We start from the raw sequence: 144,179 nt of genomic DNA on the forward strand, positions 1-144,179 counted from the left end.
GGAGGCTCTTTGGTGCGGTGAAAGTCAATCAGCTGTTTCTTGGCTTTGCTGATGTTAACTTGCAGACAGTTCTCAGAGGTCTCCCCCTGACTCCACTCCTTTGTCTCGTCCCCCTTATTGATACCCCCCATAAGTGTAAAATCCTCTGAGAATTTCTGTCAGTGACCTGACCGGCTGTTATATTTCCAGTCAGGGGTCCACAGAGTGAAGAGAGATGGTGACGGACCTGTCCCTTGTGCTGCTCACACAGTCCTTGAGTCTCTCAAATGGGTGGTCTGTCTGAATGATAGTCCATCATCCAGGACCCCACAGGCTCATCCACCTGCTTATCTCTGAGCCGACCAGTTAACAGGGATGACCGTATGGTGCTGAAGGCACTGGAGAAACCAAAAAAACAGAATCCTCACGCTGTTGCTCTTTTTGGTTTTAACACTTGTAGTTTAATTGTTTCTTCACGACAGGTTTTTGTTTTCCATGTGGGCACCTCAATCCGCCAAAAGCGGGTACACTATGAAAATGGGCTACACAGCAAACTCTACAAGCAGGCTTCACACCTGCACAGCTCCAACAAAAAGAACTAAACAGAGGCTTTCAAATTTGAAAAGCCCAAAAGTGGGAGAGAGGAAAAGAGTAAAACCTCTGGCCCACAGTAACAAAGCCAAGTTCCCATCATATTGCAGCAACAGGGCTGGAGATTCAGAGAGCTGATGAGCGAGCTGCGCGACTTCTGAAGAGACGGTCAGATCTGCAAATCAAGCTGTCCAGTGGCTGAGATTTAGAGTAACCAGGAAAAGGACATGAAATCAAAATTGGATCAAAGAAAACCGTCCATTAGGGGTAAGACAAAGAGCAAGAAATGAAGTCAAGGATGTAAGCAAACAGTTGAAAGTCAAACAAATGAAACCCAAAGATTTTCAGCCAGAAATAGAATTGTTTCTTTTATCCATTTGCTTCTCTTACATACAGCTTGGACATTTGTTACATCACAGTACTCAGGTCATGACCTCCAAGGACACGCCCATAACAACCATCGTGTGTCCTAAGAATGGGTGACCAACCGCGTGGAGAGCGTGCGTGAGTATCTGTGACAGAATAACCCTTATCAGTGTCCATATGTGGAGGCTAACAGGGGCTGGTCAGAGGGATTGGACTGTTGGGGGCCGAGAATGAGGGGCGGGACATTGGGGTTCAGCCAGGGTTATTGTCCTGCCTTAAGTTTATTTCTTATCTATTTACTTTTTTTGTCATTGTTTGTAAATCACTTTGTGTTCTATGTTAAGATTTCTGTTCTTAATAGATTTGTAATTCTTTGATTTCTCGTCAAATGTCTTTTGTGTTCTGTTCTTATCTCCTGTATGTCGAATCGAAGGAGGCGGGGCCACCTAATCATGCAGCTGGGCCTCTGGACTTCAGTCGAAGCTTTAGTGGGTTCATCTGCTTCAGCAGGGTGTGTGTTCAAGATGGGGTCAGGATAGGCTGCAGCCACTTATGACTGATGACGGCTGGGTGGAATTAATGGGTGACACAATTAGGTGCACCCCTAAGGTGGCGCGGGAGGAGATTCCAGACCAAACAGGTAGGAATAGGTGGGTCACGGTCACAAAGCGTAAGGTTAAGGGTGCACACTGTCCGGGGCATCAACCCCAGAATTAGAAGTGTCTAACCGTTATCATGTCCTGGCGGAGCTGGGCGGTGACTCTGATAATTCTGAGGTGGTAGGCAGGGTTGAGGAGCCCCAACGGGCCACCTCAAAACCAGTTCCCAAAAAGAGAGAGGTAGTGATAGTTGGGGACTCAATCATTAGGGGGATTGAAGCGCAGGTGTGCTCCAGAGAGAGAGTCTCGCGGTGTGTTGCCTTCCAGGAGCACAGGTGGGAGACCTCCCTGGAAGGGTGGATAGGCTCTTGGCCAGAGCGGAGGTGGATCCAGTTGTCATTGTCCACGTTGGAACAAATGACATACATAAGGGTAGTCTGTCAGTTCTGCGATCCAAATTCAAAGAGTTAGGTACCAAGCTGAGGAGCAGAACTGACAAGGTAGTCTTCTCCGAAGTTCTGCCTGTGCCACGCGCCAGTCCAGGTAAGATTGAGGAGATTAGAAGGCTTAACGCATGGCTCAAATCTTGGTGCAGGGTAGAAGGGTACAGGTTTATGGGGCATTGGGACTCCTTTTGGAACAGATGGGACCTGTTCCGCCGTGACGGGTTACATCTGAACCGGAGGGGCACCAATGTATTGGGGAGGCGTATGTGTAGGCTAGTCGAGGATTGTTTAAACTAGGGAATGGGGGCAGGGAGTTTAGGACAGGCCAGATTTAGATCTATACATGGAAGAACAAACAATGGTGTAGAAATAAAAATGCATAGTAATGTAAATTTTAAGCAAACACGTAAAGATAGAAGGATTAACACATTAAAAATAGCTTGCCTTAATGCTAGAAGTATCAAAAATAAGGTAAGTGAGTTGGAGTTGTATGTAGCAGAGCACAATTATGATATTATAGCAATAACGGAAACCTGGCTAAATAACAAAGATGGGGATGAGTGTAACATAGAGGGATACACATTTTTAGGAAGGATAGACAGAACAGAAAAGGAGGTGGGGTTGCTGTTTATGCCAAACAGGAATTAAATGTAAGTCATCTTCAGTTGGATGATGAGCCCCATCTTAGTGAGGACATGTGGCTTCGCCTGGAAAATATTAGGGAAAAGGTCTCATTTTAGGGTGTGTTATAGACCACCCAATTCAGACAGTAATTTCAACACACATCTTTTTAGTAATATCAAAAGGCAAGTTTACAGGGGATATTATAGTCATGGGGACTTTAATTATCCAAATATTAACTGGGATAACCTTACAGATGGAGGAGCACAAGAGCAGGAGTTTTAGAAGTAATCGCGACTGTTTTTAACACAGCATGTTAAAGCACCAACAAGGGGTGAAGCCTGTCTGGATTTAGTATTCTGTAATAATCAGGATAGAATTGAGGGTGTAGAGGTGATTGAACCACTAGGGTCAAGTGACCATAATGTAATACAATTCTCAGTATTTTGTAAGAGTACAGATGCAAAGACTAAAATTGTTAAGTTGAACTTTAGTAGGGCTAATTTTGAGCAGATGCGACAAAGTCTAAGTAGGATAGACTGGGATAAGCTTTTAAATGTGGAGACAGTCGAGGAGCAGTGGAACAGGTTTAAAATGTTTTACATGTAATGCAGGACAGATACATACCTAAATTTGGAAGTAATAGGAAACTAAAAAAAACTCCACGATGGATTAATAAAGATTTAAAAAGAAGTTGCAAAAAAAACTGCTGTATAAGGCATATAAGACTAATGACTGCAAAGAGAACCGTAGCGCATGAGAAAATGAGGGCAACCATTAAGAAGGATATCAGAGAGGCTAAAAGACAGTTGGAGAGGAATATAGCAGATAAGGCGAAAGAAGACCCCAAGAGATTCTTTCAGTATTTTAGTAGTAAAAGAACAGTTAAGGAGGAGGTCAAGTTCATCAGGAATAGTAAAGGGAATTAAAAGATACAGACAATGAAATAGCAGATGCCCTAAACTTACATTTTTCTGAGGTGTTTACAAGTGAGCAAGTGGATAACCTCAGAGGTAAAACAACTACTAAGGAGGTACTGAGGGATTTGGAAATTGTAGAGGGAGAAGTGCTGCTCAGATTAAATAAGATGAAATCAAACAAATCACCAGGCCCAGATAATATTTATCCTCGTGTTCTTAAGGAGGCTAGTGAGTACATATATAAACCCTTGACACATATTTTTAGGAAGTCACTGTGCACTGGAGAGATTCCAAAGGACTGGAAAATGGCAAATATCATCCCATTATATAAAAAGGGTGACAGGGCAGATCCAAGCAACTATAGGCCAGTAAGCTTAACAAGCATCACAGGAAAATTAATGGAAGGAATTATTAAGGATAAGATTGAGCAACACATGACAAGGACAGGAGTTATTCTGAACAGTCAGCATGGGTTCAGAAGGGGAGGTCGTGTTTTACTAACATGTTGGAATTCTATGAGGAGGCAACAAAAGGATACGATCAAAGTGGAGCTTATGATATTATTTATCTGGACTTTCAGAAAGCATTTGATAAGGTGCCACATGAGAGGTTGGGCATCAAGTTAAAAGAAGTGGGAGTTCAGGGTGATGTTTTTAGATGGGTGCAGAATTGGCTCAGACACAGGAAGCAGAGGGTGATGGTGCGAGGAACCTCATCAGAACTGGCGATGTTAAGAGTGGTGTTCCACAGGGGTCAGTGCTAGGGCCGCTGCTATTTTTAATATATATAAATGATTTAGATAGGAATATAAGTAACAAGCTGGTTAAGTTTGCAGATGATACCAAGATAGGTGGATTAGCAGATAATTTGGAATCCGTTATATCATTACAGAAGGACTTGGATAGCATACAGGCTTGGGCAGATTTGTGGCAGATGAAATTTAATGTCAGTAAATGTAAAGTATTACACATAGGAAGTAAAAATATTAGGTTTGAATACACAATGGGCGGTCGAAAATCGAGAGTACACCTTATGAGAAGGATTTAGGAGTCATAGTGGACTCAAGCTATCAACTTCCAAACAGTGTTCAGAAGCCATTAAGAAGGCTAACAGAATGTTAGGTTATATAGCACGATCTGTGGAGTACAAGTCCAAGGAGGTTATGCTCAACCTTTATAATGCACTGGTGAGGCCTCATCTTGAGTACTGTGTGCAGTTTTGGCCTCCAGGCTACAAAAAGGACATAGCAGCACTAGAAAAGGTCCAGAGAAGAGCGACTAGGCTGATTCCAGGTCTACAGGGGTTGAATTATGAGGAAAGATTAAAAGAGCTGAGCCTTTACAGTTTAAGCAAAAGAAGATTAAGAGGTGACATGATTGAAGTGTTTAAAATTATGAAGGGAATTAGTACAGTGGATCGAGACTTGTATTTTAAAATGAGCTCATCAAGAACACGGGGACACAGTTGGAAACTTGTTAAGGGTAAATTTCGCACAAACATTAGGAAGTTTTTCTTTACACAAAGAACGATAGACACTTGGAATAAGTTACCAAGTAGTGTGGTAGACAGTAAGACGTTAGGGACTTTCAAAACTCGACTTGATGTTTTCTTGGAGGAAACAAGTGGATAGGACTGGCGAGCTTTGTTGGGCTGAATGGCCTGTTCTCGTCTAGATTGTTCTAATTCTAATTCTAATTCTAATTCTAATTCTAATTCTAATTCTAATTAATGGGTGACACGTGCTAAGAACCTTTAAGATTATGGAAATATGAAAAGCTTACAAACCCCTATGATCAGACTGGACAGCTGTGTAGTGTGGATACGCTTGACTGCCTTAAAGCAGCATTTATAATAAGTGATGTTATAGTAACGGGCACACGTGTGTCCCAGTAGTCCCCCAAGTTGTCCCAATTCTTCATTTAAAAGTTGTCAAGGTGTCCACTTCATCTCTGTAACTTCTTCCTTTTTAAAGATATAGCATTCACAGAATAATAGCTAAACATTCTAATAATATTAAGAAGAAAGTAATATGCATAGAGTTAGAGACGCTGACTAACCAGCAGGAGGTGCTACTGTGGTAGAGAGTGGGACTTTAGAGACCCTCAAAACTCAACGTTATGTTATTTGGCCTGTTCTCGTCCAGATTGTCCTAACGATCTCCTGGGTGGACTCACAGGGTCCTACAGACTTTAGGCACTGACATGTAGTGAGCTCATCAGCTCACCAGAGGGCAGCCTTTGTATTGTAAGTGGGCCCCATTGAGCTGTCTGGGGTTCAACTGTACCCCCAGACCACCAGAGGGAGATCTAGGCACGAGACCCCTGGGCTTCCACATGTTCTCCTGGACCCTTGAAGCAATTCCTTGGGAAAGAAATTCACAAAGGATCAACCGCCAGGGACAGGGGCTGCTCAGGAAGTTAAATGGCTGAGCCTCACCACACAGCACTCTGGGGCACCACACAAAAGAAATGTCCCCTTCCTGTTATCTTCTGTTTTGATGTATTCGTCAGAATGAATGGCCACAGATCTGTAGACAAAATATAAGATTCTATAAAGGGACCCAGAGTGAACGTAGGACACCATTTGTAAAGTAGTAGTTAATATATTGAAGTTATTAAGTTTTGTGTAGAAGTAATGGCTCTCTTAGTGACTCTGCCGACTGAGCACAGCCAGCTTTGCTGAATCTGACCCTGTCCACCAGGCAGCCTCACCTCCCAACTCTCAGGCAGGCCTCAGGCCTACTCAGGAAACCCCAGAACGTGAAACGGCTTTTAAAGTTTAAAAATAATTATGTCCAAGTCCCAAAATATATCAAAATGCCTCTTCAAGTGAAGGAAAAGCATAAAAAAAACTTTGGCCTGAAATACAAGTCCACAAAGAATCTTTATGAAAGATGAATTAATTTATTTAAACAAAAGAGCATAAAATTAACCAAAAGACGTTTCCTAAAAAGTCAATCCAAGGTAAAAAAAATCCAAATCTTTGACAGAGCAAAATTCAAGAACAGAAAAATCAACACTCAGAAAAGAACAGAACAGTCCAGAGTGGCTAAGGGATTTGCCTCCCATCCTCAATATATGGTCTGGGGGTCCCATAGTAGTAACACAAGGGTGGTCCCACCACTCACAAACTACAAGGAAGAGCAGAGAACAGTACAATGAACATGGATACCGAGTAAGATTAACAATCCACAAGAATATTACGAGAGGTTACCTCAACCCGTGGAACACACCTGAAAACGAACAAAGAAGACACAAAGAGGAAGACAAACCCACAAGGCAGGGAAAGGCCAGGCTAACACGTAACAAGCTCAGCGCCATCGCTCCCTTCTTGTAGCCTGTGAAATCGTCCGTGTGCCTGGGCTGCCATCCTGTTCACCTGAGCTTTCCAGTTCAGCAATGGAGCCTGAAGGTCGTAACCATAAACTATTAACAACCACAAAGCAGATGGGCAACCCAACAGTCCACAAGGGTGACACACAAACAGTCTGAAAAGCCAGTCGCGTGTGCCTGCTGAGGGACAGAAAAACACCAGGGTGAACAGGCCTGCGGAAAGATGTCAGCTCTGTCCTACCGGATGGCGTGAAAGTCCAAATGTCAATGTGACTCCGACTCGGTCACGAATGGTCAAGACAACAAACAAAGTGCACAAAAAGTGATTTGATAGCCACGTCAGTGGTGGAGTGTGAAAGGAGAGATGTGCAGCATACAGGCTGGCACATATTTGGTGTGTCTTTATGTGCTGAAGGTGTGTGTTTGTCAGGACAATAAAGGGAGAGGCTGGCAAAGGCCATGTTGCATCCTGACAAAAACACAGCCGATGATGACCAGAGAAAGCAGGCTGGCCGGGCCTGCCGATGATGAGCTGGCCAGGAAGAATCCAATGAGACTAAAAGTCACCTGAGATGACACCTCGAGCATTACCAGGTGGTATGGTCCTGGTTGGCAAAGCCACGTTCTCTTTGCTTGTATGGCACTACTTACAATGAGATGTTGTATAATAGATATAGTTAAAGGTGTGCCACTTTCTCCTGCCTGTTCTTTCATTCTAATTGCTGGAGGTTTTTGGGGTAAAGAAGGGACGTGGGGAGGACGTCAGAGTGCGAAGTGTTTGGGATTTAAATCATTTTACTAAGGCCCACACCATAGTTTCTAAAACCATAGTTCGCCACTCGCCATTATATTCATTGAGATAGGGTTGTGCACGGTTTGTAAAGCGTCCCGCGATGGGTCGCCACAGACAGTTTAAGCAATCGACATCGCTCTCCTACGACTGCTGCTGGCAGGGGTCTCAAAGACACCGCGAAAGGCAAGATTGGGCTGTGAGAAGCAAAACTTTAAGAATCACTGGTCTATGCGATAAAGAGTATAAAGGGGACGACAGGGTCATCCTGTGAGACCTCCGAGCACACTCGAGACGAGAGGTCCTCAATTTTAAAGGTGGCGGCCTATTAAATGGGCACCACAGCAGGCCTCCTCCAAGCAGCCCCTGCACAGCAGGCTGAGACCGTCTGGTGGCACAGTTAATGTTCGCGTGAGAGAAGTGTGCCCACCAAAAGAGAGCATTCTGGGAAGGCCCCACCGCAGTGTTAATGCCATAAACACCACCAGGTATGTCACACAACTACTGAGCTGGCAGGTCGTCGTCCACTGAACAGCTGGAGAGGAGGCCTGACGTCTGCACATGGGTGAACTCTAAACCGGCTAATGTGTTTCATGTTTATTGTAGCATGGATTTCATTTGAATTTTTACTTTTGGCTTTACTTGCACAGTTGAAAATACTTGGCACGGTGAAAATAATCTGGTGCCAGGATCACATCTTGAAATATGTTTCTCAGCCTCCCTTCCTCCTACTCCCTCTTTCTCTTACCATTTGATGTGGCAGGCTGTCCCTGCTGTGCTCTGCTGGCTGTCAAGTGTTATTTTAAGCTTTGCCGGTTGCCTACTCTGTCTCTCTCTGTCTCTCTCTCTATTATATATATCTATATCTGTATCTATATCTGTCTATCTGTCTATCTGTCTATCTATTGCTCATGATGTCAGATGCTGTTCCTGTGGTTTTCGAGCTTATCTGTGCCTCTTATCTTCTCACGCTACTCGCTGGCTATTCCAGTCCAGGCCACACCTGAGCTCTGACATCTCATTCGAGTTTCTCCTCTGATTCCCTCACTACTGCTAGGTGGGACCCGAACAAAGGTTCAAAGCTACGACTCTGTCACCAGTAAGTCCCCATCTGTGACCAGGTCCCATGTTCTCTTTCGACCTTGTGTTAGTGCAGACCACGGACCCCTCACAGGTTTGCTTTCCCCATAAGTGCTGCTGATTGGAGTTTTAGTCTTCCTCTCCTCCACAGTTCAATGAGAGGGTTATGAAGAGACGTTGTGAGGTTTAACTTATGTCAATATGCTTGGAATTTCTGTGTTTTACCGTGAATTTGAACAAAAGTGTATGTTATGTGTGTGCACTATGCCATTAGTAACACATAAAATGGGCCAACTAAAGTAAAAAGACAGATGAACTCAAAAAGCTGTTGGTAGATGATTAGAACGATATCTGCAGTGCCCTCCATAATGTCTGAGACAAAGACCCATTTGTCCTGCTCCACAGTTTAAAATGACAAATTAAACAGTTCAAATGCAATAAAAGTGCACATTGACAACTTTCATTTAAGGGGATTTACAGACATTTTCATCACACAACACCTTTTATACAAGGTCCCCTCATTTTAGGGGTGGCACCATCATGTTTGGGACACGACACTGGCAGGTCTATTAAAGCCATTGTCATATTTAGGACTTTGTCACATATCCCTCACATGCAATGACTGCTTGAAGTCCGCGATTCATGGACATCACCTGGTGCCGAGGGTCTTCTCTGGTGATGCTCTGTCAAGCCTCTAATGCAGCCATCTTCAGCCCCTGCTGCTTTCTGGGGGCTTGTCCCCTTAAGCTTTCTCTTCAGCATATGGAAGTCCTGCTGAATTGGATGGAAATCAGGTGACTGCTTTGACCACTGAAGAATTTTCCATTTTTATTTTCTTGTATACGAAGTGTAGGGAAAGTATTGTAACCCTCCAAAAATTGAATCTCGATGTTTTAGACCTCCCTGAGTCCGAAAAATACCATTTTTGGAATTATGTCCGTGTGTGTGTAAACATGATAACTTGAGTTCGCTTTCACTTGGGTCAACCAAACCTTGCATACAAGTATTATGTTCAAAATGTAGATTTCTATCAACTTTTCAACTGTTTCCACTAACTGCAAGAGGTACTTTAGATAGATAGATAGATAGATAGATAGATAGATAGATAGATGTGAAAGGCACTATATAATAGATAGATAGATAGATAGATAGATAGATAGATAGATAGATAGATAGATAGATAGATAGATATGAAAGGCACTATATAATAGATAGATAGATAGATAGATAGATAGATAGATAGATAGATAGATAGATAACACATAACCCTAATTGACCTTCTATCTATGCAGCTGCAGAGTCGATTTATTCAACTTGACTTTTCTAATAATTGTTCAATATGTTATTAATTTGATTTGAGTTGTCCCTGATGGTTCTTTAATGTACATAATTTAAAAATATAACCATTGTCCTACGGTTTACTCCTCAAATATCCAAGTCGAGTGGAGAGCACTCCCGATTTTCTATCTTTGACAAACTCCTGTGTTGCCTCAGCTGTATCTTTGGGTTTCGTTATTTTGTTGTAGGATGAAGTGCCGTCCAGTGAGTTTGGAAGCATTTACTGGAACTCGAGCAGATCAGATGTTTCTCCTCACCTCAGAATTACTTGTGCCATCAGCAGCTCCATCATCAATGTAGAGAAGTATGCCAGGACCTGTGACAGCCATAAATGCCCAAGCCATAACACCCCTGGCACCACCATGTTTAACAGGTGAGGTAGTCTGCTTTGGATCATCTGCCCACTCTGCTCTCACCATCACTCTGATGCAGGTTCCTCTGTGTGTCGTCTGTCCACAAGATCTTTTCCCAGAATTCTGCTGGCTCTTTGAAGTCCTTTTTCACAAACTGTAACTTGGCCGTCCTGGTTTTGGGCTTGGCATCATGCAGTGTGGCCTCTGGATTTCTGTTCATGAAATCTTTCGCTAATAGTCATCTCTGACACGTCAATATCTGCCTCCTGGACACCAAGCCATAATTGAGGTGGGTGCTACACATTGGTAGTGGTTGAGGTGGCTTCCACTGTCCATATGTGGCACTTTGAGTAGGTGACAAAAGCATAATAAATGTAATAAATTATAACTGAGACACAAATCAGGCCTTGATCAACCTCGGCTGGGTTTCCAGTGTGAAGGCGACTCCAATAACATGACAGTTGATGTTTCTAAGGCCGGTCATCAGCAGACAGATTTCTCAAATCAGTTGTGTAAACATCTCAGGTTGTCTTCAGCTGGGAGTAGCAAATAAAAACAGCACAGAATCAAATCCCTGCACTTGACGTATCCAGCCGAGAAAGGCAAGGAGGCCCGATTAGGGGAAAGACACAAGCAATCTGAGATAAATAAAATCCATACTAGTGAATCATAACAGTCTTTTGTTGCAAAAGTGACGTTGGTATTAAGCCTCCGTTTTAAAAATGGCACTTAGTCTTGTAGGGTGACACCTTTAACCACAGTGAGAATAGCAGTGAGTTCAGAAGTGTCAAGTACAATATTTTGTAGAAAGGGAAGGTGGTCATGTAGGAGGTGATGGTGCCCTGAGAAGACCGAATGGAGCTGACCAATGTGAAAAAGTGAGCCAGGTGGCAGGACTGCCACAGACAGGGTCAGCATGCACAGAGTCTCCCAAATTAAGGTGTGCAGCACTGGGTGTCACTGAAGGCCATCAAATCCATCACAGGGCCAGCAGAATGGAGATTATGGTGGCCATGGATCAAGAGGAGCAATGCCATGCCACCTGCCCTTCAGAACAGCTAATCCACCTGGAGCTAAGCATGTCTGAAGGGCACCGTCAATGCTAACATGACTACCTGCCGTGTTGCTTCAGAGAGCAGCATGACGTAACAAATTAAAAATTGCTCGCCTTAAATCTTAAAGAATCAAAAATAAAACAAGTGAGCTGGAATTGTATGGAGCAGAGCATAATTATGATATTATAGCAATAATAGAAACGATGATGATGAGCAGAACACAGAGGGATACACATTTTATAGGAAGGACAGACAGAGCAGAAAAGGAGGTTTGGGTTGCTGTTTATGTCAAATAGAATTTAAACACAAGTCCTCTTCAGTTGGACAAAGAGCTCCATCTTAGTGAGGACGTCTGGCTTCACCTGGAAAACATTTGAGAAAGAGGCCTTATTGTAGGAGTTTATTATAGACCACCCAATGCAACAGTAATTTTAATGCACATCTTTTAGTAATATCAAAAAGCAAGTTTATAAAGGGGTATTATAATCATGGGAGGTTTAACTATCCACACATTAACTGGGATAACCTTGCAAATATCGGAGTACAAGAGTTTTTAGACCAAATCAGTGACTGTTTTTAACACACCAGCGTGGGGTGAAATGGTCAGGATAGACTTGAGGGTGTAGAGGTGATTGAACCACTAGGGTCACATGACCATAATATAATTCAGTGATTTGTGAGAGTGCAGATGCAAAGACTGAAATTGTTAAGTTTAAGTTTGGTAGGGCATATTTTGAGCAGATGCGGCAAAGTCTAAGGAGGATGGATTGGGATAAGCTATTAAATGTGGAAACAGTCAAGGAGCAGTGGAAAAAAAAAAGGTTTAAAAATGTTGTAATGCAGGACAGATACAGACCTACAATTGGAATTAATAGGAAATTAAAAAAAACTCTGCAGTGGGTTAATAAAGAGTTAAAAAGGAAAAAACAGCTGAATAAAACATAAAAGGCATAAAACTCCAAAGTGAATCGTAGAGCGTATGAGAATATGAGGGCAACCATTAAGAAGGATATCAGGGAGGCTAAAATACAGTCAGAGAGGAATAGCAGATAAGGCGAAAGACCACCCTAAGAGATTCTAACAGCATTTTAATAGTAAAAGAAGAGTCAAGGAGGAGGTCAAGTGAATCAGGAATAGTAAAGGGAATTAAAATATACAGACAGTGACATAGCGGAGAGTCTAAACTCGCATCCTTCTAAGGTCTTCACATGGGAGGAAGTAGATAACTTACCAGCAGTAACAGGGACTACTAAAGAATGTGGAAGAAAAATTAGACTTAGGGGTCACATAGTCATTTAGGATAATGTAGCATTCATCTTAAAGAAAGAGTAGGAAGGGTTAATAAATGTCAGAAACCTGTTCAGGCACATCAGGAACCCAGATAAAGGGCAAGTGAACAATGAAGGCAAAAATATCACACACAAAACATACTGGAAGGTGGCTCAGAAATCAGCAGATGTGTTATAACCGAGCAAAATGGACAGTTGTTACGTACTCAGAAAAATTCAAGGGTGGTGGGCTCAGCCCAAAGGTTATAAGAAGAATAAGAATAGACCTTTATTTCATATAGATCATTTGGGTGTAAACCAGCAAACGAATCAGAGTAGATGTTGTAACAAAGGCGCTATATAGGCGCCTGACCTGACACAGATGGACACGGAGGCACGTATAAAAAGTACAAATACTTTTATTTGTCTTCGGCTGTGGGACACGTCTTCTCCGTGCCACACAGCCCAAACACAGTCCCCAAAACACAAGCACAGAACAGTTGTCTTCCTTCCTTTACCACCACTCCTCCTCAAGCTTCGTCACCTTCCTCCCAACTCCGGCTCCTCGAGTGGTGGTGGCTGGCCCTTTTTATAACCCACCCGGAAGTGTTCCAGGTGCTTGACCACCTGGTCATAATTGCACCTCCAGGTGGGGTTGAAGATTCGTCCAGCCAGGCTGCTGAGTCCATGCAGCTCCCCTAGCGAACATCCAAGCCCCCAACCAGGCTGTGGAGGACTCCATCTCCCATGGAGCCCTGCGGGTGGTTGGGGAATCACCGTCAACCATGGAGGCTGCCACCAAGCGTCCCGGGGGAGATACTGAAGTGCCCATGGTAGCTCCCCCAGAACATAAGCAGCAGGGGCGTCCCTGCTGGGCATGGGACCCGTCTGTCCTTCACAATGTATGTGTTGATTAACATGGTATGTAAATTGACTAGTTTATAAAATGAGCCTGTAGCCTTTGTTTCTCCGGCCATTCTGATCATGCTGTAGAAGAATTCTCCCTGTTCAATCATTGGCCAAAGAGTAATGAATGATGCAATAAACGGCTTTTCTCCTTCCTGATTACTGACCGAAAGGTTTTACCAGACTTGTTTTGTTAGAGGAAAAGTTTCTTTCTTTAAGTAAGACGTTAATTTCTACCACAGGAGGTACTGAGGGACTGGGAAATTGTGGAGGGAGAAGAGCTGCTGAGATTAAATAAGCTGAAATCAAACAAATCAGCAGGACCAGATCATATTTACCCTCGAGTTCTTAAGGAGACTAGCGAGTACAGAAATAAACCCTTGGCACATATTTTTAGGAAGTCACTGCACACTGGAGACATTCAGAAGGACTGGAAAATAGCAAATATCACCCCATTATATTAAGAGGATGACAGGGCAGAGCCAAGCAACTGTAGACCAATAAGCTTAACGTGCATCACAGGAAAATTAATGGAAGGAATTATTAAGGATAAGATTGAGCAACACCTGGCAAGGACAGGACAGTCAGCGTGGGCGCAGAAGAGGGAGGTCATGTTTTACTAACAGGCTGGAATTCTATGAGGAAGAACAAAAGGATACGACCAAAGTGGTGGAGAAGATGAGATTATTGATATGGACTTTCAGAAAGCATTTGATAAGGTGCCACATGGGAGGGTGGGCATCAAACTAAAAGAAGTGGCAGTTCAGGGTGTGGGGTGTAGATGGGTGCAGAATTGGCTCAGATACAGGAAGCAGAGGGTGATGGTGTGAGGAACTCATCAGAATTGGCTGACGTTATCACAGAAGGACTTGGACAGCAGACAGGCTTGGGCAGATTTGTGGACGATGAAATTTAATGTCAGTAAATGTAAAGAATTACACATAGGAAGTAAAAATGTGAAGTTTGAATACACAATGGGCGGTCTGAAAATCGAGAGTCCACCTTATGAGAAGGATTTAGGAGTCACAGTGGACTTTATGTTATCGACTTCCCAACAGTGTTCAGAAGTCATTAAGAAGACAAACAAAATGTCAGGTTATATAGCGCCTTAACGTGTGGAGTACAAGTCACAGGAGGTTCTGCTCAGTCTTTATAACACACTGGTGAGGCCTCATCTGGAGTCCTATGTGGAGTTTGGGTCCCCATAAAGACATAACAGCACTAGAGAAGGTCCAGAGAAGAGCAACTCGGCTGATTCAGAGCTACAGGGGATGGATTATGAGAAAAGATCAAAAGAGCTGAGCCTTTACAGAGTTAAAGACGAGACCTGACTGAAGTGCTTAAAATGATGAAGTGAATTAGTCCAGTGGATCGAGTCGGTGACTTTAAAATGAGTTCTTCAAGAACACGGGGACGCAGTTGGAAACTTGTGAAGGGGAAATTTCACACAAAAATTAGGGAGTTTTCCTTCACACAGAGAACCACAGAATAAGGAATAAGCGACCAAGTAGTGTGGTAGACAGTTAGACTTTAACGACCTTCAAAACTCAAATTGATGTTTTTTTTAGAAGCATTAGGTGGACAGGACTGTCGATCTTTGTGGGGCTGAATGGCCTGTTCTTGTCCAGATTGTTCCATTGTCTGGCGTGAATGCGGTCGCAGTGACACATCTAGAACACCTAAACTTCCAGCCCAGGTCAAAACCAAACGGTCAGCCCTGCAGCTGAAGCTTCTCCTCTGCCTTAATGAGTCGAATGTACTGCTGGACTGGGTGCTGGTCCTCGTGTGTGGAGAAGGCGATAGAGCTGACCTCAGTTGTCACCTTCAGCACCTTACTCAGTGCTTTAGCGTAACAGTTGACGATGTGATCTCATGGACCTATCTTACCATGCATGGAGCACCCTGGATTCTTAGCCTTGCTCAGACAGAAGTGGTGGGATGGACTGTGGTGGATACCGCAGACGGATCTCATAAGGACCTTGGAGAGGCTGGGCTCAGCCCGTCACTGCCTGCACCAGGAGATGTTATGGTGGAAATCATGTATTTCATCTCACCAATGCACCCTGCTGTGTCCTCATCCACCACCCTACTTGATCTTCCTCCTCCACCAGCGCTCTCACTCCTGCTGTGCCAGTTGGCACCGTTCTCTACATTCATCCTTACTGTAGTGAGCTGTCTTGAAAGTCCCAGGCCTTGCTCGACCTGCCATTACTACATCACTGGACCCACCAGTACACTCGCAACGCTGCACCACATTTACAGCTGGAGTTTAAACTGTTAAGGAGACGTCCATCCACTTTGGCTGAAATACAGCAGAAATGCATAATCAGGACCTCCCAGTCATGTCTAATATTTCGAATCAGTGAATGATCAGGGTGGCATGGTGGTTTGCCTTTGAAGACCATTGCCCCCACAGTGCAGTAGACTGGGTTTGAACCTCAGCCGGGCCATTGCCTGTGTGCAGCCTGTGCATCGTCCAGATTAGCTGGGATATAAGACAGCTTTGAAAAGCAAACCTCAGCATGCTCAGAAACACAACCCTCGTCAAGGACTTTGTGTTGGAAGTGAAGCCATTTTAGGAGTCTGAGCATTTTGACAGACACATGGAGTGCCATGCCAAGCAGGGGCAGAAGATTTAGAATGAACTTCTCAGGGTTTCTGTCTAAAGCGACACCTTAATGCTGCACCAACCAAACGTTTGATGTGTGAGACATGAAGTCATCTTTATATAAAATCATATGGGTCATGTGACAGAGAGAGAGGCCACTTAAGAAGGGCAGAGACAGGAACTTCCGTAACAGTCTGGCAGCACCACTGAGGTCCTCGGCTGTCTCAGGTATTCTCTGTGGTTTGTGTTCTCTTGTAGAATTTTAAAGCAGACACAGTCTGGGGTTTAGCGGAAATGTCAGGACATTCTGCTCAGATTGAAAAATATATATGAAATTGTGTTTGTTACATTAAAGAGCATCTGGCGGCTGTGTTATCTGAACCTTCCAAGGATTCGGTGTTTCTCTGACAGTAACTGTGGAAGGGTGGATGGACTTGCTGTGGCCTCGTGGTGTGGAGGCTTGGTTCCTGGTTCCTGGTTGGTGTTGTCTTAACCTCCATCTTATGGATGAACCAACGAATGTTTGGACAGCTGAATAGATGGATGAACTGTCAGCCTGGCAATGAGGTGGCATTCAGTGGAGGGTTGGTTCCTGTTTTGTGTTTGGTGGTGTCTGGACATCCATCTTAGGGAAGGATGGATGGATAGAAAGAAGAATGGATGGACAGATGAATGAATAAACATAGCAATGTGGATGGTGGCGGATTTGGTTCTTGTTTTCTGCATAAGTGCAATAAAAACGCAGTTTAAAGAAGTGGGTGGCCTGATATGTGAAGTGTGGGCCTTATTTGTTCTGCCGCAGATCCAATTATATTTGCAGTTTATTAGGTGAAAGCCTTGTCATGACTGCGTTATTACTGGAAGTGTTGTGGCCAGGGCTCAGTTGCCCTCACTGGCCGTGTTTTCTTGGCACTGCAAAGGGTAAAAGAGATGACGTAGTTAGCGCCAGCGCCCCCTCTCACCCTGGGGTGGTACTGCAAGCACCAGCAGAAACTCAACGGGTGATCCTCAGACGTCCATGCGTGGCGGCATGTGATTGTTTTCTATGATCGCTGTCAGTTTTGAACATGACTCATTATTACAGAATATTTAATCCATATAAATGTGATAAAAAATGTTAAATGCTCCAGGTTTCAAACCATGAAATTAAGCTGGTCAGTGTTACGCCCGTCCAGCGTTTTCTAAGTTATTTAAAACTGTCTTTTAATGATTCGACCTCTTATGATGATAGCCTAGAGGAGACTAATTTATAACGCGTGAGGTTTGTTATTTAAATAAGAAACATGAAATGCCACTACAGGGTTAACAGTGTCCGTCTTTTAAAGCCCGTCTCTCACGTCTCAGCAGCGTCCTGTTGATTTCGTTGTTCATTTGTTTTATTTTCAGTTTGGTGACCTCCTAAAATGAGCTTCATGGACACGACCATCTTGCTCTTCAGCCTCGTCCAAGGTATGACGCCCGTTTAATTTCATTTCTTTTGTCCCAACGGAGCAGAATGAGTGACTTCACCTCTGAAGATATATTTTCTTTTCCTCTCTGTGAGGGGTCAGCTTGGCCGTGAATGTGACGTGAGTGACACGCAGACATCCTGCCAGCTCTCCAAGCCTTTTCCTTTCTCTAATTACTTCAGACCTGTTCTGAAATGGGCTGCTCTGCCATCGATGTATGCAGTTTGTGTTCTTAGCAGTTGATAAGTAACCGAGTAGCTTTTAGAGTGAGTGGCCCGTGTCACCTGAGTAGATTGTGCTACTCTGCTCTAAATGTATCAAATGCGCTTTATTTTCCTCTACAAATGTCTTCCTGTTCATGCCTGGGTGGCTCAGATAGCTCAATGGCTCATGCCAACCTGATTTGAGAAGAGCGTTAATTTGTTCGTGGAGATCCTCATGCCAGGTTTCTTGGTCTGCACAGTTACTTGATTTCCTATTAATGGCTCCCTTTCCTGTGTGACGTATATTTCCTTTTTTGTGGTCTCTGGTGTGAATTAGTAACCCACTTGACAGTTGATGTTGTGAACTGTGGCGTTTGTCAAAACATACAGAGGACAAGGTAGAAACGGACTAATCATGAATGGAAACCAACAATACCTGCCTGTGACTTAATTGATAAACTATCAATGGACAATGGAGATTAAAATCACACACAATGAACGTCCAACACAGTCCCAGTCCTGGAGACCTCGGCCAACTGGCCGCCTGGCCGCTCCTGGGTGCTTTACAGTGGAGTCCATGCTGGCTGTTATATCGATCAGTTCATAAAGAAATCTACAGGCTGTGATTTCTAAATACGTTCTTTATTACAGCAACATCTCCATCTCCTAACTCTTGCTCTAAGAACTCTCCTCCATTCCCTTTTTTTCTCTTTCTGTCCTTCTGTTTAAATAGCAAATGATTAGACGCAGGTCATGGAATTGACAGGACCGATTATCATGAAGGGCCACAGTTCCACAGAGTTATCCTCCCCCCCCATTGTTTCCAGACAATGTAAACAGGACAATGCTATGAAAGACGGGACTCAGCACAAAATACATTTACGATGACATTAATCATGTAGCACCACTACATAACACTGGCCATCCAGTCTGAGGAGAGACTCTTTCCATCTGAGGATTCCAACGTTTCTTTATCTGAGACGACTTTTCCAAATGCAGGAGAGCTTCCTGGCAGTAGAGCAGCGACACCAAGAGCCACATCCAGATACCAAGACGAGAAGCAGAACAGAGGAGACTTGGTAACGGTTTGCATTTATCGTATTATTTCTGTTTCATAGAAACACAGTAAACAGAGCTAACCAGCAGCTCTAGTCAGGGTATGCCGGACTAAAATCTTCAGCCTGGGACCGAAGGGACAGCTCCTTATATCAGCAGGCCGACCAGTCCACAGCTTTGGGGCTCTGTCACTAAAATCCCAATCTCACACTGTTGTTTCATTGATCCTGAACTAGGCTGACATTTTGAGATCTCAACATGGTTTGTAAGTAGTGATAAGTTCAAAAAAGTGAGCAGGGCCTCGGCCATTTTAGGCTTTCTAAGTTGAAAGGAGGTTTTTCTTCAAATCGAGCTTAACTGGGAGCCAGTGCAAGGACCTGAGAAGTGGGGTTAAGAGTTTGCACTTTCTAGTTCTTGTATGGTGATGATCTGATGCCAGTCGACACACACCCGGCAGTCGCACCCTCTGTGATCTAAAAGGCAAGTGGACTTGTGTGTTTCACTAGCCGTTAGCAAAAGAGTGATGGACACGATGAGTGAAGTAAGTTAATGTTAACGTTGGAGAAATCCCCTCCATGACTTTCAGGCCCACAGCTCCACTGGATGTGAGTGTTTGGTGTTTCCGTGTCTGCACTTTGTGACCTGGTGGTCTCTGCTGTGCTGCTATTACACTCTAAGATCAATCAGCTCCATTGCCACCTGGCATTCGGTGTGTGACGTTCTGTGGCTAAGAACTTATTAGCCTTGACGCTGCACGTCATTTAATAAAGTTGAGAAGATCAGATTACAGGTTTTCAAAATCCTGGGTACTGACTTCGAACTATTAAAGCTGTTTGAGGATGTAACACACAAATTGTCATTCTGGAGCTCCAGACGGCATTTATTGGAGCTGTAAAAGAATGTTAGCTTTATCGTTCTCTTTACATGTTTCATCCTGTCTCTCCAACAATGTAGGTGGGTAGTGTGAACGCTGGCCCCGGCACAGACAGACGGACACCATATTTTTCTCCCCACACACCGTTTATCTATACTAATAAAAGGCAAAGCCCTCACTCACTCACTCACTCACTCACTCATCACTAATTCTCCAACTTCCCGTGTGGGTGGAAGGCTGAAATTTGGCAGGTTCATTCCTTACAGCTTCCTTACAAAAGTTGGGCAGGTTTTATATCGAAATTCTACGCGTAATGGTCATAACTGGAAGCAGTTTTTCTCCATTTACTGTAATGGAGATGAGCTTGAACGCCGTGGGGGCGGAGTTTCGTGTGACATCATCACGCCTCCCACATAATCACGCAGTACATAGAAAACCAGGAAGACCTCCAAAAAGCGCTGAAGAAAACATATAATTGAGAAGGCAGCGAAACAATAAGAAGCGAGCGAGTGACATATACAACCATATTGATGAGTTCTGCTACTTCGGAAACAAAGCACGATGTAAACCTACACTTTAAATTAAGTTCATAGACAGGCTGCCGCTGGCGTTGTAATTTAGTGCCTGCCCGTATAAGGCCGTCCGTCAGCGGCAATCCAATAGCAAACTGCCACGGGTAAATATTCACGGGTGAAGGACTGTGCTTATGCAGAGGAAGGTGAGATGGTCAGGGTGGTGTTTGACACAAACTCAGCGAAACTGCGAGAGAAAGTTTTAAGTGCCAGGACTAAGGTAACATTAAATACAGCCATGGACATAGCAGGAGATGGCACCAACACAGCTGGGAACCTTCGATGCATGTACACCGAGTGGCTCATGTGAACTGACGCAGTGCACAGATAAAAGCAACAGTTCTAAAGAGCTGAACAAAAACCGAATTACACAATTGAAAAGGCAGCAAAAAATATGAAGCGTCTGATAAGCATATTCATAAATGCAGCTACTGTGGAAACAAAGCACACGTTGGAAAAAGTCAATGTCCCGCTAAAGGAAGACAGTGTAAAAAAAACCCGTGCATGCAGTGTGTCAGGTCTCAGATAAAGAAGAAGACGAGCTGTTTATTGATGCAGTAAGAAACGAATCGATGAATGAAACCTGTCATCTTTACAACGATTGACAAACACGGAATGTAACTTGAACACAACACATCCTACAAATACGAACCTGTTTGAAAGAAATAATGATAATCAAATCCTTGATGACAGCAACACTCAGTAACACTCACAAAACAAATACTGTATATTGACAGTCATGTTACGTTATTTTTAAAATGTTCCCTTTTCTTTTTCTACCTTTTTTAACACACTACTTCTCCGCTGCGATACGCGGGTATATATATATATGTATATATATAACCCGATCTACATACTCGAATAATGGATACTTTATTCGCCATCAATGATTGTTTTGGTAAAGCCATACTCAGTGTATTCATTAGATGAACGGTAAAAAAGTAAGAGCGAGGGGAGGATGACTCATTGAGGATGCAGGCTGTAGTGCGCGTCAACTCTATCTGAATTGCGATCACATTTGAAAAACATATCTTTTCAAGTTCTATTTAGTCCATATGTGTCAAACTCAAGGGCGGGCGCATCCGCCCGTGTAATTATATCCGCCCGAGATCATTTTATATACTGTATTATTGTTATTAAAGCCCGGGTATATGAAGCGCTGGTAACACAATAAACTACAGATCCCATAATGCAGCGCTTCAGCTGCCTTGCCGAACACTTACCACGTTAATCAAGTCTACCTTATGATGCTGCAAGTTATTGCGAAGCTAGCTCACACGATGCTGAAGAGAAAAGTTGATTCTGAAAATAGAGCCTTTAAAAACCGATGGGAGGCTGAGTATACGTTTACTGAACCCGTGCGTCTCATTTGTGGAGCTAATGTGGCTGTAATTACAGAATTTAATCTAAGACGGCACTACGAGACAAAACATCACGGTAACCTGAAAGACCTGAATGCAATTCAGAAGATACAGAAAACAGCATAATTAAATAAGAATCTGACACTTCAGCGGACGTTTTAACCCGTGCACAATCACAAAGTGATTTCAAGTGAAGCTGCTTTTATGGGAGACACAAATGCACCAGTTCACCTTGCCCCACTTTCCCTGTTGCCAAGTAATGTTAAACCAAGTCGTCACTACGGTGTTCCCAAATACGCACTTTGCTGATAAACTGAGCGCACTGAGTTTGCACGGCGCTTTGGTGACTTTGAAGAACAAAAAAAGTCCGTCTACATGCGGCTCGAACCTTGTGCATGTTTGGTAGCACATATCTGTGTGAGAAGCTCTTCTCAGTGATAAAGACTAACAAAACAGCACACAGGAGTCGCCTCACTGATGAGCACCTGCAGTCCATCCTGAGAATCTCCACAACACAGAACCTCACAGCAAACAGAAACGAACCTGTGGCCAAAAAAAGATGGCAGGCGTCCAGCTCTAAAATGACATCTGAGCAAAGACAACTGAATGATTTGATTTGTTATTGCACGTAAGAGCGGGAGTCAACCGTTTTAACAAACAGCGTATTGCACTGATACGAAATAGCTGTGTGTGTATATATGTAGATATATATGTATGTATATATGTGTATATGTATAGATATGTATATATATATATGTTTATGTGTGTGTGTGTAAATATATATATATATGACAACAACACTCATCACTCACAACAGTGACAAAACAATTACATTGACAATCATGTTACGTTATTTTCAAAATGTTTCCTTTTCTTTTCATTGCTTCTTTAACACACTACTTCTCTGCTGCGAAGAGCAGGTATTTTGCTAGTTTACAATATATACAATAATCATAAAAGTCACGTGCACTCACAACCCCAGCGCCCTTGGCACTGAATCCCCCAAAGTCCAGGGCCCACAGTCTCTGTGCCTTTGTCCTGGCCGCCTCCTGTCCTCTCTCCAGCTCTGTCCACTTCCACCTGACATCCACTAAATGACTGGAGGGAGGCGGCCCCTTAAATAATGCCCCGGATAAGCCCCAGGTGTTTCCGGCCTCTTCTCTTTAGCCACGCCCCAGCGTGGCGGAAGTGTCGGCTGCTTTCCTGGTGGCTCTCCGGGCGCCACACAAAGTCTTCCCCCCGGCACTTCCTGGTGTGGCGGAAGTGCCGGGCTCCCGGGATAGTTAGGCCCTGGGGCGCCGCCTGGCGGTGGCCACGGGTCCCTGCAGGGCTGGGCTTCCATGCCCTGTACCCGAGGCCCCCTACCTAACCAGGACGGACGCCCCCACTCCGTCTGGAGAAGGCACTTGCCCTCCTCTTGTCCTCCAAGGCGTCCCGGCCGGGCTCCAGCCCCAGCCGCGGACCGTACGGGATAAACCGGCATCGGAGTGCCGCCTGGCGGTGACCACGGGCCCCAACAGGGCTGGGCTTCCATGCCCTTGACCCGTGGTCCCCAACAGAACCAGGACGGACGCCCCCTCGCGGTGTGGAGGAGGCACAAGCCCTCCTCACGTCCTCCAAGGCGTCCCGGCCGGGCTCCAGCTCCGGCCGGCGACTGCATGGAATAAACCGGCATCGGGCGCCGCCTGGCGGTATCCACGGCCCCTACAGGGTAGGGCTTCCATGCCCTCGACCCGTGGCTCCCAACAAAACCAGGACGGACGCCCCCTCGCGGTGTGGAGGAGGCACAAGTAGTAGACCACAGTAGTTACTGTCATTCAAGTATGGAAGATTTGAGGTCAGGTAGACTCACTCAGTCGTTATGGAGCCAAGAGTAGTGGGGCTCTTGTGTTGATTAGCAGAGCGTTTCTTCAGCCAGTGGGTGGTCGGGGGGTCACGAGTTGTTCAGCAGTAGGTTGTGGTGGGCCGATCTACTGGTGGCACTCGATCCTCTCCTGCTCTGACAATCGCGCACGAATCACCCAAGGTGGGTCACAAAGACACTTACATGACAACAAAAGGATTGAGAAACACCAGGCTGGCACATGCAGGTATGAACTTCACTGAATACTGGAGCACACGCTTCTATTGTAACACCATCTGTACTGGTCATACTGCCCATCCCTGCCCAGTGCGGAGGGTACAAAATTGACAGCTAAAGAGAAAACCTGAAAAGAAAATTTTTACTTACGTTACTTACTCCGTGTGATTTGTACAGATGACCAACTGTGAATGTCATGCTTGGATGGAGAGCACAGATAATAAACCGTCTGATAGAATAAGCGCCAATGGAGACCAACACCGGACCACAGCAAACAATTGTGACTGCTTAATTAATAAGATCTGGAATGGGGGGCCGCCATGTCTGAACTTGAGGGTCTAATGTTCTGCTAACTGACGTGGCCCATTCCCCAAATGAGAGATTCTGTAAGTGGGCCTCCCTTCCAGGACGTGTTCCTGTCGTTGTCCAGTCCATCACTGAGATTCTCCTCACAGCCTGCTCTTAACGGCCCACTCTGAGCTGTCAGATTTTCATGATTTCCAAATCCAGTGTGGCTGGGTAGTCAGATGGCATCGTGATGTCACCAGTTGTGACTGAATAGTCATCTAACAGGCGCTGATGATCTCTCATGACTGTCCCCTCCAGGTGTCCTGTGTGCTGAGTGGTCAGTTCAGATGCCTCAGATAATTAAAGCTGTGAGCATGTCCTGTGTAGTCATCCCCTGCACATTTAGTGTCCCCGATGGACAGACAGGTGGAGGGAGTCGGACAGCAGCGTCATGGATAAGAAACTCAACGCTTTGTACCTCAAGTGGTGACAAGAAAGGACAACTGCCGCTAGTTGAGGTGATTGGTGACATGTCAGCAAACAACTGCACGTCCATCATGAGAGAGACACGCAGAAGGCACTCCGACTTGTACTTCTTCAGGACTGAATACTTTAACTACACCTACCCGACAGGGGTCTTCATCAACATCAGCGGTGAGTCAGGACCGCCCACCACATCTTCATCTTTGTCCTCCTCTTTGTTTCTACTTCACTGCTTTGTTTCCTACAGTTCTAAGGGTCACAGACCTTTGTGTTTATTCAAATGTGTCGATTTTTATCTTTTTATACTGGGGGGTCCACTCACAGACCTCTCTTTGTTTTCCAGTCTCCCCAGACAAACCAGTCATCTCCCCACTGGCTGAAGTGCAAGAGGGGACATCAGTCAATGTGACCTGCACTGTCCCCATTCCGTGTCCCTCTGAGTCACCCAAGCTGAAGTGGCACAATGTACTGAATGGGACGGTGACACAAGAACATGTGATGAACGCAGACGGGACGGCGTCTCTGTCATCAGTTCTGACATTTGTGGCCTCACCTGAGCACCACAAGAGCATCACATGCAGTGTGGACTACGGGGGGAGAAATCAAAGTAAGAGCAGCACAGTGAAAGTCCAGCGCAGGATCACTGGTAGGTGGAAATCTTTCTGTTAATATAAAGACAAAGTCTTGTGACATAAATGCTTGATGAGCCCTAAACTCCGAAGAGCCTGCCATTTGCTTGCAGAGGGCCACAGTAGGATGACATTGAATGTGTAATTCCCCCAGCACTCATTTTTAAAAATGCTAATACTAAAAGACAGATGCCCCATTTATACCTAATATGCCAGGCTATTCCACCCACGTAGCTGACCAGACTCACTTCTCCTCTCGCTCGGTGTAAGACACGTATTTGTAATTTGAAAGACCAAACGAAAGTCAAGTCAACCCAGGATGTTCTTTTCGACAAACCATGGATGCTACGGAGTGCACTGGGGGTCACTCAACATCCTAACAGTGACACAGCAAGCCATAAGACAGGGCCTTATTAAAAGAGACAGTCAAGTGCTGAGCCCCCCAACGCTTATGAAGACAACAGCGGCCCCCAGCTAGTCGTGTCATGGCCGCTCCACTCACCCAGCACACATTATGTCACTTTCCAGACCTTTATCTGCTACGGCCAGTTGAGTTTTCACCCATTGATGCCTCGCAGCTCTGAGCTCACTGGGCTGGCAACCAGAAGGTGTTTTTAAGTTGTGCCCATGATTACTTTCAGGGTTCCAGGTGCCATCATAAACCTCAAGTGCCATAAGGGTAAAACACTCCCTAGTGGCACCAGCTAAATTGTTGTAAGCAATTATGAAAGTAAAGATGTCAAGGACTCGAATGCCAGCAAGCGGGCAACATGTGCCTAGGTTAGGAGGTCGCGTCTCATTAGTGACTTGGAATTCTATGAGGAACCAACACAAGCAGATGATCAGAAAGGAGCACAGGAGGCGACTTGTCTTCATTCTGAGGGGGTTTTGGTCAGGTGCCACAAGAGAGACTGGGCACCAAACTAAAAGAAGTGGCAGTTCAGGGTGTGTGGGTGGGGGAAAACCTTTCTTAAACTCAGGGAACAAAATCTTTATGGGGAGAAGAGCCTGATCAAATCTAGGTGATGCCAACAGTGATCCATTAGACAACCTGGACAAGAGTGGAGTCAGTAAGTTGTGAGTTGAAAGCCTTGAAAGCCTGCATATTGTAAGCTTCTTAGGGGTCATTTTGCTTGCCTCCTCATGACCTGTAATTGTATTTAACAAACACAAAGCAGGGGTGCAGATGAAGATTGGCAATGGGAGGAGGTGCACTGCTCCAGTCTGACAGAAGAAGGCGGAATGGGCCAAGGGGGGCTAATCTTACATGGCATCGGTAAGAAGAACCTGCAGAAACCTCACTGAGTGTCCTACATGGGTGCTAATCAAAGATGTTGTAGTGGGCAGTGGGCAGTGAGGGTATAGAGGGCTGTCAAGAAGAGTCAAAGCCAGAACTCCCATGTCGACACAGTGGTGACGTTGACTTAGTGCCAAAGAAAAACACCACCATGCCCTGCTGAAAAATGAAAGAACGGTCATCAAGGACCCCAACTGAAGAAGTGTAAGGCGACTGCATTGAGCCAATGGCTGCTCCTTGACTGTATGTACAGTATTTAATGTACTGTAATGTACAGGAGGGCACTGGACGACTTGTCTTGTGGTTCAGGGAGGACAACCTGCAGGTCAGCATCAACAAGACCAAAGGGTTAGTGGAGGACCTCTGGTGTGTTAAGAAGCCCCCAAGACCAGGCACCATTTAGGAGCTACAAGTACCTGGGGGTCCATATGAACAGCCAACTGGACTGGTCTGACAACACAGTGGCACTGGAGGAGAAGGTCCGGAGCTGACTGAAATTCCTGAGGAGACTCCGGTCTTTTGAGGTGTGCAGCAGGCTACTGGAAATGTCCTATCAGCTCATGGCAGCCAGTGTGCTGTTCTGCACTGCTGTCCTGGGGAAGCCACTTGAGTTCAGAGGATGCGTGACGCCTGAATAAACTTATCACGAAAGCCTTCTCCATCGCAGCGTCAACCCTGGACACAAAATTGGATGCCATCAAGACCAGTTCTGCAGATGCCCTCCAGGAGGTGCTCTCTCTTAGAGCACCTTTAGCCACAGGCTCATTCCTCCATGGTGCAATAAGAGGTGCCTTCGGGGGGGCTTTTCTGCTTACTGCCATCAGGCACTTCAGTTCTTCGTCCCAACATTGATGGGGTACAAACTTGAGATGAGAATGCAGAACGTTTCTTTATTTCTTGTCTTGGCCCATGGGGTGAGCAGTCAATAACGTAATTCATTGGCTTTTATTCTTAGCTCATCTAATACATCACACGCACAGCTTTATTATTTCATCCAATCAGCTCGTGCTCCCAGTATTTTCTGACTCCTTTTGACTCTCCCATTTACCTGAAGGCCACCTAGTTGACAGGGGTGATCTGGACCCTTTATTAATCTTTGCATAGGAGGGGTCTTTGGGTTTTCCCACTTGTTCATCCTCACTTTCTACAGGGGCGCTTCTCACTCATTTTCTTCATTCTAACCTTGGAAGTTCAAGCTGGTGGCTTCTCTAAGGTGAGGCATCACATTTAGTTAACCCTTGAGTTACCTTCAGCCCTTTCCCTGATGTTTCAATAATTCATTGTTACAACTTCATTTAAATATTTACTTCTAATCATTTGTAAAAGATTAAATATTAACTAAAAATTCCATGGTGTTCCTACCCCTTCAGCTAAAAGCCATAGGACGTTAGCCCAGACGTGAATACACTACATTACTGCATTTTGTCTTTTATTCTATTGTCTTATAAAGTTGGTGTCATTGTACTTATGTTTTACTGCTGCATACATTTGAATTTCACCTTGGGAGTAATAAAGTAGATTTAATCTAATGTACTGTATATTAGGAGGGGATGCTGCCTTTTAACGCTAGCTAAGTTTTGTCCCTTCTCTTGTACCAGATTTCTCTTTTCCTAACATTCCCATCCTGGTTACTGACATAGCATACGCTGTACGGTTTCAAAGTCGCATCGTCTTTCAACCAGCTTAATCCAGACGAGGGTCACAGGGGGCTGGGGTCTATCCCAGCTAGCACAGAGCATAAGGCAGGAACAAACCCCGGACAGGGCGCCAGTCCGTCGAAGGGCAAACTCACACACACACACACACACACACACGTGCACACCACTCCAGTTCACCTAACCTGCATGTCTTTGGGCTGTGGGAGGAAACTCACATCGACACGGGGAGGACACACAAACTAAACGCTTGGAGGAGCTGAGACATGAACTCTGGTCTCATTACTACGAGACATCACAGTGACACCCTTAGGTTCAAAGTATGAACTGCAGGTCTAAAAAGAGCCCATTCTCTGCTAGCCTCGCCTCCTGTTGGATACGACTTTCAACTAAATAGCAGATAACAAACTCGAGGACACCTGGTGGAAATTAAGGGAACGTCTATTTAAGACTTAAGCTGTTCGTCATGCAAAGAATTGTGGGAATCTGGAGGATCTTACCAGGCCATGTAGTGGAAGGTGAAAGTTGAACAACTTGTCCAAAGTGTCAGGATGAGGTATTGGATCGGCGTAATGGTCAGGTAACACACTTAGATATCAGTACATGCAGAGCGGCTAGACTGTGGGGTAACTGCTGTGCCAATGTGCCACTCACTCATTAGGAAATGGCAAGAGGACCCTGCCAAGGCTTCAAAGACGTCACAATTCTGTCAAGATCTCCCCAGTGAATGTGGCCTCATTAGGCTTCACTCAGGCAGAGAGTTTCAAACACCACGGATGTCCACCTCATGTCTCGCTGTCTTCTTCTTTTTAACATCAAGTCAAATTGAAAAGTAAAAAGACGTGGGCCGAGCTGCGAAATCAGCTTCAAACATGAAGTCACTTTCAGGAACTGAATTTCGCAAGCACTTTGGTAAGAGTTCTGTGAATGGCATTTGATTGAATAACACAACTTGATTTATAAAATACTGTTTGTAATCCTAGGTGAACAGGGACATACGGCCTTGAATGTGGTGAAAGGTGTGGGCCTGACGATGGAAATCCTTCTGGTGGTCACAGTCAGCATTGTGGTGGACTGCAGTGGGCCATTGAGGATGTTCTTTTCGACAAACCATGGATGCTACGGAGTGCACTGGGGGTCACTCAACATCCTAACAGTGACACAGCAAGCCATAAGACAGGGCCTTATTAAAAGAGACAGTCAAGTGCTGAGCCCCCCAACGCTTATGAAGACAACAGCGGCCCCCAGCTAGTCGTGTCATGGCCGCTCCACTCACCCAGCACACATTATGTCACTTTCCAGACCTTTATCTGCTACGGCCAGTTGAGTTTTCACCCATTGATGCCTCGCAGCTCTGAGCTCACTGGGCTGGCAACCAGAAGGTGTTTTTAAGTTGTGCCCATGATTACTTTCAGGGTTCCAGGTGCCATCATAAACCTCAAGTGCCATAAGGGTAAAACACTCCCTAGTGGCACCAGCTAAATTGTTGTAAGCAATTATGAAAGTAAAGATGTCAAGGACTCGAATGCCAGCAAGCGGGCAACATGTGCCTAGGTTAGGAGGTCGCGCCTCATTAGTGACTTGGAATTCTATGAGGAACCAACACAAGCAGATGATCAGAAAGGAGCACAGGAGGCGACTTGTCTTCATTCTGAGGGGGTTTTGGTCAGGTGCCACAAGAGAGACTGGGCACCAAACTAAAAGAAGTGGCAGTTCAGGGTGTGTGGGTGGGGGAAAACCTTTCTTAAACTCAGGGAACAAAATCTTTATGGGGAGAAGAGCCTGATCAAATCTAGGTGATGCCAACAGTGATCCATTAGACAACCTGGACAAGAGTGGAGTCAGTAAGTTGTGAGTTGAAAGCCTTGAAAGCCTGCATATTGTAAGCTTCTTAGGGGTCATTTTGCTTGCCTCCTCATGACCTGTAATTGTATTTAACAAACACAAAGCAGGGGTGCAGATGAAGATTGGCAATGGGAGGAGGTGCACTGCTCCAGTCTGACAGAAGAAGGCGGAATGGGCCAAGGGGGGCTAATCTTACATGGCATCGGTAAGAAGAACCTGCAGAAACCTCACTGAGTGTCCTACATGGGTGCTAATCAAAGATGTTGTAGTGGGCAGTGGGCAGTGAGGGTATAGAGGGCTGTCAAGAAGAGTCAAAGCCAGAACTCCCATGTCGACACAGTGGTGACGTTGACTTAGTGCCAAAGAAAAACACCACCATGCCCTGCTGAAAAATGAAAGAACGGTCATCAAGGACCCCAACTGAAGAAGTGTAAGGCGACTGCATTGAGCCAATGGCTGCTCCTTGACTGTATGTACAGTATTTAATGTACTGTAATGTACAGGAGGGCACTGGACGACTTGTCTTGTGGTTCAGGGAGGACAACCTGCAGGTCAGCATCAACAAGACCAAAGGGTTAGTGGAGGACCTCTGGTGTGTTAAGAAGCCCCCAAGACCAGGCACCATTTAGGAGCTACAAGTACCTGGGGGTCCATATGAACAGCCAACTGGACTGGTCTGACAACACAGTGGCACTGGAGGAGAAGGTCCAGAGCTGACTGAAATTCCTGAGGAGACTCCGGTCTTTTGAGGTGTGCAGCAGGCTACTGGAAATGTCCTATCAGCTCATGGCAGCCAGTGTGCTGTTCTGCACTGCTGTCCTGGGGAAGCCACTTGAGTTCAGAGGATGCGTGACGCCTGAATAAACTTATCACGAAAGCCTTCTCCATCGCAGCGTCAACCCTGGACACAAAATTGGATGCCATCAAGACCAGTTCTGCAGATGCCCTCCAGGAGGTGCTCTCTCTTAGAGCACCTTTAGCCACAGGCTCATTCCTCCATGGTGCAATAAGAGGTGCCTTCGGGGGGGCTTTTCTGCTTACTGCCATCAGGCACTTCAGTTCTTCGTCCCAACATTGATGGGGTACAAACTTGAGATGAGAATGCAGAACGTTTCTTTATTTCTTGTTTGGCCCATGGGGTGAGCAGTCAATAACGTAATTCATTGGCTTTTATTCTTAGCTCATCTAATACATCACACGCACAGCTTTATTATTTCATCCAATCAGCTCGTGCTCCCAGTATTTTCTGACTCCTTTTGACTCTCCCATTTACCTGAAGGCCACCTCGTTGACAGGGGGTGATCTGCGGACCCTTTTATTAATCTTTGCATAGGAGGGGTCTTTGGGTTTTCCCACTTGTTCATCCTCACTTTCTACAGGGGCGCTTCTCACTCATTTTCTTCATTCTAACCTTGGAAGTTCAAGCTGGTGGCTTCTCTAAGGTGAGGCATCACATTTAGTTAACCCTTGAGTTACCTTCAGCCCTTTCCCTGATGTTTCAATAATTCATTGTTACAACTTCATTTAAATATTTACTTCTAATCATTTGTAAAAGATTAAATATTAACTAAAAATTCCATGGTGTTCCTACTCCTTCAGCTAAAAGCCATAGGACGTTAGCCCAGACGTGAATACACTACATTACTGCATTTTGTCTTTTATTCTATTGTCTTATAAAGTTGGTGTCATTGTACTTATGTTTTACTGCTGCATACATTTGAATTTCACCTTGGGAGTAATAAAGTAGATTTAATCTAATGTACTGTATATTAGGAGGGGATGCTGCCTTTTAACGCTAGCTAAGTTTTGTCCCTTCTCTTGTACCAGATTTCTCTTTTCCTAACATTCCCATCCTGGTTACTGACATAGCATACGCTGTACGGTTTCAAAGTCGCATCGTCTTTCAACCAGCTTAATCCAGACGAGGGTCACAGGGGGCTGGGGTCTATCCCAGCTAGCACAGAGCATAAGGCAGGAACAAACCCCGGACAGGGCGCCAGTCCGTCGAAGGGCAAACTCACACACACACACACACACACACACGTGCACACCACTCCAGTTCACCTAACCTGCATGTCTTTGGGCTGTGGGAGGAAACTCACATCGACACGGGGAGGACACACAAACTAAACGCTTGGAGGAGCTGAGACATGAACTCTGGTCTCATTACTACGAGACATCACAGTGACACCCTTAGGTTCAAAGTATGAACTGCAGGTCTAAAAAGAGCCCATTCTCTGCTAGCCTGCGCCTCCTGTTGGATACGACTTTCAACTAAATAGCAGATAACAAACTCGAGGACACCTGGTGGAAATTAAGGGAACGTCTATTTAAGACTTAAGCTGTTCGTCATGCAAAGAATTGTGGGAATCTGGAGGATCTTACCAGGCCATGTAGTGGAAGGTGAAAGTTGAACAACTTGTCCAAAGTGTCAGGATGAGGTATTGGATCGGCGTAATGGTCAGGTAACACACTTAGATATCAGTACATGCAGAGCGGCTAGACTGTGGGGTAACTGCTGTGCCAATGTGCCACTCACTCATTAGGAAATGGCAAGAGGACCCTGCCAAGGCTTCAAAGACGTCACAATTCTGTCAAGATCTCCCCAGTGAATGTGGCCTCATTAGGCTTCACTCAGGCAGAGAGTTTCAAACACCACGGATGTCCACCTCATGTCTCGCTGTCTTCTTCTTTTTAACATCAAGTCAAATTGAAAAGTAAAAAGACGTGGGCCGAGCTGCGAAATCAGCTTCAAACATGAAGTCACTTTCAGGAACTGAATTTCGCAAGCACTTTGGTAAGAGTTCTGTGAATGGCATTTGATTGAATAACACAACTTGATTTATAAAATACTGTTTGTAATCCTAGGTGAACAGGGACATACGGCCTTGAATGTGGTGAAAGGTGTGGGCCTGACGATGGAAATCCTTCTGGTGGTCACAGTCAGCATTGTGGTGGACTGCAGTGGGCCATTGAGAAGGACTTGCCGATTGTCACACACACGAGCTGAAGCGGACGGCTAACCTCCTACAGTCCTTGAATGGCTTGCCTTGAAGACCGTTAGCCCTCTCGTTCTGGGATGGCACGGCTTACTAAGTACAAGCCGGGGATGGAGGTGGTCCTCAGGTGTGCACATGTGACCGTGGCTGTCATCGAGTTGAAGAAAACAAAAGGGCCAGTAGACTTAAACTGACTGTCTACCTTGTAAGTCGCCTTCTGTCCGTCTTACTCATTTTGTCTTATCGTGTCACAATGTTATTTTGTCTTTTGTTGTAAAGCAGCATTTGATGCTGTGCTTGGTGAGTCTATTATAAAACATAAGGCCTGACGACTTGAATCTTTACTGACTTGAAATCACCAGGGTGATGTAAGTGCCGCTCAGATCTGTCCATACGGGGCAGGAGGTGGGCAGCCGAGGACTTTTATTCTTTAATATGTGTGCTTATAAAACGTCTCTTTTGAATTCTTCATTTTGAAGCTTGTCTGGACTGCGACTTACGCCTTTCTCTTACGTTACGCCCAAAGGCGATGGACCTCCCCTTAATGTGTAGATGTGCTGCACTCGGTTAGATTTGTGAATCCGTCTAAACGCTTCAGACCACCTGAGGCCAAAAGCGACACGTTTAAATCAAATCTGTGAAGCCCACTTATTTAGTCAAAGGGGGGACAGAAAACGAGCAATCTGAGGTGATAAAAGGCAGCAGCGGCCTGTCGGTAAAGTGATGCTGGATTTGAAAATGGTTTGATTGTGACAGACACTGAGGTGGTGAGACTGAGACCCCCACTGAAGAGCAGTGAAATCCAACAAGGGGCTCCTTTGTTTAACAAAGACAAACTATAATCCCCCCCCATACCTCATGAAGCTCGATGGCTCCTGTCGCCACCTGAATTCTTCACTCTGAACGCTGTGGAGTGCAGAGCCCCGTGACCCGCGTCTATCAGGCTCCGCCCATCTTCAGGGCACCCTGCCCGCTGCCATGCTACATTGTGATGCCACAGCAGTTTTCCAGTTTCATTTAGTTTGGCTCCCATATTAACATTTATTTGAAATGCAGAGACACGGGTGGGTTTGAAATAAACGTTGTTTTCCAGGGTGAGGGCCCAACTTCCACTATCAGTGGGCATGAATTCTGCATTACATCAGTGGTGCTTCTGTGATTGTCATCATCAAGGGTTACCCTCATTTTTATATTGGACAGCAGGTTTAGTTCTGCGGAAGTCTGAGGTTAAGGGGTCTTGTGTAGGGGGTCCCACAATGTGGCTCTGAAGTATGTGGACACCCCACCAAATGACTGTTTCAGGGTTCACAGGTGCACCTCTTGAAGCACAAAGCCTTGCAAATCTCCATTGACAAACACTGGGTGACGTTAAATGTGGCCCTGTCTTAGGCTGTCACTGCTGTCACAAGTCAATATGTAAACGTCCAGCTCTGCTGCGTCAGTCCTGGTCGAATATCTATGACATTATTGTGACATGCAAGAGTTGAGGAGGAACAGCAGCTCAGCCATGAAACGACAGACCACATACAGTAAACTTAGAGTGGGACCGCCATTAAAGTGGCCTCTCCTCTGTGGCGTCACGAAACAGAATTCCAAACTGTGTCAAGAAGCCACAACGGCACACAAACTGGGAATTGGGAGCTTTGTGAAATGGGCCTAAAATCACTTTGTCAGCTGGAGTGGCGCAAAGCACAACGCCCGCCATCGGACTCTGCAGCAGTGGACACCTGCCCTCTGGAGTGATGGACCACACTTCACCATCCAGCAGTCTGATGGAACAATCAGGGTTTGGTGGGATGCCAGGAGAACACAACCTTCTGGACTGGAGGAGGGATAATGGTGTGGAGTTTCAAGCGAAGGGTACATTCAGACGATGGTCCACTTCAGTTTGTGGACGGGGTCCTTTTCTTCTCCAGCAGGACTCTGCCCCCGTGCACAAAGCCAGGACCATAAAGACGTGGAGGGAGTGGAGTGGCCTGCACAGAGGGCTGACTTCACCCTACTGAACACCTTTGGGATGAACTGACGTGCCAGGTCTTCTCATCAGGTGGTCCTCACAAGAGCTCTTTTGGTTGAAGGGGTCCAAATTCACACACACACACACACACACACTCTAAACACTTGTGGAAAGAAGAGTGGAGGCTGTTATGGGCAGGTGGGTTAGGAATGGGACGTCCCAGAAGCTCACAGAGATGTGATGGTCAGGCTGTCCACAAACATGTGGCCATTCAGCTATGAATGTCGATTTGTATTAATGAGAAGCTCGCTCTTTGATTCGACCTCATCTCCCTCAGGCTGCACGAGGCTGGGTGACCAAAGTGTGTACGAGAGGAGACATGAAGAGGAAGCGCCTGTTCGTGACTTTGGAGTTCCTCATTTGCTCCGGACTCATCGTTTATCATTCGTGTCCATCAGACTTTGTGAGAGTTTGGTTAACGCAGCCAGCGCCCTCGGATGCACAGCTTCCCTTATGTGGACGTTTAGCTCATTTCGTTTTTAGGGTGACAGGGTGACGACGTGGAGGTGACGGAGAGCAGAGACCCAAAACCTGAGAGCGGCTTGAAGAGGGGTCTGCCACTCCTAACAATGGCTGAATATTAAGGCAGATTGAGCTGGAAGTGCTGACGGATTGTGTTCTTTGCTGTACTTGATCATTTGGGTCATTCATTTATTTAATGTCAGAGCACATCTGTCTCACTTAAAACTGTCCAAACTGTTTCCAGGATGAGATCCAACCTGCGGACGTTGCAATCGAGCTCCAGCCTCACTGGGCCACACGTTCTGGGCCTGCAGCACATGAACTTCATTCTGGACCCAAATCTTTAAAAGCCTCTCAGACAGCCTTGGTGTGCCAATCCCTCCTAACCCACTAACAGTGGTGTGTGTCTGGTGGGCTCACAGAGGGGCTTAAAGTGGAGAAGGACAAACAGACTGTCATGGCCTTCACGTCACTATTAGCACGTAGACTTGTCTTACCCAACTAGAAGAATCCTAACTCTCCTCCGTGGAGTCAGCACGTCACTGATGTTTTATATTATTTGAAATTGGAGCAAATCAAATCGTCACTTAGAGGGTCTGCGCAGAACTTTGTCATAACCAGTCAGGACCTCATCAATAACATTTTAGATGAAGCTCTTCACGCACTGAGGAAGCAGTTTCCTTCCCATTTTCTTTACTTCTCCATTTTTCTTTATCCGCCTACTAAACTCATCAATTTATTTATTTAAGTTTAATTCTGTTGGCTGAGCTCGCTTTCTCCGGGTGGGCTTGATTTGTTTTCAATCCTATTTTTTGGTAAGAATTGATCTGTTTGTATGGAATGATTACAATAAAATCAACAAAATGAGAAAAAAAAAAAGAACAGGAAGACATGGTTGCACCACTGAGGGGGTGGGTGTCTTGTGGTGGGCCGCCATCCTGTCCAGGACTGGGAGAGGCTGTGGACCGGAATTAGACACGAGGTGCTCAGTTTTTCCTTTGCTAAACATAAATCAAGACGTGTTTATTTTCGACCCTTCAGTATTAATACGTCGATCTTTCCTGCCTGGGCTGTGCTCTGCTGTGCTTTAATGTCTTGGGGGTTTGTGATGAGCCCTCAGAGTAAATGGAGTTTGAAATTCTGAGCGTCTCCGCTGCAGGGGCAGAAGCCCCCACGCCGACTCCTCCGGCTTCACGTGCAAGACGTTTGTTAAGCGTATAAAACGTGCCAACCAAAAGCGTGAGGTGGCGCCGTGAGACCCCCTTCTGCCAAATCATCGGCGTCATGTGATAAAAGAGAGAGAGAGCGGACGAGCGAGCGAGAATTTAAAAGGGCGGACATGGGGGGCTGCAGTTCACTCCTCAGAAGACCACGAGAGACCAGCAGCACCGCCGGGGTCCTCGCCAGCATCCTGACTCAGGTATTTTGTGCGCTCTTGTCGTCTTTTAGAGCGGCTGGAGTGTTTGATTGAACAGAAATGTCCAGGCAGTCTGCTGACGTTTGAATATGCGAAGGGTCACCGCTGGGTGAGGGGGCATCAGTGCGGGTCGGACTAAATGTCACCCGACTTGAACTTTTACTGTCATATTCACACTGGCGCCTTGTCATGGACTGACGGGCCCTCTGCTTGGTGTCCGTATTGTGCCCAGTGCTGCTGGCATAGGGTCAGACACTCCAGAAGGGTGGCTAGGGGGTGAGGGCTGTGTGAGGAGGGTTGACTCCTGCCTTAATCCTAGTGCTGCCAGGGCAGGCCTCACTATGCTGGGATGCTGAACTGCGTTAGGTGGGACAGTAAATGACGGACAGAATGTGTTGGGGCCTCGTGTTGTTCTGCCACTGTGCCCGGTTTGGTCTCTGCTTTGTTTGATGCCAACAGGACAGGTTAAAGGACTGGTTGGCATGTTATCTTCAGTCTGTGAATTGTTTTAATCTCCTGAAACACAAAACTCAAGTCTTATATTAAAGAAATTACAACTGCGTAATTTAAAAGACCATTAAAGCCGAGACGAGTGATTGGGGTTTAGCTCTGCATTTGCCCTCCAGACCCCTGAAACAAACACAGCGGGATTTCAAGTCCCTTTAAAAGACGCCTGCTGGTGTCGGGCGGCTCAGTGGTTAGAGTGGGGCTGAATTCAACTCCTAGTCCAGGCCTGCTGTCCTCCTGTCCTGTTTCTGTCTGTTTTCTCCCAAATCCACACGTGGCTCACATCAATGGACAGTCCAGGGTGTGCCCCGTGATGGCCTTTCCTGTGTCCAGCGTTGGTTCTGTGAAAGATAAAAATGAACAGCTAGCAGGCTACTTGGGGTTCATAGCTGACAAAGCGCTTTGCTCTGACGGCAGGGGCTTCACACAGGCAGGCGTCTGTCGTAAGACAGGGTGCAGTAAGCTGACCAAAGACAGTTTCCAGTTTCTTTAGGAACGCCGCCGCGTCTGTTTGGCACAGGAGAGATGAGGACCTTTCCTTCTTCAGGGTCTGTCTGACAAGTGAAAAACATAAGAAGAGATGACCCATTAGCGTAATAAAATGAAATTGTTAAGTGAACGATATTATGCTCTTTAGATTGGGGGGGTAGGGGGTAGGGGGTTAGAAATTATAAAAAGCCAATCGAAAAAATGAAACTTTGCTCTTCTGCCTTGTAACGTAGAATCCAGGTAGTCATCTGTGACTGAATGGAAATCGAATTGATTGAACTTGTCCCGTCTTCCTCGGGGGGCTTTCTTCCACAGTTCCTACCTTGTGCCCAGTGCTGCAGTGACAGGACGGGCAGGCTAGAAAATGGCTGGCTGGCTGGCATCTTCAACATGGCATCCTTTTCAACAGACAGGCAGTGAGTGACGTTAACCCCCAGGGGGCGCTCACCTCTGCCTCTCTTTATTGGCCCCTCCGTCCTCTTCGTCGTGCTGCTCTGCTCAGTTTCATGTTACTTTGATTTTTAAATACGACAATGAAACTCCTCGGCGTCTTTGAGAAATTCTTTCTTTTAAGGCCGACTTGACGTTTCTCCGCAGTGTCCTGTTTGGGTTTTCCTGTTGCTTTTTCTTTAATGGTTTTGCTTTTCTTGTGCTTTTTTTATTGATCCTCAGTTTGGTGACCTGACGGACTCACACAATGAGCTTCACTGAGACCACCGTCCTGCTGTTTGGCCTCATCCAAGGTACGACATCCACTTTATTTCATTTGGATCTGAGTGTGTGATATCACCCCTAAACACAGGAATAGCCCCCCTTGGTTTGTTGAGACCCCCTGTATGACAAGCCCAATTGGTTGATCACAGGCTGAATTCAGCTCCACCAACGTGAGCCCCCTGCCAGTTTGGCCTCTTTGACTCAGAAAGTCTGTGGTTTGCACTTCCTAAAGTGTTAATCAGCCTGCAGGTGGGCCGTGAGGCCGGTGTGAGGCCCCCAGTGGTGTTGAACACCAGACCTGACAGAATAGCCCACCATGTCGTGGTCAGAGCTCACACTCGCAGAGCTGCATTGTGATCACAACTGTTTTGAAATGTCCAGCTTTACAACTGAAGATCACCTGCAGCTCTGGTGACCTCGTCCCTGCTGTGTCCCCTCACCTGGGGACAGCACCAATTACACTCGCAAGACCACCGGCAGCCACACACCCAGGCCGAGGGGTTTCCACAGAGAAGTTGTGCTCTTGATGTCAGGCGCACACACACACACACACACACATCCTGTGAAAGTCCTCTCTGACCGCGGCTCCTGCAGGCTCTGGCAGGGTCTCCATCTCTCATGTCTATAAACGGAACTTTACGAGCCGGAAGCCCACCAAACACTGCTTAATTAATAAGATCTGGAATGGGGGGCCGCCATGTCTGAACTTGAGGGTCTAATGTTCTGCTAACTGACGTGGCCCATTCCCCAAATGACAGATTTTCCACCTATTCTGTAAGAGGGCCTCCCTTCCAGGACGTGTTCCTGTCGTTGTCCAGTCCATCACTGAGATTCTCCTCACAGCCTGCTCTTAACGGCCCACTCTGAGCTGTCAGATTTTCATGATTTCCAAATCCAGTGTGGCTGGGTAGTCAGATGGCATCGTGATGTCACCAGTTGTGACTGAATTGTCATCTAACAGGCGCTGATGATCTCTCATGACTGTCCCCTCCAGGTGTCCTGTGTGCTGAGTGGTCAGTTCAGATGCCTCAGATAATTAAAGCTGTGAACGGGTCCTGTGTGGTCATCCCCTGCACATTCAGTGTCCCCGATGGACAGACAGGTGGAGGGAGTCGGACAGTAGCGTCATGGAGAAGAAACTCAACGACAGGACAAACGCTTCGTACCTCAGGTGGTGACAAGAAAGGACAACTGCCGCTAGTCGAGGTGATTGGTGACATGTCAGCAAACAACTGCACGTCCGTCATGAGAGAGACACGCAAAAGGCACTCCGACTTGTACTTCTTCAGGACTGAATACTTTAACTACACCTACCCGACAGGGGTCTTCATCAACATCACCGGTAAGTCAGGACCGCCCACCACATCTTCATCTTTGTCCTCCTCTTTGTTTCTACTTCACTGCTTTGTTTCCTACAGTTCTAATGGTCACAGACCTTTGTGTTTATTCGAATGTGTCGATTTTTATCTTTTTATACTTGGGGGTCCACTCACAGACCTCTCTTTGTTTTCCAGGCTCCCCAGACAAACCAGTCATCTCCCCACTGGCTGAAGTGCAAGAGGGGACATCAGTCAATGTGACCTGCACTGTCCCCATTCCGTGTCCCTCTGAGTCACCTGAGCTGAAGTGGCACAATGTACTGAATGGGACGGTGACACAAGAACATGTGATGAACGCAGACGGGACGGCGTCTCTGTCATCAGTTCTGACATTTGTGGCCTCACCTGAGCACCACAAGAGAATCACATGCAGTGTGGACTACGGGGGGAGAAATCAAAGTAGGAGCAGCACAGTGAAAGTCCAGCGCAGGATCACTGGTAGGTGGAAATCTTTCTGTTAATATAAAGACAAAGTCTTGTGACATAAATGCTTGATGAGCCCTAAACTCCGATAAGCCTGCCATTTGCTACAAGAAGGACACAGTAGGGTGACATTAAACAAGTAATGCCACCAATAATCATTTCTAAAGTAATACATTCTAATATTTAAAGACACACGGCCCATTTATCATAGGTCAGGTTATTCCACCCACGTAGCTGACCAGACTCACTTCTCCTGTCTCTCGTGTAAGACACGTATTTGTAATTTGAAAGACCAAACGGAAGTCAAGTCAACTCAGGAAGTTCTTTTTGACAAACTGCTCTGAAAATGGAAAGTCCACCTTATGAGAAGATTTAGGAGTCGCAGCGGAGTCGACGTTATCAACAGCCAAACAGTGTGCAGAAGCCATTAAGGAGGCGAACAGAACGTCGGGTTACGTAAAGCAGAACAGGCTTACAGTAAGTTACATAGCACACCAGTGCGGCCGAAACAACAGGACTTAGTGTGGCTTTAATCTCCATATTGCAGGAAACGCTAACAGAACTGGACCTTCATCAGTGCTGGGACTGGAGACCACTGCTTGAGGACCCCCCACTGCGATTATGTGCAATGAGAGAGCTCTTTGAACATTCTGGACCCCCCATTGTCTATTGTGCAGACCACTTTCAGAAAGGGGGTGGGATGTATAAATAAATTAATTAAATTGGGCACCTGCTGTGAACGTCACTATATGAATAATGCAGTGGTCTTCAGTGGAATTGAGGGGTCTTTGCTGTTGGACTCTCTTTTTAGGTGACCTCAAGTGCTGAGCCGTCACACGCACTGCTAGTTGTGGTAGAGGGGCTGTCATCTGTTCAAAGTCAAATTCATGTTTTCAACATCCAAAGAGGCAAACTTAAAGTCCATAAACCAAAGATCAAAGAGAGATTTAAAAAAGAAAAATAATAAAAATAATTGAAAAATCCAAAACAGGGCCAAAGAACAAAAGTACAACCCAACGTCGCAGTCCTAATAATTTGGTTTATATAGTCGGGGGGCCCGCCACCTTCGGCACAGCAGAAGATCAACAAAACTGATCAACTGGAACCATAAAAGAATAATAAAACATGAAGAGGCGAAACATTCACTGAGACAGAGAAGAAGTCAACAACATGCTGCATCTATCGATCAAGAAAATGCAAAAATAAAAAAGAATACAAAAACGAGACCAGGACACATATTCACAAAGTGATAAAAAGCAATTAACAGATGACAGAAATGCGAAAAACTCCATTGAACCAGAGATGGAACCCGTGAGTAGAACAGAACCAGCAGTCCACATTGACACTCGGCGGGGTCTTCACTTCGAGAGCTCGATTATCACCTCAGCGCGCTCCTCTGTCGTGAATGAGAGGATTTTCCAGTAGTGATCTACTTTAACGATATTTCAGCCAAGCTAAGTGTGTCTGGGACGTTGTGAGCGTACGGCTATCTGGATATCTGAGGTGTGGATCACACAGCAGGACTAACGTGAGGTGACGTATTTGTGGATCTTAAACACTTCTGTCAACCATCATCGTGAGGTGCCTCACAGATACGTAGAACGTGACCATCGTGGCTGGCGGATTCCTTTAAGTAGAATCCAGCAGGTGTTCACTGCACTCCATAGGAGCTTCTCCATCTCACAGCCCCACTACGTTTGGTCTTTTTGCTCTTCTTTGTGCTCTTCCTTGATGTCTCCATTCCTCCATCCTGTGCAGACCTTCAGCGTTTCTACTTGCAGAAGGTTGAGCCCCACTGGTCACCTTTTCCATTTCTTAGTAGAGCAGTTAATGGCTACTTCCTGGTTCCTCCCTGTGTGGATAGCATTTTGAGTACTGAGAAAAGCGCTATATAAATGTAATGAATTATTATTATTATTACATTTCATGCCCAGAACCCCCATTTTTAGATGACCCCACAGAATGAACTTCTTCTCCAATAGGAGTTTTCAAGCCATCCTTTACAACGCAGCCAGACGAGCAGAGCCTGTCGTGAGAAGAGGACACCAGGATAACCTGCTGGCAAGCGGAGACCCTTACCTTGAAGGACACTTGTGACAAATGAGTGCCACGAGGTGACGGACGTGCATGCAGTTTACGGTCTTGTCACACTTGCTGATGTCTCCGTCTCTTTGTCTGCAGGTACAAAGAAGGCCCACCTACCAATCTCTGCCATAGTTGGGAGTCTAATGTGTGTGCTGTGTCTTCTGGTGCTCGTCTGCCTTGTGAAGGACTTTAAGAGGTAAGTGTTACACTCACTCATTGGTGCTTCTACTGTTCCTTCATTTTGTTCCTCCACACGTCGTGAATCCTAAGACTCCATCTCTCTTACTTGTAGGACTTGCTGTTTTTATAGGCTGGTAGTGTCAGTGAGGGGACCTTCACCTAAATGCCGCTGTTCTTTGTATTTGTAGGATATCAGAGTTTTCATTCTTCTAGCCGAGCAGACCGCACACACAACAGTCTAATTGGTGTTGACATGAAGAGCTGGCAACTGGGAAGAGCACAACAGCCTTATAGATTCTGAGCAGCCATTAATAAAACACAAAGGCAGTGAAATCCACAATGACACAAACTGGGAGTAACACCATTGTGACGTTCCTGTTGTGTGCAGTAGAGGGCAGTAGGCATGGAGGAGTGGAAGAGAAGGGGGGAGAGGATCGTTGAGTTGGGTTGAAGTGGAGCATTAAAGAGGATTGTGGTGAAGAAGACTACATGCTGTTTGTACTGTCTGAATATACAACAACCATCACCATGTGGCTGCCAGCCATCCTAATAATGACAGAGGTGAGTTCACTCAGTCTGAGGCTGTCCTCCATAAAGCTGAGTGAACTCTGACTGCCCTGACAAGACGCCCTCTGAACCTCCAGCAGTGAGGTGTACCTGAGCGATTCAGGAGATCTACTGACGATGACGTTATGACCATCGACGTGATCTCACAAACCGACCCAACACAGAGCAGCACCTCTCATCAGGTGTAAATACAGAAGAACTAAAGAGTAAGAATCAACGTATCAGTCGTTCCATCTTACAAAGGCTTCTGTTGGTTTATGTTTCATGAGAGCCCACCCTGGTCTGTCAGGGATCCATGAATCAGTAATGTGGTCGCATGGTGGGCTTGCCTCTGTCTAGTAGACAGCAAGTGAGACCTGAATAGTAAGACCCAGAGGAACATCAGGTGTCTCCTCTCAGCACCCTGTAGGTGCCACTTGTCTGGTCTTGTTGAGAACACTAGAAAGATAAAGACCTAGGGAGGACGGCGAGTCCGAGCGAGTGCACTGAAGGAGTTAACTTGGGTGCTTCTTGAGGTTCCTTATAAGATTTGATACCAATATGGTGTTGCAACTGATAGAGCATTCTAATTTTACTTTTATAATATGAACGAACGTGGATCACAAGTTTCTGGTGCCATCTCCTGGAGTAGGGGGTCTTTCAGCAATCTCCTTGTACCCCCCTACTCGCCTAGTGTGCCGTGCTGCAGATGGTTTGAGCAGTTCATGTCTTAACCAAGAGTACATAATTCTGCTCGAGGTATCAAACACTTCGTCTTTGTCAAGCTGTTGATTTCTCTTTTCACTGCAGTGTATCATCATTTTTATTTAATCTTCTCTTATTCTTCTCCAGTAAAAAAAACAAAACAGAAGAGCAAAGACGGAAGGCGGATGTCACTGGCGATGAGCAGGTAGGACCTCGCCGGAGTGCTGCTTCGTGGGCTCATGGTGTGGTGTGGCGCCGTCTTCATGTCAAGTTACCAACTCCTCCGGGTTTTTCTTAACATTTACTGTGTTTGTACTTCAGTCTTGAGGTGCATTTGCTTTTAATACAAGAAGCACCTACTGCAATAGTCAGGTCAGTCTGACTAACTGTCGTCCACATGAAACAACTCGGCCCCCTGTGGACAGATTTTGTTGAAATGTGGCACACGTATTCTACCAGGACGTTTGTCAAGATGGAGTAATTATTGTTGAGATATCTTAAACACAGTGTGACGTACACAGTTTTGAAATTTAAAAATATCCCATCGCAAAGCACAAGTGAATCTGACATTCTGGGAGACTTCAATTACCAACTACTTTACTGTTTCAGTTTTAACGTGACAGCGCTTAGTCCAACTGGTATATTTTCATCTTGGACTCATCTGAGAGCTGCTCCGATGTCTAACACAAAGGCCCGTTTCCACTCACACTCGCACACACACACCACTCTCTTTATCGTACAAGTGCTCAGAGCGCGACGCCGCGGTGTAGTTACAGAATCCCGACATTTAAGACCTCTTTAGTAAGACCCTTCACATATTGACCTCACAGAGGAAACTTTGATTGCCCTGAATTTTGGCCCATTTGCCTGTCTGGGTGCTTTTGATGTTGGACTGCGTAGGTGTGGGTCGCCACATTTCACTGCACGCAACTTCTGTCATTTATTTGAATTCATTTCAACAGGGTGTCTGCTCTGGAGATTCGATGGCCCTCGGAACCCTAAACAGATCCATAGAAAATGAAAAAGAGGTCCAATACGCCGAGATCGATTACTCCAGAATGTGCTCCAAAAATGAGAGACGTGAAAATGAGAATGATGCCCAGAATGAGTATTCGGTGGTGAAGTTCTCGGCAAAAAACTAGACCCCCGAATCAGATGGGAGGCCTCTGTGTTGCTCTGTAGCCGATGATCAGGAGAGTTCATTGCTGACCTGTGATGGACGTCGTCAGTGCAGCACGTTCACAACACTGGCTTCTCTGAGGACCTCTCCAAGATCTAAGATCTTCTACTCAATATCAGAAACAATGACAAAGATAAAAAGGAATTGTTCATGTAAAGTGCTGAGGTGCTCATTTAAAGACAGACATTCACTTCTCAGAAACACACTTCATGGCTCATCAGGGACTCATTCGGCGATCGTCTTCAGATGCCAGAGTGTTCAAGACTACAGAATATCTTCAGGAATCAGGACCACGTCTCACTTTATCCACGTTGAATGTTTTTGTCAGGAACACGAAATCCAAGCCTGGGTGGGAGTGCAGTTGACCCCTGGCTACAGGAGCCCACCGCCACACAGACAGACGGGGTCAAACTCAGACCCCTGGACTTGCATGGACCGCCCAAAGTAAACTGCTTACTGTCCCTCCCTTCATTGCTTCCTGCTGTTCATTCTTAAAGAAAATTATAAATGACATGAAATGCTGTAGCACATCTGGCACATCGATTATGAAGGAACATCTCCTGGAAGGGGAATCTTCATTAGTCTACCAGCCTTTGTCATGGAAGCGACATCCACAACTTGGTACTGCAGAAAACTCCTTTGAGGAACCCACTGGCCAAGGCCGGGCTTTCATGCTTTGATTTGATTTGTTTAGGGGGTCTCAGCCCCATTGCTTGTACTGGTCAGTGGACGGAGCAGGATGAGTGGGCTGCTCCTCCAGACGGCTCTGAGTGGAGTGGTGGCTCTGAGGCAATCAGAAGGTTGTCCGTTCGAATCCCGTAAAAGCCAAAGGGGACTCTGCTCTGTTGGGCCCTTAAGCTGCAACTGCTGAGCGCTTTGAGTCGTGAGAAAAGTGCTATAGAAATGCAAAGTATTATTAGATTGTTCTGTCTTAGCTCATTTAGTATAATATACTGTATATTTTTTGAAACTATAGAAACAAAAAAAATAAAATTACTTTAAAAAAAAAACAGAAATAAAAGACACCCTCTGTGTTTAAAGGTTGAAAAAAAAATACAATTATAAAATAACCTGCCATCCTTTTGCCAAAATGTGTTACTTAAAATTGAAGACAGCAGAAGGACACAAAAGCCTGAAGTATTCCTAACTGTGAGTGATTGTCGAAAAGTCAGAGAAAATGCCGTGATTTGGGAGAACAGCCAGCTGTGGTGGGGTCACAGAAAAAGTGGGCACGCAAAAGTGACACTTGAGGGCCACTGCTAGACTCCACTTGGGTTTGGTCAAATTCACAGAAAGATATACGCAGTATTTAATGAAATACATACATTTACTACATAATAAAAGATGAAGGTCTGCGTGTCCAGTCGCTCAGAGCAATCTGATTGGTCAGTTTGGCTTTGGGTGCGAGTGTGAGACGCTCATGGAGGAATAAAGACGCACACTGAGAGAGTCACCTTCAAAGACGCGGACGAGAGATGAGATAAGCACTACAAGCAACATGGGCTAAATGTCAGATCAGAAACAGGAGTTTGGGTGGCATTGCCCTTTAATCTCTGATCTTTCCATTTTAACTTATTTTGTTTTTTTTGACAGGTCGGCGAGTCTGCTTACGAGACTCTGAACAGAACAGACGAGCCTTCAGAGTATCAAACGATCAGAGGATTTTTAACGGACCTTTGAATGTCCACAGAATGGGATTTGACTTTTTCGTTACTTTGTGTAGTGAGGTAAAGCCCCCCTGAGAGGACCTCTTCCTTTTGTGATTCAGTTTTGAAGTTTATTTAATGATAACGACTATCATTGTGATGAGGTCAGTCTGACAGAACGGGCTCCTGTGGTTTAGCTGACGGATGTCTCGCCTTTACACCTCCTCAGTGTATTTTTGGTCATTAAATCATTTCGAAATTTCTCCTCCTCTGTGTATTTTCCTTGAGTGATTTTGGATCTCCTCCATCAGGTGACGCTGGTTGTGGTCAGCACAGATTATCATGATGTAAAGTCAACACAAAATGATCCAAAATAATAAAGAAAGGACCGGAGGGTTGTCAGTTAACTTTGACCAGAGGCCTTATTAAAATGTGAGCCTCTCCCTCTCATTGCATTTCAGGTCTCAAGATCACAAAGCAGTGCATATAAAATAAAACGATTACTATTTACATCCCCAAGGACACGCAGGTCAGGTTAGTCAGTCCTGGGTGGGCTGGTGACCAGTACGGGGTCTGCTCCTGCTTTTATCCAGTGCTGCCACAACTGGCTGTACTCGACCATAGCTGTAAATTGGATTATGAAGGACTGAGAAGGTCAGGTTATGAGAGACAGGGTGTGTGTGTGTGTGTGTGTGTGTGTGTGTGAAGAGACCCTCATCAGTCCTCATGGCCGTCCCTCCCTTGGTGAGTTTAGAGGACATTGCAGGTGTTCTGTCTTGAATGGGTGATACGCAGGACCAAACCAGGACATGAAGTTAAAAATCAAATCCATGGGCCAAAAAACAAAAACAAATCAATGAGAACTGAGAGAGAGAGAATGCTAACCAGAAATCGCTGTTAAAAATACCAAGCAATAGGAGATGACATCCCAAAGACACCTTAAACTATTAGCACATCACAAGATGTGTTTTGTTTTTATCCAAAAACTTGGACCAAAGGAGTGGTGTAGATAATAAAATGACACGGTGACGTAGATGGAAATCTCAAGGCAGCAAAGCCGCACTGTTATCACAACAAAATGTCTGGAACTGGTAGGACAAAACAACAAAATGGCGTTTAGAAAGATGGTCTCGGTGCAGCAGCAAATGAACCCTGGAGAGGTTCACATAAGGGTCTGAATGTGACTGGGAGCAGGACTGGTTTAACGATAGAAAATCCAGTGCATTATGGGTAACATTTTGGGGGCTGCAGTAGTCACGTTGAGCGTCTGTGTTCGGTAAGTGAGGACCCTCATTCATAGCATCAGGACTCGAGGATTAACATGAAGCATTAAAAACAATAGAAAAGTATCATAAAAATAAACCTCACACTTGTAAACGTATAACACAATTCACATAAAACTACTAGTCAGTCTGAGCCTCGCTCACGCGCCATTGGACGGTCAGTCAGTCTGAGCCTCGCTCACGCGCCATTGGACGGTCAGTCAGTCTGAGCCTCGCTCACGAGCCATTGGACAGTCAGTCAGTCTGAGCCTCACCACGCCGCCATTGGACAGTCAGTCAGTCTGAGCCTCGCTCACGCGCCATTGGACGGTCAGTCAGTCTGAGCCTCGCTCACGCGCCATTGGACAGTCACTCACGCAGTCAGTCATTATCCAACCGGACAGTGGTTGATAAAAAAAGGATTGTTTTAAACATTAATAACAAATATGTGCGAGATTTAAGACAGAGGACGTGTGATTTTGAGGTAAATGGAGAGTAAAATGTGTGAAATACACGCAACCTGAACTGCAAACTGAAACAAAGGAAAGAAACGTCCCCTGACTTGGAAGAAAGCAGAGAGACTTGGAGTGTGAAGACGCCTTTGGTCCAGCTGAAGGTATCATTGTCTTGTAATGGGAGCAGGACGACTGCTCAGCTCCTTATCTTGTTCTCTGATGCTTTCGATGCTTTGCACCTTCCGATGCTGTGCTGACCAACTCTGTGGTGTCCTCTGTCACCTGTCACAGTCTGTCCCTGAGGCTTCAGAAAGTGCCACTGCTGTGGAGCACATCCTGCATTGTTCTTGATGCAGAGAAGGAAGGCACCTCTTGACCTAATAGTGAGTGGCACTTATTTACATCTCACATCATGAAGACCTTTGAGAGGCTGGTCCTGGTAATCTAGGAGTCCTCTTGTGGCAGACCACCTGGACCCACTGCGGTTTGCCCTTTGGACAAAGACTGGAGCGGAGGAGGCACTGATCTGTCTGCTCCACGAGGCTGGACAAAGCTGGCCACACTGTGAGGATTCTGTTTTTTGATTTCTGCACTGTCTTCAGTACCGTCGCACCATCCCTGTTAAGGGGTCAACTCAGAGATAAGCAGGTGGATGAGCCCCTTTGTCCTGATGATGGACTATCAGTCAGGCAGACCACCAGTTTGAGAGACTCAAGGACCTTTCTGCTGCTCTGCACACCTCTGACTACAAATACAACAGCAGGTCAGGTCAGGTCACTGGCAGAAATTCTCAGATGATTCTGCACTTATGGGGGGATACTGATAAGGGGGATGAGTCAGGGGGAGAAGTTTGAGAATCATCTCCAACTTAACATCAGAAAAACCAAGAAACTGCTCATTGACTTTCACCGCACCAAAGAGCCTCTATGTCCGGTCACTAGTCGAGGAGTGGATGTAGAGGTGGTCCACTCCTACAGGTCCACATTAATGACAAGCTGGACTGGTCTCATAATACAGAGGAACTGGAGCAGACCATCTTATCTTAGGACACTGTGCTCCTTTAATGTGGACAGTGACATCCTTCACATCTTCTGTAATTCTGTGGTGTGCTGGCCTGGTGACATCACTTCAATGAGAGGACCCCCAAATTAACAGGCTCAGGCTCAGTTACAGGACACACTCTGGACCCCCTGGAAGTCGTAACAAAGGAGACATTGAAGACAAAACCGAGTGCCACCCTGAACCAAGCTGCACACCATCTCAGTGACACAGCAACACCGAGGACTGTCAGCCAATGAATTACTCAGCAGAAGTGAGTCAGGAGATGTGACTGGGGGTCCTTTACACCAACAGCAATACGCCTTTATGGGCCTGCCAAGTCAGAAGTGTTCTTCTCTTTTTAACGTTCTTCCTTTTTTTAGGTGTTCTGGAGTGTGTCTGTTTATGTATGTGTTTATTTATTTAAAGAGCTTCTATACAAATAAAGATGGCGCAGTGGGTAGCGCTCCTGCATCGCAGTTACGTGGAGTTTGCATGTTCTCCCCGTGTCTGCGTGGGTTTCCTCCCACAGTCCAGTGACATGCAGGTTAGGTGTGTTGGCAATCCTAAATTGTCCCTAGTGTGTGCTTGGTGTGTGTGCCCTGCAGTGGGCTGATGCCCTGCCCAGGGATTGGTTCCTGCCTTGTGCCCTGTGTTGCCTGGGATTGGCTCCAGCAGACCCCCATGATCCTGGGTTGGATAATGACTGACTGACTGACTGACAAATAAAGTCCTATCCTCTCTATCTTGTATGTATTAGAAATTGATTTATAAGTCATCATGGATAAAGGCATCTGCTAAATATATACACTGCGGTGGGCTGGCACCATGCCGGGGTTTGTTTCCTGACTTGTGCCCTGTGTTGGCTGGGATTGGCTCCAGCAGACCCCCGTGACCCTGTAGTTAGGATATAGCGGGTTGGATAATGGATGGATAGATGGATAAATTCAGTATAAACTGTACATAAATAAATGAATAGTGGATTTATGTACTGCTTTTCAAATACTCAAAGCACACAGTGCATTACAATCACTCACAAGTGCAAAAAAGTCTGAAATGTAACAAGAAGAAACATAAAAAGACTCAGGATATTATAAGCACTTCATCTAAACAGCACAAGAGATTTCAATGAAGACACAGACTCAGCAAGCCTGAGCTGCCCCGACAAGTCGTTCAGAGCCGAGGTGGTCCGCCATTCAGGCTCCTTCAGTCTTTAACTTGCTGTAGGACAGCTGACAGGGTCTTACCAGAGGACCTCAAACTGCGTACAACCACATGACGAGTGGACAATTCACCGGTAACAGTAATCAGTAAAATCTTAAAGTCCGTCCTAAAGCAAGCTGGCATCGAGTGCAGGGACAACGGGGCCGGGGTGCTCTGATCTTCCCCTAGCAGCAGCTGCAGTATCGTGTACCCGCTGGTTCAGACAAGTTAAGAGCCCGTTTAACTTTTGCATTGTAATACACACAGATCTAAAAAGAGATAAAAAGAAAAAAAAAAGCGTCAACGAGAAGCGAGACGTTTGACGTGTTAAGATGAAGAGGACTTGAAGGAGGGCGGAAAGGAGAACTGCTGTGCGCTCGCTTTAATGCCATAAACGTGAAGTGGCACTGTCGATTGGCGCGGAGGTCCTAAACCTGCTGACTCGGGTCCTCACGGTGTTTGATGTGCTCTTGTCGTGATTACCTTAAGAAGATGTATTATGGGATTTCTTAGAAATATTTAGTTTTGATTTAGAATGTAAGGAGGGCAGCAGAGAGTTTGTCCGGGTGTATCACAAGCAACACTGCTTGAGCTGTGCCCTTATCACAGACTGGCATTCCATGTCGTTTGGCGATGCTGGCACAGAGTCTGCCTCTGAACTGGATTAAGAAGGTTTAACACAGAATGGGTTCATGTCTTGTAGAATTGTGGGGGCCTGGTATGGCATTGAGGGGGCTGACTCCTGCCTTGAACCCAGTGCTGCTGGGACGGGCTTCAGCACAGAGTGACCTTCAGTTGGGTTCAGAGGTTCAAATGAGCGATGGATGAGTGGAGACGTGTGTTGTGGCCTTGAGATGCACTGTCCTCCTGTCCAGGTTTGGCTCCTCTTCTTAAAGGAAGCAGGGTAAGGAAACGGGTGGCTTGAGATCTTCACTGTGTGCGTTTCTGAGAAAATTCAAGTCTTCTACAAAAGACGTAAAAGAGTAAAACATTTTGGCTGACGTGAGCGATTAAAGTTTATTACTACTGAGGCACAAACAGCAGGTCTGTAAATAATTTGAACGCAGGTCTTATGGTGTGGGGTGGCTCAGCAGTTCGTGCTGCTGCCTCACAGTGCCAGCTTCAAACCCCAGGTCTGCTCTCCCAATATCTGTGTGGGTTATTCCGATTGGCAGCTCTTAACTGACCCACGTGCCCCAGTGCCGCCATGGTAGTCGCTGACTTCCACAGAGCTTGCACTTGATAAGCTGGCTAGAAAGCAGATGGATGAAGGACTTGTGTAGTGTGGCAGCTCTTAATTCAACCGGGACATTTAAATCAAGCGTAGCGAGTGACGTTGGCACCCAGGGCTCAGACCACCATTTTGTGTCCACAGCCTTACTGGTCCCAGACCAGTCCTTGAAGAAATCAGCCACCCTTTCCTTATTAAGTGACCTGTGACGACGCCCTGCAGCAACTTCAAATGGTCACTCGGTAACACGAGGGGACGGGGACTTCAACAATAAAAACACACATCAACGGTGACATCAGCAGCTTCCTTCCTTTCAGTTATCTCAAGGCACGTTTTCAGCAGCACCCTCCTCACTTAGAGGCGTTGTTCTCTACTGTTCTCCATTTATTTAATCATTACTGTTTGTCTTTCTTTGTCGATTTTCAGTTTGGTGACAGAAGAGATTTTATAAATGAACTTTGCTAAGACGACTGTCCTGCTAGTTGTGCTCATCTGAGGTGAGACGTCCATTTTATTTTATTTTAGGTGTCCTCTAAAGACGTTTGCTGGCCGCCGTTGTGCCTCGTTGGCTCAGAGTGTCTGTGGTGTTCGTTCCCAGAGGTGTTAATCTGCCTGCAGATGGCTGTGGGGGCGGTTTACTGTAAGACCACCAGTGTGTCACGGCATTGCGGGGGTCTTATTGCTGACTTTTTATGAATTTATTTGACTCTGCTTTTGTATTCAGTTGTGATTTAGAGCTTTGAAAATGATTGGGGTTCTCTCTCTTTTTGGGTATTTAATCATTTCTTACTGAGTATTCATTATTGTGTGTTATTGTCTTACGTCACTTGAACATTTATTCATTTAGTTTGTTCTTCATCCTGTATCCAGTTTGTTATCCATGAGAGAATACTTTCTTTCTCTTTAATTCCTGATTGAGACCTTTGACATTCCAGCTCACAAAGTTCACTATTTGGTCAAGGAATTGTTTCTTCTGAACGTCTGCCGACATTTTGTATTCTTGGGTTAAGGCAGTACATTGGACATATGATAGCTTTGACGTAGTTTTCATATTATTGCCAAGTGATACAGCTATGGAGTGTATTGTTATGTTGCCACTAACGGTTGTTGGCGTATGAGGGATACAATAGAAAGAGCACTTCTCTCTCTTTCTCTCCCAAACCCCAGAAATCCCCATCTGCTCCATTGTGTCTCTGTGAGTGAGTCCAACCACACTTCACAAAGTCGCAGTCCTCCGACATGCCAAGAGAAGGAGCACGTCTACAGCGAAATGAACCCCCAGGTTAAAACTGAGATATCAGTCCAAAAACATAAGACTAATGAGATAATCCCAAACAGCCTAAATAGAATCGAACAATGGTATGATGTTAAAGAAACAAAAAACTGGAGAGAACGGCAGGTTACTTCAAAATAAAGTTGAACAAAAAGACAATAGCGGCCTGTTAACCTCAAGGCAGCAGGGCCCACCTCAGACTTTAGGAAGAGTTTCGATGCTTGGGCCTGAAACTGAGGCATTCGTTAAAACACAATCCAGAATGACTGAATAAGAAGAACATTTAAAAAGAAAGCAAACGTCTGACGTTGGCGGTCCCAGTGAGGCACTGCTGATGGTATAACGGAGCCCCCATCACATTTCAGACCCACGTCATTTGCTTAAAGTCCTCATGGCTGGTGTGTCACAGGGAGGATGTGCAGCTTGCTCATCACGACACTCAGTCTCGTTTTAACTGTCTCTTCCACTTCGACCTCCGGCGGGTCCAGGGGGCTTTCCATACAGGAGCCTGCCCTTTTCATTGATTCGGTGGGTCTCTCTTGAAGTGATGCTAACAGTTAAGCACACCACTCTGGCCTGTCCCAGAAGAGATGTGAAGGACGTCACTTCTCACAGTAAGGAGCGCAGTCTGCTCTGTCTTTTTTTCTTCTCCAGAGACCAGTCCAACCTGTCATTAATGTGGCCCCCCAAGTACTTGTAGCAGTGGACCACCTCCACGTCCACTTCCTGAATAGGCCATATGCGGACACAGAGGCTCTTTGGTGTGCTGAACGTCAGTGAGCCGCTCCTTAGTTTTGCTGACGTGCAGTTGTAGACGACGATTCTTTCTGCACCAAGACAACAACAACATTCATTTCCACAGCACATTTTCATACAAAGAATGGACCTCAAAGTGCTTTACAAGATGTCAAGGAAGAAGTTACATGACAAAAAAAAAAATAGAGAAGAATAATAACGAATACCATCCATCCATCCATCCTCTCCCGCTTATCCAAGGTCGGGTCGCGGGGGCAGCAGCTTAAGCAGAGAAGCCCAGACTTCCCCTCTCCCCGGCCACTTCTTCCAGCTCTTCCGGGAGAATCCCAAGGCGTTCCCAGGCCAGCCGGGAGACATAGTCCCTCCAGCGTTTCCTGGGTCTTCCCCGGGGCCTCCTCCCGGTTGGACTTGCCCGGAACACCTCACCAGGGAGGCGTCCAGGAGGCATCCTGATCAGATGCCCGAGCCACCTCATCTGACTCCTCTCGATGCGGATGAGCAGCGGCTCTACTCTGAGCCCCTCCCGGATGACTGAGCTTCTCACCCTATCTTTAAGGGAAAGCCCAGACACCCTGCGGAGGAAACTCATTTCAGCCGCTTGTATTCGCGATCTCGTTCTTTCGGTCACTACCCATAGCTCATGACCACAGGCGAGGGTAGGAGCGTAGATTGACTGGTAAATTGAGAGCTTTGCCTTACGGCTCAGCTCCTTTTTCACCACGACAGACCAATGCAGAGCCCTCATCACTGAGGATGCCGCACCGATCCGCCTGTCGATCTCACGCTCCATTCTTCCCTCACTCGTGAACAAGACCCCGAGATACTTGAACTCCTCCACTTAGGGCAGGATCTCGAGAGGGCACTCCACCCTTTTCCGGCTGAGGACCATGCTCTCGGATTTGGAGGTGCTGATTCTCATCCCAGCCGCTTCACACTCAGCTGCGAACCGATCCAGAGAGAGCTGAAGATCACGGCCTGATGAAGCAAACAGGACAACATCATCTGCAAAAAGCAGTGACCCAATCCTGAGTCCACCAAACCGGACCCCTTCAACACCCTGGCAGCGTCTACAAATTCTGTCCATAAAAGTTATCAACAGAATCGGTGACAATAATAATAATAAGAAGAAGAAGAAGAAGAAGAAGAAGAAGAATAACGAATACATAACAAAAATAATTAAATAAACCAAAATAATACCAGACCCACTTAAAACTCAACATAGATATCTAATTAGCGTCCTTATATACAATAATCATACTGTCTGTCTCTACAGACGAGTCCGATGATACGGTCAGATGGCTGGGAGGCCGGAACAGAAAAACAAAACCTGCAGGGGTTCAATGAGGGGGCAAAATCCCAGCCAGCACCCACTGGGCATGCTGCCTAACACGAATGCGCCAAAGTCATCCTGATCATTGCCAGGCTTCATCCCAGAGGATTTGACGCAGTGACAAGGACAGCCGGGGCACTCGCCACACACACGGGGCCTCATAAGAAGCAAAGTGCTCCACCTGACTTCTAGGCTCTGTCTCATGCCCACTAAGATGCCAGCCTGAGAGAATATGACAGTTATGGCAAGTTTAATGTAATAGAGAAAATGCAGTTTAAAATGATGATTTGTACAAATCTGAAGAGAAATGGACACACAGTACTGGATTATAGTTTTCAACATGGTCACATTGACCCCCTGCCCACCTTTTGTGTTATCTGTATCACACTTTTTTATTAAGGATATTTAGAACAATCCACAATAATTAAGGACATATAATGGAAATGACAGCTTTGACATTAATCTGAAACCTCAACAGTTAACTCTAATTAGTGTAACCTGAAGCAGGACGCCTCCACTAAACTCGGTGAGCTATGGTGGGGACGCTCAGGGGGTCCTGCTAAAGAGACGACTTGTCCTTATACAGTAAGTATAAAGGAGCAGAGACCGTCACTGATGTAGTCATCAAACTATTTCTGAAACTTTGTGCTTGAAGATGAAAAGAGGAAACTTGAAATCGGCCGCAGCAGAATCTCATTTTAGAATTATCTGCTTGGAGCTCGTGATTCATTACAAACTACTTTTAGAATTACAAAGCGTGCCGTTTCATTAAATCAGATAATAAAGATTGCATTTCAAGAATAAATAAAATAGACTGGCGATGGAGTGCAACTAGAGCGTCAAAATTCAAGGATTAAATAAAAACGCAGACGACACTCACATTACACAGGAAGGGTTTGCGACTTTCTGGAGACACGCCGGCCTCGACATGTCCTGCTTCCTGTCCCCGTGATATTTGTCCTCTTTATGTGTTTGAAAGTGTGTGTGTGAGCTGGACTGACATTTTGTATATGATAAGTTGGTAAGTATTGTGTACTAATTGATTTGTAAGCCACACATACCGATTGTAATTGTAGTGTTTCAGTAGGCTCGGTGTACTGCCATGTCCAACTGACCAACCCGAGTCTTTAGGACTGGCTCAGGACGTGAGTTTTATTACAGGGCTGTCGGCCTCAGACTGGTTTGGCAAGGGGGATTCAGTGCAGGACATTCTTATAAGCAGGAAAGCCATGAAACTACCAGGCTGGCAAGCTTCAGCTAAACAAATGGGGGGCACTCCGCTACTTGAGGGCAGGTGTGAAAAGGCAACGCACGCACCCATTGGTCCAAAGTGTGGCTGCTTGGGATTGGTTTTGAGTCAGAGGCCGTTCTGTACCACGACGTCCTGTTGGTTGAGGGATTTGGACAGGAATGTGTGAGGTCGGCCACTTTACCCCTCCCTCCCTCTCCCTCTCTCACACGCACACCATGGCCATGAAGAGAACACAACGAGGAGCACAACTCGACGGCCATATTGAGACAGGCGTGTGGCCGGAGAGCAAGATAGAAGCTGATTGTGCAGAAATGGACACCAACACTGTCTGGCCATTAATTCACTGATGAACTACAACCAGTTGACAACGGTGAGATTAAAATCGTCCAACGCTGTCCCCATCCTGGAGACCGACCGACCGACCGACCGCCTGTAGTGGAGTCTGTGCTGGCTGTCCAATCAGATGAGAGAATTGTTCCATCCGATGATATCAGGGATATCTTTCCTATACACAGGAGGGCAGCCTGGCAGTAGAGCAGTGGCACCAAGTGCCACGTCCACATACAGAGATGTATTACAGAATCGAGGAGACTTAGTAACAGTTTTAAAATATCGTGACACATCGATTTCTGTCTAAACGCTTACAAGGAAAGCCACTCATTAAAAAGAGACGCCGTAGCAAAGGCCGAGGGTCACATGGTGCTGCCAGCTTTAGAACATTCAGAATTTAGGACAAGGGAAGGATGTAGAGGGCACTGAAAATGAAAAGCAAATCCTGTATGAATTCCTTTTCACGCCCCGCTCGGCGTTGGGGCCACCAATGATTGTCGTCAGTTTACTAGAAATCAGATTGGGCTTCGCTCTCTTAAACCGACGTAGAAGATGTCTGAAGGCCGAGATGCTGTCCTCTGCTGCCCCTTGTGAGACAGTTCTGCGTGTCAGTCCTCCCTTAATTATGTCAGATTTGTGGAAGTCATTAGATGTGAGATCTTTATATTAATAAACCGCTGGTTTGACTTTGTGTTGCTCACAGAGTCTCAAATGAGGCACATGACCTGCGCTGTGAGGGGGCGTCCGTTACGGCACTGCGGCCATGTGGCACGATTACCCGAGGGTGATCCGACTCACAGCTGTGGAGGACCAGGCCAAGGGGATGCCCACGTAACACCTGACTGTGGCAGATAGAGGGTCATTCTCCGAGGGTGGGACTGGACCGCATGTCTGCCAGGGGGGTTGCCAATCAGGATCCTGAGCTGTTTTGTCGTGTGGTGGGTGCAGCGACGTGCTGGACCAGTGCAGGCTCTCCAATCTGACCTGACAGCAAAGCTGACGTTTATTCAAGCAGGCCCAATTGGCAAGTGTGTTGTGCAGTTAGGATCTTCTGTCCAGTGGACATGCCAGCCTGGACGGCCCCCTTTCTGTGCGCGGCTTGTTTCCTTTGTTCATCGGACGTTCCTGGCCTGTTGTGGACTAACATGACGCTCAGGTACAGACAGACGTCAGCCGTATGTAGAGAGACGTGTCTGCACCCTTTGATCAACTCTCTAATCACAGGTCAGAAATGCTGTTAAAATGAACGTGCCCAGCTCCTCAATCCTCCATCGGGATCCACTCTTGACAATATTTGACAGGCCAACGAGATCACCAGAGCTACTTCTGGACTTTATCAATAGTGAAAAGTGAAACAATTTGCACAAAACTGAATTTGAGAAAAGACATTCGAGCTTCTCTTCAAGCAACAACAACAAATGGTGTTGAACCACAGAGTGAAATTCACTTCATTCTCACATACATTTTATTTAATTTACAATCATCTTCTCGATGTGCAAACACACAAGACCACTGTGCAAAGGGGGAGCAGCTGACTTGGTACCACTATGGAGGGGCTTCTAAAATCCACTGGCCTGGGTATGGGACCACCACTGAGGCTCCAGAAGGATCCTGAGTTGATGAGACCCCCAAGTGAGATGTAAGCTATGAGACGGAGACGTCAGCAGGCAAGTGCAGGTGGGCAGGCGAGAGCTCGTGGAGCCGTATAGAAAGGGCCATGGAAGGTCACAGAGGTAGAGCAGCCACCATGCAGGGCATCTGAGGAAGAGGAGCCCCAGCTTGCAGTACGCCTTGCCCTTCATCCCAAAAAAGTCTTGGAAGCCTCATTTTATTGAGTTTTGTGTTTCAGCAAGGAGCCATCTGCAAGTAAAATAAGGGGTTGCTGCCTCCCTCATCGTTCGTTATCAAGGAGCGTCGCTGGGCTGAGCACTAGAAGACCCTAAGCTGGCCTCTGCGTAAATACGTCAGACACGTGGAGTGCAGTTTGGCTGCTCGTGGTGATCATTCCTCAAGCAGCTCTGGCTGTCAATCGTCTTAAATTTGAACATCAGAGCAGAGCAGACCACTGGAGACCTTTGTTGGGCTGAGGGGCCTGCTCTTATCTAAATGTTCTGAAGTCCTGGTGAAAACTTAAGAAACATTTTGAGAAGAGGAGACCATTCAGCCCAACAAAGCTCACCAGTCCTGTCCACGGCTTTCTTCTAAATTAACATCAAGTTGAGTTTCAAAAGTCCATAAAGTCCTACTGCACTTACTTGGTGGCCACAAATTTCAGGATTTGTAAGTTTTGGACAGCTTGCTGGGCTCATACCTTGAATTGCACCTAAAGAAATAAAAACTGAAATGACTGCTTCTGGGGTGTGAACAACCGACGCCAAACGGTCTCAGCTCCACTGACAGATACTTCAGGTGTCATCCGGCTCTTTGGTAGCCATTTAAGAAGACGGGCACCATTATGGGGGAGTAGCTGCAAAATGGGGAAGGAAGACATCTGGCACTGAAGCTGCAAGGGTGCTGGTGTGAATGGCAATGAAGCATGAGATTGAAGAACAGGAAGAAGAGCAAGAAGACAAAGATGTGACAAAGATGACTAAACACATAAGTCACAGGGAGCGGCCATCTCATGAATTGCACTGAGACAATTTCAGAGGCTGGGCAGCAAGTGGGGCAAACCTCAAACCCTCAGTGACATCACCCACCATCAGGGCACCCAGGAAGAAGAAGGAGTAGAAGATGTGGACGGGTCACTGAGCCCAACAAAGCTCGCCAGCCCTGTCCAAAATGACATCAAGTCTGCCACACCACTTGGTCACTCGTTCAGTGTGTCTGTGGTTCTCTTCCTCACGTTTATGTGACATTTCCCCTTAACGAGTTTCCAGCGGTGCCCCCGTGTTCTCATAGAACTCATTTTAAAGTCAGTGTCTCGATCCTTCATGATTTTAAACACCTCAGTCATGCCGCCTCTTGATGTCCGTTTGCCTGAACTGAAGAGGCTCAGCTCCTGTTCCTTTAATCGACTTGTGGACGTCCATCAGACGAGCTTTTCATTGCTCATTAGCTCTCTGCCTCGGGGCAGGCCGGCCTTTCAGTGCCATTCAAGTTGAATGAAGGTCCCCACTTTGTGTGATTTACTGAATCGAGTGTGTTTTTCATGGGACTGATTCCTTACTGCATGACAACTCTTATATTTGAATTCAAAGAAACCAAAAGAAATTAAATGTATTTCACAAAAAAAACTGCGTCAAGAAGAGGTGTGAAGTCTGATGTGATTAGACAGACAGAACTTGAAAGGGGAACTGCTGGGCACTCACTTTAATACCATAAAAGTGCAGCGGCACCGTTGAAGGCACTGAAGTCCTCCTCTGCTGACTCGGGTACTCGAGGTGCTTGATGTGCTCCTGTCGGTGTTTATTATGGGATTTCACAGAAATGTCAGAAGGTTCTGTTTGGATTTAGAGTGTAAGGAGGAGAACGGAGTGCCAGCTCACGATTAACACAGCATGTCCGGCTGCACCACTTGAGCTGTGGCCTTGCCATGGACTGGCATTCCCTCCATGTTGGTGCCCACCCTGTGCCCATAGGTTCTGTCCTACCATAGCCCTGAACTGGAGTAGGGAGTTTCAATAATGGATGGATGTACCCTGCACTTGAGCTCTATGAGGTGATTTCATGTCTTATTGTCTTGTGATGGACTGGCATCGTTTTCAGGGTTGGCTCTTGTCTGCTGTGGCAGGCTTCAGTACAGTGTGCCATCGAGTCTGGTTAAGTAGGTTAAATAACCAATGGATGAATGGCTCTTGTGTGTGTGTGTGTGTGTGTGAGGTGTAGCCTTGGGGGGCACCGGCATCCTGTCCAGGTTTGGCTCCTCTTGTGCCTCAGTAGACGGGTGAAGGAAATGAGGGGCAAGAGACCTCCAGTGTGGGCATTTTTTAATTCTTCTGAAAAATAAAAAAGAGTTAATAAAAGTCAAATAAAATAAAAAGACCTTATAAGTTTCACCTTATGGAGATGTGCCAGGTTTATTCCTACATTTGCAGGGTTATTAAAACAAAACACAGCAGAATTTCCAGTATGGGGTGGCTCAGTCTGTGGTGGGTTGGCACCCTGCCCGGGGTTTGTTTCCTGCCTTGAGCTCTGTGTTGGCTGGGATTGGCTCCAGCAGACCCCTGTGACCTTGTAGTTAGGATACAGCAGGTTGGATAATGGATGAATGGATGGGTGGCCCAGTGGTTAGGTGAAAGTAGATGAACGTAATTAAGGGGGAACTTAGACACATACAGCTACAGAAACATCAAAACCAAGGATAAAGAGTCACAGGACAGGTAATTCCATCAATCAATCAATCAATCAATCAATCAATCAATCAGTCCATTAATCAATAACTCATATTGTGCAGACATTGCAAAATGAAGGTAAGGAGTTTCAGCATTTAGTGAGGGGGCTCACAAATCCTCATTTCAGATCTCAGCTCTCTTGTTGTTATTTCTTTGACATCCTGTACCCCTTGAGGGTCCGCACCCGTGTTCAGTGTTAAGGTTGCCACCCTGTGCCCAGTGTTGCTGTGACGGTCACTCACTTCATAAAATGGACGGATGGACAGATGGAAGGCTTCTCTAGTGTGCCTACTGGCATCATTCAAACAGAAGGGCGACACTCACCATTATGTCAGTTTGCAGCTTCACTGGTCCCAGTCCAGCCCCCGAATAAACGAGCCCCCCTTTCCTTTTTTTTTTTAATGCATTTACTTGTGACGATGCCCAGCAGCAGATGCATGCTGGATAACTCAAGGGAGTTTGTGGTTTACATTATAAAAATAAAATTGTACGGTGACCTCAGTGGCTTCCTTCCTCCTCACTTAGCTTATGGCACATTTTGTGCAGAGCCCTCCTCAGTTGGCCGCGCTGCTGGCTTTGTTCTCCATTCTTTACATACTTTATCTCTCTCTGATATTTTGGTTTCTATTCATTTTCAGTTTGGTGACTTGAGAGACTCTTAAGATGCTCTTTGTTAAGATGACCTTCCTGCTGTTCAGCCTCATCCAAGGTAAGGCGTCCATTTTATTTTACCTTTCAGGGGGCGTGAGGTCACCTCTCCACATAGCTGGTGGTCTCAGTTTTGGACTCGGACTGTCGGTGGGTCGCGTTTCTCGAGGTGTTACTGTGCCTGCAGTTTACTGTGAGACCCCTGCTGTGTCGCAGTGTTGTAAAGGGTCTCATCACTGGTTCTGCTCTCCTTTCTTTTTATTATTTTATCATTTTATTATTCTTGTGTTGGTATTTGTGATTTATGATTTTCTTCCTGGTTTAGTTTCTTTAATTTGGTTATTTAATTATTTTTTAATAAAGTTTATTCTGTTTTGTGAACTTGTCGTTTGTTATTTGCACGAGTATTTATTGAGTTTGTTCTTTGTCCTGCTTGTCTCATGCAGGTCTCATGGTCTGAATCCCTACAGATTTTATTTTTTCTCCAGCCGTCTGGAGTTTTTTTGTTTTTTCTGTCCCCCCTGGCCATTGGACCACCTTACTCTTATTCAATGTTAATTCATGTTGACTTATTTTGTTTTCTTACTGTGTCTTTTATTTTTCTATTCTTTAATATGTAAAGCACTTTGAGCTACTGTTTGTATGAAAATGTGCTATAGAAATAAATGTTGTTGTTGTTGTTGTTGTCAAACCTAAGACAGCCGGGCCCCTTAATGCTGCACAGAGAGACCCCCACAGCCTTTATAAGGAGCAGAGGGGCCCAGGCATTACTTTGGTGTTCTGCTTGTGTTGTCGAGCTTCCCGTTGGATTGCCGGGTTTCTAACTGCTTGCTTTGTGATCTTTGCTCTCGTCTCTTTCTGCTGCCCAGGTTGCCTCTGTCAGTCAATGCCGTTAGTTCCCCTTTCGCTTGTGCTTTTCATGCAAATCTGTTTGGAGCCGACGCTCAATGAGTACCATGAGTACCAGTTTTGGTTTTTGTGCCAGGGATTCTAACGGTTCCCCTCTCCCCTTTTAGAGGACGGTAAACTCGCTCCGTCTTGGCTTACGTGGGCTGCAAAACCTGCTTCTTAAGTTTGAAGGCCGGGCTTACTTTTGGTGTTTTTGGAGGCCTACTGAATGTTTTCAGGTCCCATTGGAGACCCGAGGCCAAGTTTTTGGTGTTAAAGCCCAATTCTGAGTTTTGTGAATCAGCAGATCATAACACAGTGATGTTACACAAGACTATGTACAGGTGACCCAAGCACAAATCTGTTATGAAAGTTTCTATCCGTCCATCTATCCATCCATTATCCAACCCGCTATATCCTAATTACAGGGTCATGGGGGTCTGCTGGAGCCAATCCCAGCCAAAACAGGTGTCTAGAGGGTGAAAAGTGAACATTGAAATGAAATGGAATTGAATGGAAAATAACAATAAATCTACAAACAGGCCGGGGTCAGAAAATCAGCACTGGGAGGCCAAGCAGACCATCAAAGCCCAAATGAAGTCCTGACAGTGTGGCTTGTTTGACTTGACCCCAAGAACGCTAGTCCTGCTTGTTTTGTACTCATAGGGAGTCCAATGCCTGGATCCTTGAAGCTGTGACTTAAATAGATGGGGGGCCTGATGACATAACACTGTCACGGTCGTCTGGAATACGTGTGTGTGTGTGTGCGTGTGTGTCACTGTCAGTTTGCACCTTTCCACAGCCCTGTTATTGGTGGAATGGCTGAATTTGTAAGGCCGGCCAATGGTACATGGGGAGGGGAGCACCTGGCTGGGAGGGCCGGCCCAAAAGACTGTACAGGGAGGAGCCAATGGTATGTAAATGGGGGGGCGGAAAAAAGGAGAGCCGTGGACACCATAAAAGGAGAACGTCAGGTGACCCCGGGTTCATTTCAGCACACATTATTTTCCCTTTCTGGATTAAGATAATCGGGAGAGGACCTGACGGCCAGCACAGGGTCAGTTGATCGGTACGTTTACCGGAACAGGAGGTACGGTTTGGCGCCTCATTCCCCATCACAGACTGTAGACAGAGAACATTTAAAGGACTTATGAATACATTGAGTTTTTCTTCTTCTCGTTCTCATATTTAAGTATTAGTGGCGTTTGTGTTTGAGTGTCTTGTGCCGTGATTTGTGTGGTTTGGGTGGCAAGAGCTGCAGAGCAACAGATAATTTGTATTTAGGGGGTTTTGTTAGGTGTGTGGAATCTCTTCCAATATTCATTTTTCACTTAACTCTGCCGTGTTTCTGTACTCGGGCTGTTGTAGCAGGAAAGTACTGCTGGTCGCTCGCACCCATGATTATTTCTTATTTTTTTTCCTTGCTGCTGCTCTACAACGGCAATGCATATTATAATCGGCAGTTTCACTACCACAATCCGTTTCAGTCAGTTATTTGATTTGGTGAAGAATATCATCTTAGAAACAAAAACAGGTATCTTTTATAAAAAGAAGTAAGGGTTGTTTTATGGCATACACGTTTCCATGCTCAGAATGTTACTTGAAGTCTTCCTCATTCTTAATGTTCATTTAGGAGAAAACAACCCAAAATCAAGAATTTGCCACACAATTTTTGCTCTCAGTTGTGATTTTTCCTTTCTTCTTATTCCTTCATAATGGTCAGGTAGGGTCCTAAGGTGACCCTTTAATCCCCTTTGTACTCTTTATTGTGTAGTCTTCATCAAAACGCCTCACATCCTCACATACACTTAGCACTCTGTGGTCAGATCCACTCCTTCAGTTCTGCACTTCCTCGCCCCATTCCCTTCTTTACCCCTGTAACCTCAGGCAATTAAACCGAATGAAAGAGCAGGCAGACAAAAAGCCTCACATCTAACTGTGTGGTAAAGGTGACACATTTGATTATAACTAGTGCCACACAAGCAAATAGGACCATTCAACCTGATGATACTAGATGTGTAGCGTCAGTTGGCCCGATGACTTACAGTTACATTCGGCTCTTCCTGGTCAGTTCATCATCTGCACAGGCCCAGGCAGCCTGCTCCTTTCAGCTTATCGTCTCGTTTGCTTTCATCAGGATACAACATGGCAGAGAGAGCAGGCCTGGGCCAGCCTCTTTACTGTCTCTCGGCAGTCCTGACGAACACACAAACCTTCATGGCTGTTAATCAGTGGAACAGCTCAGGCACAGTAGCCACCTAAAGTCATTTGGTTTCTCGTCAGAATCCTTCAAACAAATAACCAAGAAAGGAAATGCCAGTCATTAAGCAATAAAATGTGGCCTCTCGGTCACAAGTGGTCACCGATTCTGTCATCAAAAGCAGCATTCCTACAGCTTTGGGGGTAGAAACACAAAACTGGTTTGTCCGTCTTCCTTGCTCTTTAACCCCTTGGCGCCCTGCCCTGCCCTCTCCAGCACTTTGGCACTATAACCTGAGCCTCGTCAGCAGTTTTCAACTATTTTGAAAACCAAATATTCTGATATATAAAAGTTAAATCTTATTATTTAATGATACTATGATGGTAAGCCACAATGTTATAACAACACATTGATACTCTGGGACACGCCGTATCACTTTCAGTCTTGCAGTTTTCATCGTTTTCTACCATCCATTAAAAGGACCTGAACACCAAAACAAGACAGTTTAGTGCCTGAAGCGACGCACGAGAACACTTTGCCCGATTTTCATCGTCCTCCAGAGGTGGACAGGCTACCCCACTGACGCTCAGGCTCATCTCAAGGTTTCTCTCCACCCTCATCTACAGAAGGTTGCCTCGCCACTGCTGCCCTCACTGGGGTTTAAGGTGTGGAGATTTGGTAAAGAGCTGTAGGTCACGTAGCATACGAGAACGTATAGTAATCGTGAAAAAATGTGACTTTGAGATTTTGATGAACCTCCGCGTTTCAGGAGCTCCTTATTGTGTGTGTCTGTCTGTCTGTCTGTATGGAAACACGATAACTTGAGAATGCTAGATAAATGAAATTGGCCGTATGGGTGTTGTATCAAAACGTTAGTTTTCTGTCAGCTTTTGGGCCACATACGCCAAGCAGAAGTGACACTTTACCTGAACACGAACCGGTACAAAGTTTAAATAAACAATTCACTGAAATATTGTATAGTAGGTTTTCAGGTGGAATTGCATTATAAGAGGAGAACAATAATTGAAAGTTAATATCGTCATTAGTTAGGGTAAGAAACACATACTGTAGATGTAGAATTTCACCTGAACTGGATAACCAGAAATGATGTCTTAGCAGCTCTCAGCACTCTGACATACACATCAGCACCATCATATCAACAGAGATAAATGGTTTCCATTTTGTATGATCATTACTTATTGTTAGATATAAAATGTGACCTTGACCAGGTGACTGGAAGTGGTACGTTACTGTCCATGATTTGAAATTTCACTTTGATTCATCGCCACTGTTTGGTCTCGGTGGAGTCCTCTGTGACTCTGCTTTCCTCTTCCGTATTCTTTGTTGTGTCGCCTTTGTCAGGATGCCTCACATCCCATAGACGTGCCACCGTTTATCAGGTGTTGGACTTTAGAACTTCTCCTCACCTTCACTTCTACATCTCTAACCTCAGGTAATTACAAAGAGTAGAGGACAAGCAGGAGTTAAGTGACAACTTAAATGACGTATTATTGATAATATTCATAAATAAGAACAACACTAAGTGAAATACGTGTGAATGCTGGCAACCTTACCACCTGATAAATGCTGCGGCACACAGACTTGTTTGTTACTTTAACTCTTTTAGGGCTCTTTTTTATTTTTTTGTTTCTTATCTCCCAGGGCTGAATATTTTTCCAAAAACTAACATTTTTTAAAAAAGAACACAAAGCAATTGTTTAACATATCAAATCAACAAAAAATATTTCCTTTTGACAAATGTTCCTGTCTTGCATGTTGTGTGAGCCTGCATACTCTATGACTTCACGTACATATCACATACATTTTACACAGCGCAGTCTGATGTCGCTCAAAGCAGCCAATTTCAGTCACTGCCACATTGCACTTCTTACAATACGTGTTGCTTTGGTGCCGACTTTTCAATTGTCTGTTGCTGCACTTTCTCACATATATTGTTAGTGTGTACTATAGAGAGACAAGTCACCCTTTTGCCATCGTGCCATTCCACTGCCACCAAGTTTTCTGCCCGCATGAAAAGCGTATTGTCACCTCTTTTCATCTTCTGAAACTTTCTGAACTTTATGCATGGCATTATAGCCTGGCTCACCCCATGGGATTTGCTTCTGTTTATTACAGAAGTGAATAAACTTTGCAGCAGCATCACGTACCTATCACCATGCTGCATAACCTGTCCAAAGCCACCAGGGGACAAAGCACGTTTGGACCAATGCTCCCTGAAGTTATATCACCAGTTCTGTCCCATCTCTATTTGTAATACCACAAAGCCCTTCATCTCGTCTTTTGTTGTGGGTTTACACTTTGAAAAACGAGAATGCGATGGAAACGCAGCCCGAAATTCAAAAAATATCTCTGCCTACCTGTTTATCTCGTCTGACGGTAGCTGAAAAGCAGCATCAGGAGAGAGCAGCCTGAAGTACAGCAGCTGGTGATCTGTCGTGTCCAACAGCAAGCCATGCCATCTTGTGAAGTCCAGCAGCCAGATCGGCTCTCAACGGATCAATGTCTGTGTATTTTTTCCACGCGATCCTGCCGTAGATGCATCGGCTGCGTGAAGCACTCAACTGGCAGCAGATCCACTGGTGTGGCATCGGCTGGTGTTTGATCAGCTGATGCCGGCTTCTCACTCTCTTGCTCGATCTCCTGATCACTGTCAATAAAATCCGATTCTGAAAAATCAGAGTCCGACTCCGCGATAATGTGCAAAACATTGTCTGCCGAGTGTTTTCTTTTCTGCACTCACTTCGCTCCCTTGTCACATGTCGATGCCATCTTGCCATTGTTTACATTTCGCAACTCACGCACACGCTAGGATTAGTTGCCGAGTCAACGAGTCTAACATTCCTCCAAGCACAGAGGGAATGCCTGTGACGTGACAGTGAGATTTGTCGCCATTAACAGCTGATTATCGCCCTCTATCCCTGGATGTCGACTTTAGTCGACATGCGCCCTCAACCCCTCCTGTCAACAAAAGTCGACATCCGCCCTAAAAGAGTTAAATGTCTCGAGTTACAGTAAGTCTTCATTTCATGGCTTTCTTCAGACCGGGCCACATGCCTGTCTCAATATGGCTGCCAAGTTGTGCTTCTCAGTGGGGTCTTCTTCTCAATTCCTGGTGTGTAAGACGCTCCTTCATCATGATGGTGAGCGAGAGAGAGAGAGGGAGGGAGGGGTAAAGCCGCCAAATTTCTACATTCGCTGTCTAAATCCTTACACCAATAGGGTGTCATGCTACAGAATGGCCTCTGATTCAAACCAATCCAAACAGCCGTACTTCAGACCAATGGGGGCACACAAGACCTTTCACACCCCATAACATTTGTTGAGCTGGGCGGTCTGATTGTCCTGTGGGGGTGGATTGAGAAGGTCCGGCAGAGAATCAATCACTGGCCAAACTGGTTTGAGGTTCTTCCCTCGACCCTTTCATAAAATCAAAGACTCAGTCCTAAAGGGGGTCCTAAAGGGGGTCTTAAACATCAAAGCATTGCTGTTCCTGTCAATGATATAACACTAATATGACATTTGCTCAGTCTAAGTGACAAATGAAGACACCCAAAATATTTATCAAGTTGTACACAACGTTTCACCCACCACAGCCACATAAACCTGCATTATAAACAAAGACAAGTGAAACACACGGATGTGAAGCTTCTTTATCATTGGACAGTCAGAAGAGGATCAACTTTACCTGAACAGGTATAAAGAAAGTCGAGTGGAGAACAATCCCTATTGTGTATGCGTTACGTGTGGTGCCCTCATCAATGCCCTTAAGACAATAACTAAGTAGAGTCAGCATACGGGACGTTTGGGGAGGACCTCTGGGACACGCCTGGCATGATAAACGTTTATTGCCTGGTAGGGTTGACGATTTATGGGCGCAGGATTTTCTAGAATTGACCCCCCACTTTGACTGACTGACAGCATTTCTTGACGGTTGATTCTGTGATTTTGTCAAACAGATCATCGTGTTTCGCCACTGAGGTACCTCTTACTGACTTCCTTGTGTTCCCCAATTGTTCTCAGCTGTGGTTTTTTGAAATGTACTTTTTGGTTTTGTGTTTAAAACGCAGAACTTTGAGTGATTTACTAGTGTTTGTGAAATGTTCTTCATTGTGCTGCCTCTGAATTTCCACAAAGGGTTATGAACTCATTGGTGAAATTCTACAACTTAGTAAGCATTTGTGTTTAATGCGTGTCCCGTATGATTGGCTACGTGTGAACGCTGACAGTCGGTGAGTTTGGTCTTCGCTGTTCCACGTTATTTTGTCGACAAAAGAAATTTGATTTATCGGTAATTACGGTGGCTGTTCAAACTAATGTAATAAATTATATTACCATCAATGAACTCATTGTTTCATAGTTTTTCCAGAAAGAGATCATTTTTAATTAAAGTGTAGATATCCTTTAAAATGAAAGATTTTGAAATATACATACCGTACCTTTCTGATGTGCATTTACTTCTTTGTCCTTACATTTAATTCCACAAATTGTATTTCATATAAGTTTTGATCTTTCATCATCAGGTTTGCACTGTTTGTGAATTAATTGACATTTCTTCTCGTTTTCCGTATGTTTTCGATTGCCTGAACTTTTTTTTATTACCTACATTTAAATTTTTGTTTGAAAATGAGAGTTAAAAAGCAAACAGCATCGCAAAGGCAGAAGAAAACGAATGAGTTCCACACACACGTTTACGCTCGTATAAACAGAATGAAAGAGTTAAAGACAGGGCTAGAATGAGGAGTCGTTTTGGGAACATCTGATCATTCATCATATTTAGTAGCAGTTTATTAACTACGTTGCACATTTTATTATTTTTAACTGTCATTTATCTCATCAACAATGCAAAGAGATTAATCACATGGTAGAAACACAAAATAACACCACAACTGGACGTTTATCTAATCAGGCCAAAGAACAATCAAATACATCTTGAAATGTGAACAGGCACAGGTTCTGTTTCAGCAGCTGACATATGCAGACAATCCTTACGTCATCTCTACGCGGACGAGAAGGCCGAGTGAAGAACATTCCAGAGTTTGGCCGTTTGACCTCAGGTGAGTCCACAGGGAGCGACTGGGCAGACCCAGGCAGTGACCCCTAGTGGTATCAGCAGGTACTCCTTTCAAAAACCTTTAAATGGGAGTCGTGTTGCTTTGATTTAGTAAGAAAATCGGCCAATAGGGTAAGCAAGACTGACTTGACAAGATAAAGACAAAGGTTTTGACAAGTCAATAAGAAAACCAAGATTTAACGTCACGATAGAATTACTTTTGTGTGCTTGGATTTCATTTTTTGAAGTCAGAGGACTCACGCAGCGACCCCTAGTGGTATCAGCAGGTGCTGCGGTCAGGGATCTGAGTTTGGGCACATTTTAGAAATCTGAAGAGTTACAAGACAAACAGAAACTTGAAACTCATGTGAAGTAAAGATTGAAGTAGAAACATCAATACAATGTAAAGAGTGTGCTTTTCATTAGACAAGGGAATATAAAATGATGAGAGCAGGTCTGCTGATGTTCCTGAGGCTCTAATGGCTTCTTCTGTCTCCTTCTCATTCAGCAGCAGATGAGAAGACAAATCCTCCAAACAACCAAAGCACATCCAAAAGCAATGACACCCATGACTCACCTACTAGACCTGAAGGTAACAAGACGTCTGATGGCTCAGGTAAGCACTTCTGTTAGGCCAGGAGGCGGCAGCATGGAGAAGTAAAACTCAGGGATGGGACTCTGGGTGGCTGGGCAGCGTGCTGTGTGTATTTCTGAAGGAGAATAGTACAATCAAATACTAGAGTTCAAATTATTAATGAACTCATTCATTACGACAGCCTGCATTCGAGGTTTCTTGTTTATTCTATTAATTCCAAAACCAATGGACTCTTCTTCCACCTAAAGACACACTTAACGATATGTGGAGGCCACCATGGCTCCTCTCATCTTCTCCCTCGCTATGGCCGACTGCTCTTTTTTACTTTTCCCATTCACTGTTCGTCTCACGGAGTGAACTTCACCATCAATGGCTGTCTTCACATCTCTTCTTCCACCTCAGCTCACTGAAGCTTTCCATGTCGGCCTCTGATGAGCCCCCAGACTTGAGCTTCATCCCCTGCGGAGGCAGCCATTCTCAGCTGTGCTCTACAGAGCGGTGTTAAGGAGGGCTCAGCGGGGCCAATTCTTATGGCTGCTCCTTCCTCTACTGACCACTGCTTGTCCTACACGGTTCTCTCGGGACTTTTCACTTGTTCTGTTTTCTGCTGATGTAAACTGTGACACACGAGAGACCCTTCAAGGGTTTGCGCTTGGACCTCCTTCTTCTTGATGAACACCCTCAGTACCCCTTGGGTGCACTCACTGCTCTCTGATTGGCTCTTTGCAGTAATGTGAGGTTCCCCCACTTAGTCTTTAACAGCCCACTTAGGCGCTTTTAATGCCCCCCTGCTAGTCAAATAAGGTGTTGCTCTTTGGGCTTCCTCCAAAACACCTTCCTCCAGTTCCAGCCCTTTGGACACCAGCATCAGCCATCAGGATGGAGCACTGACATCATTTGGAATATTCAATTAAACAAAAAAAAAGGAGAATATAAAACGTGGACTGTGTTGGCAGCTCATTCAAATGAGGATGAGGAGTACGGCATTTAAACACAACCTGCAGAGGACGCCAGAGAGTTCTGACAAACCAGAGGAGACCACCGAGTCCACTAAGCTGCTGTGAGTAGCGAAGAGCAGTTTTGTCCATCACAGACACTCCCTTCACTGTCAGGCGTCCTTAGTACAACGTGCATGTGTCCACCGAACAGATAACAAAAATACAAAAACATAAATCAATCAATGAAGAAATCGTAGAGCTGTAATCAGAGGAAATGGCTGAAGAGCCAGGCAGACCTTCTTCTTCTTTTGGCTGCTCCCTTTAGGGGTCCCCACATTGGATCATCTTCTTCCATATCTTTCTGTCCTCATCATCTTGCTCTGTCACCATCATCACCTGCATGTCCTCTCTCACCACATCCATAATCCTCCTCTTTGGCCTTCCTCTTCTCCTCTTATCTAGCAGCTCTATTCTTAGCATCCTTCTCCCAGTATACCCAGCATGTCTCCAAACCAGCGCCATCTCGCCTCTCGGACTTTGTCTCCCAACCTTCCAAAGTGAGCTGACCCTCTAATGTCCTCATTTCTAATCCTCATCATCCCCAATGCAAATCTTAGCATCTTTAACTCTGCCACCTCCAGCTCTGCCTCCTGTTTGTTGGTCAGTGCCACCGTCTCCAGCCCATATAACAAACACCGCCAAGTTTAATTTCGGAATAAAGGAAAACAAATGCACAATGGCAGCACATGAGCAGAACAACAGGGGGTCTCCAGTGGTGGTCCCTCAGTAGGCCAATCTCTGTAAAGATATCCAGAATTTAGAGCGGGTCAGATGGGGGCTCAGGCATGCAGCAGGCTGGGGTCCCAATGAAGCTGTGACGAGAAGGGGGGGCTTTCTCTGGGGGCGTCTTTGTGTCCAGCCCTCTTTCTGTTGGTTGATCATCTTCATTTCCATCCTTTCGTTCCTCACATGTCACCAGATCAGGCCATAGCAGTAGAGATGGCCAGCAGGAGTTTTCTTCCTATTGAGATCTGACGCGTTTTCAAAGTGTGCCTTTCATTTTTTTGAGCAGTTTGGAATTAGGAAGGAGTTTGTTCATCCTGGCAGCCTGCATGCGAGGCGCATTACTTTTTAATTTACTGAATTCAAAGTCAATGCATTAAGGTGCACATGAGGAGCATTTGAAGACGTCATAAGACCATCAAACCCACTTCATCTAACGGAGAGGACAGGATGGCCTCTTCTTACAGCCGCGTCCTTCATTGTTACCGTCTACTGGCAGTGGGTTGGCGCCCGTCCCAGGATTTGCTCAAGCCTTGTGCCCAAAGGCTGCTGGGATAGGCGCCAGCCTTCTCAAGCCCCTGCTCAGGATCAGCCGGACGGAGGGATGCTGCCATGTGACACAGTCCTGATCTTTATTTTCTCTCTTTGCACTTTTTTTAATTTGCCCAGGACTGGCAAGAGGGGCACAGGCTAATCGCCCAAACACTAACCTTAAAGTCCCTGATGTTAAGACACTATTTTTAGGCTAAAATTAATTTTAACAGATATTTTCACCTTATTTATATACCTAATCTTAATAAATTGTATTTAGTCCCTAATTTTAAAATTTATAACATCAGCCCTGATGTTAAGACAGCATTGTGGGGCATTTTTTTAACCCTATAGGTGATCTGTGTACAAGGTTTAATTATTTATATGATTTATATTTTATGGTGGATTTAAGACTATTTTATACCTCAGTTTTTAAAATCATAAATTTAGCTTGACATACGGGTGTATCCTTAATGGATCCCCTATTGTGTAGGTGACATTTTATGGCTTTTCATGGGTTTTGTAAGTCTATATTAATTAAAGTAATTTTTGACACTAATTTTATAAATTATAATTATTTATTTATTAGAGATTTCTGTGTCTGGATTTAAGAGTTGTTAAAGATAAATGTACATTTCCCTTTGGGGCAGCATTCTCCACTACCCGACCCTAACCCTAACCTACCCTAACCCCGGGTCCTTCCCACCATAATCTACAGGAGGCTGTCTGCCCACTGCTGCCCTGAGGTTCAAGTCTGTTGTACAAGGCGCTATATAAGTGAATGACAGGGACTGCACAGACTCTGAGCCTCACTGCAGTGACCCCTATTGACATCGGGAGGTACTGCTGCCAGGGATGGCCAGTGTGTGCAGTTTATCAAATTGGAGAAGAACAATTAAAAACTCATCAGCTGTCACCGTCATGCCAATCCTGGTGTCCAGAATACTTGGTTAACAAACAGACCTTCATGCTTGTTGGCAGCAGTTACTTTTGACTTCAGAGTTTAGACTCTTTTTTTTAACCACTGTCCGCGTTTTGACTTTGTTCCTTCTGTTCCACCTCCTGTTCCACTGCTATCTGAAGTGTTCTTCTTTCTTATGTTATGAAGCTGTAGCACAAAATGGCAAAACAGGCTGCTAAACTTATAAAGCGCCAACTAGGGCCTGACTGGTCAGCCTCAGAAACAGCAACCTGACCCCAAACAGAACCGGCAGGCTTTAAAAATTGAAAACTACTTTTAAATGTCCCACATACACGAAAATGCTCTTTAATGAAGAGGATGGCCTAAAACCCCTGCTTTAAAAGAACAAAGGCACAACAATGCTCTTTAATCCCAAAGGATTTGTTAATTGATTTCAGCTTGGCTTTATTTGTTTTTCTTTTTTTTTGTTGTTTCAGTTACTTTTAAATTAATTGTCCTATTTGAGTTTACTGTATATCTACTGTACCGTGACTTTCAATTATGTTTTAATAATATTCTGTGTAATTTGTGGGAGGTGCCCCAGGAGGAGGTGCCACGCTGGCATCACTGCTGTTGGGCCCGCCTCCTGGCTAGATAATCTCCCAGAGGCCTCAGCAGGCGTGTTTTCATTGGCCTCTCTTTGGAGTTGATGCTGTGTGTTACTATAGTTGGATTTTCTGGTTCTTTGAATTTATTTGCTCAGAGTTTGGATTCCAATTTACTGGTCAGTCTCTTGATTTGATCTGATATGCTTTATTAATCCCTGAGGGGTAAGTCACTTTTCACATGGGGGGTCAGCCATTGTACAGCACACCCTGGGGCAGTTTTCAGGTGACAGGCTTTGCTCAACAGCCCAACAGAGTAGGATCCCTTCTGGCAGTAATGAGATTTGAACGTTCAACCTTCCAGACACCAGCGCAGACCCTTAGCCACAGAGCCATCACCGGGACTTGTCTTTTAGGCAACATCCCTGTTTGTCTATTTCAGTTAATAAATCCAATAGAAATAATATTCACTCACAGAGACTTTCATCAAAATGCTATGGAGGCCTCTTCCCTAGCAGAATATATAGTAAGGGGGCGGTCTCAGAAGCAGTGACATCACCTCTTGGGGCTCCTCCCATAAAACACACAGAACATTAGGAGATTTAATGTTATAGAAAATTAAATATCTTGTATAAACAGAACAAAGATGAAAAAATAAATGCAAGCCAGAGGAACAAATCTGGCTGAAACAAAATGAAATAATCAAAAAGTGAAAGAAATACACGAAAAATAAACGCAAAAATAAGGCAAAAGGATTTGACAGAAAAGTAAGACAAGTTCCAACTGCAATCCCATGACAAAGTCCAGAAACCAGAAGCTAAAATCCAATAAACCAGCAGAATCCAAAGGGAACAAAACTCACAATGAGAGCAAAGAACCAGCCAGAGATGTCAAGAGGGCGGACGGCGCGTCATCAGCGATAACACGCTTACGGCTCTACGTCTGTCTAGCGCTCCTCGGTGACACTCTGATGACCTAATGGCCTCTTCTGTCTCCTTCTCATTCAGCAGTAAACACGGCAGGGACCTCAAAGTCAAATACTACAGACCAACAACACTGGTCTATGGTGACAGAAAGGACCACCTCACCTGCGGAGTCCGGCCAGAATGAGACGTCTGGTGACAAAGGCAAGTGCTACTGGCAGGCAAAGAGAGAATTGCAGTCGGTGTGTAGCTGAGTAAAGAATAGTGCAATGGAGTTAGAGAGCACGACACATGTTAAGAGAATTAAAATGACAAATTATTCCTGTGTATGACGTTAGCCACTTTGACATTTTATCACTTTCAAAACTCTGCTTCCATTCAAAGAGCGCTGTAACACATCATAAGGCCCTCAAAGCCACTAAACAAGATGTGGAGGCCATCTTGGCTGCTTCTCCGCTCTCTGAGTCAGACAGCACTCTTCACCTTTGGTGTTGACTGTCCTTCTTACGGGGTGATCGTCACCATCAAAGGTTTTATCCACGGCTCCTCTTCCACTGACGGTTGCCATGTTGTCCTTTGTGGTTCCAGACAGATCTTGAGATCCATCCTTTGTGGCAGCCATTCCCTGCTGATCTACAGAAATAACTCAAGGAGAATTCAGCAGGTCGTTTCTCCTTAGCTACCCCTCCCTCAGGCCATCTTCCATGTCCTGGTTTCTACTAATGGAGACGGGGACACACACAAGACCCTTCAATGGCACTGTTCATTCTCCTAGAGAAGCAATGGCTACTCTTTGTTGTCTTCATGAGTGCTGCCATTAGCCAATAACCCCTCGTTATCAGCTGAAAGACAAAAGTGTCGTTCAGATCATTTGAAATAAATAAAAATCTAAATATACCAAGGTCATGTCATGTTCTAAGCTGCTGCATTTTAATAAGAGAAGTGAATATAAAATGATGCCAGCAGGTCCTAAACGTGTCGAATGCTACTCTGACGTTCTCTTTCTGATGCCCTCACAGCCTCTTCTGTTTCCTTCTCCTTCAGCCTCAACCCACAAACCTGAGAACTTGAGTTCATCTCCTTCAAGCAGCCAAACCTTGTCTACTGAGAAAGAAAGTCAGGTCACCTCAGCTGGTAATTCGGGAACCAACACGATGTCTGGTGGAGCAGGTGAGTGCCGCTGTCGGATGCAGCATGGGCACGGCTCAGAGGGTGGCACTCCGGGTGATTTCTGCAAAACAAAAGTGCAAACATGTTTAGAGAGCCTTGAAACATTTAAAAGGAATTCAAATGAGAAACCATTTACTGTAGTTCATCCTCACAGCCCGTACGTGGGGGGCCAAAGCCGCTGAACTTCATCATCAAGAGCTCCCCATCTCCTCTTCCACCTCACGATTTTCAGGTTGTCCTCAGTGGTTTCTCGAGTCGTGTCCTCCCTTTTGAAGCAAACCCACCAGCAGCTGATCTCAGCCGTGGCCTGCAGAGCCAAGTCAAGCAGAGTTCGGTGGGTCTGGCTGCCCCCTTTCTCAGGTCACTACGTCTAATGACCGCTGCTCCTTCTTTACAGTTCTCTCCATTAGTTTTGCTTGCTCTGGTTTCTTACTGTTGTGACCGCATGCCACACAGGAGGCCACTTGAAGACATGCATTCGGGCCGGGGTCTTCCTGATGAGACCACTCAGACTCGTAACCCTTAAGAGACTTCATTGTGGCTCTTGAGTGCTGCCATTGGTCCCTACACCCCACAGTATCAACTGAACACGCCCCCTGCTCTCTGATTGGTAGGTTACAGTATTTTGAATTCCTTCCTTATTCTCTACAGTCCAAATCTGTTCTCTTAATGCCCTCTGCTGGTCACACAAGGCATTGCTATCTCATATTCACTTCATCCAGTTCAAGACCCTCGGGCACTTCACCCATCAGCTGTAAAATAGGAAACAACCCCATGTGAGATACCGACATTTAGACCAGGGGTGTCCAGCTCTGGCCCTGGTGGGCCGCAGTGGCTGCAGGTTTTACAATACAATACAATTTATTTTTGTAGAGCCCAAAATCACACAGGAAGTGCCGCAATGGTCTTAAACAGGCCTGCCTCATGACAGCCCCCCAGCCTTGACTCTCTGAGAAGACAAAGAAAAACTCCCAATAAAAACCTTGTAGGGAAAAATGGAAGAAACCTCGGGAAAGGCAGTTCAAAGAGAGACCCCTTAACAGGTAGGTTGGGCGTGCAGTGGGTGTCAAAGGTAGGGGGTCAATACAATACAATACACAGAACAGAACAAATTCTCAATACAGCATAATAATAAAAATTTTAGAAGTACGGTTTAACAGTAGATGATATGACATAATTAGGTGTGGATATTTTTAGAGTCCTGGAGACCTCATCCATCAAGCTGCCTCCCCATTTGGCCATTTCACAGCTGAAACGTTGCTTGGCCAGCCAATCCGATGAAAGGACCCTTTTTTCATTCCAACCATCTTCTTAATCAGTGAGCTGTTTTTCCTGCTGATTAACTTATTTTGCCTGCGTTTTAACTGACGTGACTCGGACCCCTTAGTTGTTTCTTTTCCTTTAAACAATAATGAGACTCAAAATGAGCCGCCACATGACCAGCTCACCTGAAAATAAACAAAGGTGAAGGTCTCGGTCACGTTGGTCTGCTCAGGTCACCAAAACATCTTAATGGTGGTCTTAGAAAAAACAGTTGTGGCCAAATGAGAGCAGCAGCAAGTCCTGATATTCAGTAACAGCTTTAATTAGCAGCAAGAATCAGCATCTCAATAAGAAACTGCTTGGAGTGAAATTGGTTGGAGTTTGACATTCCAGTTTAGCTGCTCATCTGTCGGCTCGTTTCACGTCTCATTTGGCTGCCATTTAATGAAGAAACAAAGCAATTCCTAGGACTGAATCCTTAAAAACAGGGCTACTAAAATGAAGGGAAAATGAGTTAATTAACAGGTGTAAACAGCACTATATAGCGCCTGACAAGACACAGATTGGACACGGGAGGCACGTGTACAATAAAGGGATTTTTATTCCGCTTCAGCTGGAGGGCACGTCTTCCCCGTTCTCCGTCCAGCCACAACACAGTCCCAAACACCAGTACAGCACCAGTAAAACACAAAACACTCTTCTCTGGCACCACCACTCCTCCCTCGCAACCTTGATCTCCTCCACCCGACTCTGGCCGATGAGTGGTGGTCACTGGCTCCTTTTATTGGTCACCTGGAAGTGCTCCAGGTGTTTGATCACCAAGATCCGGTGGCACTTCCAGGTGTGATGAACTGTTGCCCACATGGGCTCAGGAGTCCCAAACACAGCATCCCCTGGCGGTACCTGCGAGACCCAACAAGGCTGCCCACAATTTCAATTCCCAGGGAGCCCTGTGGGAAACTGAGGCACTTCACCAGCCCAGGGGGGCGGCCATTTAGCGCCCAGGGGGAGGTATTGCACTGTCCAGGGCTGCTCCCCCTGAATACAGTGTGCAGGGGCGTCCCGACTGGGCATGGACGCCAGGCGCCTGTCACACAGGCAAAACTGATTAGGAAAAGGGTGAGAATGAAAACCTGCGGCCACTGCGGCCCACCAGGTCCGGCGCTGGACATCCCTGGCCCAGAATGTTTTGAAAGCAACACAAAGGTAACATAGGACTTTAACTGCATGGTTTTGCAAATAAAAGTTCTCCCTTTAAAATTGTACTGTGCATTCAAATTTCAAAGAGGAGGACACGCCGTCTCCATTCAGGTTCACTCCGTCCACTTTAGAGCCAGTTTACGCAATTCAGACTTGAAAAGAATGAGGATCAGCCCTGAGGGGGCACCACTCAAGCGTAAGGCTTAAGTCTCTTGATTTGATCTGATATGCTTTATTAATCCCTGAGGGGTAATTCACTTTTCACATGGGGGGTCAGCCATTGTACAGCACACCCTGGGGCAGTTTTCAGGTGACAGGCTTTGCTCAACAGCCCAACAGAGTAGGATCCCTTCTGGCAGTAATGAGATTTGAACGTTCAACCTTCCAGACACCAGCGCAGACCCTTAGCCACAGAGCCATCACCGGGACTTGTCTTTTAGGCAACATCCCTGTTTGTCTATTTCAGTTAATAAATCCAATAGAAATAATATTCACACACAGAGACTTTCATCAAAATGCTATGGAGGCCTCTTCCCTAGCAGAATATATAGTAAGGGGGCGGTCTCAGAAGCACTGACATCACGTGACATCACCTCTTGGGGCTCCTCCCATAAAACACACAGAACATTAGGAGATTTAATGTTATAGAAAATTAAATATCTTGTATAAACAGAACAAAGACGAAAAAATAAATGCAAGCCAAAGGAACAAATCTGGCTGAAACAAAATGAAATAATCAAAAAGTGAAAGAAATACACGAAAAATAAACTCAAAATAAGGCAAAAGGATTTGACAGAAAAGTAAGACAAGTTCCAACTGCAATCCCATGACAAAGTCCAGAAACCAGAAGCTAAAATCCAATAAACCAGCAGAATCCAAAGGGAACAAAACTCACAATGAGAGCAAAGAACCAGCCAGAGATGTCAAGAGGGCGGACGGCGCGTCATCAGCGATAACACGCTTACGGCTCTACGTCTGTCTAGCGCTCCTCGGTGACACTCTGATGACCTAATGGCCTCTTCTGTCTCCTTCTCATTCAGCAGTAAACACGGCAGGGACCTCAAAGTCAACTACTACAGACCAACAACACTGGTCTATGGTGACAGAAAGGACCACCTCACCTACGGAGCCCGGCAAGAATGAGACGTCTGGTGACAAAGGCAAGTGCTACTGTCAGGCAAAGAGAGAATTGCAGTCGGTGTGTAGCTGAGTAAAGAATAGTGCAATGGAGTTAGAGAGCACGACACATGTTAAGAGAATTAAAATGACAAATTATTCCTGTGTATGACGTTAGCCACTTTGACATTTTATCACTTTCAAAACTCTGCTTCCATACAAAGAGTGCTGTAACACATCACAAGGCCCTCAAAGCCACTAAACAAGACGTGGAGGCCATCTTGGCTGCTTCTCCGCTCTCTGAGTCAGACAGCACTCTTCACCTTTGGTGTTGACTGTCCTTCTTATGGGGTGATCGTCACCATCAAAGGTTTTATCCACGGCTCCTCTTCCACTGAAGGTTGCCATGTTGTCCTTTGTGGTTCCAGACAGATCTTGAGATCCGTCCTTTGTGGCAGCCATTCCCTGCTGATCTACAGAAATAACTCAAGGAGAATTCAGCAGGTCGTTTCTCCTTAGCTACCCCTCCCTCAGGCCATCTTCCATGTCCTGGTTTCTACTAATGGAGACTGGGACACACACAAGACCCTTCAATGGCACTGTTCATTCTCCTAGAGAAGCAATGGCTACACTTTGTTGTCTTCATGAGTGCTGCCATTAGCCAATAACCCCTCGTTATCAGCTGAATGGCACTCTCTGGTCTCCATGAGGGTCCTCAAGCCCGTGAATAAAAGACAAAGATGAGCAGAGGCCATTGGGGAGCCACAGATCTGCAGGTCAGGATGGGCGGCTGGCAGTGCCATCTTTGTACCTGAATGCTGATAGACACTTTACACGAATGTCTGGGACTCGTGCAGCAGGACCCTCACTACCACAAGGCGCGTTCTTTCCTGGAGGTTGATGGGTGTAAATGGTGGTGGGTGCAGTTTGCTGACCTCTCGTCTCGTCTCGTCTCTTCGTCTGCAGGTAAACTGTGGCTGCAGCTGCTGCTCTTCCCGGTGTTCGGAGCTCTTGGCTGTGTGGTGTGTGTCACGATAACTGCCTGCGCTGCGAATCATTTCAAGAGGTAAGTGAACAGCAGCGTCAATACGCGGACCTTCTGCTCAGCCTGCATTTTGAAATTCATTTTCCACTGTCACTTGAAACACGTAAAGCCTTGGAACTACAACTAAAGTCCAAGGATCCACCGCTCGGTGTTCATAGGCAGTTAGTGATGAAGATGGAAAAGGGGGCACCTGGGCAGCCCACCCCATCTAACAGACAGGGTGCAAGAGGAGGTTGGAGTTTCGGCTTTGGACCTTTGACCTTAGTGCCACCCCACACGTTCACTCTGCTTGTTTTCTGGACGCGTCGCTTTTGTTTCGAGTTTTTGGTCCCCCTCATTATTTGTATGTGTTTGGAGGGCTGCCATGCTGGGCACGTCCAGTCACACCACACAGGCAGGCTAAGCAAGTTGGACTGAGGACCTTAAACAGCGCGGCGCTCCGATTGGTACTGCGGATGAAAGTCGCGTTTGCACTTGTTATATGAACAACACGTCCTCATCTCTGCCTTCTCGCGGATTCTTTACGCTTTTTTTGTCACTTAAGGGTCCCATTTCTGTGGCTTATTTTTTATTTTGACTTCATCTGACAGTTTAATTTTGTTCATATCTTGCTATTTTATTTATATGTTGCCCTCTGGAAGCATCACATGACCTCCATCTTCACACTGATGCCATCTCTGAGGGGATGCCATCTATGCTATCCACACTGACGCCCAAGTGAACGTCTTTCCTTAGCAGTGGTTAGTTTCTATTTCCAGTTGGCTCAGGTGCCCACTGGCTCTGACTTCATTTTGCCCCCTCATTCTTGGTTCACATTTACAGTTTTGACCCCATGCTTCATCTGTCATCTCCTGGCTCTTTGCTTTTTTCATTTTCACAGCAGTAAAGAAATGTCCAAACTGACTGTGTGTGTTATGGCACGTGGCCGGGATTGGAGGAGGTCACTCATTGAGAATGGTGGTCTTGGTCTGCAGAGAGACCCTGTGTCACTCTCGAGGTGACCTGTTGACGTCCCCAACACCATCGTTATCAGAAGTCAAATCAGAGGCAGTTGTATTATTGTGGGACGTTCACCAAGTTCATTGTTGTATCAGCTAACTCTCGTATCCTGAACTTCACACTCACACACAGACTGCTCACTTATGAAGGACACCTGCACAGCCTGCCACTCCTTGGCACTCCACACAGAGACTCACCAGCTTTGGCACCCCTGCATATGACCTCCACCTCACACTACCTTGGTCACACCTACTGAGGAGATACTAAGACTGGCACACGAGTGTGGTGCCCACTTTGACAACCTCGACCTAAAGGCACACACACTCTGATCACACTTACTTAAAACTGCTTACCAGCCAACCACCTTGACGTTTACCCTATTGGGGTCTCTGCCCCATGCCCCCCGGTTTGAATACACGATGGTGTGGTTGGAAAATCGAGAGTCCACCTTATGAGAAGAATTTAGAAGTCGTAGTGGACTCTAAGCTATCGACCTCCAGACAGTGTGCAGAAGCCATTAAGAAGGCTAACAGAATGTCAGGTTATATAGCGCCTTGATGTGTGGAGTACAAGTCACAGAAGGTTCTGCTCAGCTTTATAACACTGGCGAGGCCTCTTGTGGAGTCCTGGGTGAAGTTTTGGTCTCCATAAAGACATAGAAGCACTAGAGAAGGTCCAGAGAAGAGCGACTAGGCTGATTATGGGGGGCTACAGGGGATGAGTTAGGAGTGAAGATTAAAAGAGCTGAGCCTTTACAGTTTAAACAAAAGAAGATTAAGAGGTGACCTGACTGAAGTGTTTAAAATGATGAACTGAATTTGTCCAGTGGATTGAGACTGTGACTGGGTTTAGGAGTCATAGTGGACTCTAAGCTATCGACTTCCTGACAGTGTGCAGAAGCCATTAAGAAGGCTAACAGAGTGTCGGGTTTATATAGCGCCTTGATGTGTGGAGTACGAGTCACAGGAGGTTCTGCTCAGCTTTATAACACACTGGCGAGGCCTCTTGTGGAGTCCTGGGTGAAGTTTGGGTCTCCATAAAGACATAACAGCACTAGAGAAGGTCCTGAGAAGAGCGACTAGGCTGATTATGGGGGGCTACAGGGGATGAGTTAGGAGTGAAGACGAAAAGAGCTGAGCCTTTACAGGAGATGAAGAGGAGACCTGAGTGACTGAAGTGTGTAAAATGATGAAGGGAGTCAGTCTAGAGGGTCAAGACGATGACCTTAAAATGAGTTCATCAAGAACACGGGGACACAGCTGGAAACTCGTGAAGGTAAATTTCGCACAAACATTAGGAAGTTTTTCTTTACACAAAGAACGACAGACACTTGGAATAAGCGACCAAGTAGTGTGGTAGACAGTAAGACGTTAGGGACTTTCAAAACTCGACTTGATGTTATTTTAGAAGAACTATGTGGACAGGACTGGCGAGCTTTGTTGGGCTGAATGGTCCGTCCAGATTGTTCTCATAAAGCACACTGCACTGATCAGCCACTCTTCAGGAATTCTTATACCAAATGCCGTTCATTTGAGGCTACCGACAAACAATGGACACTATAACGCAACTCATATTCACCGTTTTTTATGACATAACCAAAGATCGCATTTGCCTTTTGTTTCTGCCCATCGCTCACGTCAACATAAACCTCTGACTCCTCTCAGAGGTCACTTCCGGTAGGTCAGCGTCTCCCTTCTTGGATTTTTCTACATGAAAACCGCACCTTCCAAGTGTCTGCCCAGCTCTGAAGTCTTTCAAAGTACAAATTGCTATTTCTAAGTCAGCATAGACGTGCACTCAGTTGTGTCCTCTGAACACGCCGTGCACTACAACATCCAAAGCACAGGGATTCTCACCTAAAATATTGCTAAATAAATGCTGTAGCGCGTTTAAGCAAGTCCAAACTTTAGACAATACGTTCAAACGCGGAGTGTGCAGCGTTGGCCCCCCGTTGAAGCCCACTGTATCATAAGCTTTGTTTTCGCCGTTCTCCATGAAAACACAACATCAAAGGTTTAATCGGCCATCACTACCAACAACACGGGGCAAGTAAAACATCAAAGATGACCACCTGCAGGCGGACCACCTTTAAAGGATCTCCCGTGTCGTCTCCTATCAATGGAGAAGCCCATCTCTAAATCTCCTGCAGTCGGTGCCCATTTTCTGGTTAACTCTTCTGTAATCTACTGTACTGTGGCTCGTTTTCTGTAGTCGGCCCTGTTAGGCTTAACTTCAGTGAACGTGAACTGGTGACGTGTGTGAGAAGACGGAGGCACAAACACCACCTTTGGCTCAAACCTCCCATTTTTATTTTATTGTTTGTATCCCAAATTTCCCAGCCAGATGAGTGGAGTGCCAGAGCCTGTCCTGGTGTTCGATGAGTTAATGAAACGCTTGTTCCAGATGATGAACGTCTCTTTAAGTTGAAGGTAAATAAATCATTCGCTTATCTTTCCACTGCAGTTTGTCATTTAAACGTTACTTTCTTTTATTACCCCAGGAAACAAATGAAATGTGAAGAAAGAAGAGAGATGCTAGAGATTAACGGCGAAGAACAGGTACGGCCGCCTCACGGAGCTGCTGTTGGTTCACAAGCTCACGGGTTTGTGTGGCAAATAAATAATACATCTGTAAAGAGAAGAATTGAGAGAAAGAGAGAGAACAGACAGCAAAGGGTTAGCCACCAACCAGGTACCCGTTTAATGAACACCAAAGAAGAAAAGTTCAAGCGAAAATCACAGAAATCTCACAATCAAGGCAGCCTCTGTGCTGCTCAAGCTTAGTCACAAATAACTCCCCTCAGTTGAGGGTCCTGAAATGAATGTCATCTTCCAGTGCCATTGAATAGTCCCCAGAGCACAAGAGCTGACCAGAAGTGTCATCACAGTCCCTGTCTCTGGAAACGTCCTCTGGTCTGTGACAAAAAGAGAAAAGAAATCAGGAGTGCTGTCCCCTCGACCTTCTCGTATACTCAGATATGGGGATGGATATTTGAGGAGTCGACCGCAGGACAAGGGTTAGATTTTTATATCAAAGAACCATCAACAACAAATCAAATCCAATTAATAATACATCAAACAATTATTAGAAAAGTAAAGTTGAATAAATTGGACTTTGAAGCTGCTCAATAAAAGGTAAAAAGTACCAAGAGTTGATAGAAATCTACATTTTATACACGATAGATAGATAGATAGATAGATAGATAGATAGATAGATAGATAGATAGATAGATAGATAGATAGATAGATACTTTATTAATCCCCAAGGGGAAATTCACATACTCCAGCAGCAGTATACTAATAATAACAATATTAATTAAAGAGTAATAAAAACGCAGTGCAAGTTAAAAAATGCAGGGTGGTGAGTGCCAGGCAGGTATAACAGACAATAACTTTGTATAATGTTAACGTTTACCCCCCGAGTCTCATAGTGTGGGGTCTCCTCAGTCTGTCTCTGAAGCTGCTCCTCTGTCTGGAGATGATCCTGTTCAGTTGATTCTCCATGACTGACAGGAGTCTGCTCAGCGCCCGTCGCTCTGCCACAGATGTCAAACTGTCCAGCTCCGTGCCTACAATAGAGCCTGCCTTCCTCACCAGTTTGTCCTTCTTCTTTATGCTGCCTCCCCAGCACACCACCGTGTAGAAGAGGGCGCTCGCCATAACCGTCTGATAGAACATCTTCAGATGTTGAAGGACGCCAGTCTCCTAATGAAGTATAGTCGGCTCTGTCCTCTCTTGCACAGACCATCAGTATTGGCAGTCCAGTCCAGTTTATCATCCAGCTGCACTCCCAGGTATTTATAGGTCTGTCACCTCTGATGATCACAGGGTCCATGAGGGGTCTGGGCCTCCTAAAATCCACCACCAGCTCCTTGGTTTTGCTGGTTTTCAGTTGTAGGTGGTTTGAGTGGCACCATTTAACAAAGTCCTTGATTAGGTTCCCATACTCCTCCTCCTGCCCACTCCTGCTGCAGCCCACCATAGCAGTGTCGTCACGTGGCAGGACTCCGAGTTGTATTGGAAGTACTTGCATGCAAAATTTGGTTGACCCAAGTGAAAGTGAACTCAAGTTCATATACAGACATAATCCCATAAATGGTGTTTTTGGACTCAGGGAGGTCTAAACGTCGAGATTCACCAAAATATTGAAATGGAATGTTTGGAGGATTCCAATTCTTAACCTACACTTCATATACAAGGAAGTAAAAAGGTGTTTGTGGCCGTGTCCCTCACATACTGGGAATGGATGGATGGGTGGCTCACCTCACTTGGACCCTGCAGATGGTCCGAGGCACACACACACGCGTGTGGCACTCCATTTATTGCTTACGCCTTCTTATTTGTGATTCAATCAGTAATATTCTGTCACAAGCCGTTTCCTGAAGATCTCTGTGTCTGAAATGCTAAGTCTGCCTATCTGTTGAGCAATGTACTAATCAACTACTGGGAGTAGAACCTTGATCGTGGTCTTCATTGAAAGCTTATGACCAGAATACATTCTGGTAATTAATAATAAAAGTTTGAGGGAGCAACTGACCTGCACTTGTGAGATTCTTACAGCAAAGTGACAGGCAAACGAAGAGAAAAGGAGGAAAGAAAAAGAAGACAACAACATCTGCTCAGCGGCAAGAAAACTGCAGAGGTCGATGATGTGATGAAGAAAACCACAACAGGAAAAAGGAGAAGAAGAAGAAGAAGAGTAGTGACATCTGCTAAGTGTCAAGTGTGGCCTAAAGAAGATAAGAACACCAAAGACAGCGATGCACATCACAGGTGGTCCACAAGTCACTACGGAGGCTAAACTGATGAGCATCAGGTGGGGGACGAAGACCACAGGAATGGCAAAGACAGAGAAATGCAAGTGACCAGACGGCAATGCGTTTTACCCACTAATTCCAGTTCAGGGCCATGGAAGCTGGGACCTATCCTCAAATCACTGGGCAGAAGGCAGGAACCCACCCTGAACTGATGCCACTCCACTCACGACTACACACTGGGCACACTGGAATCACCAGTTAACTTGACTGGCGTGTCTTTGGAGTGTTAGAGGAAAAGTGCAGCGACATGGAAAATGAGCAGCCGGGTGAACTCGGGACGCCGTCTCTGTAAAAAGAAAAGAAGAGCAACATTCCCACTCCTGCTTTAAGGGATACGCCACCCTAAAATGGCAGCAGCGCATCTGCTTCTTACCCAGCGTAGGCAAAGCAGAGAAAAGTATAAACCACGTGGGGCGAGAGACACGCGGGACAGTTTAGTTTATGGGATCACATGGGATGTCAGAGCCTATTCAGGCAACACTGGCACAATGTAGGGACCCGTCCTGGAGGGGCACCAGTCAGTCCATGACTTTCAGTAAAGGTGTCATTTTATAAAACCATTTTAAAGAGTGAAACCATTTATTATTATTATTGTATTTATTTATTGATATTATGATTTATTATTTTATTTTATTACCGTATATACTTGCTTATAAGTCAGGTCTTGAAACCCCCAAAATCAGACCCCGACTTATGCGCCCGTTCAAAAATACAACACTTCATTTTTTTTTTTACATTTTCTTGCCTCCTGCAATCTCTCACCAGCTTCTCAGACACGTTTGTCACAGCAGCGCAGTTTCTTTCGCCACTTCAACGACGTTTAATTTAAAACCAGCTTCAAATTTTCTTTTGATCGAACGCTCCATCGTAAATAAGTGAAGCTCTTATGAGAAAGGGGTATTAGTTGTGTGAGATACAAAAAACACAAAACAGTGCAAACGTCACTTGGGAACAGTGCGGGTATTCATACCGTGTGGTCACATTGGCACAATGCGTAGAAATAAAAGGCCGTGTGCCCCGTGGTGACTCTCTCAGGTGGGCGAGTGTTAGCATATCGTAACCTCTTGGACCAATAGTGTGAGTTTTGCACATTTGACTTAAACGACCGACATGATAAAATCCCAGAAATTATACGGTAAGATCAACTCCCAACTTAAACGCGAGTGTATACAGTAAGTTATTTATCACATTTTTTTGTAATTATTATTCTATTACATTTCATTCTTTAGCTAAGTATCTACAATTCACAGCCAGACAGAAATTCTTCGCTGAACAAAATGTCTCCCTGCCTGTGAAGCAGACACGTTCTGTTTTCTCCGAGTCGAGCCGACGTTAGCTGCCGCCCGCTTGTCTTCGTCTGCCCAACTTGCCTCTTGAATTTATCGACATTTTATTTCCACAGGGTGTCCACACTGAAGATGCGACTGCCCTCAGCACCGCCATGGAGGTCGAGGAAAAAAAACAAGAAGTCGACTACGCCGAGATCGACTACTCCAAGCTTGGCTCCAAAAAAGAGGAAGGTGACAACTGCAAAACTGAAGACGAGACTAAAGCCCAGCCTGAAAACACCTCGGAGTACTCGGAGGTGAAGTTTACGGGTAAAGAGGAGACCCCTGAACCAGCTAATCAGGCTCTGCCTCCCCCCTTAACTGACAATCAGGCGAATGATCAGCTACCTTTGGTGGACACCATTATTGAAGCATCAGAACAAAACTAACATCTTAAAGGAGGAGGAGGAGGAGGTGGTCTCGGTGTTATGGCGTCGTCCAGAAACACCAGCGAGTTTCGTTATCATCAGAATGACAATCACAAAAGAAACGGCAGTCGAATTCCTAAGTCCGGTGATGTTCTCTCTTTGTTTCAGACTGATGACCATCTCCTCTCAGGGGGTTCACTGGGTTTATGAAGGATTCTCTCAATGAGCGCCACTTACCAGCATGGGCCCAGGAAAGAAGAAAATAGTTTAATAGATTTAGTGACCCAAGAATGTAGAAAATGAAAGGCACAATATTCACGAACAAAACGCAGTCTCGACGTAACCGAACGCGGGTTCAGGTCTCCAGCAGAGTAAACACCAAATCAAAGGTAACACATTTTTATAAAAAGAATAAGATTGTTTAGTTATGGGACTAAATGAAAAATACGGGATGACTAACGCTGACTCCGCGTGTCCCGTTTTCCACTTCTTTGAAAACAACGGGTATTGTTTCAAATTGTAAATGAAGGAAATCGTTTTTTGTACTTGTCATTGTTCTAACAGTCGAGATTAAACGTCGAAAGCCTCCATTTAAAACACGTCAGATACAATATTTAACTTCCACCCTCTGGTTTTGGGGAATCCGAGTTTCTTTCAGTTAGTAGTGGAATCCCTGATGGGCTCCGAGTCGCCAGACGCTCACACTGCGCCATTCAGAGTAACAGAGGGATCTGAAGAAAGTGGAGTCCCCGTTCACACCCAGATAAACGGATTTAACGCTCACCCTTAACAGACGCGACAGCCCTAATGATATCCATTAATTACAGCTAAACATCCAGTATTACGCAGTTATAACCGTAATGCCCGCTCTGCCCTAAACTCTTCATTGCAGCTGCCCAAGTAACATTAGTGAGGGGGCCTTGTGTTTCTGCCCTCAGTTCATTTATATTTCAACTCATTTAGAGTTGCCCTGCATTTCTGTTTTTTGTCTTATCAGTAATTAAACTCGTTAATAATTAAACTTTCTACAGTGGAAGAGTTCAAGTATCTCAGGATCTTCTTGACAAGTGATGGAAAAAGCGAAAGGGAGATCGACAAGTGGACTGGAGTGGCAACATTTGCTGTTCTGTGGGTGGCATTGTACCAGTCTTTGGTGAGGACATGGGCACAGATTCTAAAGACAAAACTCTCAGTTTACGCGTCGATGTCCATCCCCGTTGTCACCTACGGTCACGAGCTGTGAGTGAGGACAGGAAATCTGTGATCCCAAAGTACGAGTGGCAGCAATGAGGATTCTTCACAGGGCTGACACTCCATGATAGGGTGGAGAGCCTCAGAGTGGCCCCTCCGGATCAAGAGGAGTCACTTGAGGTGGTCTGGCGGGTTGTAAGGATGGCCCCTAGCCCTGGAGATGCCCACTGGCTGGAGACCCTGTGGTGGGACACCCTGGAGGGATTCTATCTCTTGGCCTGATCTGAGAGCTCCTGGGAGCCCCCCAAGAAAGAGCTGGAGTCTGTAGGCTGGGATAGGGAAGTCGGGCCTGAACTTATGTTGCTGTGTTCCTCAAATCGGGAAAAGCAGTTAAGAAAGTGAGATGAGAGACGAGGGATGAGACGTTCACATTGAAATATGGCAGGTGAAGCCCCATAAGAGTCAGCAGACTCACCTGACAACAGGCTGCTACCAACAAAGAGGAGCGCAAATGTACTTCAGCTGAAAATAAAGATATTAAAAATATAAAAAACATATTAAATATTAAAAAGTTTTCCCTCATGTCCGTGTTATTCCGCCTTGGCCACACCCCTCCACACTGCTCGTCCAATCGTTACTCGTACTGCGCACGTCTCTCTGTCCGTCTCACCCCTCAGTGCTGTCGGTTATAATCGCGAGGCAGGAAAGCAAATTATCTACTCAACAACATCGAATTTTAGATCACGATAGAAAAAACAGCGGCAAGCGCGGACAATGAACGCCGAAAACACGAAAATGAACAAAAAAAAAGATAAAAATCAAAAAGAAAGAGAAACAGAAATGTAAACAAAAACAAGACTTACAGAATGAAAGTTAGAGCATAAAGTAATTTATAGTATTGCTGTTAAAATAATGAACATTTTATTTACTTTTTATTACATTTTACTTTTCATTATGTTTTATTATTCGTTGGTATTTTAAACAGACAGTTGTGTCGCTGATTTTCTTTCTGTAATAACTGAGGACCAAACCGCGCCCTTCATACTCACTTTCTCTAATGGATGGGCACCCCGACACAAGATAGTGGGTACCCAGCGCCCGCCCCAAGGGGATTGGTGAGTGAGGCGAGCAGGGGGTGGAGCCTCCTCGTAATAATAATAATAATAATAGCTCTGATTTGTATGCCTTATTTAACTAACTCAATAATATCGTCTTGCTGTGTAGAAAATAAAACGTGTCATGTCACTCATGTATTGGAGCAGATGGGAATGCGATTACGCAGCCACCTCAGACGAGCGGCTCTTTTACACAATAAACAAATCCTTTGTATGGCAAGCTGAGTTAAAATTTAGAGACAACATGAAAGAAATTTCAAATATCTCCAAATGAAGTTTACTTTTGAAGGAATCTCCATCTAAAGGTTCAGACGTCTCCAGAGGTGCCCCTTTGATTTGAAGGCTCAGATATCTCAGACACATCTTCCAGTTTCTGAAATTCACCTGAAATTCCTTTTGAGTTTCCTCAAACTGAGCTGAAGTTCATCTTCTGATACCTTGAATCGTATTTGTGTCATCTGCAAAGGAAATCCAGATACTCTGAAATAACTTCACGTCTCTCTCTTAAGCTTATCTTTCAGTTCATTTGAGACGTTTTAAAGTCGCTTCCTGTGCATTTTCAGATGGCTGGAGTGCACCTCAGGGACCTCCAAATAGCTCCGCACTCACTTCACGCAGGGACACCAGCTGGTGACGAGTGACATGCCAACGCGGTGGACGGCGGGCCGATGGGCCGAGGTGACTTCAGCTCAGCATGGCACACTGGAGTTTGTTCTCCACACCTCCAGATTTGCTGATTTTATAAATGTTCTTCTATTCTCGATAGTTTTATAGATTACCATCATTTTGTTACTTTATTACTCTTCCTTTAAACAGCTGTGTGTATTCCTGTGTTTATACATTTATTAAATTTGCTTGTTAAATGTTTAAAGTATTTTTTTTCTGGTATTTTATTTGTGCCCACCTGCATAAGCGCTTGGGGATCACCTGCCTGTGTGCACCGCTCTGGACGATGGACAATGACAACGACGATGACAATGTTCTGTAAAGACACACGCCGGTCAGAAACGGCCATTTGTTTTCTTTCACTTGTCCTGGGCTGCTTGAAGTGATGGCCGAGAGGCATTTTAATGTCACAGTAAAGCCATTATTGTTCAAATATCTCTCTTTGTTTCTGTTAGTCCCACACTTACTTAAGAGCTTATTTCCAGATAACGGTGCCACTTTGATGAAGTGACAATACAGGTCAGCGCTTCTCAACATAAAGGGGCTTCGCACTAAGACAGCGTTAAAGTCCTGAGTCGATATTCTCCGCGTGATGTTTTTATAGGGAATGGAAATGATAGGAGAACGTCAAAGCTTTAAATAAGCCTTAATAAAAAGGATAGGTGCCTGTGAGTCCGTCCAGGAGCTACGTCTGTCCTTCCAACAGATGGCGCATGTCAAACATTAACTGCCTCTGCCAGTCCCATACCAAACGGCATACAACAGGGACACAGGCACTGTAAACGTCATCGCCGAGGTCCACGTTGACTACTGAGACTTCAGTCCGCCTTAGAGGATTGGCACACGTAGTTTACAGTGACCTGCAGCACACCTGCATGGCGGTGACAGACATGTTGATGTCATTTAGTGTTGTGCTTCAAAGAATGTTTGATGGGACAGGATATTTACTGCTGTGCTTCCAAGGATCTTTTATAAGGTTCAAAGCCAACACTTTTTTCCCCTGTGCTCAGTCACCTTTAAATGAGGTGGAGGCTTCACAGTGACAAGCCATCGATTCCTGGTGTCCCTCTGGTGATGAACAATCGGACGCCCCGAGCCGCCCACAGACTGCAATACAAACGGCAGACGTGACAGGACGAGCTGTGCTGAGTTGTGATCGCCTTCTGTTGCTGACTCTAATGACACTTTGACGCGACGATCCCCCCGTTAGCACCGCACTAAGTGGTCTGGTCTTGATGAAGACTTCAACTGTCCTGGAGGGTTCAAAAGAGGAAGATTCACACTTGGCGGGCATTGCAGTCTCAGGATGCAGGCCAGTTTAAGACTCCAAGCACGTACATGCAGTATAATGTTGGAGTGCCACGAAGCTGACAGCTTTAAAAACTCTCTACGTGTCTAATCATTTTTTACCTGAGAACATCCTTTGCTCTTTTGATGTTGGAGGTCATTACTGGAGGTGTGTTTTCATTTCATTTTCAGGAGTTTATTTTCTTATTACATTCTTATGTCACCCTGATGACACTTTGATGGTACCATCGTCAGGATGAGGCTCCTGGTTGCTAGGCGGTGTGGTGCTGGACATCATGTTGACCCTGATTGTCAGATGTCATCGACACGACGCCTCATAGACCCCTGTGACGGGTCATTTGGTATCTGAGGTTGTTCCATAACAGATTTGAGTTATGCCTTAAGGGTTCGTTGTGAGGTTTTACTACTAGGATTACACGTTAGGCGCCATGGGATCTGCAGTTCGGCTTCACAGGCCTGCTGGGTACTGTGGGCACCACCAGGAGATGCTGCAGGAGGACCTGGGGACTTGTACTTTTTACACAGAATGGGTGTACTATTGAGTCATGGTTGTCCAGGTTGGACAATATATAAAGGACGCCCAGAAGGCGAGCCGGACTTGGGAGGTAGAAGACAGAGCTTGCTGGGAGGAATGGAGGAGAAAGAAAAGAAATAGCTGGGTGCTGTATGGCGCTTTATTGCCTGTTTGCCTGTGGCGGTGGTGACCAGAGGGCATTGTGAAGAATATCAAAGAAATAAATCAATTCTGGGTGCTTTTAACTCGTGTTGTCAGTGTCTGACTGTCGGGTTAGAGGAGCGACAGTGCCCTCTAGTGCCACAGTCTGAATCCACTGCTCTGGTCAGTTGGCCAGCGGGGGCTAATGTAAAAAACTTCAGCCGGTGGGTGATGGACAGTAATATCTAGCAGATACAATTGATTGATATTTTTTAACAAATACTTTTAATCCTGGCATGATGCTAGATAAGCCAGTTCTATTGCAGGGCACAATTATAAATGAAATCGAGAATCGAGAGACTTTTGTAGGTTTATGGTAGACAAGCAGGTTACTTTCTGTCCAGAACAGAGGCAGTGGAGATGGCATTGAGTCTAAACTGGACTGCAGTGAAGCAGTGGTGGGTGGCATGTCGAGGACTCGACACATTATGGCTTACAGAGTCAAGGTGTCATTTCTGCTGCTCTGTGTTTCTGACTTTCCATCCAAAGGCCATGGCAGACCAAATCAGACCAAAGACCACTCAACATACTAAGACCGTCAGCCATCTGATCGCCAAAGCAAGCGATTCAAAGTGTTTCTTAGTCAGTGCAGTGACATAAGAGTCCCAAAACATGTAAGAGCCAAAAAAGAAGTCCCAAAAATGCCCACTGGGGGACCGTCACAGGCAGCTGGTAAGCATAGCAAACACAGAAGTTCATAAAAACAAAAGGTCGCTTATCACCGCCATGGACTGCCCTCTGCCCTCTAAAGACGAGGGTCTCCCACAATTCCAGGCGGTTCATTCGAATGCACAGGGCAGTCAGTGAGTTTTCTTGGGGTTTGTGCTTTTGTGATTTTCTGGATTTTTTGACCGTTTTTCTCTATTTGTGACCGTCCTCTCAATTGCTGTATTTAGACTTGGGGGGCTTTTGGAGTCGTCTTTGAAGCTTCAGCGTGTATCGGAGCCTTCTGTGAAGTAACTCTTTTATTTTATAAAGATTCTGCGTTTCTCCCATTTTGTGTTTCTTTTTTGAGTTTAAAGGCTCGTCTTTTCTTTCAGTAATCGGACGTCACTTTTTGGTCGCCCCCAATTTCAGCTTTACGACTTTAGTCTTTGGCTTTTCGCTTGTGTTTATTTCATTTCAACTGCTTGCTTGCTTGTTTAGTGATTGTTTTTGTCCCTTTGGTCTCCTTAGTTTCTTTTGATGGATTATTATTTTTTCTCCTTAACTGTAACAATGACTTCTTTCTATTGTGTGTTCCGTCTTTGTTTCATGTAATTCATTATTAAACTAATCGCAGTTTATCTCTGAGGCATTTTGGCACGTTGTGCGTTTTTTTTTTCTGTGATTTTGGCCTTTTCATTTGGGACGAATCACAGCACCAGAGAGGGGGCGGCAGGCGGTCAGCTCGCAGATTCTCTTATTTTCCGTTCACAGTTTGCTGCTTTTTAAATATTTATGTGATTTCCATGTGGATTTGCAGGCTCATTGTGACTCAGCAGGTCCAGAGGACACACGTTGTGAAACGACTCTCTGTCTCTGCCGTTCTGATCGCCCTGACACTACGTGACTTCACTCACTGTGCGCCAACCACAGGACAAGACTGTTTACATGTGCCACTGCCACACCTCTGATTAATTTCACTAAAAACTAAAGAACATTCTAGAACACAGAAACTCCACACAATTCATTTTATTTTGTGTCCATTCTGATGTTCTCAAGAACAGATTAGGAACACAAGAAGGTGGAATGGCTGTCTGCTTCTTCCTTAAACCAGAAGTTACCACCCTGAGTGACGACCTGGGACCCCTGTGACCCCCAGCCATCAGCGTACAGTCTGAAGATCTGGACAGACAAAGGGACAGACTTGGGTGCCCCTTTATAATGACTTACAGTCGGGGGTCCTCAAGGTCAGTCCTGGATGGCTGCAATGGGATCTCATCCAGAACTGGCTGCAGGTTTTTCCTTCCAACCCGGGTTCCTCAGTCACTCCAGTCATTGCTGATTACACAACTTGGTCTTTCAGTCTCTTTGATTGGATTCAAGTCTGGGTTTTGGTTGGGACATTTAAAGACGTTCCCAGAGTTGCCCCCAAGCCACTCCTGTGTTGTCTTTCTTTGGCCCTGCTGGAAGATGAACCTTCAGCCCAGTCGGAGGTCCAGGGCACTCTGAAGAGGTTTCCATTGAAGATATCTCAGTGCTTTCCCTCAGCCCTGTCCAGTCTCCCAGTCCCAGATGGTGCCAGCACCATGATGGACTGTTGGCATGGCATCATACAGGTGATCAGCAGGACCTGCTTTTCTGCAGACATGACCCTCAGATGTAAGCTCAAAGAGTTCAGTTTTGGTTTATCAGACCAGAGATCCTTTTGGTGACTTTACTCAAACTCCAAGCTGGTTTTCAAGTGTTGTCTGGTCACCGTCCTATAAATGGTAGAGAACTTCAGTGATGGTTATCCTTTGTTAGGATATCCCTCCCATCTGCACACAGGTTTTGTGGAGCTCAGCCCCAGTGACCATTGGGTTTTTGGTCACCTACATTACGGAGGCCCTGCTCCCTGATTGCTCTGTCTTGCCACTCAGCCAGCTCTAGGAGTTCTCGTGTTTCTTCAGGTCTTCTTCCATTTAAGAATCATGGAGGCCACTGTGCTCTTGAGATCCTTCAATGCTGCAGACATTTCTTTGTAGCAGGCAGTTCCTTTCACCTTAACTTAGCTGCGGGACCTTAAGAGGCACGTGTGTGCCTTTCCTAATGAGGTCCAGCCATCTGAACTGACCACAGATGGACTCCACACAAAACATCTCAGCGATGATCAAAAGAAGGGACGCACCGGAGCCGAACTTCAGGTGTCACAGTTAAAGGTCTAACTACTTAAAGTCGTATTTCAGTTGGTTTGATAAAGAAGAGAAAGAATGTAATAAGCATGTAGAGAAATCAAATATTATCTCAGGACTGATAACTGAAGAGCTGAAGACATTTCAAAAACTGGTGATATAAGCAATAAAAAGCTGGATTGCAGCAACCGAACCCGATAGATGGCATCACGCTGGTAAGCCTTCTGGAATGAAGTAATTAGAGCGGGAAGTTGCAAAAGGAAAAAAGAGGAACCGCAGCTTCTCTATTCTAAGGCAGAAGTCAGCGAGGGTCTTCAGTGCAGAAAGCAGCGGGCAGAGCGAGGTAACACCAGCTTTACGTTCTCTTATGCTCTTCTGAGATGTCGGGTTCTTCTTCTGGGCTTCACCGCTTGAACTTGTGCCAAGGGGGGTTGTGTGCCCACACACCCACCAGCGTGTTAAAGTTAAGTGTGTGCCTGGAGACCGCGTGGACGGAGTGAAGGCTTATTTGAGTGGCAGCTCAGTGAATTGTATGGCGTGATGTGCCAGTATACTGGTGGACAGTTTGTGGCATTGCTTAGTTATGTTGCTTTTCTAAGTACTCCTTGGTGTTTTGATCTTTTTGTTGGTTTTTCTCATTGTTTGGTAACTGCAGTTATCCATCCATCCATCCATGTGTGCCAGAGATACATTGGGGACGTGTGCTGGGACGCTAACTGTGAAGGGGACCATAAGAGTTCGCTGTCTCCTCGGTGCTCACAGTATATAGAAGTGCCTTCTTAATAATCCGCTGTGGTGGTTTAACAGAAGGGTCTCTATTTTACATTAGAGGGGCTACTTTGATAAGGAAGTCGTATTACAACGAGCGCAAATCTCAACAAGTGCTCAGTCAGCATTTCTGGGCCAAATTGTATTTGCATTTCTTCTGTTGTTAACACTCTGAAGCTCCACTGGGACAGGATAAGCTTTCAGTCGCAGTTACTACACGATGTCGGCAGTTTTCAGCATGGACTCACACGAGAAACATTACAGAGATAGGTGGTTCCTCTACGGTCATCACCCCAAAACAGCTGCACGCACTGAAGTTACGTAACTGCTGCTCTTCCACTTAACAAGAAAAGAATCACAGCGGCAAAGAAGAGCCACAGCCGGAGCAGCAAATGAAACTCTCTGTGCCTCGTCTTGGATGGGGTTGACCAAAGTTACCAAACCCAGCATGAGCAAATGGTGCATAAGCAGACATAAGGAGCTGTCCTTCTATCACGGAGTCTGTAGACACTGAAAAACATGCCGAGGACGTGACGAATGTCTGAGACAACGTATGGAGACTGCAGTGAGCTCAGCAGTCGGAGTGGCGCGGACTCTTTGTGGATGACTTTACAAGGGTTGTTTGCCTAATGAGACCACAGACATGAGTCCCCTCATAAGAGTTTGTCCACTTGACTGAACTGGTATGAACTGGTCTGAAGTGGTTCAGAGCTTGGCCACATTCTTCAGTTTTTTCTGTGAAAATCCCTGGGGAGATGCTATTTTACTGACATGTCGATTCACACTGGACCAGTTAAACCTGGGGTCGTTTTTTTATCTATACTAATAAAAGGCAAAGCCCTCACTCACTCACTCACTGACTCACTGACTCACTGACTCACTCACTCACTCACTCACTCACTCATCACTAATTCTCCAACTTCCCGTGTGGGTGGAAGGCTGAAATTTGGCAGGTTCATTCCTTACAGCTTCCTTACAAAAGTTGGGCAGGTTTTATTTCGAAATTCTACGCCTAATGGTCATAACTGGAAGCTGTTTTTCTCCATTTACTGTAATGGAGATGAGCTTCAACGCTGTGGGGGCGGAGTTTTGTGTGACATCATCACGCCTCCCACGTAATCACGCAGTACATAGAAAACCAGGAAGACCTCAAAAAGCGCTGAAGAAAACATGCATTATATAATTGAGAAGGCAGCGAAACAATAAGAAGCGAGCGAGTGACATATACAACCATATTCATGAGTTCTGCTACTTCAGAAACAAAGCACGATGTAAACCTACACTTTAAATTAAGTTCATAGACAGGCTGCCGCTGGCGTTTGTAATTTAGTGCCTGCCCGTATAAGGCCATCCGTCAGCGGCAATCCAATAGCAAACTGCCACTAAATATTCACGGGTGAAGGACTGTGCTTATGGAGAGGAAGATGAGATGGTCAGGGTGGTGTTTGGCACAAACTCAGCGAAACTGCGAGAGAAAGTTTTAAGTGCCAGGACTAAGGTAACATTAAATACAGCCATGGACATAGCACGAGATGGCACCAGCACAGCTGGGAACCTTCGATGCATGTACACCGAGTGGCTCACGTGAACTGGCGCAGTGCACAGATAAAAGCAACAGTTCCAAAGAGTGCTGAACAAAACGATTACACAATTGAAAAGGCAGCAAAAATATGAAGTGTCTGATACATACAAGCATATTCATAAATGCAGCTACTGTGGAAACAAAGCACACGGTGGAAAAAGTCAATGTCCCGCTAAAGGAAGACAGTGTAAAAAACCCGTGCATGCAGTGTGTCAGGTCTCAGATAAAGAAGAAGACGAGCTGTTTATTGATGCAGTAAGAAACGAATCGATGAATGAAACCTGTCATCTTTACAACGATTGACAAACACGGAATGTAACTTGAACACAACACATCCTACAAATACGAACCTGATTGAAAGAAATAATGATAATCAAATCCTTGATGACAGCAACACTCAGTAACACTCACAAAACAAATACTGTATATTGACAGTCATGTTACGTTATTTTTAAAATGTTCCCTTTTCTTTTCTAGCTTTTTAACACACTACTTCTCGCTGCATACGCGGGTATATATATATATATATATATATATATATATATATATATATATATATATATATGCCGATCTACATACTCGAATAATGGATACTTTATTCGCCATCAATGATTGTTTTGGTAAAGCCATACTCAGTGTATTCATTAGATGAGCGGTAAAAAGTAAGAGCGAGGGAGGATGCAGGCTGTAGTCTGGCGTCAACTCTATCTGAATTGCGCGATCACATTTGAAAAAATATATCTTTTCAAGTTCTATTTAGTCCATATGTGTCAAACTCAAGGGCTCGGGCCACATCCGCCCGGCGTGTAATTATATCCGCCCGCAGATCATTTTATATACTGTATTATTGTTATTAAAGCCGGGTATATGAAGCGCTGGTAACACAATAAACTACAGATCCCATAATGCAGCGCTTCAGCCGCCTTGCCGAACAAGTTATTGCGAAGCTAGCTCACAAGATGCTGAAGAGAAAAGTTGATTCTGAAAATAGAGCCTTTAAAAACCGATGGGAGGCTGAGTATATGTTTACTGAACCCGTGTGTCTCATTTGTGGAGCTAATGTGGCTGTAATTACAGAATTTAATCTAAGACGGCACTATGAGATAAAACATCAGGGTAACCTGAATGCAATGCAGAAGATACAGAAAGCAGCATAATTAAATAAGAATCTGACACTTCAGCGGACGTTTTAACCCGTGCACAATCACAAAGTGATTTCAAGTGAAACTGCTTTTATGGGAGACACAAATGCACCAGTTCACCTTGCCCCACTTTCCCTGTTGCCAAGTAATGTTAAACCAAGTCGTCACTACGGTGTTCCCAAATCGCACTTTGCTGATAAACTGAGCGCACTGCGCACTGAGTTTGCACGGCGCTTTGGTGACTTTGAAGAACAAAAAAAGTCCGTCTACATGCGGCTCGAACCTTGTGCATGTTTGGTAGCACATATCTGTGTGAGAAGCTCTTCTCAGTGATAAAGACTAACAAAACAGCACACAGGAGTCGCCTCACTGATGAGCACCTGCAATCCATCCTGAGAATCTCCACAACACAGAACCTCACACCAAACAGAAACGAACCTGTGGCCAAAAAAAGATGCCAGGCGTCCAGCTCTAAAATGACATATGAGCAAAGACAACTGAATGATTTGATTTGTTATTGCTGAAAGGAACACATTTTATTTATATTTCTAGGTTTTGTTATGCAGCATGTTCATATTTGAATTTGTATAATTTTGACAGGATATATTTTTATGGAGAGCAAAATCTTTTGGGATATTTAAAATCTAAGTTTATTTTTATATAAAATTACATAAGAGTAAAGAAATTTGAATGTTTGTTCTTTTAACGTTTACTTTATTTCTAACTTGTATAATTTAGACAGGATATATTTTTATGGAGAGCAAAATATTATAAGTTGTTTAAGGTTTGAGTTGATTTATTCAGGAATAATATTCCTGTCTGTTTTACCATTCCTACCAAAGATATTTCTGTCGACTAAATAAAAATTCCTTCTATTTAAAATTTAAATAGAACTTGAACAAATACGATAGTTCATAATATCCACGCAGACTTGCACGTAAGAGCGGGAGTTATCCGTTTTAACAAGCAGCGTATTGCACTGATACAAAATAGCTGTGTGTGTATATATGTAGATATGTATGTATATGTATATATGTTTATATATGTGTGTGTATATATATATATATGTATTTGTGTGTATATATGTGTGTGTATGTATGTGTATATATGTAGATATATATGTATGTATATATGACAACAACACTCATCACTCACAACAGTGACAAAACAATTACATTGACAATCATGTTACGTTATTTTCAAAATGTTTCCTTTTCTTTTTCATTGCTTCTTTAACACACTACTTCTCCGCTGCGAAGCGCGGGTATTTTGCTAGTCAATACTAACAGGTAAATGCACAGAGCGTAAATGTCAAACACACACATTCACCTCAGAGCCAGTCAGTCCATTAGGTGACATACAGTTAGTGGCCGCCTGGGGGTGCCATCATCTGAAGGGCAACATTTGATGAAAGCTAAGGGGTGAGCGGTCTGGAGACCCAGGGGGTGGTTCATTGAAGTGTGATATTAATGTCTGCGGTACGTACACAAGAAGGCAGCATTTGTGTTTCTGAAATCGTGTGCTACGGAAACTGAGGTGGACAAACCACGACCAGTTATGAAAGTAAAACTGTGCACACACCATGGGGCCGTGCTCTCCTACATGTCGGCGGTAAAGGTGCAAAACACACCAAGGAAGATACCAGTCTAGTAATACTGACCACCCACTATGGACAACGAGGGGCAACATCCCCTGTAAATGGGCTTCAGCCAGCACTGGTTCACATTACGAAGAATATGTAGGAAATACTCGGAGCAGCTCTCGGGATTAAGGACCGGACAGACCATCACTCATAACATTGCAAGGAGGAGAGAATGAGGAAGAAATAAATGCTAGTTTTGGTTTTGCATCAGTTTCAAACATCAGGGAAACCCACGGCTGCTTACCACTGAAGCTACAACAGCAGAACGCAGGGCTCACCTGCACAAACTCGACAAGCAATTAGGGGTGTTGTGATTACAGCAGCAGGATAGCAAAATACCGGTCCACCACATTCCAACCTGTCCATGATGAAAGTGCTCAGGGGCTTCCATCCAGCATGTCCTGAGTCTTCTCCTAGGGGATCGAGCCGTTCATACTGCAGAATTCAAGGTGTACACCTAAACCACATCAATAACTGGCTCCTCTTGGATTTTATTTTTAGGACCCCCCTCTACACCCCATCATAGACGCTGCGCCCAATACCAGTCCTCAGTGTCTGCAAGTCTCACATTGATTTAAATGTCCACTTAGGGTTTGTTTCTAGTTCAAGGAGTTTATCCTACTAACTTAATAGTTCCTAATTCATTTTGACCGTTGACACCCCCATGTTGTTCATGACAGGCGCTGCCATTTTGCCTACCCGCTGATATGACGCGTCTCGCGGTTCTTAGGGTCGGGTTCTCAGAGGTCGTGACCTTTTGTCTCTACGATGAGATGGGATAAAATTCGGGCCTTTGACGCGTCTCCCCATTCCAGTGTGAGGGTTAAAGACACCTTTTGGTATTCTCTTCCTTTGGTAAATCAAATCCTCTTTACTAAAAGCTTTTTCTGGTTTTTGACATCCTTCTCTTTGATCTCCCACTTTTGATCCTTGTTGTTTTTTTGACTTTGTCTCTTCTCTTGGCCTCACCCACCTCTATATATTTATATATATATATATATATATTGTGATAGGTGGCCTCAGCCATTATCTGGCCGGGATGCCAGTGGGATAGGGGGTCCGGTGGAGAGCATCTCTGAGGCACTACCTCCCCTGGGTCGCTAGAGGGCAGCCCTCCTGGGCAGCTCTGGCACCACAGATTCCCGCAGGGCATGCTGGGACTTGAAGTTTGGTACAGCTCTGTTTATGGCTGCCAAGGGGAGCTGCAGAGCCCTATAATGGACGTGTACCCCACCTAGGAGTGATTCCAGGTAATACTAATGAGCCACCTGGAGTAGAATAAAAGGAGCCGCCTCACTCCTGAGGAGGAAGTGGATGAAGCTTGCTGAAGACGAGTGGCGGTGGAAGGACTGGCAAAGAGAAGAGACTGTGCTTACTTTGCTGTACTGTGCCGTGGCTGTTGTGTTGTCGTGGGAAGCGAAGGAAGTGCCCCCTACGTGTAAATAAACTGTGTGCTGTGTGGCAAACTTGTGTCTCGGCCTGTCTATGTCGAGATAGGGCGGCTGTACGGACCCCGGTGGTTCACAATAAATATATAGAGACAGAGAGTGGAGGGCACTGACTCTTAGGGGACCACCCACAAAACACCTCGAACATATCAAAGGCTGCTTACATACAAAGACAAAGCTAAAAAAGAAGAGTGACGCATATAATCAACATAAAGGAAAGAATCAAAAATGAACAAAAAGGAATAAAGAGACATAAAACATAAACTTGACCCCCAGCTGAGACGTGACGCTCTCGTCTGTCAAATTTCTTATGTTGCAAACTCTTGTAATGCGACCACAGGCCCTTTTATTGTGATACTAAATTTAGATGACATTTCTCTGTTAGCAGGCTGCGGTGGGCTGGCACCCTGGCCGGGGTTTGTTTCCTGCCTTGCGCCCTGCGTTGGCTGGGATTGGCTCCAGCAGACCCCCGTGGCCCTGTAGTTTGGATAGAGCGGGTTGGATAATGGATGGATGTTAGCAGGAGTGTAAGGTTCATTTAGTTATAAAGCACTGTTTTTAATTTTTTTATTGTTTCTTTTTAATTTTCCAGTTTGGGTTTTTGGAGAACTTTTAAAAATGAACACGCTGGAAATGGCTATCCTGCTTCTGAGTCTCACTCAAGGTAGGTCACCCATTTTATTTCATTCACGAAGCCTCAGTCTGTAATGCCCATCACACTCTTGTCTGTCAGCCTCACTTACCCTTCATCCCGTGGGAGGTAAGACCTTCATGTTGGCCCCAGAAAGCAGAGGGTGATGGTGTGAGGAACCTCATCAGAACTGGGTGAAGTCAAGAGTGGTGAGCAGCAGGGGGCAGTGCAGGAGCCGCTGCTATTTTTAATAAATATATAAATGATTTAGATAGGAATATAAGTAACAAGCTGGTGAAGTGTGCAGATGACACCAAGATAGGTGGAGTGGCAGATCATTGAGAATCACATAAGTCATCACAGAGGGACTGGCACAGCAGACATGCTTGGGCAGATTTGTGGCAGATGAAGTTTAATGTCAGTAAATGTAAAGAGTTACACATAGGAAGTCAAAATGTGAGGTTTGAACACACAATGAGAGGTCAGAAAATTGAGAGAAGGGTTTAGGGGTCATAGTGGACTCTAAGCTTATCGACTGCCAGATGGTGTTCAGAAGCCATTAAGAAGGCTAACAGAATGTCAGGTTATATAGCGCCTTGATGTGTGCAGTACGAGTCACAGGAGGTTCTGCTCAAGCTTTATAACACACTGGTGAGGCCTCATCTGGAGTCCTGTGTGCAGTTTTGGTCTCCATAAAGACATAGCAGCACTAGAGGTGGTCCAGAGAAGAGCAACTCGGCTGAGTCCAGGTCTACAGGTGATGAGTGATGAGGAAGGATTAAGAGCTGAGTCTTTACAGAGATGAAGAGGAGACCTGACTGAAGTGCTTAAAATTATGAGGGGAATTAGTCCAGTGGGTCGAGACGGTGACTTTAAAAGGAGTTCATCAAGAACATGGGGATACACTTGGAAACTTGATAAGACGAAATTTCACACAAACATTTGGAAGTTTTATTTTCAACACAGAGAACCACAGACACATGAAATAAGTGACCAAGCAGTGTGGTGGACAGGAGGACTTTAGGGACTTTCAAAACTCAACGATGTTATTTTGGAGGAATGAAGTGAAGAGGACTGGTGAGCTTTGTTGGGCTGAAAGTCCTGCGCTCGTCCAGTTTGTTCTAATATTCTATTGTGACTTTGTCAGCCTCGTCCTGACTGGGATAGGTGGGCTACCAGGCCACCAGCTGCTTAGAAGAGATGGGAGATGTTTTGCTAAGGAGTGGATGGCCTGCTCAGTTCAGCTCAGCATGTTGTCATTGTGAGCAAAGGGAAGTGGACATGTCTGAATTTGTAGCATGCTATCAAACATGAGAATTGGTCCAGTGGATCTCATCTGTTACTTTAAGATGAGCTCGTCCAGAACTCACAGGTATAAAGTTCAATGTTTCACACAAACATTACAAGGTTTTTCTTTACATATCTGGAATAAGTGACCACGTGGTGTGGTGGTCAGTAGGACCTTAGGGACCGTTAAGACTTGACTTAATGTTTCATGGATAGGATTGTGGGTTGCCTGGCCCGGCCTGTTCTCATCAGAAGCTTTTCTAACGTCGCAAACAAACACTTTGGGTGGTGACAGCTTCATAATTTTGAATTTGCAATCCAAGTTGACTCTTTGTGGTGAGCATTTTGAGAACTGTTGTCACGAGTGGCAATCAGTCAGCCTGCAGGCCCATGTGCTTTAGACACAGCACTCGGTGTCACATCCTGTCACATTAGAGTGACACGCGCACATTAGATGAGCAGGCCATCCCTTACACAACCTCAGTGAGACACTGAATGTCTGAAGAAAAGCCATAAAAAGAAGGCTCATGCAAAGACGAGAGGCCAAATAATGCTAAAGTATAATCATGATAACTGTGACGGGTCCAGGAGCCTTAGGAAGAGCATGTGGCTCGTTCTGCTGTGCCTTTGGTTTACATGCAGCAGGCCACCTTCCCCTTCTCTTATGTTTGGTGTCCATTTGTTATGAAATGTGACCTCAATGTACTGCATTCAGTGATGACAACATGCACTCCGTCTTGAACAATACTTCAAAGTAACCGACTTCCCTTTTTTGGAGTTTAAAATGCAGTATTGCAAATGTTTGTGACGCGACATCTACTGGAAAGAAACATGCAATGCATTATATTACGACACGCATTACAAAATACAACAGCGGGTGCACTGAAAATGTCAAGGCCGATTATTCAGATGTCAGCCCCATCTCAGGTGGGTACCCTTTAATCCTCCCACGCCACTTTGTAGCTCCCCCTACTGACCAGGCTGACTCTCCAGCTGCTTACATGTGTGAGATTCTGCCAGCTCTGTGGTGGTCAGCTTGTATGGAAAGAAAAACATCTGACATTTTCTTTAAGTGAGACACCCGTCTGGACGGCACACAGTACTCCAGATGGCCTCACTAGTGAGCATGGGCTCCACACGTCAGGGCGCTATATACCCTGACCTTCTGCTAGCCTTCCTAATGTCTTCTGCCCCCTGTCTGGAGGAGGACAGTGATGGCTCCACTGCGACTCCCAGGTCCGAGGTGTACTTTCAAGTTTCAGACCTCCCGTTTTTAACTCCTACATTTACTGACATTAGAAGAATACTCCACCTGAAAAGGTCTCCTCTAGCCGGCCTCAGGCGTACAGTGCGGGCCATGCATGTCTCGGTGGTCTCACACTCGTCGTGCTCACCTCTGTTCAGATGCTGGTGATTTCCAGCGAGACGCCTTTTCCTCCTCATTTCAAACAACCTGTTGAGTTTCATCCATCAGCTTCCGCTGGTCACCTTCCTGATTTCTTCTCACTTCCTGTTTTGTGCAGGTGTTCCAGTGGTCCCCTCATCCCCAGTCGTGTCCTTCCTCTTTATATTAATGGCATTTTGTTTGGTAATCTGATGACCGCTTTGTGAACCTGCTGAGAGGAGGAAGTGGCGCAGTGTAAGCCGGACACCCGGGGGGCTGTGATGGTTTCATTTAAGTCTAAAGGGTCTCTCAGGCCCACTCCAGCTTATTCTCATTATCATCACACCAGTAACGGCGCACTGCTATAACGATAACGTGCAGTGAATACGCTTGACTTATAGTCTTCATCCTCTTTCTCTGTACGTTTATCATTCATTTGCTCAGAGGTTGATGAACTTGCTTCTTCCTGAGCAGCTCTTCTTATCTCCATCCTAGCAGCCTGCTGCTTCTCTTCTTCCGTCAGCGTCTTTTCACATTAAAACTGATGAAGTCAGTTTGTGTTGCAATTACTTTATACGTTGTCTTTAATTTTTCACATAAGCAGGCACTCAAGAATGAGTTAAGATATGAAGAGGCAGGGGAAGTGAAGGTGCTAGGGATGAGGACGGCGCCTGTACACATGTGCCACACGGCCGCCCTGCTGCCCGCTGCCGAGAGTTGATTCTACAATAAAATAAAATAAAAATATAAAGAGGAGTAACCTTGGCGGTCAATCATCTCCCCGAAAGTGGACAGAAGAGGTCACATAGTATATGTGGACCAAATCTCAGGTCAATCGGTCAAACGGTTTGATTTAAAATCCTGGACAGACAAACAGACAGCCATGGTAGCGTATTATAGACGAAGGTTTAACTCATGGCATCCTGGCGGGTGCGGGTGACACTGGTCTGTCACATGTGCCTGTGTGGGGGTTTCTCCCAGCTTCTAAAGATCTGTGCATGTGTCCCAGTTTGGCCATTGTATGTGTGTGCCTTTTAAAGGACCGACTCCCCGTCCACACCTTACTGTCCAAACTGCAGTGATGGCCACCGGCTCACTCTAACAGTGTGGACGGATGGATGGTTGGAATTTGACACGGACCGTCACACTTGAGGCCAACTGGATTGCCTAATGATTCACCAAAGGCCCCTTTTGGATGCACACAGTGCGTGAGATGGTGGGCCGTGGATCCAGCTGTGGATGTGACGTCATAAAACACGTCGAGTTTAAAATCTCGATAATAATGATTTACTTCATTTGCCACGTACAATCTGTCATTTGTCACATAACCTGACTTACTCTGCAGAGACACACAGAGTTTGGGGGTCTTCTCTTTGTACAGCGGAGTGACTGCATGTTAAGGGCCCACTGGAGTAGCACTGTGAGTGACCAGTCCAGACCCTTGAGCCAGAGATTTATTACAATGCAAGTGTGGTATTGTTTAATGGTCTTAAATTTACTGTAGACGCTCGACTTACACGAGGGTCCCGTTCTTAAACATCGCATGCAGTGGAGTTTCACATGTGGAGGATTGTCCTTCAACAGTAAAATATGAGGATAAATCAGAATGTAACGTCAATCTGAAAATTACGCATAAACTGCAATGGATAGACGCGGATTCAATACAAGACGCCCGCAATGGCTTCTGGGTAGTTGAACCACGCACAGCGCAGGTCTGATGAACAGCAGGACATCACCATTGTTGACTGGCAGTGAAATCTTCTGAAATTTAAAGGACAACAGATGAAGTTGTGTGAGAGTTTTGTTGAGGTTTGGAGTCTCGTTGTCCGTCGCCGTGTAGTTTCTGTTTCTTTGACTCGTGTTTCGACTATTTGGCCCAATTTAATGACAGTTTCTGTCTGGTTTGTGGTTATGGAGCAGAAGCAGAAGTTTGAGTCTGAAGAGGTCAGGGTTTCTTTAAATGTAAATTTCATCTTCGTTTAACCACATTCTCACAGCTGGAGGTCACCTTATGGTGGTCTGGGAGTGGGAGGCTTATCGGGGGGCTCTATGGGTACTGAGGGGACAGACCATCACACAATGTCACCGGCTCTTTATCCGTGCGTGTGTTTGTCTGACATGAACACTTCAGGAGCGCTCAGCTGTCAGTCAGGCGGCACTTCTGCTCTATGAAGAAGACTCCATTTTTCTGCAGTTACTCGTCACGTCACTCGTGTTCAGCGCTGGGGTCGTTACTCTGAGAAACGTCTCGGCTACAGATTACTAATTGCTTTTCTCAGATTGTAGCAGGACTCCTTTACTCATCACTTCTTTCAATAAAGTAATCTGATTTCTAATGACGCGACGTTTATGATGGATGGCACCCCTTTCAGTGTTTTAATAAGGAGGAGACGATCAGTAACTGCGAAGGAGAGCTCAGCCATTAGACGAGTAAATGACGGAAGCAGCCAGCCGTTTCAAACATAGGAACAGCAATAGAGGCCTTTGGTTTGTTAGCAACAATAAACTTATTAAAATTACACCAGACTTAACCACTTGAATATAAGCAAGTCTGAAGTCAATAAACTAGGAAACGATTGGTAGAGCCATTGAGAGCTCTTATCGGCCTGCGGTGTGTTTACTGCGCGGCTCTCCCGTCTCGGTGCTCAGCGACATTTTAGAATGAACTTCCTGACCCTCACTGACCTGTACAGACGTCTCCTCCAGTTTTGAGAAGAACACTCAAAGTACGGCTCAGGACTTGCTGCTTTATGACGCTTACGGTGCTTCTGTCTGATTGAGCGCATCGAAGACCTTTTATTACTTCAGCAAATCAAATTCATCGTGAGCTTACTGAACAAGAAAACAAGTAAACAAGTGAACAAAGCCATCTTGGACTTCATTCTGAGAGGTTCTGGGCACAGATCGCAGAATAAAATGAACTCAGTGAAGTTTATTCTTTCAATGTGTGAAACGAAAAGCTGTCAATACAAAGTAAAATTACAAATCTTTAATTCTCAATAAAGACAACGTCGACTTCAATACAGTCTCAGAGTAAAATAAACTTTAATGCAATGTTATAAAATAACGCACGACTCCTGAACTGACATGACATTATAAAAACAGTGGGCACAAGCAGTGCAACTTGGGTAGCCACACTATATATATATATATATATATATATATAAATATATAAATAAAGTCACAAGAATAACAAGAAGAAGACAACAAAAAGGTTTGGGGCAGCCACCCGTATTTTGTGTCTTGGTTGTAAAATGGGTTTGGTAGATGAGTTGTGTTCAGGTTCAAGTCCAAAACAGAACTGATTTTTGGATGAGAATATGGGCCGAGACAGGAAGTGACGTCATCGGGACAGGAAGTGATGTCATCAATGGCACCGGTACCAGGAGTGACATCATCAACGGCACTAGAAGCGAGCAGGATTTTCCGTGGATGGTCTGCTGAAGATTGAGAGACAAAGTCAGTGCAGCTCGCCATCCTCTGGTCTGGTGTGGTACTACTACTATTATTCAGGCCCTTTAGCTGCCTTCCCAATCACATGAGTGTGACAATATACAGTATATATATTGTAAAGAAAGGACAAATAAACATAAAGATTTGGGGTTTCCGGACCCGTATACTGAAAAATAATCCACAATTTCAGTAACAATAAAATCCAAGGTCAAAGTCGAGAAACACATTCAAACAGTTTGAAGAAGTACGATGGCGTCGGAGGGGCTGGAAGTAGAGGAATGCTGGGAAGGAGCCGTGGTAGATGATGGGATCGATGACATCATAGGTGGAGGACAGAGGAAGGGCGGAAGTAACGTAGTGAGGGAAACTATAGGAGGCAGAGTCATGGCGGCGGTGCGTCTTTTCTTCTGTAGGAAACAAAGAGAGAAAGGTTAGTACCCGCCACTCCCTCCTGGCAAATGTCTTCCCAATCGTATTAAGGTCCGTCTGCGGCCCCCTACTTGCGCATGCGTGACAATAAAAAAATATATATATATATGTGTGTGTGTGTGTGTGTGTACAGGTGGGCCCTTGGTGTTCACGGGTTTACAATTCACAGATCCGCCTGTTCACAGGTTTGTCATCGATAATTAAATAGAATTCATTTTGTGGGTTTTGCCACCTTGTAGATGACGGTCTAGCAGAGCCTCTTCTCTGTAAGCCATTTCATCATCGGTGCTGATCGCACCTACAATGGCGCATCATCAGCTAATGTAATGACAGGGTGGGCTCTGTGTCTGGAGGACTCAGCACACGACCCGTGGAGTGACCGTATTGAGGGTCCGCACTCCTGGTGCTGTGAGGTGTGCTGGGGGGTCACTTGCAGCCCAGACGGCAGGTAAAAGGCTTCATAAACGTCAGTGTGACATTTTAAGCGGTAATCAGTGTTATAATAGAAGAAAAATCAGAGAAGAGTGCAATAATCTTGAAAAGGCTGAAAAAAAGGGCTAGAAACTGCTGAATGATTTACTAAAAACAGGAAGCAGCGATGCGGAAACAGATAAGGTGGACATACTGCAGGCAGAGAGAGAAGAGGGAAGTGAAGACGGGCTGAGTGAGCGAAATTGTTTTGGGCTCACAATGTTATAAAGATGAAGTTAATGTGGGGGGGCCTGAATAAAAATAAGTAAATAAATAAAAGAGCAAACCACAAAGAGCGCTGGCGCCTCTGACTTCTGCTCTGAGAATGGATGGTAAGCCGGGCTGTTCAGCACATTTACTGATGGACTTGTGTGCCAGTTTACTGGGTGGTGCCACCAAATCTCAGTGCAGACTCTTCATGTGCAGCTGCTGGTTGGTGGAATGAGCTGCCCACCGCCTTTAGACCCCCTCAGTGTCTTTAAGAGGCGTTTGACGACTCCGACCCTCCTGCTCAGGTGCCTGATATCAGCTGTCAGGTTTTGTGACCGAGGACGTGACACTCGCTGCAGGTCTCTTCTGAGCTCTGTGCTTGTGCTGATTAGTTTAGTCACCTTGTCCTGTCACGCTTGTTCCCAGAGAGCCCAGACGGATGTTTACTCAATTATGTTGACCTCTTTGGACAAATAAACGTGACCGCCAGCCATGTGGGTATGCGGCAGGGTGGGCATCCAGAGCTTTCTAGATGGGCAGGCCACTGATTTAGCATTGCTGGCCCTGGTCTGTCTGTTACGGGGGTCACAGGTTGACCTGAACTTGTACTGAAAAGTGTCAGAAATCTGCAGAAAGGCGTAATTCTTTATTACTAGTGGAGGGTCAAGTTTCATTTGATATGCAGTTTCATGAAACTGACAGTTAAGTTAATTTTGCATGAGTGTTTTCAGTTGTGAAACATAAATCGCACTTTAAAGGACTGTTTTGGCAGTTGGAAGTTTTAATTTTGGCTGAAAAACAAGAAATAGAGGAGTGTGCTCCCTAAAGCCTCGTTCACATGTCTGTCATTTTTTTACAGCTGCATAGCAAATATAATCCACGGCACACCCGGAAAATCAATGACATTTAATGGCACTCATTTGCTCTCAAATTGACATCACTTGTTTAAAAATATCATTGGTTGTCAAAGCAATCCCTTAAAAGACATTTCCCTTTATTAAGAGGTGTTTAATAAGGCTGGTTAATTACACCTCAAGGTTCACTTTTAAAGGTAGGGAGTTTGCTTCTTTTTTCGGCTTTTCTAATGGCTTTGTGATTTTTTTGTTTTTCTGGAGCCAGGATGCTCATAATAATGTGAGAAGATGAGTTAGCAGCACAGATGACAAGCTGACTGAATTTAGCTGAGCGAGTGACTGACGCTGCATGTCATAAATACCCAGCACTGCCCCAGATACTCAACTCCGCCCCAAACCTCTGCCCCGCCCCAAACCCTTAGCTCCGCCCCAGATACTCAACTCCGCCCAACCCCTCTGCCCTGCCCCAGATACTCAACTCTGCCCCAAACCTCTGCCCCGCCCCAAACCCTTAGCTCCGCCCCGATACTCAACTTCCGACCCAACCCCTCTGCTCTGCCCCAGATACTCAACTCCGCCCCAACCCCTCTGCTCTTCCCCAGATACTCAACTCTGCCTCAAACCTTTGCTCCACCCCAGACACTCAACTCCGCCCCAACCCCTCTGCTCTGCCCCAGATACTCAACTCCGCCCCAAACCCTCAGCTCCGCCCCAGATACTCAGCTCTGTGTATTTAGAATAACAGTAAACAGAATGGGCACACGTTTCAGATTTGTCTTCATAACCACACAAATTCAGCTTTATTGCTTAAAAATGTTATGATTAGCATTTTTTGTTTATTTTTTTGTGGCTTCCCCTTACCAGATATTTCTGATATATATTTCTTATATTTAGTGTCATGTCACGATGGTGTCAGTTATGGGCATCGCCATTTCAGAGTACATAGATATGGCTCTTTTATGATGATTGTTCTTAGAGTTCTTCAGAGTGCCCAATGCATGTGGCATCACCACAGCTACAGCTCAAAGATGTTTGTCGATGGCTAAATCCTGTGTTTGTGTACAAATTAGACCCTGGTTTTGATTAGCTATCTTCTGTTTTCTGTCTTCGATGTTCTGGTTAGTGATTTAATTTTGACAACTGGTCAGTTTGATATTTGGCTCTGACCTTAGCATGATTCTGACTATGGCTTTATCTTTAATTACATCCTGCCTCAGCAGCCCCTCTGTGAACATACCGCAGACTTCACAGTCCTTAACTTTATTAAACACCACTGCTAATGCATTGACCGGCTCAAGCTGTAATCACTTTGTGTTGCCCTCTGCAAGTTGCCATCCTGTCACCCACACCTAACTGCATCACTGCTCCCATGACATCCATGTGGATGAAATCAGCCGTTGCACATTCACTCGGACGTCTGTCCCCTGCTCGCTTTTCTATTCTCGTCTGATTGTATTCGATGAAATCTGTAGAGCATCGAAACAGCATCTCTAATAAGAAGTTCAGTCAGGTTCTCTGCAGTACCCAGAATGCCACTGTTCCTCGACTCCTCGTTCCTCGCCATGAGATCTGACTGTTCGTCCAACTCATTTAAAATCAATCAATCAAACAGTCCTCGTTGAGAAGGGCACTAAATGACTTTCTTCTTAAACTCCCATTTTTATTAAAGCCTCTCCATCCTTTCAGGTTCCACAGACCTTTCCATCTTTTTCTCCCCAACTTTTTCCCCAATCTTTTCTGGTGCCAGGAAGTTCAAACTGAGCCCTGGTGCCATCACGTTGACTTTCACCAAAAGCCGCGAGCACAGCGCCAGCTGTAAGAATGGAGTGTATCGGTGTGACTGAGACGGGATCCTCTCATTATTGAAATTCTGTTACTTTTACACTTTGAACTTCACCCCGAAGTCGGACCGTGAAAGGTGTCAGAAGATCGAGTCCAGGTAATAAGCGCCTGGGTGGCCACATTCATTCACGAACGTCCTGTAATGTGCCACACGGGCAGGTTCGCCCCACACCTCTGCAGAGCTGGGCTCCGTGGGTGAGGCGTATTAATGAGAGCTGAGCGATGTCTTCTTTATGTCACAGGTGGGTGGTGCACTGGGTGGACGATACGGATGCCTCGGACAATAACAGCAGTGAGAGGGTCCTGTGTGCTCATCCCCTGCAAATTCAGCGTCCCAGACAAACAGACTGGTGTGGGGAGTCGGACTTCTGTGTCTTGGAAAAAAGGAGGAAGATCAGGAGCAAACGTTCCAACCTCAGCAGCAGGCAGCAAAGGCAACCTGCCGATAGTCGAGGTGATTGGGGACTTGTTAGAAAACAACTGCACGTCCATCATGAGAGAGCTGCGGAAAAAACACACAGACGTGTACATCTTTAGGTCCGAGTACTTTAAGTACACGTATCCTGAGGGTGTCAAGATCAACGTGACTGGTAAGTTAGGATGCATCTCTTCATCGTCGTCTTCTCCTTTATTCTCCTCCTTTCTGTGTGGCAGGAGGTCTTTGTTAGGATTGAATGTGTTCATCCCTTTGCCGCTTATTCATTTTCAAACCAATTCAAAGACATCTTGAACTAGTTTTCGTAAGGTAAGGCCTCTTCAATCACCTCTGCTTGGTTTTCCAGACTCCCCAGACAAACCAATCGTCTCCGAAATGGATCCAGTACAAGAGGGAACAGTGGCCAGTCTGAACTGCACCGCCACTGTACTGTGTCCCGCCGAGCCCCCTGACCTGCAGTGGAACGACACGCTCAATGGGAATGTGACACAAATCCATGGGATGAATGAAGATGGGACGGCGTCTCTGAGATCTACTCTGACATTCGTAGCTTCCCATGAGCACCACAGGAGGAAAATCAAATGCACTGCCCAGTACAGGAGCACATACCAAAGTGAGCGAAGCGTCACCGTCAGAGTTCGATGTAAGGTCACTCTTTGATTGTTGCTTTATTTAATCTTCAAAGACGTATTTCATTACAGATTGTCAAAAGTGCAGCTGCAGTGGCGCTAGAATTTCCTCTATTTCTGCAAAAATATCACCTCAACATGATCCGATTTTTGAGCAAGTCCTACAACGAGACACAGAGAACCCAGTTAAACAAATGACATCAAACCTTTAGACGTGTTCATTTATTTATATAGAAAGTCATCCAAACTTACATTTTGGTGTGTGGAAAAAATATGTGAACCCCTAGGATTACCCGATCAGTTGAAAGGGAAGTTCAAGACGGAGATCACAATCAATGGAATGACCACCGGGGGTGAGTGTGGGAAGCTGGGCCTTCATTATCAAAGTCTGGTCTTCATCCTATAAGCTTCAGGAAGTGAGTCACGTCTCGATCAAAGGAGATCCTCAGAAGAAATCTTATTAATGCTCACCAGGCTGGAGAAGGTTATGAAACCATTTCTGAAGAGTTTGGACCTCACTGTTGACTGTTAGGCAGATCGCGTACAAATGGAAGAAAACGTAACACCATTGTTACTTTCCCCAGGCGTGGCCGACCAACAAAGACCACTCCAAGAACAGGGCTTGTAACATTCCTGGGGGTCACAAAGTTGCAGTCCCTAAAGTCACAGTTCATGAACCCACCTTGTGGAGGACATTGAACAACAATGGTGTGCCAGGGTTACAAAAAGAAAGCCACTGCTCTCCAAGAAGAACATTGCTGCCTGTCTAAATTTTGCTGAAGACCACAAGGATAGAAGAAGGCTTCTCTGGATGGATGACTCTACAATAGAACCTTTTGGTTTAAATTAGAGGATAAAGAGTTCTTTTTTTGCAGAAAAAGCAAACGTTTCAGTCCAGCGTAAGAACCTTATCCCATCTGTGATACACGGTGGTGGCAGTGTCACGGTTTGGGCCTGCTTTGCTGCCCCTGGACCAGGACGGCTTGCCGTCGTTGAATTGTACCAGCAATTTCTACAGGATCCTGTCAGAGTATCGTATCTGTCTGTGAACTGAAGATCACGAGAAGGTGGGTCACGCAGCGAGACATCAACCCTTGGCATGTGACTCATCAAAGCAGCAGAAGTTTCATGTGCTGGAATGGCCTGAGCTTAATCCTGGAGGAATGTCACACAAGGGAGCCCAGCAGCGTCCTTGAGATGAACCGTCACCTCCAAGCTGATGGGCAGGGCTGATCAACACTTAGCAGAAACATTTAGTGGAAGTTATTGCTGCACAAGGGGGCCGCACCAGTCACTGAAAGCAGAGCTTCACCCACCTTTTCATACTCAAGTATGTCACATTGGGTCATTTTCCTCAGTCAATTAACAAACAAGTCAAATTTTTTTGGATCGTTTGTTTATTTGGGTTCTTTTTATCTGATTTTATTATGTAAAATAAAAATCATTTTAGGTCACATTTATGCAGAAACAGGTGACATTCTAAAGGGTCCACCACCTTTCCAGCACCACTGTGTGTTATTAGAGTGTCTGGCCGTACAGCTCAGGCACCGGAGCCCATTGTCCTTCACGGTCACTCAATTACTCCTGGTGTTCATTTGGACTTTCACCCAAAATGTGTGTGACGGGTTACCTGGTGACTCAAAGTGACCTGAGTACGGGTGAGTGTGAGTGAGTGAGTGTGTGTGTGTGACAATACCTGGCTCAGTGTGTGGCATCTAATCTGCTGTTGGCTCTTAAGGTCCTGGGCTTTGATGGGTGGTTGATTATTTCTGCAACTAGCAGGATCCCCCGTTTTTATTTCTCTCACTCGTGTGGTAGACTTTGGCAACCTTTAAAATCTCGACTTGATGTTACTTTGGAGAAATTAAGAATGGGTCTGGAAAACTTGTTGTCATCAAGATGTCCTAATTCCTGATAAAACATGGATTGGAATAAGCACGAGGAGGTTATTTCCACTTTGGGTGACCACTAAAAACAATTGATGTTTTAAAAGTGTCCCAGAGAACACAGAATGTATGGAATGCTCCTTACCCAGCGTGGACACCTTTATTGTCTGGGATGGCTGGGTTGCCTGACCGGGTTGGAAGGACAAAGGTGGACTGATGTTTGTGGACAGCATAAATCCCTGATTCACAAGTGGCAGCATCCCACTGCTGGTGGTGGTCCCGCAGGGCAAGCTGTAGTTCTGGTGGGCAGTCTTTCTAGACTACTTGGGGACCACCAGGCGGAGCTGCAGAGAGAGGTCAACTCCTGTTTAAGGAAGCGCTTCCCATGTGTGACATTGTGACACTCGGGTCCGACACAGAAGGAGCTGCTTCAAATCCTCCAGGTGCCATTGAAGTTGGTAGGATGCAGACAAGGTTACTGAGACATTTCCCTTCAGATAAGGCTGGCGCCATGCTTTACCACTTCATATCTCCCTTGGGGTCTTTCTTGGCCATTTCCACTTCTTTCACGGTCTTTGTTGGAGCCAAGATGCTCTTGACGATGTGGGAAGACACAAGAGAAACACACTTGACAGACTAACTGAACCGCAACACATGAACGCAGCCTCAGCCATGAGAATGACCGGCAGCATTTCTGGCAGGAAAATTCTGGTGGGTGGTGGAACTGAGAGAGAGGGAGAGAAGGAGAGAGAGGGAGGGAGGCTATCGAAAAGGGCGGAGTCTGTTAGTAGGGCCAATAACTGAGAGAGAGAGAGAGAGAGAGACACGGTCAGAAGGGGTGCAGCCATCCTGAGAAGCCATGCTGCTTAAATCCATTAGCCTGGGCACAGTTAAGGACCCACTGGTGGGCACAAGGATTACATTAAAACCAGGAGATAATTAAGCAGTCAAAAAACGAGGCCAGGGCAAGCAATGGGCCAAAAATCAGGGGGTCAAACAAAACCAAGTAAAAGGGCCAAGATGAAATCAAAGCTCCAAGACAAACGGTGGTCTTCACCAAAACACAGAATTCTTCCACCAGGGCCTACATGGAAATAAGGCTAACTACCGCTAAGAGTTTCAAAGGTAGTGTGCAGTCACCAGCATATTTACAACGTCACATCTGATGACATCGCCAGCACGGTGAACATGGCCACGTGATGGGTGTGTAAATGAAGAAAATGCAATGATGAAGAAAGACAACTTATTAGTTTCAAACCATTAGTTCTGAAACTTCCTCCTCATTATAATAACCCACAACATAGGACCAAATATACTAAAAGAATACAGCCGGCCAACACTACAGGGGCACGGCCACTGGAGATCACTCGAAGGATCCTGGATTGGATCAGCTCGTTGAGTTGGGGAAAGTGAGAGCAGATGGTGAGAAGATTGAGGCAAAATGTAAATAGGAGAGGAAAGATATTTGGGGCGGCCTGGTAGGACCTGTAGAAGAGTGAAATGTGCCAAGGCTGGAGACAACCTCGAGTAACCCTCAAGCGACAGAGCGAGGGTGAGACGCTGCGTTTTGCAGAGTATTAGATGATCAGCACCAGTGGTAATAAAATGTTAGCCAAATATTTAAATAAAAAACTGAATACATCAACGTGTTGTGATACAGTTCAGCTATCAAAGTACAGATGTAACAATTTTATTGAGATGGCTTTTGTTTCCTGAGTTGTCAACCAGCCTAACCAGCACATGTTTGGGATTTGAATGGGAAGCTGAAATACCAGCAGATGTAGAGCAGATGTAGGGAGGATCAGCAAACTCCACTTAGCAAATGAGACTCTGGAGCTGTGAGGCAGGAGCTGAGAAGCGCACCACTAAATATTAACAATGAGGATGATGATAATTGTTTCTCAACAGATGCTCCAAAAGGAACATTCGCCTTAGCAGACCCTTCACACGAACTAAAAGAAGGAGACTCTGTGACCCTGCACTGCACCTCAAATTCAAACCCAGCGAGCAGCTACCTTTGGTTTCAAGTGAATGAGATGACGGGCCCACCAGAGAGGCAGAGGCCCGAATCTGACCTTGACTACAGTGACCCCTAGTGACCACGGGAGGTACTACTGTCAGGCGAGGAACGAACATGGGGACAGAAACTCCACAGAGGTGACTCTGGATGTGCAGTGTAAGGATCTTTTATATTTGATGAAAGTAACAAAGTTCCTTATAAATAATTTATAGTAAGTGTTGTATAAAAGTTATAAATACAGTGTAGTGAGACAAGGACCCACAAAATGATATCATTTGACCCAAAACATTTAAGGTAAACCCTTCTCGACGTGTATAGAAAGGCCCTAAGCTGCAGCTCTAATGTGAATCCTCCAAGCAGACCTGCAGGGGGCGCCGGGTGTCTGCTGCTGAGCTGCACAACACAAGCTGTGGTGGTGGAGCTCGGGAGTCCGCATTTGTGAGCAGCTCTTGGAACCCCATTTGGTTTCTGTACAACCAGAGCGAGTCCTTGGTTCACATTGACAGCAGGACGACAAACGTGTTCCTTTTCTTACAAAAAGAATTTATAATAATAATAATAATAATATTAATAATAACAATAATAATAAGTTGCATTGATGTGGTCCAGCATGTTATGCAAATATATGTAAAATAGTCCTCCACTATCACATTTTGAAATACGATTTGTTATTGGAATTTAAATTGTGATTGCATTTGGATTTCAGATTCTCCAAGGAGGCCGACTGTTTCACTTGGCACCCCTGTGCAAATCAGGACCGGGCAATCTGTCACTCTCACTTGCACTGCCAATGCCAACCCACAGGCCACCTTCAAATGGTTCAAAGTGAACCCACCAGAAAAGAACGGACCTTCTGGTCAGGGTGGTGCCAGGGCCGGAGATGAGCAGAGCTTAAACTTCAAGAGAGTCGAGCTTGAAGACAGCGGGCGGTATTACTGCGAGGCAAAGAACAAGCTTGGGGAGGCCGTGTCGTCGCAGGTGACCCTGGAGGTGCAGTGTATGTATCGAGATGACTCTGACTGTCGTTGTAATTCATCATGTCTTTATGGTAACTAATAACTTTAGCTTCACTGTAGCAGTAGAAGATTCCCTTAACCATCAAGACTTATAAAAATTAGCAATCATCTAAGGGTTAAACCTAACAGACCGTCAAAATGGAACTTGGCAAATGCTTCACATCGAGACTTTTTAAAAATGTTACGTGAAATCTGTAAAGCTGCAAAGGGACCTTCATTACTGTGGACTGGCTTGTTTTTTACAGGGACTTACGGCAGACCTTCTCAGTCGTTAATCATGAGCTGCTCCTCCCGCTGCTTATGCTGCTCTTTTTCTGTCTCCAGATAGGAAGGAGTCTGGCGTCCCAGTCTGGGCAATAGCTGGGGGTCTTGTGTGCGGACTGACACTTCTCATAACTGGGCTCATTGTGAAGTATTTGAAGACGTAAGTTAAAAGGATAATGATATCCATAGTAAGAGATATAGATAGATAGATAGATAGATAGATAGATAGATAGATAGATAGATAGAAAGGCACTATATGATAGATAGATAGATAGATAGATAGATAGATAGATAGATAGATAGATAGATAGATAGATAGATAGATAGATAGATAGATAGATAGATAGATAGATAGATAGATATGACAACTGAAGACTCGTCCACCATTAATTCTTTGTTCTATTCTATTGTAACCCTAACCCTAATCCTCATTCCCAATGATGCCCCCCATCAGCTGAGCTCTTCTATTCCTTTTTAAAATCATTTCCTGAGCTGATGCTCCATCTGCTGGTCAGGAAGTGAAATGGCAATTCAGTGAGTCTCACTTCAGGTTTACTCAATCAAGTCCTTTGGTTTCCTTCCACATCACAAGTAGAGTTTGTCGCATTTTGTGCTTTGAGTCACTGCCACCTTGTCATGCCAAGATGGACAGATGCCTGGTTTTGTCCCTCCTGGTTTATTGCCCTCTCCTGTCCTTTTGAGTCATAATGTGTTCTCTGTATTTAAGTACGTCTTTGTCACATCCTTTATTTCATTTTGCTTCATTTGGTGGTCTAGCCGGGGTGTCCCCATCTCACCTGGTTGCCTCTTGTGTGAGGTTTGCTTGTTTTCCATCTTTGTGTGGCTGTCCTTTGGAGACTCCTGGTGACAAGTGGACATTTCATGGTGACCTGTGACAGAATGTCCTCGAGGTTGGGTGCATGCTGCTCTAATGTTCTATAGAACTGAACTGTATGGTAGTGTGTGTGTCCTGTGTCGGACTGACGCCTTGTCCAGGTTTCATTCCTGCTTACGTCTGACGATGTCCGGTCACTCTCCACTTTCCCATGAGCTTTAAATAATAAAGCAGGCCTGGCTTATCAAAGAGAGCACAGATGAGCTTTTCTTTTAACGACCACTCGTATTTTTATTTTTTTAATCTTTATGATCCTCCTTGAGATACAAAGGCACTTCATGCCATGATGTTTGATTTTACTAGAAACACTTTATGACTTGCCATTCATCATTTCTGCTGTTGTGATTTCAGCAAACGAAACAAAACTGAAGAAAGAAGAGAGAAGGTGGACTCCAATGAGGAGGTACGTCTTTGGGCCTCACCGGTCACAGACTCGAGTGTAAAGTTTCATCCTCTACATCTGCAAATAATGAATTTGAAGGTTTCATCTTCTGCTAGGAGGCTGCATGCGTCAAACACAAATGAGAGAAAATGTCGCACCGTAAACAAGGCACAAGTTGTGCTGCTGCTGTTTCCCAGTTTCACCAGAACAAGCTGACATTTACCATCGAGTTCTGAAGGAGGCCAGCGAGTGCAGACAGAAACCCATGACGCAGAGTTTAAAGAAGTCACTGGGCACTGAGGAGATTGTGAAGGACTGGAAAATGGAAAATATTATTAAGAAGGGTGACAGGGAAGATACAGGCGACTGTAGGCCAGTAAGCTTAACGTGAAACATCACAGGAAAATTAATGGAAGGAATTATTAAGGATAAGATTGAGCAACACATGACAAGGACAGGACAGTCAGCGTAGGCTCAGAAGGAGGAGGTCGTGTTTTACTAACAGGCTGGGATTCTATGAGGAGGCAACAAAAGGATACAACCGGAGTGGTGGAGAAGATGAGATTATTGATGTGGACTTTCAGAAAGCATCTGATAAGGTGCCACATGAGAGGGTGGGCATCAAACTAAAAGAAGTGGCAGTTCAGGGTGTGGGGTGTAGGTGGGTGCAGAGTTGGCTCAGACACAGGAAGCAGAGGGTGATGGTGTGAGGAACCTCATCAGAATTAAGAGTGGTGACCAGTAGGGGGCAGTGGTGGGGCCGCTGCTATTTTTAATAAAAATAAATGACTTAAATCAGAATATAAGGAAGAAGCTGGTGAAGTCTGCAGATGATACCAAGATAGGTGGATTAGCAGATAATTTGGAATTCGTTATGTCATCACAGAAGGACTTGGACAGCAGACAGACTTGAGCAGATTTGTGGGCAGATGAAATTTAATGTCAGTAAATGTAAAGAATTACAAATAGGAAGTGAAAATGTGAGGTTTGAATACACAACGGGTGGTCTGAACATCGAGAGTCCACCTTATGAGAAGGACTTAGGAGTCATAGTGGACTCTGAGCTATCGACTGGCACAGTGTTGAGAGGCCATTAAGAAGGCTAACAGACTGTCAGATTATATAGCGCCTTGAGGTGTGCAGTACAAGTCACAGGAGGGTCTGCTCAGCTTTATAACACACTGGTGAGGCCTCATCTGGAGTCCTGGGTGCAGTTTGGGTCTCCATAAAGACATAGCAGCACTAGAGAAGGTCCAGAGAGGAGCGACTTGGCTGATTGACGGCTACAGGGGATGAGTTATGAGGGAAGATTAAAAGAGCTGAGAGCCTTTACAGTTTAAGAGGAGACCTGAGTGAAGTGTTTAAAATGACGAAGGGAGTCAGTCCTGTGGATCGAGACGGTGACATTAATGTGAGTTCATCAAGAACACGAGGACACAGTTAGAAACTTGTGAAGGGTGAATTTCACGCAAACATTAGGAAGTTTTTCTTTTTCTTTGCATGCTTCACATTTTTTAATCGATTTAATGAATTTCAACAGGGTGTCTACACAGAAATTAAGAGGTCCCTCAACACTTCAGTGGAGATCGATGAGACTGAGAATTACCTGTGCGTTGAAGACGAACAAGAAGTTCACTACGCCAACCTCGATTATGCCAAACTTTGCATCAAAAACGAGGGATGTGACGAATGGAAGAGCGAAGACCGAATTAATGTTCACTCGGAAAATGTCACTGAGTACGCGCAAGTGAAGTTTTCACCGAGAGCAGAGACTGGTGGGTCAGGAGATACCAACGTCCAAGAGAGTTGATGACGTTAATCTAAAAGATCAGCCAAGGTTGACTTCTTGACGAAGGTGTTAATGTTAAAGACTCAGCGATGTCTGGCTGACGAAATGGAAATGCAGCACCATCTTTACGGCTCATTTTCCTTATTTTTGGAAGTTGATCTTTTCTTCACGAACATCACTTTGCTCTTCATCAACGACTCCGCTCAGCGCCTTGGCTTTCTTCATTTGTTTGTACAGCAGAACCTCTGGATTATGATCAAGTGTGGCCTAGCGGCTAAGGCACTGGACTTTAAGCCACAAGCTGACCAGCTCAGGTACCACCTCAGACTCCCTGAGGAGTCTCATATGCTGCCCAGACTCCGATTGTAAGAATGTCATGGGGGTAATTGTGCCACGTCTGGAGCTGGTCAGTCGCTTTGGCATTTTACTAAATGAGCTTGATGGACTGAATGGTTTCCTCTCGTTTGTCAAACTGTTCAAGATGTCAGCCCAGTACCGGGTATGATGATACCAGTCACGATTCTCTGTAGCTGTGCCCATTAAAAAGATACAAACACAAACCCAGACTAAGCTACTGACTGAAAATGTACAACGTCGGAGGCCAAAGTGGACACGAGGAGAACATGCAGACTGTAAATCACATCTGAACTCTGGACTGTGGAGGGGCAGCACCAAGCAGTGCACCACTGTGCCACCCTGAAAGTGAAGAAAATCAATGACGGCAATCACAAAAGCCGCAAACGTTTGCATTATTTTGAAGAGACACGTACCCCATTTTGTTTGTTGGTAAAAGACTGAAGCTTGTGGTTAAGCTGCCAACCTAACCCTCGTAATGTGTGTTCTCAAGGCGCTATATAACGAGTGATGCTGGGGGGTCGGCTTGCTCTGCTTTGTGATTCTTACTCTAAAGTGGGGGCCGCATCTTCAGGCGGGCACTCTGACAACACAGGAGGATTGTTTGGACTTTTTAAGTGCCCATCCACACCCGCGCCACCAATGCCAGCTTACCTGTGTAAGCAGGTCCTACGTGTTGGGGGGACACGGACTGCGTATCTGGATGTTCCGTCACACAGGGGTCTTGATGAAACTCAGGATGGCTTCATTTATTTCTTTCTTTCTGTAAAGTCATATTAACTGGTTAGGCGATGTTGGCGCGGCGTAACATTCTGGGGCATTCGGCGACTCAGTTAACTGATGTAAAGTTTGAGCGCTGCTCATTTTTTATTTGCTTTGTCCATAAATCAATTATTGCATTTCAGATGATGAAATTATTTAGTTACAATGAGTCGTCTCCTAAAATATCACAGATAACAGAATGCAATTCAATGTGTTAGTAGACGTCACGAAATACACGCCTTACGGCGGAGTCACAAATGGAGCACCGAGAGCCTTGTGGTGACCCAACTTCATACCCAGCAGACTGCAGTTCAAGTGATGTGACGATGGCATCGACTGATGTGTGTCACTGCTGGGGGCGGGAACTGTGAATGACTGGCATTCAGCGTTCTTAAACTGAACCCACCCAATAGAGTCGAGTCCAACTATTAATACGAAATGACCAATCCGAGCATCAGATGAGCATCAATATCACCGTATTGTACCGAGCTCAGAGGGTCCGCACCTCAGAGGGACACGGCGACGTTCAGAGTGGGGTACCGGGAGGAGTCGTCTATAAAGCGCCCCGTGAGTGGCAGATAAGCGCTTAGAGGATCACTACGATCAGATGCGTCTCACGGCTACTGATGTGTCGCCAGCAATGAGCCTCGGATTGGACCCCAGACTTGTGGGAATAGTGTGGCATACGGGGTACCTGTGACCCCAGGTGAGACAGAGCTGGGCGGTGTGCATGAAGGGACAAGCAGCTGGAACCACGTGGCACTGTGGTGGCAAACAGCACTTTTAAGGGCCACTCATTCCATTCCATAATTCATAAAAATAATTCATAATTCTGTTCCTCGGTCACTCGCATTCCCGGGTCGTTATAAAATGAAAGTTTAAGCCCCTCTAGCTATTAGTTAAAGTGATATAGTGTCACACACGTGTGCATGGGAGGCAGCTAAAGGGCCTGAATAATGGCAGACCAGGGGGTGGCGAGGTGCGCTGACTGTCCCTCTCGATCCTCTGCAGACCATCCACGGGGAATCTCATCTGGTTCTGGCGCCCATTGTGATATCATTTCCGGTTGTGGCGCCCACAATGACATCACTTCCACTTTGTGCACCCGCAGTGACATCACTTGGTGTCACTTCCTGTCCTGATAGCGTCACTTCCGGTCCTGACACCCACGATGATGTCACGTCCTGTCCTGATGACGTCACTTTTGGTCTCGGCCTTTAAAGCCGCCATTTGGACTCTGACCTCTGAACAACATAACCTATTTACCCAATTGCAGTCAGGGCTTAATATACGGGGGGCTGCCCCAAACCTTTGATCGACGATTCATTTTTGTGACAATATAAACTAGTAAGAACTTGGAAAGGAACCGATTTATTGTATAAAGGGAATGCAAAAGCTGGCTCAACAAGGCTGAAGGACATGCTGTGACTAAGTAGCCAACTTCAGCCTTGTGTCACCTGAAGATACCCAGCAGTAAAGGGTCTTTTTGGGGGGCACTCAGTCAATTGTCTGCCACGCCACTAACTAATCTGCACCAAGTAAATGTTACCCTGGTCCATCTCCACTGTTAGTGGCCAGCATTACCAGATCTTCACGCAGATCAACTGCAGATCCACTTTGAGGGCATCTGTAAGATTTGCAGGGATCAGGGTCTTAGTAGCCCCCTCTGTGACTGTGTTACATAGAGACGCAGATATGTCGAACTGCCATCTGTTTAGGGCTGTATGGTTGTGCCCGACCCTCTGGCCACACTGATCATTGTCAACATAGGGACTGAAAATAAAAATAATGTTTGGAGTGTTTATTAAAACTGGCAATAATAAATAATATACATTATTTACAACACATTCTCCATTCCAACAGGTCACATGTCACAAGTTGGCGGTGTGTGGCATAAGTTGGGCAGACCAGCACTTCCAGCATCAGTCAGAGTTCAGCTGAGTGTTGGGATGGGCAAACCAAGTGACCTTAGTGATGTTTGTAGCTGGCATTCGGTCTCAGTTCTAGCATCTCCCAAATGGCTGTCATGCCCAATTGTTTCATGGGTTTACTGAGAATGGCGCGAAAAGCAAAAAAAAAAAAAAAAAGTGCCAGGCATGGGCAACCCTGTGGAAGAAAAGAGCTTCTGAATGAAAGGGGACAAAAGAGACTGACGAGACCTGCGCCAGCAAACAGACAGCAAACTGAACATGAATTCCATCTCTGAACTCAGAAGAGGTTGATGCCACTTATTGGACTTTGGGCTACCCGGCGGGCACAGAAACAACAAAGAAGAATCATTGAGAAGTGGAAGTTCATGAAGTGACGTGAGCAGCATGAGGCAGAGCTGGAGGTGTGAATCGCAGGCGGGACACGAGGCGGGCAGGACAGTGTGGCATCAGGAGCAGCAGTGGTGCCCGTGGAGTGCGGCCTCCATTACTCGGTGCACCAGCTCATGTAAAGGCCACCATTCACCTGAACTTGACCCACGACTCATGTGGTACAAATGATTATCTGAGATTTTCTTCTTTCCTTTCCTTTTGCACACCAAGCCCTGCACACAACCTTATGTCACATAACTGTCACGCCTCTTGATCGATAAACCGTTCGAAGTGACACTTTCAAAGGTGTGAGTTTCCATGCTCAGCTTGCATTGTCAGAGGTGAAATCAGCGTCACGTGGCAAATACCATATGAATATGTGCGCCATGTGGGTGAAGAAGTAACATCGACACAAAATACCAAACTCGTCCGTTAAGAGGAAAAGCGTCTCTCCTTCCTGAAGAGGCGCAGAGAAGCCAAAAATCAAGAAGAATTCGCTCACGTCAAATGTGGAATGTTGTCAAAATGCTCGGAAAACCGAGGAGCGGTTGGTTTCACTTTGAGAACAAAAGGATCCGATTATTTAAACCTTCTGCACTTTTGCTTTTCTGTTTGTAGATACCTTCTGTGCCTCCTTCAGAGCGACCGCAGCGTGCGGCCATTGATAATAAAACGGGACGTCCGCTTGTAAGCTTCACACCTGAGTACAAAAGTCAGCGAAGGCACAAGAGTGTTAACCACAGTAGGAAAAGAGCTCGCTTGGTCTTTGTCTGCTCTGTCTTGTGTGTGTGTGTGTCTGTGATTAGAAGCTGCGGCAGGTCTGAGTTTCCTTTCTCTTGTTTTCTTTCTTCTATCGATTCTCTGAGAAACGTGAAGGCACAGAGTCTCTCCATGTTAAAGGGATTTTCAATCTCTGACTTGGCAAAATGAAATAAAAATCTCAGTCAAAGTGTCCTGCTCACCAGAGGCGGACAAGGAAGCTGGTAGGTTTGTGAACGCCGCGGCCTGCAGGGGGAGCTCCAGCTGCCCAAACGCGACACAAGTCCAGCACAACTCCGGCTTTTATTCTGTTGTGGGAAGCTCTTCCCTTAAGTGTTTCCCACGGGCCAAAGCAGAGCACAACAACAAAGCAGCAGACTCTGCCAGCCTTTGTCTTCTTTTTCTGCCTTGCTCTCTCTTTCCGTCTCCTCTCCTCCCGAGTCTGGCTCCTTTTATGTAATGCCCAGAAGTACTTCTGGTGTCCTACAGGTGGAGCCCTGATCAGCACCCACGGAGTTCAACAGGGCTGAGTTACAGAACTGCGTGTCCCATGGTGCCCTGCAGGAGGCACTGCTACAACCCAGGGGACTGCCATCTAGCGATCTGAGGGTGGCGTGCTCTCTGCCCTGGTCATTCCTGGCTTGGTAAGACCACCACAGCACATTCACACAGCTACACGGAGGAGCAGTGCAGTCGTAGATTTCTTATTTCTTCTTTCTGATTTAGTCAATCATGTTGTGAAGCAGGGAATTCTTATTAGTGACGCCTGCCCTCGTCTCCCTCGTTTCTGTCCTGCCAGCTAAAAAAGTTCAATGTCCCTCCTCTATTTATCAGACGTTGTCTTGGAAGGAGAGTTCACCTGATTTGGACAAGTCATCTCTAAAATGAAGTGGCATCCAGTGGACAGCAAAAACCCGGAGCTCCACCATGTCAGATCTTTCCACAGACAGGACTTTAGGATTCTTAACAATGCAAGTAAAGAATGAAATGTCACCCTGATGTTTGAGGTTAACACTTGTGAACCCATAAATTCATTAAAATGTGGAAGCACAGGACACGCAGTATGGAAAATAACAAGTTATGTATGGGCACAAGTAGATGTGAACTTAAAATGAACTTTTATAAGCATTAAAACTTAGTGTGGACTTTAATTAACACAAATCAGGTATGCCAAGTAAATAGTTCAATAAAGGCATGTGCCATGTTTCTTTATAAATGGAGCTCAGAGAGAAACCACCAACATGTAATAGACTGGGCCAAATGGGACTAAGCAAAGACAAGACAGGACAGCTCTGGGAATGGCGTTGAGTTGCCCAGCCAGGGTCCAAACTTGAACCCAATCAAACATCTCTGAAAGTAGGTGTCCACCGATGGTCTCCATCCAAGCTGACAGAGCTTGAGAGGATCTGGAGAGAAGAATCCAGTTGTGAGGAGCTTGTCACGTCAAACCCAAGAAGACCCCAGGCTGGAATCACTGCCATAGTCCTGAGTAAAGGGTCTGAATGTTTGTGTCAATGGGATATTTCTGTTTTTTTTTTACATTGTTTTATTAAATTTGGAAATTATCCTCAAAAACAGACCAACAGAGAGATGGACCTTCACCATCATACTAATGAAGTCCCTTTTTGTGGACAACTGGTTATTTGGATTCTGGAGTCCGTCCGTTACCGGGCACAGACACAAAGGGTCATAGCATCAAGTAACCAAAAGGATGTAAGCAGGCAGACCGTTGTGATTTAGGAGGAAACCCAAAGTGGGAGCTGTGAGGCCCTGGGACACCCAGGTCATGGCGTCTTAGGAGATCATTGAGGAGCGCAGATTGAATGTTATTTGGATTTCTCAGAATAAGCCAAGCGGTCTGTCTGTCCTCAGTAATAAAGCACAAATGTTTAGCTTGACTTAACCCGATGAAGACTCCGCTCCCAACCTTCTGGTCACAGTTTACCTACTTTACTTATTTTATCCATAACGATATGAGCTGACCTGACGTGGAATTCTGTTTTATGTCCTCAGCACCTCCATGTCCTCTTCTTTCTCCACAACAAAGTCCTCATCTTCTTGCTTTAGCTATCCTTGGAGGTTTGCTCCCCACATTCATCCTCGTCATTCTTCACCTCCTGCTCTGCTGTAAAAAAGGTCAAATGGAGGGCCGATGACAATTTGAGAGAACTGAATGGAAATGCAGACATCTGGAAGTCTCAAAGCAACGTCAGTTTACTGAAAATGTTTAAAGGCCAGAAGGCAGCCAGCGGTCCAGAAGCCCACCTCACTGTGGAGATAAACTCGACTTGCAAATCAAGGCGGACTGGATTTGAATTTTTACAAAAGTACACACATCAGGGCCCGATGTCATTTTCCTTTCAGTTTATTTTTGGAATTCTTTTTAAATCCCCATTTATATAATAAAGCGCTGAGACGTGTCGTTTTGTGCCGAGTTCGCTTCACTCACAGCCAACTTGTCATTTGAAAGCCATCTTATCTGAAACAGCCGAGAACAGTAGAAAGTAGAGAGCAACGTTAATTCAGTTTACGGCTCGGCCTAGCATTCGGTACAGACCTGACTTGTGTGTGTCTACATTACGTAAGTCTACCGTTAACTAAATACGGTCAGCGCCGCCATGTCAGACTGGAACTGTGCTCAGCGTGTATTGTATTGGCTCTCTCTCTGTCAGCCTACGCTTTTAAACGTATTCACGGGGGTCCTGCGGGAAAAACCCCAGCAGAATCGAAGGGCCGGCTGTGTATTATAATTAATAAAATTAAAGAAAACTGAAGAAAAGAGTTCAGTCCAGGAGTGGCAGCACAGCCACACAGTGAAGTCAGATGACCTCCGAGGTAACGACGATGACACGACTTCAGATCAGTTATCACGGTGCTTCACTGTTCACTCTGTTTCCTGCCACATGCCGCCACACGCCGCCACACGCCGCCACACACCCAAACTTCCTGTGAGCCTGAAGTTAAAGAAACACTGAAAAGGTTTTGTAATCTCGGCTGGTGTTTGATAGACTTTTATTAGAGTCACGCAGATCATTCATAACGACGGTGCAACAAAATGTCAAAGGCCACTCCTCGGTTTACTTGTCCAGTCTGCGTTTGTGAGCGTTAAAGTAAGTGCGACTGCCATCACCGGAGGAGGACAAGAAAAACAAAGTGGGGCGAAATGTAAAGTGAAACGATGACGTCTGGGATCAGCGGCTCTGTGAGACAAAGAGACAGCAGTGCGGAGTAACTGGGGAGAGGGACAGAAGTCAGAGACGAAGTGGGGGGCTTCACCTTCACCTGTTGATTTGCACATGAATTACATGAATGAATATCTATCTATCTATCTATTATATAGTGCCTTTCACATCTATCTATTATATAGTGCCTTTCACATCTATCTATCTATCTATCTATTATATAGTGCCTTTCACATCTATCTATCTGTCTATCTATTATATAGTGCCTTTCACATCTATCTATCTATCTATCTATCTATCTATCTATTATATAGTGCCTTTCACATCTATCTATCTATCTGTCTATCTATCTATCTATCTATCTATCTATCTATCTATTATATAGTGCCTTTCACATCTATCTATCTGTCTATCTATTATATAGTGCCTTTCACATCTATCTATCTATCTATCTATCTATCTATCTATCTATCTATCTATCTATCTATCTATCTATCTATCATATAGTGTTTGATGTCTCTGTTCCTTCACGTCGAACTAGCAGGACCAGGACGTCTAATATTTGGAGGAAGCACCAGTGACTTCTTAACAGAGTCAGATAACACCATTGGCACTTTCTTGTGCTCCAGAACGCTCAAAGAGAGACCCAGAGTGCCGTCTGTTCATCTCTGTCCTCCAGGAGATTCAGGACCCTTTAAATACCTGAGCCCCCCTCCCACCAGACGTGTACTACCTCCTCTTAGGCTGGGTTTATACTTCATGCGAGGTGACGCCTGCTCCAGTGGACGTTCCTGCTATGCTAGCGTTTGACTGTTTATACTCGTGCGCGTACTTTACATGAATCTGGAGGAATCCAGCAGGTGGCAGTGTGAGATATCATCACGGTGAGCGCAGGTTCAGCTTCTCGGGGATGAGAATTGCCTGGCACAGCCTTTAAATTCCAAGGACACCTTACCGCAATATCCCTGAAAAGGATGTTTAATGATTAAATCCATCAATCCAGGGATGTGTCCATTCCAGCAAGCATTGGGCACGAGTGAGAAATGATCCCTAGAGGGGGCATCAGCTCATCGCAAGGTGAATACAAGCACACACATACACTGGCATCATTTTAGTGTCACCAGATCTTTGGAAGGAAACCAGAGCTCACTGTGGAAACTCCAGGCAGGGAACACCAGCGACGTGCCTCCCTGCGAGACAGAAGTGCTACCGCTCCGCCGCCATGTCACCCCATGTGTGTAATTATTAACAGTGTTCATTATTTCAACTACTGCGGTGGGTTGGCACCCTGCCCGAGATTGGTTCCTGCCTCGTGCCCTGTGTTGGCTGGGATTGGCTCCAGCAGACCCCCCGTGACCCTGTGCTCGGATTCAGCGGATTGGAAAATGGATGGATGGGTGGATTATTTCAACAAAATTAACAATTTATCTGTAAAATGTAACATCCACGCTTTAATGCATTTCATCATGAAGTGATATCAAATATAAATCTAAAGATTCTAAATGTGCAGAGAGCTGGACTATCAGACATGTGCTGTGTTCTGTAACGTGGCGATTGCTGCTGTCAGGTCAGGAGGAAGCCCCAGACAAAAGAGACGGCACAGAGACGGTACGTGAGACTTTTAAAATGTATCGTGTCATTACGATCGGGAATATGCGCCGCTTGAATATAAAAGCACCACGAATGCATCTGTGTGTCGGCATTTTGCTTCACCACATCAAACCGTTCATCAGACATCGAAGCGCGCACATCGACCCCGTAGGATCCGCATAGAGGCTTTCTGTCACATGAAGACAGTAAGCAGAGACTCTGGCGTCACATTTTAGCACACTGCGCCCGTGATTTCGACAGTTTAAGAGGGCGCCCAAAACAAGTAAAAACTAGCCAACAAAAAAGGGCACATCTCTCTGTTACAATAAAAAACACTTGGGTCGAGACGCGATCATCTCGGAGAGACACTTTGAAGTCCTGCGAGACAAGAAAGTCAGACAAAAGGACAGCTGCTGTACAGGCTTTTAAAAGATCGTCACGCAGCTCGGCACAAGCGGCAGCTGGCTAGAAGGACAAAACTCATTCACTACTTAATGCTTTATTACTGGAAAATATCAAGAAAGAAAAATGGATGAAAATGAATGAAATGAAAGAAACAATCTCTTTAAATTGTATATCCGGTTAACCAAACCGTCCTGGGGGTTGGCGAGTGAAGCGAGTAGGGGGCAAAGCTTTTATTAAGAACAAGAATTCCAGATGTTAAATGAACCAAAGGTGTGAAAGGAATAAGAAAAGCAGCAACAACACAAGTCAGCGTCCAAAATCCAAAAACCTGCCAAATAAAACCAATTGTTAAAGCCATAGAAATATCACTAAATTCAAAATGTTTGACAAAAACAACAAGAAGAAGGTTTGTGAAGATGACTTTGTCTGTTTAGAGTTTATTTAAAAGATGATTTTACAACCTCAGGAAAGGACAAAAAAAAGAAGTCAAATAAAAGAGGCTTTTCAACCCCAACAGGCAAATGGAGGCCAAGAAGAAATGAACCTCAAGGACAAAACAAGAGGAGACTGGCATGGATTGGCATTTTAACATCAGAGAAATAAGTCCAAGGACCGAGGACTCCTGCGACTCCCTCAGACATCCACTGAAGGGTTTTGATTTGAATCAATCAGCCTACGGGACAATCTGCTGAAAACGTCAACCCGCCTGCAAACGGCGATCAGAGCAGCCGTCTGGTAACCACAAGAGGAAAGGGCGCAGCGTTTGATCTGCTCTCTCCTTCATGACCCTTTCTTTCTTTCTTTCTTTCTTTCTTTCTTTCTTTCTTTCTTTCTTTCTTTCTTCTCGGCCTCTGCTCCTCCATCTTTCCCGTCTCCCTCATCTTTATTAAGCCGTGTCTTTTCGCATGACCTCTGGGGGTCAGAGCACAGGGCTACAGGCCTTGCTTAAGAGCCCACCAGAGTCGGATCCCTCCTGGCAGTAATGGGATTTGAACCAGCAGAGAGTCAGCACCCTGTTAAGTCGACTCTGACATGACAAACGGTGTCCTCCTGATTTACAAATGTCCACTGTTCCTTTAATCCAGACGCCGCCTCTCGTATTTTTACACTTCATTTAAATCACTAAAGGAATCACAGAGAGAGATAAAACACAACTGGCTAGAAGCCACAGCCGTCTCTGGCAGCACACAACAGCCATTCAGAGCGCTCAGGAAGTGACTTGTCTGCTTTCACACAAACAGAGAAGCAAAGGCGTCAGTTGGCTCACATTAAACTGCGACGGCTCCTTCGCTTTTCTGCCATTAAAATGAGAAGCTGATGAACAGCGGACCACCCGCCCAGCATCAAGGTAAAGTCCAATGGACGCCGTCCTCCTTCCTCTTATGTCTCTCTTACTCTACAGTGAATTCTGATCGGTGAACGTGTTGCCTCTTTACTGGCCGCCGTCGTGCTGCTGTTTCCTGCTGGACGCGGCTGCTCGTTTGTCCTGCCGTTCTGAGGTTCAACACAAATTACCAAGAGATGTGAGATGATGAAGATCTACCTGAGCTGTCCTTCAAAGGGTCTTCCCCCGAATTTACAAAGTCAGCTTGTTATGTGTGGGCCGTGGTGTCTCGGTGGTCTCTATTTGTGTCGTATCTCTGTGGAGTTCAAAGCACAGGAGCCTCAGCACAAGAAACCAAAAGGACGGGAAGTCCAAATCGCGGGTTTCTGTGGTCAGGAGTTATTTCAGCTTAACTAAAAGATCGAAAGGTTAATGAAGATTATTCATGATTAAAGTAAATAAACTTTAACTTGCTGTACGTTAAGGCAGAGATGAAGATGAATAGAAAATGAGACTTTAGATCAGACAGGGGTGTCCAGCTCCAGTCCTGGTGGGCCGCAGTGGCTGCAGGTTTTCATTCGGACCCTTTTCCTAATTTTTAAGGATTCAGTCCCCTCCGTTGATTCTTTAAATGGCAGCCAAACAGAACTGAGACATGAAATGAGCTGACAGACCACCAGCTAAACTGGGGCTCCAAACTCCTGCCAGTTTCATAATGACAAGCCGATTCTTGCTGTTAATTTAACTCGCTATTTAATTCCGTGACGTGTTGCTGCTCTCATTTCCAAAAGTGTTGATTTTCTGGTTTTTGTAAGAAGGCTGAAAAAATATTATGATGACCTCGGAGATCAACCTTACTGCGACCTTCACGTCCCTTCATTTTCAGCTATTGTGTGACGGACACAGGTGAGCTGGTCAGATGATCTACCTGGCCGTGGTGACAGATTGACTTGCTGTGTTCATCTTCATAATCTAAATGAATCAAAATGCAGACTGGAAAACATAAGTCCACCACTCCATGTGTCAGCACTTCCCATCCATCCAATTAGAACCAGGTGTTCCAGATGAGGTGGGCCTGACTGTATTGTCCGAAGAGCAGATATCGAGGGTCTGGTGTTCTCTTTGCTATTGGGGTCTGTGTTGTCATCGTGCCAAGATCAAAAGGACTCTCCAAGGCCCTCATTAAGAAACCTTCTGCTTGGGCTTGTTGGTTTCTTGGGGGTCTCATCAGGTTTTCCTACATGATTTCCTTTCATTTTGCTGCACCTGCTTTCCCTTCACAAGTCTACCAGGACCTTCAGCAGAGGAGCATCTCCACAGTCAAATGGCAGGCCAAAAGCTGGCATGGAGTCCTGGCTACTTAAAGAGGGCTCAGGGTTAAGATGGCCGTCCGGGCTGGGAGTAGAGACTGTGACCTGAGGACCTTTATGGAGGAGATGACTGCTAGCTGTGAGCCTCAGGTGGACTTTACAGGCCGCTTGCTGCTGCGGTGTCAGAAAGTCAAGAACTGAAGGCTTTAGCAATGACTCACTAGCAGACGGGGGGACATGGCAGGGGTCTTGGTGGATATGAGAATAGGAAGACTGCTGCACCGTCTGACGGGAGGGCAAAATCCTCTTTGTGTGGGCCACCTAGGAGAGCAGGACATAGTTTGTATTTGTCAGTTTTGCTTGATACTTTCTAAAGCTTTCATTGTTCATCCATACATTTTGTATATTTTTCCTTTTAATTCTAATTAACCTGCCATTTTATTATTTGTATCTCTTTTCCCTTTTCTTCAGGATTAAGTGGTCAACAGGATGTGCTCCATTTTATTGTGTTAATACATTTTTAGGTGCAGTATAAATGATGTCCACTGAAAATACAAAAAGCTCATTTGTCTCCTCTTCCTGTTCCCATGAGGCTTTGACGACACAGAAGCTCTGAAGCGCCCACTATCTGTGCAACGGAAAAATGCCTGAACTAGCAAGAGTGGGACCTCTCATTTTATGGCTTCTTCAAGGTCAGACCTTCATTTTAAATTTTGACATCTACATCAACAAGTATTTCAGCTGATAATGTTATGAATAAAAAGTTCAAGAAATGTAGAAGGAGATGGACCCTGTGACATGGAACAGGGCTCCATCATGGAATGATTTACTGGGAAGTGAGACTTCCGTTCAGTTTTTAAAGCTGCTTTTACTTGGTAGGGGGGCACCCTGGACAAGATGCCAGTCCTCACAGGGCACCCTCACACACACATGCACACTCTGTTAGTCACATCAGGCCAGTTTAGAGTCAGCAGTTGATAGAGAAATAGGACTTTGACTAGAGGAGCACAGGGAAAGCAAGAAAAGTGGGGACTGGGCGGCCTCGTGGTCTGGAATCCCTACAGATTTTATTTTTTCTCCAGCCGTCTGGAGTTTTTGTTTTTCTGTCCCCTGGCCATTGAACCTTACTCTTATTCGATGTTAATGTTGATTTATTTTGTTTTATAATTGTGTCTTTCATTTTTCTATTCTTTAATATGTAAAGCACTTTGAGCTACTGTTTGTATGAAAATGTGCTATAGAAATAAATGTTGTTGTTGTTGTTGTTGAAAAGTGAATGGGAGACACGACAAGTGGGAACCAAAGGGAGTAAGATAAAGCACACAAGTGCAGAGCCGTTTATTTTTATGGTCCCATGTGTCTAATTTCAGAACACAATCTGACGTCTGCCTCGCTGTGTACGCTTGAATCCCTTTAATTGTCTTATTTAAAAAACAAAGCGCTGATGACTCTAAATAGTGACGTCTAGTGATTGTGTGGGCCTTTGATAGATAGATAGATAGATAGACAGATAGATAGATAGATAGATAGATAGATAGATAGATAGATAGATAGATAGATAGATAGATAGATAGATAGATAGATAGATAGATAGATAGATAGATAGATAGATAGATAGATAGATAGATAGATAGATAGATAGATAGATACTTTATTAATCCCAAGGGGAAATTCACATAATCCAGCAGCAGTATACTGATACAAAGAAACAATATGAAATTAAATAGTAATAAAAATGAAAAGAATTAAAATAAAAAAGCAGACAATAACTTTAAGTAATGTTAGCATTTACTCCCCCGGGTGGAATTGAAGAGTCGCATAGTGTGGGGTCTCCTCAGTCTGTCACTGAAGCTGCTCCTCTGTCTGGAGATGATCCTGTTAAGTGGATGCAGTGGGTTCTTCATGATTGACAGGAGTTTGCTCAGTGCCCGTCGCTCTGCCACAGATGTTAAACTGTCCAACTTTAATCCTACAATGGAGCCTGCCTTCTTAACAAGTTTGTCCAGGCGTGAGGCGTCTTTCATCTTTACGCTGCCACCCCAGCACACCACTGCGTAGAAGAGGGCACTCGCCACAACCGTCTGGTAGAACATCTGCAGCATCTTACTGCAGATGTTGAAGGATGCCAACCTTCTCAGAAAGTATAGTCGGCTCTGACCTTTCTTACATAGAGCATCAGTATTGGTAGTCCAGTCCAATTTGTCATCCAGCTGCACTCCCAGATATTTAAAGGTCTGCACCCTCTGCACAGTCACCTCTGATGATCACAAGGTCCATGAGGGGCCTGGGCCTCCTAAAATCCACCACCAGCTCCTTGGTCTTGCTGGTGTTAAGATGTAAGTGGTTTGAGTTGCACCATTTAACAAAGTCTTTGATTAGCTTCCTATATTCAACACACAAAGTCATTTCTGTCCTCTTTATGTCCACACCAGTGGTGACCTGCACTCAGAATGAATCGCCATCAGCAATGACAGCAGCTCTTCTCATGCACACTGACAGCCACCATCCGTTGATGTCTAAACCGAGGGGCTCATCAAAAGCCCCCTGTCACTTGAATTCTTGACAGTCGAGCCAATGAGCAGCAGTTGGCTGCACTTTCATTTTATTTTACTGTGAGCCACAGGCCTCAAACTTAACTGCATAAGACCAGATAGGACGCTTGAAGGTATGGAATAAACTCACCTTGTCCTTTTGATTTATAAAGGAAGTGACGGAGGTGACACTGCAGCTGGGGCCACTTGTCACTTCTGATGATAAACTGTAGTTTAAAACTAAAAGCCACCAGCTATCAATTCATTTGTTCCTCTGTGTGTGTGTGAGGGTGTCGGCCACTAGGGGGCAGTAAGCTCCCCAGTCAGTACAAAGACTCGTGTCCACCCCTGATGGTCAGTCTGAGTGCCACTGGGGTTCCGGGAAGTCACTGACCCTCCATCCATTTGCTGTTGCTTTCAGGTCAGGGTTGTTATCAGCAGACGTGGGGCTGACAGACGTGACCATTGAAGGACAAAGTGGCAGAAGGTCACTGCAGAGTCACCTGGGGCCTCATTTATAAAGTGTACGTGTGCACAAAAGGAGGCTCAAATGTACATGTGGAACTCTGCAGGCAATCGTCAGATTTATAAAAGAAGACTTGACATGATGTGAACGCTTCCATCCATTGACAGAAACTCCGACCCACGCGTATGCAACATTTTGGAGAAAGTGGGAGATGACAACACTGTCAGGCATGACGACTCATGCATATAATAATGTGCATCTCCAAGTATTTATTAGAAGGTGTGGTGATTTGACAAACATATGGCACCTCCAAGTGATGGCTATAATTTAGTTCTCTTTTCAGAGGGCCAATGCTGCGTATTTGCTCTGCTCTGTCATTTCTTTGTCAGTTTATATCATCTGCCTGTTGTCACTTCTCATTGAACTGGCTAACAGGTCAGGAATATCTCAGCCAAGTGTTGCTCCGTTATGCCAGCTGTGCAGGAAGCTGTTAACTGACTGGCAAGATGCTACATTCAGTTTTTCCATAAGGTGTGGGTGAAGACTCATAAAGCATAAGAGGTTTTTGCCAACATAAAGACGTAATCTGCAGCCACGCCTGGTTCTCCTAACATAATCGGAGCCATCGACTGCACTCATATTGCAATTGGGGCACCCAGCGAGAATGAAGCTGCTTTTGTTAACTGTGACATTCCATTAATGCACAAGCTGATGAGAATGGCAAACATGGCGTCTCCGTGACCTCAGCAAACCCGTGGTTCATTTCTTTTGGAGGTAAAGTGGCTCTGGCAGATGTGACATGCATGGCTGGTCTGGTCACTGGCTGAGCCCTCAGTGTTAGCCGATAAAGCGTCACTACACATGCCAGGTGTTAGTGGCCACCTGCTCAGGTGCTGGGACCCCCAGAGTGCAGAGGAGAGGCGTTTGAATGCAGCACATGATCTTGTGCACTCTGGAGTGGAGCACAGCCAGAGGGTCTTCAATGCAGGTGGCGGGGTCTCAATGTGCCAGGAGAGCGCTGCTCTATCAGCCAATGAGCTTCCACAGCTTTGAGGCGGCATACATTTGGGGCCGATTAGCAATGAGGCACATTCACAGAAACACGCTTACATTCGTTCGATCGTCTCAAAATGTGCACACACCATATTTTTATTTTAGCGCATTAATTTTCCTTTTATTTGGCACGGGCATATTTTTATTGTCAAATTCATGCAATGTTTTATAAACGGTGATTAGCTGGATGGAAGTCTGTGCTGCAGTGTACAAGTGAGCTCAACACAAACAGAACATGAGAGAGACCAGTAAGGTAGAGACCTCCTAACTGGGAGCTGACCCACCGCCAGGTGACAGCAAAGCCAGCTGTTCTACTGCCATTTACGGATGGCATGAAAAGAAAAGTTGATCTGAATGGAAAAAAAAAACTAAAGAAATCTTAGAAGTTCAAATCGGCTGAGCTGATCTGATCTCCCGAGTGTCGTCAGTCCGCTTGTACCTTCCTGATCGTCACTGAAACCACAAGTGAAGTGAAAGAGAAACGAGAGGAGTGAAGAATCGCACCCTCCTTGACTTCTTAAGTCTGTCTGACGTTTCTGGATATTTTTTGTCTTTTTTGAGTTTGGTTTGGGGTGGACAGGCCTGATGGTGGATGTCAGGCTTTGGACTTCATTTTTGTAATCTGCTGACAGCTTGTGCTCCCATTTTTCAGGTGCACTTTGTAAAGACTCCTGGATTTCACTGCCCAAGAATATGGAGGCTCTGGACGGCTCCTGTGTGGTCATTCCCTGCACATTTGGACCTACCAAAGCACTTGGGAGAGATCAGATTGGAGTGTGGAGAAGTAATGATCCATGGAAAGGAAACGAGGTGTTCAGAAAAGGCACAACACATGGCGTCTGGGCAAATGTCAGAGTGACGATCGGTGATGTAAGAGCGGGAAACTGCAGCACACGACTGGACAGAGTCGGACCTCAACAAGGAGGGACGTATTACTTTAGGACTGAAGGACAATACAGCTATACATTTGGACACAACGCTCTTAATATTACAGTTCAAGGTAAGACTGAGGTTTGTCATTACCTGCCCTTTCAGTCCTAATGATGACAGCACCTGAACAGCTCACTGACATGTCTACTAATGTCACATGTCACTCATTTCTCAGCTCTCCACACTCGTCTTCATTCATTTACAGTTTGCTCCATTGTTTTTTCAGATAAGCCACTGATCACTCCATTTGTCCCAGTAAAGGAGGGCACAGTCACCTATCTGTCCTGCTCTGCTCCATCTTCATGTCCCAGAGACCCCCCAGTCCTGGCTTGGAGTGACACACTGAAAGGGGCAAAAATGGAGACGTCCAAGGAGGAAAGCAGAATCCAAGTGGTCCTGCGCTTCAATGCTTCCCACGTCCACCACAACAAGACGGTCACCTGCAGGGCGAGCAGACGAAGACAACGCTGGACCAACACGGTCACTCTGAACGTCACTTGTAAGTCACTCTTCATGTGAAACTCTCTTGTTGTCAGACATGATGATAGTGGAGGACACTTAAAGTCGACAGGAGTTTCTTGGCAAAGTGGGTGCCATACTACCAGAACAACCCCAGTGCAGCTCTGGCGGCTCAGCATAACGTCTACACGTGGCAGAAGACGAGTCCGCTGGTTTGTATTTTCATCTTCTTCGTTTTTCACTGGAACACCAGATGACAAGCAGACAGAGTTCTATGTCCAAATGTGTTTCATTTATTACAATTACAGTATAATAACATTTGAAAAATCAATCTGTCATTTATTTTATTTGTAAAGTCCCTTTTAACAATTTGTTTAGCAAATCTTTAAAACAAATAACATATTAGAACGTGCACTTCACTTTATTACCTCATTGAACAATTTGATTTATCTTTCAGATTCTCCAAGACGCACATCGATATCTGGCCATCGTGTTCACAACGTCACAGAAGGGGACGCCGTGACGCTAAGCTGCACCTCCAATGCAAACCCTCCCAGCAGTTACACCTGGTATCATGTTACCGGGTCATCGGTCACCCAAAGAGGATCTGGGCAGAGTCTGCCACTCCACAACGTGACCCTCAGTGACGGCGGGCTCTACTACTGTGAGGCGAGGAACAAACACGGAGGGGAGAACTCGACCGCGGTGACCATCGATGTGCAGCGTGAGTAACGCCGACCAACTGAACATCGATAACAGCTCAGTATTCAGAATTATATTATAAAATATCCAAGAAGTGGCGATGCCAGTCAGACGTGCAGCGGGTTTGAGTTCACAGCTCAGACCAACTCCATGATAGGGTAGAAAAATGATGTCAATTTGATCAATTTCAATTTTGTTACAGCTCTAAATCAGACCTGGGTGTGACGCTGATCTCCATCCAGCCCTGCATGTAGACCCTCTGACCGGCAGGGAAAAACCTGGGGGTTAGTGGCAGAACTGGCACTCCAGCCACCATACAAAACCTCCCAGTGGTCCATTTCATCTGAACTGGCGTTGTGCTGAGGTGTCACCCGTCACATGGCTGCCTTTGGGTCCTAATCTGGGATCCTGAGGTGGTTTGTCATGTGGTGGGTGCGGCAATGCGCTGTATCAGTGCCCGCTCCTAACCTCTCTCTCTCTAAATCAGAAAGACCCCTTCAGAAATAATGTTACCAGTTTTGCTCTTTAGAACTCTGCTGAGACATCGTTGTCTTCTACTTTGGAGCTCTGATCTCATAAGAACACAGGAAAGTAAGAAATTAGACAAATGAGAGGATTGGCATCCCATCCAGGATTTGTTCCTGCCTTGCACCCTGTGCAGGCTGGGATGGGCTCCAAGTGACCCTGGTCTGGATTAAGTGGAAAGAAAATTACATGACGTGAAGTGATGTGACATAACGTGATGTGACATGAAATGACATGACGTGATGTGACGTGACATGACACGGCGTGACGTGATGTGAAGTGGCGTGATGTGACATGATGTGACATTCGGCCCTCGTGCTACTCGTTTGTTTAGCTAATAGCTCAGCTGTCCCAGTACCTCATGCAGATCCTTCTTAAAATTTTAAATTTGAGTATTCAAATCGGAACATTTGGCTAATTTTACAGGACATCTGCAGATTTATTTGTTGTACTGTGGAAATCCAAATTGACACGGATCATTTCAAGGAAATTACCGCATTACCAACACCGAGTGTGGAGAGCTCCGCTTTAACACTAGAATTACCAAAGCCTATGTAATCCCTGCCCACCTTAAATTCCTTCGCACCTCTCCATCAGCGTCTTTTGTCTTGTAAATATGTCGATGAGCACAAGTAGCAAGCAGCCTGCTATCCCATCCCTTCCCACCGCCCACCGCTGCAGTTCAATTCACAAAGAAGGTTCTCAGTGCTCAGTGTTTCTCCTGGAGTTTTAGAGGGGAAATAAGAGATCGTCATTTGGAATACAATGCATTTCATGTGAGCTCCGTGTCTGCAACAATCTACGTAAACGCATCGTTAAGACGTCTGAAGAGGCGTTCCATTCCATTTTTTATTTTTCGGATTTTGTGAATAAAGATATAGGCAGACAAACCTGCCGATACATTTCCAAGATTTTCAGGCCGTCGGCTGAAGGAAGGAATCGGCTGTTAGTTCAGATTCTTGGACGGCTGCTGGTTTTGTTGTAAGGTTAGCAGCTATGCCATTAGAGGACGTTATTGTCAAATACTCATCTCTTTAGCTCTGGGTTTCTTATTTATTGGGTTGTGTTGAGCTGTAGATGAGTGTTGTTTAATGCTGAAGTGAATACACTCATATAGCGCCTTGCCTGATCCTTCTTTCTAGTGTCGACCCCTCCAGTGGCTCCGCTCCCCCAGGTTCATCCTCTGACCCTCGTCCTGGTGTCCGTTCTTTGTCTGCTGCTCCTCCTCCTCTTGCTTTGGTGCTCCATCAGGTAAGTTTGTCCCGCTTTCGTCTTCCTACTAATCGTGTCATGAAAACGTGTCATTGGTGCACCGCTGCCAGCCCTAAATAACGCTAATTACTTGTTAGATGTGCGCCTTCATTCTCAGCTCCTGGAGGACAGCTTCACTCCGACTTCCTGCCAGCAGCATTTTAAAATATCACCAGAGGCTCGGCTCCAGGGACATTTTGGTTTCCTGTCCACTATCTGGAGTGGCTTTTTAAAGCAGGGTGGCCTCCAGCCTGAAGCATTCAGCTGCAGCACATTCCTGACACTCCATAGGCCGTACAAACACGGAGAGCTCTATGTGGCAAGGCGCTATATAAGTCACGTCACAGTCTGTCCCAACAAATGTGAGGTAACTTCGCCACCCAGGACAGACGTGACATTGGTGGCATTTGTGTGCATGCTGTCACTTTTATGATTCATGTTCAGCTTCACGGTGACTTTACAGATATTTTTCCTGATTCATTAGACTGTTCATTTCCTGGGTATGTTTAATAAATGTAACAGAGACTTGAAAACATTTTTTTTCTTTTTCTTTTAATTCTCTTAAATAGGAACATAAAGATAAACAAGAGAGCCCACCACACAGCGGGCAGGCCTTACAGAAGCCATCAGGTATGGGCGCTTTATAAGAACCGTCTGTCCGTCATTAGAGACAACGACTGCAAGAGCAATGTGGGCTTTGCTGGCCTTGAAATCCAAGAAAGTGCAGGCAGTGAGCTTAACAAGCATCATTAATTAATGGGAGAAATGATTAAGAAATAAAGATGACAAGGACGGGCGCATTAGTGAGACGTCAGCATGGGTGTAGGTGAGGAGGCCGGCGCGTCTCACTAATATGGTGGAGCTGAATGAAGAAGAGGGGCAGATGATGGGACTGAACTGGATTTACAGAAAGCCTTTGAAAAGACCTCAGGGGGACCTCAAGGGTCAAAGGGCAATGCTGAGGGGAGCTTTATGTGAATGAGGGGATGTTAAAGGTGCCATCCAGCAGGGGTCCGTGTTGAGCCGCTGCCTTGCTTAATACTCATATTTGGACGAGAAGAGAATCGATGAGCTGCTCAGTTTGTAGAGGAGGAATGGCTGATAATCGTGATAATCGAATTACAAAGTGACCCGGTCAGCATGCAGGCGAGGGGGGCAGACGATGATATTTAATCGACGTTACTGTAAACTGATACAAATGAAAACACCCAAAGGGAGGTCTGAAGTTTAAATGTCCCCCTTAGCAGAAGGATGTGAGGTGTCAAGTGGAGTTTTTCTCAACCATTCGGCTCTTCCATGTTAGTTTAGTGATTCAAGAGCGACCCTCAGACCACCACATTTAGTGATTCAAGTGTGATCAT

General features: G+C 45.4%; 4 protein-coding genes across 10 annotated transcripts in view; all 4 read left to right on the top strand.

Annotated features, from left to right (window-relative positions):
* Positions 1 to 16,450: 16,450 nt before the first annotated feature.
* On the top strand, positions 16,451 to 29,450 carry LOC120540562 (sialic acid-binding Ig-like lectin 8). Its single transcript, XM_039771401.1, has 5 exons — positions 16,451 to 16,480; positions 17,639 to 17,701; positions 24,453 to 24,788; positions 24,961 to 25,263; positions 29,182 to 29,450. Exons 2-5 carry the CDS (start codon positions 17,656 to 17,658, stop codon positions 29,448 to 29,450), a joined length of 954 nt encoding a protein of 317 aa, XP_039627335.1. The 5' UTR covers positions 16,451 to 16,480; positions 17,639 to 17,655.
* Positions 29,451 to 36,552: 7,102 nt separating this feature from the next.
* LOC120540138 (sialic acid-binding Ig-like lectin 8) lies at positions 36,553 to 47,000 on the top strand. 2 transcript variants are annotated; one of them, XM_039770638.1, is made up of 7 exons: positions 36,553 to 36,941; positions 38,607 to 38,677; positions 39,643 to 39,990; positions 40,163 to 40,465; positions 42,632 to 42,731; positions 44,114 to 44,171; positions 44,929 to 45,970. In XM_039770638.1, exons 2-7 carry the CDS (start codon positions 38,632 to 38,634, stop codon positions 45,106 to 45,108), a joined length of 1,035 nt encoding a protein of 344 aa, XP_039626572.1. In that variant the 5' UTR covers positions 36,553 to 36,941; positions 38,607 to 38,631; the 3' UTR covers positions 45,109 to 45,970. The 2 variants fall into 2 exon arrangements, with proteins under 2 accessions (XP_039626572.1, XP_039626573.1); XM_039770639.1 differs by lacking the exon at positions 44,929 to 45,970 and adding an exon at positions 46,740 to 47,000 and having other exon boundaries at positions 36,554 to 36,941.
* A 5,367-nt stretch (positions 47,001 to 52,367) lies between these two features.
* LOC120540139 lies at positions 52,368 to 91,821 on the top strand. Of its 4 annotated transcripts, XM_039770641.1 has the most exons (9): positions 52,368 to 52,478; positions 61,895 to 61,965; positions 70,572 to 70,679; positions 75,424 to 75,543; positions 76,384 to 76,509; positions 80,013 to 80,132; positions 81,055 to 81,154; positions 84,633 to 84,690; positions 88,351 to 91,821. In XM_039770641.1, the coding sequence occupies exons 2-9, from the start codon at positions 61,920 to 61,922 to the stop codon at positions 88,663 to 88,665; spliced, it is 993 nt and encodes a 330-aa protein (XP_039626575.1). In that variant the 5' UTR covers positions 52,368 to 52,478; positions 61,895 to 61,919; the 3' UTR covers positions 88,666 to 91,821. The 4 variants fall into 4 exon arrangements, with proteins under 4 accessions (XP_039626575.1, XP_039626577.1, XP_039626578.1 ...); XM_039770643.1 differs by lacking the exon at positions 52,368 to 52,478 and having other exon boundaries at positions 61,799 to 61,965; positions 80,016 to 80,132; XM_039770644.1 differs by lacking the exon at positions 52,368 to 52,478 and having other exon boundaries at positions 61,799 to 61,965; positions 75,427 to 75,543.
* Positions 91,822 to 133,491: 41,670 nt separating this feature from the next.
* Positions 133,492 to 144,179, top strand: part of LOC120540140 (myelin-associated glycoprotein-like) — a 15,150-nt gene continuing 4,462 nt past the window's right edge. Inside the window, exons 1-7 of one of the 3 annotated variants that reach the window (XM_039770645.1) lie at positions 133,492 to 133,615; positions 135,373 to 135,593; positions 139,604 to 139,951; positions 140,108 to 140,380; positions 140,798 to 141,064; positions 142,710 to 142,818; positions 143,388 to 143,448. In XM_039770645.1, the coding sequence (XP_039626579.1) occupies positions 135,545 to 135,593; positions 139,604 to 139,951; positions 140,108 to 140,380; positions 140,798 to 141,064; positions 142,710 to 142,818; positions 143,388 to 143,448 (1,107 nt within the window). In that variant the 5' untranslated portion in view covers positions 133,492 to 133,615; positions 135,373 to 135,544. The remainder of the gene's footprint in view (positions 133,616 to 135,372; positions 135,594 to 139,603; positions 139,952 to 140,107; positions 140,381 to 140,797; positions 141,065 to 142,709; positions 142,819 to 143,387; positions 143,449 to 144,179) is intronic. The other 2 variants (XM_039770646.1, XM_039770647.1) reach the window with 2 other exon arrangements.

Source organism: Polypterus senegalus, chromosome 12 (assembly GCF_016835505.1).
Source record: "Polypterus senegalus isolate Bchr_013 chromosome 12, ASM1683550v1, whole genome shotgun sequence".
Classification (NCBI taxonomy): domain Eukaryota; kingdom Metazoa; phylum Chordata; class Cladistia; order Polypteriformes; family Polypteridae; genus Polypterus; species Polypterus senegalus.

What these genes read in the sequence shown, in the direction of transcription:
- LOC120540562 (XM_039771401.1), top strand. Translation starts at nt 17,656, where the DNA reads ATGAGCTTCATGGACACGACCATCTTGCTCTTCAGCCTCGTCCAAG. An exon ending in GCTCTTCAGCCTCGTCCAAG is followed by an intron (nt 17,702 to 24,452) that starts GTATGACGCCCG and finishes TGTCCCCTCCAG; the next exon opens with GTGTCCTGTGTGCTGAGTGG. An exon ending in GGTCTTCATCAACATCAGCG is followed by an intron (nt 24,789 to 24,960) that starts GTGAGTCAGGAC and finishes TTTGTTTTCCAG; the next exon opens with TCTCCCCAGACAAACCAGTC.
- LOC120540138 (XM_039770638.1), top strand. Translation starts at nt 38,632, where the DNA reads ATGAGCTTCACTGAGACCACCGTCCTGCTGTTTGGCCTCATCCAAG. An exon ending in GGTCTTCATCAACATCACCG is followed by an intron (nt 39,991 to 40,162) that starts GTAAGTCAGGAC and finishes TTTGTTTTCCAG; the next exon opens with GCTCCCCAGACAAACCAGTC. An exon ending in CTTGTGAAGGACTTTAAGAG is followed by an intron (nt 42,732 to 44,113) that starts GTAAGTGTTACA and finishes ATTCTTCTCCAG; the next exon opens with TAAAAAAAACAAAACAGAAG.
- LOC120540139 (XM_039770641.1), top strand. Translation starts at nt 61,920, where the DNA reads ATGCTCTTTGTTAAGATGACCTTCCTGCTGTTCAGCCTCATCCAAG. An exon ending in TGAGACGTCTGGTGACAAAG is followed by an intron (nt 75,544 to 76,383) that starts GCAAGTGCTACT and finishes CTTCTCCTTCAG; the next exon opens with CCTCAACCCACAAACCTGAG. An exon ending in CACGATGTCTGGTGGAGCAG is followed by an intron (nt 76,510 to 80,012) that starts GTGAGTGCCGCT and finishes CTTCTCATTCAG; the next exon opens with CAGTAAACACGGCAGGGACC.